The sequence below is a fragment of the Schistocerca serialis genome, chromosome 1 (assembly GCF_023864345.2).
Source record: "Schistocerca serialis cubense isolate TAMUIC-IGC-003099 chromosome 1, iqSchSeri2.2, whole genome shotgun sequence".
NCBI lineage: Eukaryota > Metazoa > Arthropoda > Insecta > Orthoptera > Acrididae > Schistocerca > Schistocerca serialis.
The window spans coordinates 900,513,390-900,635,285 of record NC_064638.1 but is presented as its reverse complement, the minus strand read 5'-3'; the positions used below and the strand labels follow the sequence as shown (position 1 = coordinate 900,635,285).

The window sequence follows — 121,896 nt, the reverse complement described above, 5'->3', positions numbered from 1 at the left end:
GAGTTTTGCACAACATTCAAGAATATTTTTGGACGCTGAAAAACATTCGTTAACAATCGAGAATATTCATAAAATGTCGAGTATATTATAGATAAATCTCCAATTTTTTTTGCATACATTGATACGAAAGATTTGGAAAACGCCGTGGTGACCACCATACAGTGACAGCGACCTTCACAACTACAACAGCTGCAACATCCACTATAGAGTACAACAGGGAACCAAGTACAGCAGCAGAACACAAACCAGTGATCAGCATTGGGTGGGTTTCGAAGTGTCATAGACGCTTCCCACAAACACTGTAACTTATTGGTATTAAAGTCTTTGTGGGAGAAGTTTGTGATGCCTTCAAATCCATCAAGCGCCAATCACTTTTTTTTTTTTTTTTTTTTTTTGTGCTACCCATGGTTCTCCGTTGTGCTCTGTAGTGATTGAGCGGTGGTGTACTGGATGAGTCAGGTAAGACAGGTCACTCCACTCCAGATATATCCAGAATGAATAAATATATCGAGGAGCGGTTTCGCCAAGTTATAGTGGACGATATCTACATTAACATGATTACTCTGCAATTCACACTAAAGTGTCTGGCAGAGGGTTCATCGAACAACCTTTAACTACTTCTCTATCGTTCTACTCTCAAACAGCGCGCGGAAGAACCGAAGACGTAAATCTTTCCTTGTGAGCTCTGTTTTTCTTGTTTTATTACGATGATCATTTCTCCCTGTGTAGATATGAGCCAAAAAAATATTTTCACACTCCAAGGACAAAGTTGGTGATTGAAATTTGATCAGAAGGTCCAACCCCAGGGAAAAATGGCTTTGTTTTAATGATTGTCATTGCAATTCGTGTATTATATCCGTTGCACTCTCTCTCCTGCTTCATTATTATACTATGCGATGTCCTTCGTCAATCCTGTCTGATGTGGGTTCCACACCGCATAGCAGTACTCCAAAGGAGGGCGGACGAGCGTAGTACACTTACTGGCCATTAAAATTGCTACATCAAGAAGAAATGCAGATGATAAACGAGTATTCATTGGACAAATATATTATACTAGAACTGACATGTGATTAGATTTTCACGCAATTTGGGTGCATAGGTCCTGAGAAATCAATAGCCGGAACAACCACCTCTGGCCGTAATAACGGCCTTGATACGCCTGGGCATTGAGTCAAACAGAGCTTGGATGGCGTGTAGAGGTACAGTTGCCCATGCAGCTTCAACACGATACCACAGTTCATCAAGAGTAGTGACTGGCGTATTGTGACGAGCCAGTTGCTCGGCCACCATTGACCAGACGTTTTCAATTGGTGAGAGATCTGGAGAATGTGCTGGCCAGGGCAGCAGTCGAACGTTTTCTGTATCCAGAAAGGCCCGTACAGGACCTGCAACATGCAGTCGTGCATTACTCTGCTGAAATATAGAGTTTCGCTGGGATCGAATGAAGGGTAGAGCCACGGGTCGTAACACATCTGAAATGTAACGTCCACTGTTCAAAGTGCCGTCAATGCTAACAAGAGGTGACCGAGATGTGTAACCAATGACACACCATACCATCACGCTGGGTGATACGCCAGTATGTGGATGACGAATACCCAACGTGCGTTCACTGCGATGTAGCTAAACACGGATGCGACCATCATGATGCTGTAAACAGAACCTGGATTCATCCGAAAAAATGACGTTTTGCCATTCGTGCACCCAGGTTCGTCGCAGAGTACACCGTCGCAGGAGTCCACGCTGCTGCAAACGTCGTCTAACTGTTCGTGCAGATGGTTGTTGTCTTGCAAACGTCACCATCTGTTGACTCAGGGATCGAGACGTGGCTGCACGATCCGTTACAGCCATGCGGATAAGATGTCTTTCATCTCGACTGCTAGTGATACGAGGCCGTTGGGATCCAGCACGGCGTTCCGTATTACCCTCCTGAAGCCACCGATTCCATACTCTGCTAACAGTCATTGGATCTCGACCAACGCGAGCAGCAATGTCGCGATACGATAAACCGCAATCGCGATACGCTACAATCCGACCTTTATCAAACTCGGAAACGTGATGGTACGTATTTCTCCTCCTTACACGAGGCATCACAACAACGTTTCACCAGGCAACGCCGGTCAACTGCTGTTTGTGTATGAGAAATCAGTTGAAAACTTTCCCCATGACAGCACGTTGTAGGCGTTGCCACCGGCGCCAGTCTTGTGTGAATGCTCTGGAAAGCTAATCATTTGCATATCACAGCATTTTCTTCCTGTCGGTTAAATTTCGCGTCTGTAGCACGTCATCTTCTTGGTGTAGCAATTTTAATAGCCAGTAATGTATAAGCAGTCTCTCTAGCAGACCTGTCACATTTTTTAAGTGTTCTGCCAATAAAAGGCAATCATTGGTTTTCTTTTCCCGCAACATTAGCTGTGTGATAGTTCCAATTTAAGTTATTCGCAATTGTAATCCCTAAGTATTTAGCTGAATTTGCAAACTTTAAACTGAACTTTAGTGGATACTTTTTAGTGCTCATGGGGATGACTTCACACTTTTCATGATTAGAGTCAACTGTCACTTTTTGCACCGTACAGATGTCTACATCATTTTGCTATTCGCTTTGATAATCCGATGAAGTAAGTGACAGAATCATCTGCTAACAACCTAAGAGGACTGCTCAGATATGGAGAATCTCTTGCCGTTCGCAAGTAATTTTTGTCGTTTATAGTAGGCGAATTACGACGTTGCCCTTGTGTTTTTTATAATCGCAAAATGTTCAAGCGTGTGTGAATTCCTAAGGGACCAAATTGCTGAGGTTATCGGTCCCTAGTATTACAAACTTATGCTAAGAAAACTGTGGTGTCACCGCCAGACACCACACTTGCTAGGTGGTAGCCTTTAAATCGGCCGCGGTCCGTTAGTATACGTCGGACCCGCGTGTCGCCACTATCAGAGATTGCAGGCCGAGCGCCGCCACACGGCAGGTCTAGAGGCACTTCCTAGCACTCGCCCCAGTTGTACAACCGACTTTGCTAGCGATGGTTCACTGACAAAATACGTTCTCATTTGCCGAGACGATAGTTAGCATAGCCTTCAGCTACGTCATTTGCTACGACCTAGCAAGGCGCCATTATCAGTTGCTATTGATATTGTAAATAATGTACAGTCTAAATAATGTACAGTCTAAATTCCTTGTCCTGTTCCAGATCTCACGCCAGCCTGCGTGAGCTAAAACGCGTGCCTTTCGGGTTCCTCTAAATTTAGTGGGTTGGTCTCACAACATCCACAACAAAAACACATACACGCATGCCCGAGGGAGAACTCGAAGTCGGAAAAGTCGCCTGCATGGGTGAGTGCCATGTTTGGGGAGCGTTTCATAGTATGCGCAGTGCAATGGAAACGCGGAAACTTGTTGTGGCCCAGTCTTTTGCAGTTGGACGACAAGAGTGGTACACAGTAGTGAAGTGCGAGGCAGTGAGTTGCCATGAACAGTCGAGTGCACAATGGGGCTTGAGATGTGCTTGTTACCTCAGGTGCTGCGTGATTGTCGACAAGGAGTGAAAACGGAGCAATTTGTGACTGTCCTTTGGATCTCCGGCGGGAGGGGCCGCACAATCCGTTACATGGCGACCTAGAGCACGCGGCCACTCCGCGCGGCTTATAATAGCACTATACACCTTTTCTGTAGTACTTAAAAGAAGCTCGTAAGAAAACTTCAACGACATAACACGTGTGTGAGTTGATCAAATAATATGAAGATAACTGTGCACCGAACTTGTTTCCCTCTGTCAGAGGAGAGGTTCCACAAACGCTTGCCCACCAGATGTAAACAAACACGCAACACAGGTATGACTGTTGTCTCCACCTCTGCGCTTGAAGCCCATTAGTCTGTATTCTGTTGTTGTAACAATTAGATAACTTGATAGTAAAGATACTGAGACATTCACAGTTCATACGATAATCAAAAAAATGAACATCGTTTATGGCAAATGTCGCCAAGCTGTTAAAGCAGCAGTAAGGTTTTGCACTGAAGAGTATCCACACTGCGCCCAGCACTCAGGATCTGCCTTTGCAAACATTATAAAAAAGTTCTCGAAACGGAGAGCGTGGAGAATAAAATACGACAAGGAAAAGAATGAGGTACTTACAAAAGATTTGAAACTAACATTTTAGTAGCAGTAATACACAATGAAAATGCCACTAAGAGGCATCATGGAAGTACGAGAGAGTTTAACCAAACGAGTGTTCTGCGAACACTACAGTCCACCGCAGTTCATTTCTTGCATCTGTATCTTTATGGCAACGACTTTCCATATTGGTTGTTCTTCGAATGTTATGTACGAAATGTGCAAAGCAATATGACATATCGGTGCGAAATATTGTTAAAGAAATAAGCGTTGTTTACAAACCATGAGCGAGTCAAACTTCGCAATATGCACTAATCGTCAATGGGAAATTCACGCTGATTCAAGTGGATACAAATGGTGCTCTTGATCTATCAAAGTTTGATGCGTGTTTTCTAAGACCGGTATCGTTGGTCCCTGTCATATTTGTGGGGATCTAAATACACTCAAATACCTCAAGTTCTTGAGACATGCTACTGCCACAGATATTGGAAGACGTCCCATTGGACACAAGCCAGTCATTGTGGTAATAACATGACAGATGTGTCTCCCATTTGGAGAGCATTAGAACAGTCGTTCCGCAGACACAAAATGCTCTGCACACACACCAAACTTAACGGTTCTATATTTTTGTCTGTGGCGAAAATTAAAACAAGAGGTATAATAGGGCAGCTGTTTGTAGAACCTCTTCCCCTGACAGCGGGGCAGAGGTTTACGGCTCTGTTATGTTGATAATATTTGACCAGGTTCCACACATGCTATGTCCTATGTCGTTGAAGTTCTCTTAGAAGCTTTTTTCAAATGCCGAAGAAAAATGGTGTAGTTCCAGTAGGAAAAATAAAAAAAAAGTTGGCATCCTAATTCGGCGACTATAAACGATAAAAATTACTTGCAAATATCAGAAAACTCGCCACATTGGGGGTGACCTGTCTTAATTGTCTCACTCTGTATAATATGTTTTGTTCATGCGTTGCAATCGTTGTCGTTCATGAACTTCATTTATTGAAACTCAGTGTATTTCATAATCTTGTTTCTACAGCAGTCTGCTTGCTGCTCCTGTTCTCTAATTTCATCTCGTTGTTCTTCTATTAAATTTTCTCTCAGTCTATTCATTTCTTTTCATTGTGAAACTAAATGTACTTTTCGCACCTCATCTGTTTTATTACTCAGCTGTTCCTTCTATTTTCTTCCTTTCAATTCACAGCTTGAAAGATCTCCTCCTCTTCACTGTCTTAAGCCATTCACCTTCAATTTTTTACACTTCCTATAACGTTCACATTTCTTGAGCAGCTCTTATCAATTTCCAAACGTACACTCACGTATGTGTTTCACCATCACTGCTTACCCTTCTGAGAAATTCTAGAACATTTTCGAACCTTCTGGAAGATTCTACAACATATTAGTTCATTCTACAACATTCTCGAATATTATGGAAAGAACATTTCGGCCAGTCACGACCATTTTGACACTCGAATCCCAGCCGCTTCACAGACTTCCCATGAGAACTCCATGAGAGTGACTCCCTCTTTTGGGCTACCATACCATATAACCTCCTCGGGACTGCGGGGGTGGGTGGTGGAGTTGTAGTGGCGCGCACGGACAAACTACACTTACATTTAACATATGGGGGAACCTGGGGCAGAACGGGATAGCGAGGCATTTTAAACTGGAGAGCGGTGCACAATATTGTAGTGACATGTAACCGCGTCTATGACTAGAAGGAAAGGTGCGATTAACATTTTGACTTGATTCGGAGTGCGACTAATAAATGAACGGTCGTCCTTCGCGTTTCCAGAGAGTTTGTATAACGTCTGGTGAATGTCAACGCAAGATAAGTCGTTGATTGTTAATTGCGCAACCTTAAACGACATGTAATCGTAAAGTGCATGTTATTCGCTACATTTTAGTTATATAATATGCGTCAGTTATTAGGCTTCATAAAATTTGTTAATCTGAAATGAGCGCATGGAAAGAAACGGGATGGGATAGTATCCCGTTCTGTCCAGTCATTTTTTTGGTATAAATAGGTTTCAAACTATATATTTTATCACCTAGCTTTTCCATTTCGTGTGCACTTACATTAGAAGGACTGATAAATAGCAATGGGATGTTAAATCAATGGAAATGACAGTTTCAGCCATTTCATCTTCTGAAACGGGAGTTTTAAAAGTGTCTAAGGAGCTTAAAGTATCTAAATTAACGTTGCAAAGATAGGTAGGTAAAGCTAAACATTATCCCGACACAGCTGCCACATCAGATGAAAAATTGGAAATGCAGAACATGAGGAGGAACTAGTAGCATACCTGCAGTCAATGGAGAGCAGCCTTTTATACCAATACGTCGTGTTCGTTCTTTCGGTCATGTTCGAAAGAACAGACACCACGCGGAACCCGCAGCTGGGATACATTACAGTAAATTGAATGTAAGGAGAGCAGACTCTTTAGTCCAACTATGAAACGTCGCATTGTCACAGCATTAGCCTATTACTACCAGAAAGAAATGGCGCACCACACAAATTTGACAAGAAGAAACTTGTCTAGTTGGGCTGGACTTGGTTATAAGGTTGGAGAGAGAGTTACCACATTACCGTCAAGGAGCTGCGGAATTCGCTTAGATATATATATATATATATATATATATATATATATATATATATATATGTATATATCGGATATACGAAGACTGCCAGAACTGAAAACTGCGAGAAATATCGCACTATCAGCTTAATATCTCACGCATCCAAGTTACTGACAAGAACAGTATACAGAAGAATGGAAAACAAAATTGAAAATGTGTTAGACGACCATAAGATTGGCTTTAGGAAAGGTAAAGACACCAGAGAGGCAGTTCTGACGTTTCGGTTGATAATGGAAGCAAAACTAAGAAAAATCAAGCCATGGTCATAGGATTTGTCGACCTGGAAAAAGCGTTAGACAATGTCGAATGCTGCAAGATGTTCGAAAAATCTGAGGAAAACAGGGTAAGCTATAGGGAGATCCAGGTGATATACAACATGTACAATAGCCAAGACCGAATAATAAAGATGGAAGGCCGAGGACGAAGTGCTCGGATTAAAAAGAGTGTATGTGTTGTAGTCTTTTGCCCCTGCAGTTCAATCTGCACACCAAAGAAGCAATGGTGGAAATAAAAGACACGTTCAAGAGTGAAATTAAAATGCAGAGTGGAGGGATATCAATGATAAGAGTTGCTTAGGACATCGCTATCCCCACTGGAAGTGAAGAAGAATTGCAGGATGTGATGAATGGAATAAAAAGTCTAATGAATGCAGAATATGGATTGAGAGTAAATCGAAGAAAGACTAAAGTAATGAGAAGTAGCAGAAACGAGAACAGCGAGAAACTTAACATCAGGATTGCTGGTGACTACCTAGGCAGCAAAATAAATGGCGAACCGAACAAGGACATCAAGCAGACTAGCACTGGCAAAAAGGGCATTTCTGGTCAAGAGAAGTCTGCTAGTATCAAACATAGGCCTTAATTTGAAGAAGAAATTTTCGAGAATGTAAGTTTGGAGTACAGTATTGTGTGGTAGTGAAACATAGACTGTGGGAAACCGAAACAGACGAGAATAGAAGCACTGTAATTGTGGTGCTACAAACGAATTAGATGGATTGATAAGGCAAGGAATGAGGAGGGTCTGTGCAGAATCGGAGAGGAGAGGAATATGTGAAAACACTGACAAGAAGGAGGAACAGGATGACAGTACATGTATTAAGCCATCATGGAATAACTTCCATGGTACTAGAGGGAGCTGTAGAGAGTAAAAACTGTATAAGAATACAGAGATTGGAATACATCCAGCAAACAATTGAGGACATGGGTTGCAAGCGCTACTTTGTGGCGAAGAGGTTGACACAGGAGAGGTATTCGTGGCGGGACGCATCAAACCAGTCAGAAGACCGATGACACAAAAAAAAAGAAAAAAAAAACATGATACCACCGCCGTCTTTATATGTTCATATCGCTATCCCAGATTTCTGTCACCTCACAACTGAGTAAAGATCAGCTGCTCTTTGGGTATCGTTTTTTTACAGACGTTCACTGTCGTCTCGATCATAAAAGACTAACACCGCTTTTAGTCGCAGCACAATGTGCCTAATAGTATGTTACGCCAACCTGCTGCACCGGTGCAATGAAACGAACTTACATCACCTGAGCAGTGTCCCACATTTTCAGAAACGATTCTAGAATTTTTTCAGGACTCCTGGGTAATTAGAAAATATGAGAGGACTATAAACCATTGACTCATGATACACACATAGTACTAAAGTAAAAAATTGATCATAAGATATAGTTTGAAGAGTCGTTTCATCCTACAATGTTGAAATTTTAGGAAAGTGGTATACACGTACTAAGAATAGTATTCTCTTAGGAATCTGTGTATCATCGATCTAGAGCTTGTTACGACTGACGTTAAAAATGGTTCAAATGGCTCTGAGCACTATGGGACTTAACTTCTGAGGTCATCAGTCCCCTAGAACTTAGAACTAATTAAACCTAACTAACCTAAGGACATCACACACATCCATGCCCGAGGCAGGATTCGAGCCTGCGACCGTAGCGGTCGCGTACTTCCAGACTATAGCACCTAGAACCGCTCGGCCACTACGGCCGGCGACTGACGTTAGACAGTGCCATTGCCGCAATGTATTCCACGAGTAAACCCGAGGTATTACGTGCAGAACCATAACGAGAGAATGATATGACTACTGCCGCAGTCGCTGCCGCACTCGACCCTCATTGCCGTTGCTAAATGTGCCATTAGCATTAAGTGAAGGAAGAGTTCCGTCTTTAAAGAGGCCATAAGAGACAGAGTAGCAGCTTATAGTTATACGGACAGGGCTGCAGATTGGGTTGGTCGTGACCGTACTGAAGACACCTGCTCAGCACCCACACGAAGTCATTTAGAGAAACCACAGTGAATAAAAAAAAAGGAAAAGGAGAATTTGATTTTACGTCCTGTTGGCGGCAAGCTCCGTTGAGAAAGAACACAATTTTGGAGCTGGAAACTAATAGGTCATGTCGCTTTGAAAGGAGATATTTCGACATTTTCTTGAAGCATTTTAGGCAAACGACATAAAATCTAATGCTGAATGGTCATGTACGGGTTTGAACCGCCGTCTTGCGGGATGCAATTCTAGTATCTTACCTGTATCGGTACAGACAAGGTGATGAAAGAAGTTTGAGCCACTCTCCTGAATGTAAATCAAGTGAGTTAACCGCTCAGACTCCCCTGCTTCGTTTACAGAGCTATTCTGATGCCAGTCCTATAGTAATGTTGGCTGCTGTTGAGCAACATCGCGCGGCAGAGCCCATGTGCGAGGAAAACATAAGATTCCTTGGAAAAATAACATATGCTATCATCTTACGTAGCTGTCCAAAATTTGGTACCTTCGACGTCATGTTACTACAATTTTGGTTAGTTAATTTATGCACTCGCTCAAAGCAATAATAAAATTAAGTGCAGGAAGAGAGGGCCGGAGAGCTGCGCTCGCAAAGTGTTAAGCTACTTAACGACCCCGAGATCTAACTCGGGGCGTAACTTAACATGAAGTAGCAGCGTTTAGCAGCCCAGCCCGTGACGCAGCGGCCCCCGCTTCGACAGTGGCGCTGCAGGCGGGCGAGGTCCAACTCGTGGCTGTTGTCAGTAGTGCTGTCAACTGCGTGCTACGCGTTTAGGGGAGACATTTGAGATGGGCATTAAGTACCTCAAGAAAGGTAAGGTTTTTAACAAACTTCCTCGCAACTGTATTTCGTTGTGTACAGTTGTATGTAGTTTAAACAAGCATATTTCCAACGGTTTACTTTACTCCTCGAACTTCAACACAGATGTATGTAAGAGATACTTATGTTTGCGTACATCGCAATATGTGTACCGTGTATACCTCCTTCACTGTGTTTAACCACTTCTGTAACTGTACACTTCAAACATGTACGATGCACCTTTTATGAAAGCACTGCACTTCGTAAACGTACTATACATACTATACCTCGGCCGTTATTCCAGAGATATATGCAGAGGGCAACTTTATTTCCGAGAGACGCGTTGCTATACAGCTCCGTAGTCTCAAGGATTGGACGTTGATGTAATAATTTTGATTTGCTTTCATGGCACTTCTACGTGGTGGAACGGAGACTTGAACCAGACTGTGGTCGGCCTCCGTAGGTTTCAGGAGTATCGTTAATTAGTCTTTCCAGTACCTCCTCGGATAAGAGAATCACTTTTAAGTGTGCTTCTACTGTGACTGTCGCTTGACCACAGAAAACCTGAATTCATGAGAAAATGTCAATGTATTTAATATTACAGGTCTGGTGTAGTAAATGAATTCATGAGAAAATATATCGTCAGTACGTTCAACATTATCTGTATGATGTGTAAAAAGAAAGGCTAACATATTCTACTACGGATTTATTTGTTGGCAGCATATTGTTTCCCATATACGCAACACAGGAGGATAATGAAACTCTAGTTGGCAGTTCTGGTGCGATTTTAAATCTAGGATAGTTTGACGGCGATAAGAAAACACGAATCGCATATACCAACAAAGAGTGCGTTCAGCTGTGTCGTATACCCATCTGACAACAGACCCACAACTATCATCCCATACTTTTCTCGGATTGCTCTGTCGATAGGGCTCAACAGATAGCAACGTAGGAATCATTTTATGTGTTATTTGCTTTCCCTCGTAAAGCGGTAATACGTTATACAGTCCATGGGTAGTCTTAGTTTCTGGCTCTCTTCTCGTATCATATCACAAAAACGAAATTGAAAATATACTCATACAAAGAGAAAAGGCACTTGAGAAACATTAGGAGAGATAAAGAATCACCTTTATCATCATCATCATCATCATCATGAATATCGTCGCCGACGTCGACGTCGTCATTTATTCGACTTCCACTGTTTGATATAGGCCTCCTCAAGACTTTTTGTGCATTTCAGCATTAATGTTGCTCATATTTGTTTTCTAATGTCATCAGAAACTTAACGTTATCAGTTCATAGATGGTTGTTCTCCTGGCCGCTTGCCCAACTCTACCTCACTTCGTTTCCATTGCGTCACACTTACTGAAATATTCCAGACTATTCAAGCTACTATGCCGTGCTCGGATGAATTTCTTGTTGACACCGAACCTCTCGTCCCCCTCGCTCATATGGCACTGAGCACTATGGGACTAAGAAAACTGCAGAAACTGCAAAAAGGTGGGAATTTAAGGAGATGGGACCTGGATAAACAGACTAAAACAGAGGTTGTACAGAGTTTCAGGGAGAGCGTAAGGGAACAATTCACAGGAATGAGGAAATAAATACAGTAGAAGAAGAATGGGTAGCTTTGAGGGATGAAGTAGTGAAGGCAGCAGAGGATCAAGTAGGTAAAAATACGAGGGCTAGTAGAAATCCTTGGGTAACAGAAGAAATATTGAATGTAATTGATGAAAGAACCAGATGTTGTAGAGAGCTTCAGGGAGAGCATTAGGGACCGATTGACAAGAATGGGGGAAAGAAATACAGTAGAAGAAGAATGGACAGCTTTGAGAGATGAAATAGTGAAGGTAGCAGAGCATCAAGTAGGTAAAAAGACGAGGGCTAATAGAAATCCTTGAGTAATAGAAGATATATTGAATTGAAAGGAGAAAATACAAAAATGCAGTAAATGAAGCAGGCAAAAAGGAATAAAAACGTCTCAAAAATGAGATCGACAGGAAGTGCAAAATGGCTAAGCAGTGATGGCTAGAAGAGAAATGTAAGGATGTAGAGGCACATATCACTAAGGGTAAGATAGATACTGCCTACAGGAAAGTTAGGGAGACCTTTGGATAAAAGAGGACGACTTGCATGAATATCAAGAGCACAGATGGAAACCCAGTACTAAGCAAAGAAGGGAAAGCAGAAAGATGGAAGGAGTATATAGAGCGTCTATACAAGGGCGATGTTCTTGAGGACAATATTATAGAAATGGAAGAGAATGTAGATGAAGATGAAATGGAAGATATGATACTGCGTGAAGAGTTTGACAGAGCACTGAAAGGTCTAAGTCGAACAAGACCCCAGGAGTAGACAACATCCCATTAGAACTAATGACAACCTTGGTAGAGTCAGGCCTAACAAAACTCTACCTTCTAGTGAGCAAGATGTATGAGACGGCCGAAATACCCTCAGACTTCAAGAAGAATATAATAACTCCAATCCCAAACAAAACAGGTGTTGACAGATGTGAAAATTACCGAACTATCAGTTTAATAAGCCACGGCTGCAAAATACTAACATGAATTCTTTACACAAGAATGGAAAAACTGGTAGAAGCCGACCTCGGGGAAGATCAGTTTGGATTCTGCAGAAATGTTGGAACACGTGAGGCAATACTGACCTTACGACTTATCTTAGAAAATAGATTAAGGAAAGACAAACCTATGTTTCTAGCATTTGTAGATTTAGAGAAAGCTTTTGACGATGTTGATTGGAATACTCTCTTTCAAATTCTGAAGGTGGCAGGGGTAAAATACAGGGAGCGAAAGGCTATTTACAATTTATACAGAAACCAAATGGCAGTTATAAGAGTCGAGGGGCATGAAAGGGAAGTAGTGGTTGGGAAGGGAGTGAGACAGGGTTGTAGCCTATCCACGATGTTATTCAATCTGTATATTTAGCAAGCAGTAAAGGAAACAAAAGAAAAATACGGTGTAGGTATTAAAATCCATGGGGAAGAAATAAAAACTTTGAGGTTCGCTGATGACACTGTAGTTCTGTCAGAGACAGCGAAGGACCTAGAAGACCAGTTGAAAGGAATGGATAATATCTTGAAAGGAGGATATAAGATGAACATCAACAAAAGCAAAACGAGGATAATGGAATGCAGTCGAATTAAATCGGGTGATGCTGCCGGGATTAGATTAGGAAATCAGACGCTTAAAGTAGTAAATGAGTTTTGCTATTTGATGAGGAAAATAACTGATGATGGTCCAAGTAGAGAGGGTATAAAATGTAGACTGGCAATGGGAAGGAAAGCGTTTCTGAAGAAGAGAAATTTGTTAACATCGAGTTTAGATTTAAATGTCAGGAAGTCGTTTCTGAAAGTATTTGTATGGAGTGTAGCTATATATGGAAGGGAAAGATGGACTATAAATACTTTAGACAAGAAGAGAATAGAAGCTTTCGAAATGTGGTGCTACAGAAGAATGCTGAAGATTAGATGGGTAGATCACATAACTAATGAGGAGACATTGAATAGAATTGGAGAGAAGAGAAATTTGTGGTACAACTTGACTAGAAGAAGGGATTGGTTGGTAGGGCATATTCTGAGGCGTCAAGGGATCACCAATTTAGTATTGGAGGGCAGCGTGGAGGTATTGTCTTTCCCACGTACGTGCAGTAAACGTGAACAATGGCGAAGTTATGACCAGGTGCCTCCAAACTGGACCCGCGTGATGTTACTCTTTTCTTTGCTACCGAAGGGGCAAAGATTTTCGGAAAATGAACGTGTAAGGGATAGCATGTCTCTCGAAAACCACTGTTGTGAACACGGGGAGCTGCTGCTTCATGATACCACACGTCCTCATATCGCAAATGTCGTAGCGCAGGAGTTACGCCAACTCGAGTGGCAGACACTGAATCACCCGTCCCATAGTCCAGATCTCTCCACATGCTGTTATCGCGATTTCAGTCCCTTAGGAAAGGCTTTGAAGGGCCGACGATTCTTGTCGTACGAGGGTGTGCGGCAGGCAGTTTCAGACTTCTTCACGCAGCGCTACCTGGTGTTTTACCAAACGGGTATGTTTCAACTGACGCATCGGTGGGATGATAGCTTCAATGCTCACGACGATTTTGTCTGATTGTGGACTTACACCATGTGAACGGAACCGTTTTGATCGCTCTTTAAATGTTCTAAATTTTATTTGTAAACTACAATAGAAGCTTAGCTTTTAAAAACACCTTTAGTTTCACAACAGCATTTTTATCTTTCTGTTTTGTTTCTTCTCGTCCACCAAGTGATTTTCCAGCATACTTTCACATTCGATCTGTTAAGGTTTCCAATCGTTTTGTAATTTTTCTTGCAATAGAAGCAAACAATACAACGTCATGAGTAAAACAGATATGGCCCGGATATGTCCCATTAACAGGTGCACATTCTTCGTTTTTTCAGGTTAAAAGTATAAATTCTGCCACGAGGGCTTCTAAGAGTAGTTTTAACGGTATGGAATCTTCTTACCTGACGCCTCTTTCAGTTCCTCGCTACATTAACAAGCTGATGAAAGCTGTAGAATATATGTTGATAGATACTGAATAACTGTACGTACGGGTTTTGTTGGAGCTGAGTCAAAAGTGTTCTCAAAATCTATGAACCCCACTCAAAGTAGGAACCTGGAGTATTTTCAACATATTATTTCGGTGAAATACAAATAGAAAAACCACTGGCCAAAGATGAAATAGAACAAAAATGAATATGACTTGATTTTATCAGGCACTGAAATAATCATAAAGAATGTGACTATCCTAAATCACTTATAATTGCAAGTGCTCATTGATTACAAAGATCCATAGTAAAAGATATTGCTGCTGGACACTAAAATTACAATGCCAGGAAGGATGGCAAATAAAGGCCTTTTACGCATTGTGCGTATTCAGTAAAATAAAAGGAATACATTATAATATTTTTAGGTGATTTGGGACACACAGGGTGCGAATTTCAGTATACAGAGCTATCATCTTTGGCTCTAACAGGGATGAGCATCGAGTCGAAGTGACCTTTTGTGACAGATTCTGGTACGCCTTTCCATGCCGTTATTCCTCTGTGCTAGAGTTCCTCGGTCGTAATGGCTGGCGACTGGAGGTGAGTCAGTGTCAAGGCAGCTCATAACCAGGCGTACTGATTAGGTGCAAGGTCTGTAGAATGTGCTGTTCGGGGTGACAGTCGCTGCCTTATCGAGATCTCGAATACAGGGCATAAGTCAGAAATGTAGTGGCTGCCATTCAAGCTAGCGACTACATGACGCAGTGATGAGAGCGCGTGCACACATCAGGCCACATTTTTGGGCCGTATGACGATGGCGAATGCATATATCCATCGTAATGCTCTCGGACTCGTCTGAAAACACCACTCTTGTGCGTGGTCGTCGCGGTCACCCCTGGCGGCGTATTGCTATACGCTTCTGCGTCAAGGGAAGTCACGCGAGTGTTCTCTACCTGACAGTCTGTGAGGCTCCAAACGTCGCCGCATTGTCCATAAACAAACTTGCCTCGCTAAAAAAAAGCCCAGTTCTTCATCCAAGGCAGGAGCCACGTCACATGCTTTTACGAGGCTGTATGTACAGATGAGGAGCATGTTCGTCGTCGACTGGTAGTCAGATGGTGCCATTTACATTTTGCATGACGTTGAATATGGCACTCCTGAGCCCGTCGATTAAATGTTGGCACGAAAGTTGTGCGATCGTGACCAACGCGAACAGCTATGTCGCGCGACGGTACACTGCAGTACCAATAGGCCACGATCGTGCCGCTGCCGATTTCCAGACTGTACACTGTCTTTACATACAAAATGTAGATGGCGTTGCTCTTATGTACAGTTGCTTACAAAAATTAATGACGAAAGTAACTTTTGAATTATTTGTCAGTGCCAAATAACATAGTTCGATGAAACCTGGACCTTACGTAGACAGAGCTGCCACAGTATAGTACAGGACAGTACAGAACGTAACTGAAAGAAATACGCAATGATACGAGCACAAATGACATTTCTTTTTTTTCAAAGACAGTGATGTCACTGAAGTCACCGCGTCCGCAGCTCGTGGTCTAGTGGCTAGTGTTGCTGCCTCTGGAACACGGGGTCCTGGGTTCAAATGGTTCAAATGGCTCTGAGCACTATGGGACTTAACATCTTAGTTCATCAGTCCCCCTAGAACTTAGAACTTCTTAAACCTAACTAACCTAAGGACATCACACACATCCATGCCCGAGGCAGGATTCGAACCTGCGACCGTAGCGGTCACGCGATTCCAGACTTAAGCGCCTAGAACCGCTCTGCCACACCGACCGGCGTCCCGGGTTAGATTCCCAGCCGGGTTGGGGATTTTCTCTACCCAGGGACTGGGTGTTTGTGTTGTCCTCATCATTTCATCATCATCATCATTCGTGAGAGTGGCTAGATTGGATTGTGTGAAAATTGGACTGTGTCAAATTTGGAGTTTTGTGCGGACGCTGATGACCGCACAATTGAGCGCCCCACAAACCAAACGTCATCATCATCATAATCATCATCATCATCATCACCATCATCATCACTGAAGTCACCGCGATTCATGGCGATCCCTTGCACATTATAAACGGTCGAACGCGGTGTTTGGCAGTGCTCTGGATGCCAGTGCGTGCACTGCAATGTGCTCCGGTACCGACCACAAGCTTGGGGGGGTAGGCATTCTTTTCCTCCACCATTGAGGTTGACAGCTTCTGCATGGTCGTTGGTGCATGTGTACATGCTGCAATATTTCTCCCGAACGAATCCCACATGTTCTCGATGGGATTTAAGTCGGGGAAATGGGCAGGCCAGTCCATCCTCCAGTCCTTTGGGCTCCTCCACCTGCCCTGTTTGAAGCGGTCGCGCACTGCTATCCAAGGATATTAAATCAGGGCCGAATGCGTCCCTGAAAATACGCACATAGGGAAGGAGTACAGTCATAATTGTGATAACTGGGGAGTGTATGGTGTTCAAAGATTTGGAGGTCGGGACGCATCTCCACACCGTAACATCTGGACCACCAAACGTATTCGACGATGTTCTTGAATACCTTATGTGTTAGCACCTCTCGCCATATGACAGCGCCCCCAATGTTGTTGAACGTAATCCTTTTGGTAGTCCAGGTGTTACGGAGTGCAGAGCTATGATCACAGTGCCGTGTTATAGTGTCCTGCGAGCGGACAAGGAGGGAAGTGATGTTATTTTTCATTGGTGAAATGGTTCGTCCAACTCGTGGTCCTGAAGCGTAAAAATATTTGCAGATAAGGAAACTCAGCGGGAAAAAGACGTGGAATTCTGATTAATAACTGAGACAGAACAAGTATTTCGGACTTTCAAAACGATAGAGCACAGCAATCAGTGATCCTTTCCTTTCTGGCTTTAATAAAGAAAATCTAGATTTCGGCTCGTGCCTAATCATGATCAATGCTAAAAGATATAAGAAGTACATAGGCGATAGTATAAAAAGTTACAACTCGTGGCATAACCTATATCGCTTATACATTAGATTACATACCACTATTTCATAGTTTCAGTAATGTTCTAATACGTCAGTTCCCTATTGTTCGGGCTTCTGTCACAGTTCATCGAAGACTACTGTATAATGAAGGTAGGCTTGGCGGAGAACTCACCGGATGGCTGTATGGAACCCTCTATATGAACTTCTTAACACATAACATTCATAGAACAGCATATAGTCTCTATTAAAAACTTCAAATTTGCATAGGAATAACAGAAAACAAAATGTAAGTAAAATTATTTACGTTGCTACCAGACTTACTGCAAACATTGAGGATGTAAAAAGTGCCACATTCACTCCTTATGGGAAAACTGTTTTGTTATTCTTTGAAACACACAGGTAACGCCATGTTGGTAAACTTTTTATAAAAAAAAATTGCGAAACACTGAGAGACACATGACGTATGCTGTGACTATTAGAACTCATTTGATATAAATATTTTATCTTTTGTACTATTCTTCTCTTTATTTAATCATTGCGACAATGTATGTAGTTCCTCTTATTTACTGGATAGTTCATAGATGGCTCCAAATGTCAGCAAGAAGGATAGTTGGTATGACTTGCCGTCCCGTTACGGATGTAAAGAATACTAATCTCTGTGCCATTTCAAACAGATTATAAGTGCAATGAAACCTGTATACTGAATTGCTGTTATTAACGATGTACATGCACCTAACCCAATGTAATATGAAACAAGTTTTGTAGGTTCACTATTATAACCATCGTAGTTGTACAGTATTATGTTCATGGCTGCTACGCATTAGCAAGACGGCAGGAACTATTTCGTATCCATTGGGACACATCCTTCACTGCTTCCTAGTAAGAAATTTTGAGACATTTCCCAAAACTGCGCATTTTACTTAATCACCTGGTCATTAATGAGGTTGCAGCTAACATTTTTCTGATGGCAAAAAATCTCTAACTCTTCTAGGAGGTCAAGGAACCTCACACTTTTACAGCAACCTTACATTAGATGTCAAAGTCGGCAACTGATGCTTTGGTGTAAGTAAATGAGCCACCATACTCGATTTTTCCGTGGCATCTTTTCTGGTCAACGGGACGTGTTCCCCAAACCTAACTTCCAGCCCCCTTCCCGTTTGGTCAACGTAACAGGCCCCGCAGTCCTGGCAATCAATTTTATAAACTCCAGAAGCATGAAATACATTCTTTGTATCTACAGCATGTTGCAAAATACATCTTAGGTTATCTTTTGTTCCAAAGGACACTGTCACATTGTACTTTCTAAAGATAATTGCAATCCTTGTACTCATTTTTCCTTAGTAAGGTAAATTAACAAACTTAGTACTTTCCTTAGAAGCCATATTACAGTAAGAGGTCATCTTATTTTTGTATTTATTAGCTATCTTCTTATATACATTACTTACAAAGTCATGTGAATAGTTACACACTTTTGCAATGTGCCTTATTATTCCCATTTCATCATCATGTTCGTCTATGGACAACGGAATTTTGAGCACCCGACTGACAGCAAAACTGAAAAATGCATTCATGTGTTGATTTGGGTGGTTTGACATAAAATCCACAGTACCGTTGGTACCAATTTCTTTACCAAATGTGTGCCTGTCATTTTCATTTCACTTTAATAGATCACGAAAGGTAATAGATCTATTTGTGTCAATCTCATATGTAAAGTTAATCGCTTGATGCAAGTTATTAAAAACAGATACTGTAGTGTTGATGTCATCGTTACCATTTATTAGCAACGTCGTATCGTCTAGTAACTAAAGTATCTCGCGTCCGGCGGCCCTCGTAATTTAATATATTATTATTATTATTATTTTGATTATTGCCGACTTACGAGGTGGGTCTTAATAAAAATGATATTTCATTTTATTTTGATTTACAATTAAACGCTTTTGTGAAGTTCTCCCTTTTTAAACAATATTAATCTTCAGTATAAATTATTTGTTACGTTAATGAACGTTAGACTCACTGAATCTTAAAACGTAAGCATATAAGTTGAACAATGGAATACACTTTTCATATTAATTTCCTCGGCTAGTCAGTTCACTTTAAATAAAAAAATCTTTAGTTATTAATTACAATTGCGGCCCACACAAGCGCGAGAGTATTTTTTTTACCTGCGTTAACCATTGCCTCGTAGTCGGAGTCCTGGCTCTGGCTCTTGGCTATGGTACTGAAAATAAAAATCTTAAAGCTACGTATTTTCTGTAACTTCGTGCTGCTGTGGAGAAAAATTAATATTATGTTGATAGCGGGCGAGTTTTTCGTTTCCGCTAATTTTTTATAAGTTAATATCGCCACGTAATGGCGTCGTTGGCTGCATCGGCCGCTGCGATTGTTGAACTGTAAATTACTTGAATGCAGGTTAATTCAAGGAAGGTGGACATGAAATCGGGATCACCTCTTACAAATTAAAATTGAACAATGATATTAAATCAATATATTATCTGCTTAACTCGTACAAATATGCTTACATTTGCCAGCATTCGCAAGATGTCCGTCTACACACAACCAAGACAAGAGAAGAAGTGAAGACGACTAAAAAATTAACAAAAGAGCGTATCTTGTCGTTTCTTTAGGTCATTTTGTTACATTTCTTTGCACTCGAAACTTACACAGAGAAATTATTATAATACGGAGAAAGATTTATGTTCGCCTGAGCGGCTGGTGTCCACTTATTATTCAAATTTTAAATGTCTCTTCTTTATAAATACTGTTTTTCAAGTCTTTTATTAGTATTATTTCGCTGGGGACGCTATAAGTAGTTTACGGTCTTGTCTGCCTATGATGGATTTTCAGAAAAGAATCTGTTTTCTAAATAATTAATAACTATATCAGCGAACATTCCAGATATTAAGCTCCCCATACTCAGACCGTATTTTTGGGAATAAGTGTGTCCATTAAATTTAAAGTACTTAAATTTCAAAATTATGGTAAGTAGCCCAAAGAATTCTATTTTTCTCTTGTTCCATTAAATTACGCTGAATTAGTTTTCTAAATAATTAATAAATATATCTGCGAACATTCCAGATATTAAGCTCCCCATACTCAGACCGTATTTTTGGGAATAAGTGTTTCCATTAAATTTAAAGTACTTAAATTTCAAAATTATGGTAAGTAGCCCAAAGAATTCTATTTTTCTCTTGTTCCATTAAATTACGCTGAATTACATGCGTAGTTCTGTTAATAGTTATGTATGTGTAAAAGTTGACGATATCCAGACAAAAAAAAAATTATTTCGTCAGTTATTGGTGTATTTCTAATTTTGTTGACAAGTTCGAAATTATTTTAATAGTAAATTGGTTCCTACGTACTTCTTGTATTTTTAGCATTGCTAATGGCTAGGCACTAGTCGAGATCTGGATTTGCTTTAATAAAGCCAGAAAGGAAAGACAACTGACTGCTGTGCTCCGCCATTTTGAAAGCCATATCACAGTTGTTGAGTTCATTACATATTCTTGATAGAAAGTAACGAGTGTTATTTAGGAAGGGAAAGTACTCTCGAATCTTACGAGAAACTAACATACTGATGTTATGTAATGTAATAATGCATGTATCCTTTGCAGCAAAGTGCCAAGAGAAACCACGTCCGGTCCGGCGGCCGAGTAATACAAGTTCCTCACCTCCGGCAGACTGAATTAGAAATCTCCAGCTGCGTCGGCAGCGGTGCTTATGCTGCGAGCGTCAATCCGAAAGCAATGCCCCCTCTTTTCTTATGATGACTTTGGATGTCTGAGTCAGATATCGTCGGTGTAGTGCTAATGCTTCAACCTTCTTCTTTCTTTTGCAGCTGGTTCCGATGTTCTGCGGTAGTTGGCGCCAGCAGAGAAGTATTCCAAACTGAAATATGATATGGACACGCGAGTAAAACAGTGTTGTGTGATTGAATTCTTCATTGCGGAAGAAACTGCGCATTGAAATCCATCGATGCTTGCTATAGGTGTATGAAGACGATATAGTTGACGTGGGCAATGTGGAGCGATGGGTACGGCATTTTCAAGGTGATGGAAGGGGTAGGCATGACAAGTTACGGGCCGGTCGACCCTTCACAGCTCTCAAATCTCGCAAAGAAGAGCGTCTCGATCAAACTTCTCCGTGTTGAACTGCGAATAACAACCAGAGAATTGTGTGCAAAGCTGGATGTCGGCTGCAGTGCCTTAGAAACAATATTGGAACATCCTGGTTATCGCAAAGTCTGTGCGAGATGAGTCCAGCGGATGTTTACAGAAGAACGTAAAACTCATAGAATGGAAATTTGTCGGGACCTGCTGGATCAATATGAAGCTGAAGGTGAAAATTTTCTGAATAGCGTTGTCGACAGAGATGAGACATGGTGTCACCATTACGAGCCAGAATCAAAAAGACAGTCCACGGAATGGCGACATGCGAATTCTCCGTCAAAGAAAAAATTCAAGACACAGCCGCCGGCAGGCAAAGTGATGTGCACAGTCTTCTAGGATAGCCAGGGTGTTGTTTTTTTGGATGTCCTGGAGCCTGGAGAAACTGTCAATTCAGCATGCTACAAGACGACACTGACGAAGCTGAAAGCCCGAATTTCCAGGTTAAGAGCAGAGAAGGAGATAAATTTCCACCTGAAACATGATAACGCCCTACCTCACACAATTTTTGCGACCACGCAACTCATTGAAAAATTCGGATGGATTGTCTTGCCACACCCACCGTACAGTCCCGATTTAGCGCCTTCAGACATCCATCTCTTTGGGCCTCTTCAAGATGGACTACGTGACGAACATTTTCAAGACTCGGATGCTGCTGTCAAAGATGTAAGGCAGTGGTTAGCCTCAGCTGGTTCCGATTTTTACAACCGCAGCATGCTGGCTCTGGTTCATCGCTGGCAAAAGTGCATAACGAATAGTGGCGACTATGTGGAAAAATGACAGTCTATACCTGAAATGTTGCTCTGTTTATCTGTGCTGTTGTGATTTATTTATCTCCAGTAGTATCCTTGAATAAAAATAGGAGGCATTACTTTCGGAACGATTCTCGTATAATGATTCGCATGACGCGCCTCCCACGCATTCAAGCTCTGTGCTCCTGACATCTATTCCTTCCGTAAACTGCTCTGCAACCAGTCACGTAGCCCATGCCACTCTGACTGTAAAATCACAGTCTCACCTGCTTCCTTGTCACTCTGTTGACGTTAGTTTACTCTTTTAACCCCACACATTATAACTCCGTCTACTCTTAGTACCTCACGTGAGTTATTCGCGATGCCTCACTCTCTGCGGGAAAATTTGGTAGTCTGCACAGTCGAAGACTACAAACTTTTCTGTCAGTTATGTTAGAATGTGCCTCATGGACTGCATTTTTATTCATATTTTTTCCCATGCGTTTTTTTTCTTTATTTACACTATATTTACGCTATACATATTCACTTTTCAATTCGTCGTCAATCCTGTAACACATTTTCCTTATATGAATAAATTAATCATATATATCTTTCAAAATATACTACACAGAATAATTTCCTCACTTTGAATTACACACATTATTTTACACTACTTTTATCTGCACATCGCAGTGATAACTCTTGAGCCGGCCGAAGTGGCCGTGCGGTTAAAGGCGCTGCAGTCTGGAACCGCAAGACCGCTACGGTCGCAGGTTCGAATCCTGCCTCGGGCATGGATGTGTGTGATGTCCTTAGCTTAGTTAGGTTTAACTAGTTCTAAGTTCTAGGGGACTAATGACCTCAGCAGTTGAGTCCCATAGTGCTCAGAGCCATTTGAACCATTTTTGATAACTCTTGATCTTGAATTACACAATTTATCCACAATGCATACATTTGCACAAAGCACCTAACACATTGTTGTTGTTGTTGTGGTCTTCAGTCCTGAGACTGGTTTGATGCAGCGCTCCATGCTACTCTATCCTATGCAAGCTTCTTCATCTCCCAGTACCTACTGCAACCTACATCCTTCTGAATCTGCTTAGTGTATTGATCTCTTGGTCTCCCTCTACGATTTTTACCCTCCACGCTGCCCTCCAATGCTAAATTTGTGATCCCTTGATGCCTCAAAACATGTCCTACCAACCGACCCTTCTTCTAGTCAAGTTGTGCCACAAACTTCTCTTCTCCCCAATCCTATTCAATACCTCCTCATTAGTTACGTCATCTACCCACCTTATCTTCAGCATTCTTCTGTAGCACCACATTTCGAAAGCTTCTATTCTCTTCTTGTCCAAACTGGTTATCGTCCATGTTTCACTTCCATACGTGGCTACACTCCATACAAATACTTTCAGAAACGACTTCCTGACACTTAAATCTATACTCGATGTTAACAAATTTCTCTTCTTCAGAAACGATTTCCTTGCCATTGCCAGTCTACATTTTATATCCTCTCTACTTCGACCATCATCAGTTATTTTACTCCCTAAATAGCAAAACTTCTCTACTACTTTAAGTGTTTCATTTCCTAATCTAATCCCCTCAGCATCGCCCGATTTAATTTGACTACATTCCATTATCCTCGTTTTGCTTTTGTTGATGTTCATCTTATATCCTCCTTTCAACACACTGTCCATTCCGTTCAACTGCTCTTCCAAGTCCTTTGCTGTCTCTGACAGAATTACAATGTCATCGGCGAACCTTAAAGTTTTTACTTCTTCTCCATGAATTTTAATACCTACTCCGAATTTTTCTTTTGTTTCCTTTACTGCTTGCTCAATATACAGATTGAATAACATCGGGGAGAGGCTACAACCCTGTCTCACTCCTTTCCCAACCACTGCTTCCCTTTCATGCCCCTCGACTCTTATAACTGCCATCTGGTTTCTGTACAAATTGTAAATAGCCTTTCGCTCCCTGTATTTTACCCCTGCCACCTTCAGAATTTGAAAGAGAGTATTCCAGTTAACGTTGTCAAAAGCTTTCTCTAAGTCTACAAATGGTAGAAACGTAGGTTTGCCTTTCCTTAATCGTTCTTCTGAGATAAGTCGTAAGGTTAGTATTGCCTCACGTGTTCCAACATTTCTACGGAATCCAAATTGATCTTCCCCGAGGTCCGCTTCTACCAGTTTTTCCATTCGTCTGTAAAGAATTCACGTTAGTATTTTGCAGCTGTGACTTATTAAACTGATAGTTCGGTAATTTTCACATCTGTCAACACCTGCTTTCTTTGGGATTGGAATTATTATACTCTTCTTGAAGTCTGTGGGTATTTCGCCTGTCTCATACATCTTGCTCACCAGATGGTAGAGTTTTGTCATGACTGGCTCTCCCAAGGCCATCAGTAGTTCTAATGGAATGTTGTCTACTCCCGGGGCCTTGTCTCGACTCAGGTCTTTCAGTGCTCTGTCAAACTCTTCATGCAGTATCTTATCTCCCATTTCATCTTCATCTACATCCTCTTCCATTTCCATAATATTGTCCTCAAGTACATCGCCCTTGTATAAACCCTATATATACTCCTTCCACCTTTCTGCCTTCCCTTCTTTGCTTAGAACTGGGTTGCCATCTGAGCTCTTGATATTCATACAAGTGGTTCTCTTCTCTCCAAAGGTCTCTTTAATTTTCCTGTAGGCAGTATCTATCTTACCCCTAGTGAGACAAGCCTCTACATAGTTACATTTGTCCTCTAGCCATCCCTGCTTAGCCATTTTGCACTTCCTGTCGATCTCATTTTTGAGACGTTTGTATTCCTTTTTGCCTGCTTCATTTACTGCATTTTTATATTTTCTCCTTTCATCAATTAAATTCAATATTTCTTCTGTTACCCAAGGATTTCTATTAGCCCTCGTCTTTTTACCTACTTGATCGTCTGCTGCCTTCACTACTTCATCCCTCAGAGCTACCCATTCTTCTTCTACTGTATTTCTTTCCCCCACTCCTGTCAATTGTTCCCTTATGCTCTCCCTGAAACTCTGTACAACCTCTGGTTCTTTCAGTTTATCCAGGTCCCATCTCCTTAAATTCCCGCTTTTTTGCAGTTTCTTCAGTTTCAATCTGCAGCTCATTATGAATGCACAATTTATTTTACATCTGCATGAAACTCTCTTCTATCAGGAACGCTTGATCTTTTTTCTTTTCAAGGTCACACGCAGTTTCATTTTGGCTACCCTCATTATGATTACAACCCCATTTACTACCATTTTAAATCTTAGGTTTATCTCTTGCATGTTCTTGACATTAACACTAAGGGCTGCCTACTCCCTGCATTTTCCAAATATCTTGTCGGTACAACTCTTCTTTGATGCGTTACATTACCTTTATCTCTAGCCCCATATTTAAAGGGCATATTCTCAGATATATTTCCTTCATTTTCTCCTGAATCTCTTAGAGAGGGTGATGTCTGACCGATCCTCTACCAGGATACCTATTTAATGTTATTCTTCACACACGTTTTCTTGCAATAATTGTAATGTATGGTTCTATACATGAATTGAAAACAATCTCTCATCATTTAGAGTGTCGACAAATACACAAAATCAAACTCATAATACTTAATACCAAATGGGTACACCACTTACTGGAAACCCACTGAAAGCAGTCCTTTGCTGATACAAAATTCATTCTCCAACTCGCCGAACTTATGATTTGGTGCATTTAAATCATCTGTCCTATCACATGCTCAACAGGCAGATTCAAAGTAAGTCCCGTTATATTCCTTTTTACTTGATTAATAATACGGCACTCTGTGTTCATATTCAATTTTGGAACTCTATCATTATTGGTTACGTTTGTTCTAATAATACTGCATATTCTGGTTTTATCAGTGTTTAATCATCATATCCTTTACATTTAACAAAAAATTTAAAATTGCTTGTACAACGAATAATTACATCAATAGTTTCATAATCACTACGTAACCGTATGAGACCTTCATCTTTTTGTGCTTCAAATAAGCAGTCATTACGCCTTCTGTGCGTCGAGACACTTTCGTTTGGCATTATATACGTTTGGGTACAATCTTTAGGTATCTTCGTAACAGTTTGCAAAATCCTTGCTATACACATCTCGTAATCATATGCAGACAAAAGAACAAACGTCTGCTTACACACTCGATCACTTTGATCTACCTTTTTACGTAATAACTGATCATTCTTCGACTTTACATACTTTGTTTTAGCATAATCTATTAACAACATTTCCTTCTCTGGGGCTACTTATGTAAATAACTGTTTTCTTGCGTCTGCTGCAACAGGAATTTTATACACGTATCTAATACATTGCTGTCTACAAGGGTAAGATTTAATACATAACTTAAAATATTACCAGTAATGAACACATCAAGGTCGATTACTTTAAGCAACTGATAACGATTGCCCTCTGTAAATTCTATCGAGAATCGCTTGTAGTTAATCAACTATAGATGTCTGATTACTTGCGCAGGAATAATTAGATACGGTTCCAAAATATTTTTCTGTGCATTTAATATTGCTGTAATTAGCAAATAATATTCGCATTCGACCTCATTAAAGATAAACGTTAGCTCGATTAGCTGCTCATTAATGTTTATCAATACAATAGCTCTCTGACAACGTCTATCAGTGGTATTCTCGAAGTGTGTTATACGCCAACCGAGCTTTTTCATTCTTTGTGCAGTAATCTGTTCATTTCTCACTATGTAACGTACTGCCTGATTAAAACTCGTTACCGCAGATTTTACTGTTGTGTCTTGCCCCCTAGTTAATCTTAAGAACTGTTTTTTTTCTCCCTCTAACACATCAGTTTTTGGCGTAAAATAGGATGCGTTATCTACATCTAGAGTTCCAGATAATATCTTACTGATTTCTCCAACAAACGTTTCCGTACTTTTCTTTCTGGCGAGCTAATGGTCCATTTAGACATCGAGAGTTCTGTGTTTCGCATTTGTGGCATTGTAATGCCTGTTTTACACTTGCACATTCTAAAGTATTCGTATTAAGTAGAGAAAAGCTTCTTTGGCAGAATTTTACAGCTCCTTCGGTGTTTTCAAATATGTTCTTTAATTCTGCTAAATTAAAATAATTCCATGTTACAATATAAAGACTGACTTTTCTCATGTTCTCATAGTATAATCCTAGGGAAGACGGGAATTTCGTAAGTTGTTGATCTAAACGACTCGTCACTATTTGGATCGAAGTAATCCCTAATCCTATCATGGTAATTATCAGTGTCAGATGTATTGGCACCATCCTGTAATTAAAACAAAATCTTTCAGGCGATTGGCGTGTGCTCTTTGACGCTCATTCCCACTTAATTGTGTTACCACAGTTGGTCCTTTAATTTGTTTTACAATTCATGCGCCTCGCCTTTGGCCGTCTAATTTCCTTGACTTCCAGTACATACACTTTCATCGAATAAAAAACTTTATCTCCTGATTCGAGCTCTTTTGGATGTTGTGTTTTATCATACTACTCTCTATTCCTCAATTTAGGTTCATCATTAGAAGTTGGTGCATTTTGGTACGTAGCTCTAATTCGCTCTTTTAACTCAAGCATATAAGCATCATAATTCTAATTACGTGTGTTGCATTCTTTTGGAATGTTCCTGGTATATTACGTACTATCCGAAGGAACATCTCACGGGGTATGTACTAAGTTGCATTACGTGGTGTTGTGTTAAATATGACAATCAAGTATCCCAAGTATCCATAAACTGAAGTGACAAAATTCATGGAAAACCTCCTAACATAGTATAGAACCTCCTTTTGCCCAGCGTAATGCAGAAGCTCGACGTGGCATGGACTATTCAAGCCGTTGGAAGTTCCCTGCAAAAATATTCAGCAATGCTGCATCTATAGATACCCACAGTTGCGAAACTGTTACTGGAGCAGGATTTTGTGTACGAACTAACCTCTCACTTACTTCCCATAAATGATGGATGGGATACATGTCGGGCGATCTAGTCGGCCAAATCATTCGCTCGAAATGTCCAGAATATTCTTCAAATAATCGCGGTGGCCCGGCGATAGAGTGCATTGTCATCGATAAGAATTCCATCGTTGTTTGGGAACATGAAGTCCTTGAATGGCCGAAAATGGTCTCCAAGTAGCCCAACATAACCACAACCGGTCAATATCGGTTCATGCAGCTCACATCATTATAGTGCCACCACCAGCTTGCCCAGTGCTTTGTTGACAACTTTGGGGTCATGGCTTGGTCGGGTGTGCGCCACACTTGAACCCTACCATCAGCGCCTACCAACTGAGCCGGCCGCGGTGGTCTCGCGGTTCTAGGCACGCAGTCCGGGACCGCGCGACTGCTATGGTCGCAGATTCGAATCCTGCCTCGGGCATGGATGTGTGTGATGTCCTTAGGTTAGTTAGGTTTAAGTAGTTCTGATGACCACAGCTGTTAAGTCCCATAGTGCTCAGAGCCATTTGAACCATTTGAACCTACCAACTGAAATCGGGACTCACCTGAAAGCCCACAGTTTTCCAGTCGTCTAGGGTTCAACCGATGTGCTCACGAGCCCAGGACAGGCACTGCAGGAGACGTTGGGATGTTAGCAAAGGCAATCGTGTCGGTCGTCTGCTGCCATAGCCCATTAACGCCAGATTTTACCGCACTGTCCTAACGGATACGTTCGTCGTACGTCCCACATTGATTTCAGCGGTTATTTAACGCAGTGATGATTACCTCTTAGCATTGACAAATCTACACACACGCCGCTGCTCTCAGTCGTTACGTGAAGGCTGTCGACCACTGCGTTGTCCGTGTTAAGAGGTTATGTCTGAAATTTGATATTCTCGGCACATTATTGACACTGTGGATCTCGAAATATCGACTTTGCTAACGACTTCCGAAATGGACTGTCCCATACGTCTACCTCCAACTACCGCTCCATATTCAAGGTCTGTTGATTCTCATCATACGGTCATAATCAGGCCGGGAACGGTCTCACATTAATCACCTGAGTACAAAAGACAGCTCCGCCAGTGCACTGCCCTTTTATACCTGTATATGTCCATATCGCTATTCCATGCCTTGCCACCTCAGCGTAATGTCTGAGCATTTAAGTTTTTCCTAACATCCAATTACTCTGCGGGTGGCAGCACATGATTTTGGTTTTCTCTATACGCACTAATTTGGATACCCTTCGCACTGTTTTACTGATGAAGTTACTACCCATATACTACGTAATACTGATGATATTCCAAACTTTAAAATAATCTTTTCCACTAGCACTCCTGCAACCGTTTCAGCGTCTTGTTTCTCGATGGGTTCCATGAATAGAAATTTCGCCAGTGCAGCCTGGAAGGCAAGGATGTACTTATTACTCCTATCTGTCTGACGAAGTTAGTCGGTTGGTAGGTCGATTTTGGGGAGGGGACGAAAGCGCGAGATCATCGGTCCCATCGGATTAGGGAAGAATGGGGAAGGAAGTCGCCCATGCCCTTTCAGAGGAATCATCCCGGCATTTGTCTGAAGCGATCTAGGGAAATTACGGAAAACCAATATCAAGATGGCCAGACGCAGGTTCGGACCGTCTTCCTCCCGAATGCGAGTCCAGTGTGCTAACTACTGCGCCACTTCGCTCGGTTTTGACAAAGCTGGTCAACGATATCCGTAGTACATCTTTCAAAGATACATTCAGGGATCTTCGTTATTTCTATTGGCATTTTAGTTTTAGTCTGTGTAATTTTATTCTTTTGACAGCTTTAGCAGCGGCAAGCATACAGTTCTATATCGGCTTTCACTCCATCCCATGTACAGTATTTCCCCAGTCTACCGTAAGTTCTCCCTATTCCTTGAGGACTGCAGACCGGAGAATCATGGTTGCTCTTCAGGGTCGCTTTCTTTTCTGCTAGATTCTAAGTAGCAGCTCGTTTCCGCACGGTCGTGCTCCCTGTTATTACCCACGTACCACCTTCGTCCACAAGGTCGGTGTTACTTGCTCCGCTTATCTCGCCTTCTCCACAACGCCGTTTACCATCGTTTACGACCTCAGGAACGGCTTTTAAACTTCCGCTCCCCTCCCCCACCCCTCCCCCCAGCTGTCCCAGCCGTTTCGGTTTATCTTTCTCGAGTCTCTTTTATTGTCTTCAATTTCATTAATAGCTGTCCTCAGGTTTTGAATTCTAGAGAGGGCATCTCCGACCTGATTTCGCTTGCCACCTTTATACAGAATTTGCTAATAATGTTCTTCTCATTTCAGCAATATTTTCCTCTCTATAGTGCTGTATGACTGTTCTGCTTTGTTTAATGCTGTAGATGCGTAAGCAACAATCAAGTCACTGCTCATTTTTCCATGCTTAGAACTGCGATGATCGAGCTCTGACTGTCATCAGTTGTAACAATAAACCCTTGACTAAAGTCAGGATACTGCAATATCAGAAAGCTTCACAGGTTTTCCTTCAACCGTCGAATGCCTCTTCCTGTTCTGTCCCCAATTATATGACACTCCTTTCTTCAGCAAGTGGTATAGAAGTTTTGCAATTTTACTGTAACTGTTTATGATACAACGATAGTCTCCGCTTAGGCCCAGAAATACTTTTAATTGTGAAGTAGTCTGTGGACACGGTTTTTCAGCCTCGACCTCATTTGGACAAGGCTTTAACCCTTTTACTTTATGAACACGCCCCAAAAGTGTTGCGTGCTTGCGCAGGAACTCACATTTATCTAGTTGCAATTTGAAATTTTAGAGACTTTGCCTCTCAAAGATCTCCTCAAGCTTCCTCACATGGTCCTTTACTTATGAGCCTAATACAGGGTGTAATAGGTATAAGTACAGATATTTCTGTTGGTGACTGAAGACAGTGTACGGAACAACATTACGTAAGTATTTACGTTATTTTTAGATTGGCTGGTACCTCCAAGCAATGGCGGATACAGAAAAACCTCAAGGAAAGGGCGCTAAAGATATCTTGAGCTACCTTTACTTTTACCGTAATAAAAAATAATCAAGCCACATGCAAAGTTTAAGAAAGTTTTATTTAAGCTGGTTATACACATATGCAAGACAATACCATCTTATGATATAAAAAAGTTACAATTGTGGTTTTCTTCCTTAAATTATGAATTATATGCGCCTATTCTTCTTGCTAAATTGATTAACTACATCGTCAATAGGACAATCAATGTCTGAGTGAGTGTTCAACAGAGCTAAGCCATTAAGTCGCTCGTTTGCTTGTATTGAAGAATCTCTCCAATTAGTCTCTTTTTAATCACAAAACAGTAGAATATTCGCGACTTTTCTCGAACAAATGCCAGACAAAATAACGTATCGAGATCAGTAAAAAGGCCTCGACTTTACTCGTAGGTATGTGCCAGACAGAAACGTATAAAACACGATGACGCGGATGCGCGTGCTACGTAGCAAAGTACAACTGCTTGATAACTCGATTCATTCGAGTCGACTGACAAAAGAAGCGAACGATTAGCGTGCGAGTTGACTGGCGGGGGCAGCGCGGGTGGAAATGTGGGCGGCCATGCATGTGGAGGGGGTGAGGGGGCGGGGGGCCTCTACTGGCCAGCAGGTCAGGTGTTGAGGTGTGGACGCGAAACGGTTAGTCTGTACTGACAGGCAAATTCCAGTTAGTGGTGCACCTACAGCTACGCACAAAACATCAGGTCGTAAAGTTTGTGATGTGTTTGTGGCATGGGTGTTCGATACAGAGAAAAAAGTAACCAACACACTGAGGTGAATATATTAATGTACCACATATAAAAATATCTGCACTTATACCTGTTACAACGTGTATTACGACATCATCTAGGTATTCATACACCTTCTCTCCTTTGTCAGTTACCTCACCAACGTATAACTGGTGCTCTAGCGTTACCAGATATTATTGTACCTGATATTTATGTTTCCATAGATAACCTGTTTAGTTTGTCAGTATTTGCTTTTGAAGAAAACGTTGAAACCATAGTAAAGGGGTCTAAATAAATCTTCCATTCTGAAACTGAACCGCTGTTTATTAATTCTACTAGATGAAATACGTTATTGTGTGCCATACATGTCACTCTAATGACATTTCTTTCTTCAATATTCAAATATTCACTCTGAGAATTTCTTTTATTTTACTGGCTTTGAGTTTTATCTCAGTCTTTACTTTTCTCAATGGCCCTATTTCAAAAGCCTCATCGGGTGATATTTCCTTGCCCGCACTACAGGATGCTTCATCTGTATGCTTCGCTTCGTCACATTCAATACACTCGTTATATACACTATGTGATCAAAAGTATCCGGACACCTGGTTGATAATGACGTACTAGTTAGTGGCGCCTTCCATCGGTAATGCTGGAATTCAGTATGGTGTTGGCCCACCCTTAGCTTTGATCACAGCTTCCACTCTCGCAGGCATACGTTCAGTCAGGTGCTGGAAGGTTTCTTGGGGAATGGCAGCCCCATTCTTTACGGAGTGTTGCACTGAGGAGGGGTACCGATGTCGGTAGGTGAGACTTGGCACGAAGTCGGCGTTACAAAACTTCCCAAAGGTGTTCTGTAGGATTCAGGTCAGGACTCTGTGCTGGCCCGTCCACAGGCCGTGCATTATGAACAGGTGCTCGACCGTTTTGAAAGATGAAGTCGCCGTCCTCGAATTGCTCTTCAACAGTGGGAAGCAAGAAGGTGCTTGAAACATCCATGTAAGCCTGTGTTGTGATAATGACACACAAAACAACAAGGGGTGCAAGTCCCCTCCGTGAAAAACACGACCACACCATGACACCACCGCCTCCGAATTTTACTGTTAGCACTACACACGCTAGCAGATGACGTTCACTGTACATTCGCCATACCCACACCCTGCCATTGGATCGTCCCATTGTCTACCGTCATTCGTCACTCCAAAAAACGTTTTTCCATATTCAATCGTCCAATCCTTACACCAAGCAAGGAGTCGTTTGGCATTTAGCAGCGTGATATGTGGCTGATGAGCAGCCACATGACCATGAAATCCAATTTTTCTCACCTCCCGCTTAACTGTCATAGTACTTGCAGTGGATCCTGATGCAGTTTGGAATTCATGTGTGTTATTCTAGATAAATGTCTGCCTATTACACATTACGACCTTCTTAAACTGTCGGCGGTCTCTGTCAGTCAACAGACGAGGTCGGACTGTACGCCTTCGTGCTGTATGTGTCCCTTCACGTTTACACTTCACTATCACATCGGAAACAGTGGACCTAGGGATGTTTAAGAGTGTGGAAATCACGCGTACAGACGTATGGCACATATGACACCCAATGACATGACCACGTTCGAAGTCCGTGAGTTCCGCGGTGCGCCCCATTCTGCTCTCTCACGATGGCTAATGGCTACTGAGCTCTCTGAAATGGAGTACCTGGCAGTAGGTGGTAGCCCAATGCGCCTAACATGAAAAAGTATGTTTTTGGGGGTGTCCGGATACTTTTGATCACATAGTGTATGTGCAGTCTCTTAACATAATGAGTGCTTGTGGTACGTAAACTCTTGGTCTCACTTGGTGCTTAGGTATAATCGCTTCCGACACATTCTGTATGTCTACACTCACTTATCTCGCTTTTCCGCTGCTCCTATAGTTATCGAACCGGTTCTTCCGACGCTCGACATAGCTTACTTGCGTTTCATGGCTCTAACCGCAGACGAACAAACATAGCTCTGTTTCGCAGCTCCTACCGCTACCGAATCAATACACCACTGGCGCACCGCTCCTACAACAATTCCACTAAGATATTTTCTCTCTGGGAGCTGATGTTAACGTGCTGTTCACAATTTGATTCGCTACCCACGAATTCCTACGCTTTTGGCACTATAATCTGTCACCACATTCTAATTTAAATAATCTCCTCTTCGTCTACAAATGTACTTCGCAAGCCACCTTATGATAGGTGGTGGAGAGTACCTTGTACCACTACCAGTCACTTCCTTTCCTGTTCCACTCGCAGATAGAGCGAGGGCAAAACGACTGTATATATGCCTCCTAACGAGCCCTAATTTCTCTTATCTTCGTGACCCTTAGGCGAAATGTACTTTTACGGCTTCAAAAGCCGTTTCTCTGAATATTCTCAATCGTGTTCGCCGAAGAGAATGTCGCCTTTCCTCCAGGGTTTCCCATTTGAGTTCTCGAAGCATCTCCGTAATACCTGCGTATTGATCGAACTAACAAAACAGATTAACCAGACTTCCCAAAGTTTTCCCAATAAACCAAAGTCGATCATTCACTTTCCCCACTGCAATCCTTACATGCTTATTTCATTTCATATCGCTTTGCAACGGCATGTCTAATATTTAACAGCCTTTACAATGTCAAGCAGCTCACTACAATGGAGTATTCGAATATTGCGGGATTTTTTCCTCACTCATTTGCATTAACTTCTTTAGAGAAAGACGCCATACATAATATAAATTAGAAATTTTGTCTATGTGATCTTGTATCCTCCTACGGTCACTCAATTAGAACATCCTCCCGCGCGCCACAGCGTCATCAGTAAACAGTTGAAGGTTGCTGCTCACCCTGCCCTTCGGGTCATATATATATATATATTTCTACTGACTGGTTTGATGCGGCCCGCCACGAATTCCTTTCCCGTGCTAACCTCTTCATCTCAGAGTAGCACTTGCAACCTACGTCCTCAATTATTTGCTTGACGTATTCCAATCTCTGTCTTCCTCTACAGTTTTTGCCCTCTACAGCTCCCTCTAGTACCATGGAAGTCATTCCCTCATGTCTTAGCAGATGACCTATCATCCTGTCCCTTCTCCATATCAGTGTTTTCCACATATTCCTTTCCTCTCCGATTCTGCGTAGAACCTCCTCATTCCTTACCTTATCAGTCAACCTAATTTTCAACATTCGTCTATAGCACCACATCTCAAATACTTTGATTCTCTTCTGTTCCGGTTTTCCCACAGTCCATGTTTCACTACCATACAATGCTGTACTCCAGACGTACATCCTCAGAAATTTCTTCCTCAAATTAAGGCGTGTATTTGATATTAGTAGACTTCTCTTGGCCATAAATGCCTTTTTTGCCATAGCGAGTCTGCTTTTGATGTCCTCCTTGCTCCGTCCGTCATTGGTTATTTTACTGCCTAGGTAGCAGAATTCCTTAACTTCATTGACTTCGTGACCATCAATCCTGATGTTAAGTTTCTCGCTGTTCTCATTTCTACTACTTCTCATTACCTTGTCTTTCTCCGATTTACTTTCAAACCATACTGTGTACTCATTAGACTGTTCATTCCGTTCAGCAGATCATTTAATTCTTCTTCACTTTCACTCAGGATAGCAATGTCATCAGCGAATCGTAACATTGATGTCCTTTCACCTTGTATTTTAATTCCACTCCTGAACCTTTCTTTAATTTCCACCATTGCTTCCTCGATGTACAGATTGAAGAGTAGGGGAGAAAGGCTACAGCCTCGTCTTACACCCTTCTTAATACGAGCACTTCGTTCTTGATCGTCCACTCCTATTATTCCCTCTTGGTTGTTGTACATATTGTATATGACCCGTCTCTCCCTATAGCTTACCCCTACTTTTTTCAGAATCTCGAACAGCTTGCACCATTTTATACTATCGAACGCTTTTTCCAGGTCGAAAAATCCTATGAAAGTGTCTTGATTTTTCTTTAGCTTTGCTTCCATTATTAGCCGTAACGTCAGAATTGCCTCTCTCGTCCCTTTACTTTTCCTAAAGCCAAACTGATCGTTACCTAGCGCTTTCTCAATTTTCTTTTCCATTCTTCTGTATATTATTCTTGTAAGCAGCTTCGATGCATGAGCTGTTAAGCTGATTGTGCGATAATTCTCGCACTTGTCAGCTCTTGCCGTCTTCGGAATTGTGTGGATGATGCTTTTCCGAAAGTCAGATGGTATATCGCCAGACTCATATATTCTACACACCAGCGTGAATAGTCGTTTGTTGCCACTTCCCCCAATGATTTTAGAAATTCTGATAGAATGTTATCTATTCCTTCTGCCTTATTTGACCGTAAGTCCTCCAAAGCTCTTTTAAATTCCGATTCTAATACTGGATCCCCTATCTCTTCTAAATCGACTCCTGTTTCTTCTTCTATCACATCAGACAAATCTTCACCCTCATAGAGGCTTTCAATGTATTCTTTCCACCTATCTGCTCTCTCCTCTGCATTTAACAGTGGAATTCCCGTTGCACTCTTAATGTTACCACCGTTGCTTTTAATGTCACCAAAGGTTGTTTTGACTTTCCTGTACGCTGAGTCTGTCCTTCCGACAATCATATCTTTTTCGATGTCTTCACATTTTTCCTGAAGCCATTTCGTCTTAGCTTCCCTGCACTTCCTATTTATTTCATTCCTCAGCGACTTGTATTTCTGTATTCTTGATTTTCCCGGAACATGTTTGTACTTCCTCCTTTCATCAATCAACTGAAGTATTTCTTCTGTTACCCATGGTTTCTTCGCAGCTACCTTCTTTGTACCTATGTTTTCCTTCCCAACTTCTGTGATGGCCCTTTTTAGAGATGTCCATTCCTCTTCAACTGTACTGCCTATTGCGCTATTCCTTATTGCTGTATCTATAGCGTTAGAGATCTTCAAACGTATCTCGTCATTCCTTAGTACTTCCGCACCCCACTTCTTTGCGTATTGATTCTTCCTGACTAATGTCTTGAACTTCAGCCTACTCTTCATCACTACTATATTGTGATCTGAGTCTATATCTGCTCCTGAGTACGCCTTACGATCCAGTATCTGATTTCGGAATCTCTGTCTGACCATGATGTAATCTAATTGAAATCCTCCCGTATCTCCCGGCCTTTTCCAAGTATACCTCCTCCTCTTGTGATTTTTGAACAGGGTATTCGCTATTACTAGCTGAAACTTGTTACAGAACTCAATTAGTCTTTCTCCTGTTTCATTCCTTGTCCCAAGCCCATATTCTCCTGTAACCTTTTCTTCTACTCCTTCCCCTACAACTGCATTCCAGTCGCCCATGACTATTAGATTTTCGTCCCCCTTTACATACTGCATTACCCTTTCAATATCCTCATACACTTTCTCTATCTGTTCATCTTCAGCTTGCGACGTCGGCATGTATACCTGAACTAACGTTGTCGGTGTTGGTCTGCTGTCGATTCTGATTAGAACAACCCAGTCACTGAACTGTTCACAGTAACACACCCTCTGCCCTACCTTCCTATTCATAACGAATCCTACACCTGTTATACCATTTTCTGCTGCTGTTGATATTACCCGATACTCATCTGACCAGAAATCCTTGTCTTCCTTCCACTTCACTTCACTAACCCCTACTATATCTAGATTGAGCCTTTGCATTTCCCTTTTCAGATTTTCTAGTTTCCCTACCACGTTCAAGCTTCTGACATTCCACGCCCCGACTCGTAGAACGTTATCCTTTCGTAGATTATTCAATCTTTTTCTCATGGTAACCTCCCCCTTGGCAGTCCCCTTCCGGAGATCCGAATGGGGGACTATTCCGGAATCTTTTGCCAATGGAGAGATCATCATGACACTTCTTCAAATACAGGCCACATGTCCTGTGGATACACGTTACGTGTCTTTAATGCAGTGGTTTCCATTGCCTTCTGCTTCCTCATGTCGTTGATCATTGCTGATTCTTCCGCCATTAGGGGCAATTTCCCACTCCTAGGACAAGAGAGTGCCCTGAACCTCTATCCGCTCCTCCGCCCTCTTTGACAAGGCCGTTGGCAGAATGAGGCTGACTTCTTATGCCGGAAGTCTTCGGCCGCCAATGCTGATTATTTATCAAAATTTAGGCTGTGGCGGGGATCAAACCCAGGACCGAAGACGTTTTGATTATGAATCAAAGACGCTACCCCTAGACCACGGGTAAAAACATATACATGGAGAATAATAGTGGTTCTGTCCCACGCGCCTAGTGCTTTCCTGACGGTACCTTGTTTCTGGGGAAGTCCTCGAGCCACACACATATCTGGGAACATTTTCCATGTGCTGTACCTTTGTTAAGAATCTGCAGTGGGGCACCATTCCAAACGCTTTTAGGAAATTTCCGAATATGAAAACTACCTATCCATAGTTCGAGTATATCACGTGAGAAAAGCGCTGAGTTGTGCAAGAGCGGAGCTTTCTAAAACCGTGCCGGCTTGTGCAGGGAAGCTTTTCTGTCCCAAGAAAAATTAGTTTATTCAAAGTGAGACTATATTGAAGAGTTCTGGGGCAAATCGATGTTAAGGATATTGGTTCGTAATTTTGCAGGTCCGTTTTTGCACTCTTCTTACATACAGGAGTTACCAGCGCTTTTTTTCCAGTCGCTTGGGACATTGCGCTGACGAGAGATTCCCGATAAATGAAAGTTCAGTTACGGACCAACGCCGTAGAGTACCCTTTGTTAAACGGAAATAGGATTCCATCCTGATCTGGCGACTTACTTGTCTTCAGCTTATTCAGTTCCTTCTCTACATATGGGATGCATATTACCATATGTTCCATACGGAAGTCTGTGCGACAGTGAAACGACAGTATGTTTGTACAACCCTTCTGAATGAACGATTTCATAACGCGAGATCTCTAACTTGTGCTGTCGTTTAGTGCCAGATTGGTCGAGTGGCTGAATAAAAGCATTCGACCCACTTAGCAATTTTACGTAGAATTCTAATTTTCTCTGGTTCTCGACAAGATTTTTTGCTAAGGTGTGGCGGTGGTGGTTGCTCTATGGTTCGCGCATGGAAGTTGCAGTGCGACGGTCTCATTACGCATCCTTGTTAACACGTTTTCGTTAGGTCGCTTTGTTGTCTGTTAGTCTGTGCGGTACAAATTTTGCAGTTGACTTTAAACTAACTTCCCAATGAGCTAGAGTCTCGAAACATTCAACATAGCACAGATAATGCAATATTAACTCGCATTTTGGTCTGGTATGTGGCAGAGTGTACTTTTTTTCTCTCTCTCTGTCCATTCGGTACATGCGGCTCAACGGTAGACGGGTTGTGTATTGGCATATGACCCTTGGCGGACTTCCTCAAACACTGTTGAGCCTGGTCTGCCGGGGTTCCTTTGCACATGTTGCCTGCTCTTTCCTTGAAATTTGCTGCGGCCGTTTCCTGGTGTTTTATGACACACGGCGCAACCGCCCGCTCTCTGTTATGGAGTATGGAAATATAACCTATGTTAGTTAAATAATGGCAGTCACTAGTACTGCTACATATTTCACTTATCGACGATGAGGATTAACTATCCTGATTTGATTTCTCTTTTTATTCTGGTTTTCCATCAACTTCGGGGCAGTTTTGGAAAAACAGTCGTGCAACATTGGCAGCATGACGATGCTAATGTAATAGGGGGTCTACATTCGAAATTTCCGCTTCTGCTAATGCAGCATTGACAATAGTGACAGGAGTCGTACTGTAACCGCGTGATGGCTCTAGAGTAGCCTCTTTACTTATTTCAAGTAAGGAAAGAAAGCAACGAGTAACGTACAACAAAAAGACAACTGCAGAACACAAATCACTTGTTTGCTGAGTTTGTCAGTGTTATGAATGAAGTAGCACAGGCCCAACTCCTATCAGTACCAGACAGTCTAAAACTCCCTCACCTAAAATCGCCATGTTCACGTATCCTCAAAATAATGGTTCTTGTTTCTAATTGGCGTTTCGAAATGTATTTGCCGGCAGGAGTGGGCGAGCGGTTCTAGGCGCTTCAGCTAACCTAAGGCTGGTTGAAAAGGCTCTGAGCACTATGGGACTTAACATCTGAGGTCATCAGTCCACTAGACTTAGAACTACTTAAACCTAACTAACCCAAGGACATCACACACGTCCATGCCCGAGGCAGGATTCGAACCTGCGACCGTAGCAGCAGCGCAGTTCCGGACTGAAGCACCTAGAACAGCTCGGTCACAGCGGCCGGCACAATGCAATTTAACTGCATGCATGACCGAAGGAACTTTCTATTGTAATTCAGATTGACACAGGCACTGCAATATCGTACTCAAATATACCGGGTGATCAAAAAGTCAGTATAAATTTGAAAACTTAATAAATCACGGAATAATCTAGATAGCGAGGTAAAAATTCACACACATGCTTGGAATGACATTGGGTTTTATTAGAACAAAACAACAAAAATAAAGTATTTCTAGACGCGTGCAAGATCTCTTGCGCGCGTCGTTTGGTGGTGATCGTGTGCTCAGCCGCCACTTTCGTCATGCTTGGCCTCCCAGTTCCCCAGATCTCAGTCCATGCGATTTTTGGCTTTGGGGTTACCTGAAGTCGCAAGTGTATCGCGATCGACCGACATCTCTAGGGATCCTGAAAGACAACATCCGACGCCAATGGCTCAACGTAACTCCGGACATGCTTTACAGTGCTGTTCACAACATTATTCCTCGACTACAGCTATTGTTGAGGAATGATGGTGGACATATTGAGCATTTCCTATGAAGAACAGCATCTTTGCTTTGTCTTACTTTGTTATGCTAATTATTGCTATTCTGATCAGATGAAGCGCCATCTGTCGGACGTTTTTTGAACGTTTGTGTTTTTTTGGTTTTAATAAAACCCCATGTCATTCCAAGCATGTGTGTCAATTTGTACCTCTCTATCTACATTATTCCGTGATTTATTCAGTTTTCAAATTTATACTGACTTTTTGATCACCCAGTATATCCACTACTGTTCGTCAAAGTGATAAGACGGTGATTATCAGGCTTGGTATAGTTTCAGAATGCTACAGGCTAGAAAGCAGCCTTGTGTCCCTCTAAATATTAAATATATTGGCCCAGACTCAGATGTGAACTAAAGAAATAGATCTCAATCACTCGGGAATGGGGTAGCATAACGTGGGATACATTGCTCTGATTGCCTACCTCGTCACAAATAGTTTAGCTGTCAGCTGCTGGAAATGGTACGACTGCTTCTGGCTGAGCCGATGTAAACAAAACCTTGGCCGAGAAAGTTGGCCCATTGGCAGCACACAGGACTCGCATTGGGGAGAGTGGCCGTTCAGGACTCTGTTCCGCCAAGGTTGCTAGGGAAAGAATACGGTCCGTTGCCTGCCCCATAATTTTGATAATTCTTCATTCTGAACATTCTCCACCTATAATTACACCATAGTCGATGAGCTGCTAAAACCTAATCTGCTTTTTTTACCACAAAATTGCTGCAGAATTACCTGCGTTGTGCCTCTAGGTGCATTCACGAGGGGACTATCATTATTACCAGTATTAATGTGACTTGGAATGGATACATCACATGCGTGGAGAATCACATGATTGTCTTCGATGTCATCTGTATGTTTAAACACAGCCGTTTTACTGGTCAGAATCCAGCTTTTCTCATTGATGGTACTTGTTAGTAGAGTTCTTTCGGAGGATGCTCTCTGTCTCAAAATTGATTATTGCTAGACGAGTGTGAGTAGGACTTGTGCTCTAAAGATCCCGTACAAACTTTATTGTATATACAAATAATAATAATGATAATAATAATTTCATGGCTCAATAGCATGGTGCAAGTCTTTCTATTACACGCCACTTCGGCGACGTTCCTCTCGCTAACAAATTATCCAACCGGGGAAAGGGAGCATATAGTTTAACACGGGCTCTCACCTCCTTCATAGGTGAAGGCTAGTTAAAAAAAGTCCATAGCCCAACCGAGATTCGATCCAGCGGCTTCTCGATTTCCAGGCTTACGCTTTACCGGTATACCACCAAGCCTGATATATTTACTTCATCTATAGGTCTTGATCAGTGAGTTCGCGAATTTCGAAACATGTGACGTATGTGGCTGTATCTTTTGATTGCACTCACTTAGAAGTTTAAATTTGTTTCATCGCCAAGAGATCGTAGACCCTTAGCACATGACGAACACATCGACTTGGTATCTCTATCTGTTCCTGAAAAATAGGGGTCTTAGTACACAGACAGACAGACAGATATACAGAGAGCAGATAGACGGGCAACGAAGTGATCCTCTAAGGGTTCAATTTCCACCGGTTAAGGTACGGAACCCAAAAAATGCCACTGGAGCGCAAATCTGTGGCCGCTTCTCACAGAATTATATGTATGAGAGTGCTATGAGAGGGAGACAAGCTACGAGCGACGAAGTTGCTGTGTGATGTACAACAAATTTACAACGATCATTTAGTCGAAATGAACTACCTCTTCGCCTTTGGCGCTCCTCATATGTTAGTTCAAAAGTTATCATCCAGGAGAAATGTGTAGCCTATATTGTATACATAATAGTACTGATATTTGAGCTTTGTGTCCACGACACACGTCAACACTACACTACTGGCCATTAAAATTGCTACACCAAGAAGAAATGCAGATGATAAACGGGTATTCATTGGAAAAATATATTATACTAGAACTGACATGTGATTACATTTTCACGCAATTTGGGTGCATAGATCCTGAGAAATAAGTACCCAGAACAACCACCTCTGGCCGTAATAACGGCCTTGATACGCATGGGCATTGAGTCAAACAGAGCTTGGATGGCGTGTACAGGTACTGCTGCCCATGCAGCTTCAACATGATACCACAGTTCATCAAGAGTAGTGACTGGCGTATTGTTGCTCGGCCACCATTGACCAGATGTTTTCAATTGGTGAGAGATCTGGAGAATGTGCTGGCCAGGGCAGCAGTCGAACATTTTCTGTATCCAGAAAGGCCTGTACACGATCTGCAACCTGTGGTCGTGCATTATCCTGCTGAAATGTAGGGTTTCGCAGGGATCGAATGAAGGGTAGAGCCACGGGTCGTAACACATCTGAAATGTAACGTCCACTGTTCAAAGTGCCGTCAATGAGAACAAGAGGGGACCGAGACGTGTAACCAATGGCACCCCATACCATCACGCCGGGTGATACGCCAGCGTGGTGATGACGAATACACGCTTCCAATGTGCGCTCACCGCGATGTCGCCAAACACGGATGCGACCATCATGATGTTGTAAACAGAACCTGGATTCATCTGAAAAAATGACGTTTTGTCATTCGTGCACCCAGGTTCGTCGTTGAGTACACCATCGCAGGCGCACCTGTCTGTGATGCAGCGTCAAGGGTAACTGCAGCCGTTCCGTATTACCCTCGTGAACCCACCGATTCCATATTCTGCTAACAGTCATTGGAACTCGACCAACGCGAGCAGCAATGTCGCGATACGATAAATCGCAATCGCGATAGGCTACAATCCGACTTTATCAAAGTCGGAAACGTTATGGTACGCATTTCTCCTCCTTACACGAGGCATCACAACAGCGTTTCACCAGGCAACGCCGGTCAACTGCTGTTTGTGTATGAGAAATCGGTTGGAAACTTTCCTCATGTCAGCACGTTGTAGGTGTCGCCACCAGCGCCAACCTTGTGGAGTGCTCTGAAAAGCTAATCATTTGATGTCACAGCATCTTCTTCCAGTCGGTTAAATTTCGCGTCTGTAGCACGTCATCTTGGTGGTGCAGCAATTTTAATTGCCAGTAATGTAAATCTTATGATTTACGTACAACAGATGCTGTGTTAATTACAATGGTGTTTCTTTTTACTCCCCTAGTGTTTTTAGGGAGCTTACAAGGACCTTGCTTGTAATGTTGCCCAGATTAACCTACATAGATAATCATCAGTACACTTAACAAAGACCTCTATAACCAAGCTCTTTGAAATCAAGCGCCTTCGAATCTAACACTTTCCATTTTACACGTCAGTGCCTAGAACTACTACTCCTATTCTCCCGTCCTCCTCCCATTTTTTTCGGGAGATGGTTGATGTTTTACCGCATATCCACTATTTTCTATTTTAGTTTTATCAGCATGTAACAAAGCAGCAACAACAGCAAAAGCAGGTTTGATGCGTTCGTGTCGGCAGGTGACCCGCAGCCGCCGCCAGTGGAGGCTGGCAAGCTGCGACTCTACTCCATGCTGTACTGCCCGTACGCACAGCGGGCGCGGCTCGTCCTGGCTGCCAAGGGCGTCCCCTTCGAAATGGTGGACATCAACCTGAAGAACAAGCCGGAGTGGTACAGCAAAGTGCATCCGGAGGCAAAAGTGCCAGCCCTAGAGATGGGTGGCGGCGAGGTGGTCGTCGAGTCCCTCGACATATCGGACTACCTGGACCAGAAGTTCCCAGAACCACCCCTGTGGTCTACTGACCAGGATAAGAACCTTCACCACAAGCAGCTACTGGAGACTTTCGGGAAGGTTTGTCCAGTATTTAAATGTGCTATCTACAATATTATCATAACATATTCTCATTTTTTGGTATTTTATTGAACTGCAGTGATCTATCATAAAGAAAGAAAGGAACAAGAATATATATTTCTGGTTTACAGTCATGTCTTAAAACACACGTATAAGAAACAAAAGTAGGCTGAAATATGTTTACCAATAATTTTTGTTTATTTTTTGAGCTTGAACAATTGCTTGCAGTATTCTTGTCATTTTATTTACTAAGTTTTTCGTAAATTATATCCCACTATTGCTACGAGGGCGGCCGAATTTTACGACGAAGGAATTTCCAAGCTCGTCCATCGCTACGATAAGTGTCTTAATTTAAATGGCCACTATGTAGAAAAGTAGTATTTAAGTGTGGCTTTCATCTGTATATAATAAAAAAAAATCCAATGCTTTACTTATTTTTAATTCCAAAACGTAATGTACTTTGTCGATAGCCCTCGTATTTTCTTCCGAGCGAGTTTTATTAAGGTAATTTCTTGGGTCAAGCCACTTGTTATTGTTCCGAAATTCAACACATGCCAAAGATAATGTTTAATTTCTGAGCTCATAACATGATATCTTCCTTCGTTTTTGAGATATTCTTCACCTGAAGAAAATTGTAATATCGGTCCCTAGTTCGTTTAATATTATGAAAATTACATCTCAGTCGACGTATATACTTCGTAGCACTTACGTAGCTTTCAGTAAACGCTTTGAAGGACCCAGCGGTCATTACATGACCTTCAGCCTACTTCGTTATACAACATTCGCATTAATAATAGTAACATACGAAATGAAGCTTCCAATGAATAGACGAGAAGCAACTCTCCGGTTATTCTTAGACTTTAGTAAAGCCTATGACAATGTCGGCTTCGATATTTTATTTGTCAAACTTAGCAGCATAAATTGCTCTCCAAGTGCAGTGGCATAATTTTGCTCGTACGTATACATGACCTCGCTAACATTTCATCGTGCCCGGCTCCATTGCTGAGAAAGACCTTACGGGATAACATCGCTGTGTAAAGTCTCATAGTGCTCAGAGCCATTTGATAACATCGCGAAAATCGATAGTTTAAATTATAAGCGTTTTACAGCTTTCTTTTTCGCGTCAAAAAGGAAGAGTTTTTTTATGTATTGGTAGGGCATGGAGATAAGCGAATGCTTGACTATAATGGAGACAGATATTATCAGGCGTCCACCACGATTCGGTAATAAGTTATTCCCATTGTAAGTCAGTGATGTCACCAGTGCAGTCCTATTGTACATTTGTTGACAAATTAGTTATTTCTAAGCGCATAACCAATACAGTTGAAGATAGATATCGAGAATTTCGATATTTACCCGTGCACACTATTAAATAGGGCAATGTATAAGGTTAAAGCTCAATCCGTCCAAAAGCCAAGCTGTCCTGATTGGTCATTCTAGAGTCATTAGGCCCAAATATCTTGAATCCGTACCAATTTTAAATGGGACCAATACCAGTTTCACTCCATTGGCAAAAAGTCCAGGTGCGTTAATAGACTAAAAGCTACCGTGGACTGAGTATATATCTGCAGTATGGAAGCATGCAGTCAAGCATTCGCTTATCTCCATACCCTACCAATACATAAAAACCTCTTCCTTTTTGACGTGGAAAAGGAAGCTGTACAACGCTTATAATTCTAACTATCCATTATAGCGATGTTATCCTGTAAGGTCTTTCTCAGCAAACTTTTGGAACTTGCGACAAACGGCTGCGTTCGATACGTCTGTGAAATACGACTCTTTCATCATATTTCACCATATTACGCACAGCTATTCTAGCTACGTGCAGACAAGAACAGGGATTTCCATACACTCTGCCTCTGTACCGTCTTATCTACGTATACAGTCTCTCATATCTCTCCTCGATCTTAACACTCTAGTCAGTACAACACAGTAGAAGCACTCATTCCTATTAGAGCACAATCTCATCTGACCCACTCCGTTGCAGTACACACTCACTTTATCGAAGTCCTCCTCACTAGAAGCAACCCCACTCTGGAATGATCCTATTATATTAGAAAACTGAATAACAGACCCAGATTCAAAAGGCAACTAACGACACATTTAAATTGCAGTAGTTTAAAAGAAAACGACTTTTGCACACCGCAAATTAAGTTTTTTATTTAGCTTTTACACGTAGACGCGTTTCACCTTATAAATAAGGCGTCGTCAGTGGACGTCCTGCATTAGTACACGATTTTTTTGCTCGCATATGTGGATTATAGATATAAAACGGTTCATTGAAGATTTTATGATAAGATAGAAATGGAATTACAGATCAGTGTGTAACTCATTATTTACAAGACAAGTAGCTTTCTCTCGTGTAGCAACCTGGGTGAAAGCTTCCGGTTTTCTTTATGGTCATTCTGTTTTTAAAATACAGCAGTGTAACTGCAGTTTCTGTGTCTACAGTGTCATTCCTTACTGTAAGCATTTTAACTTACTCGGCTTTTGCTTTCAATTGTTTTTTGTTTGACGATATGCGTGTTGATGTAAGCTGTGTATGTGTGTGTGTGTGTGTGTGTGTGTGTGTGTGTGTACTCTTTATTTTTTTCTTCTGTTCCTATTGCGTCTGCCTTATCTGTTTTCTCCTGGAGGCCTTGAAACTTTTTCCTTTTGCTTGAATTTTTCTCGTATTTCTTCCTTCGTTATTCTTATTTCCCTCAGGTCTGCTTTGACCCATGTCATTGTTGTTTTTGAGTTTCTGCCAGAAAGTTAAAAATACATTTTGTTACTCTCTTTTCATCTTGCCATTTTGGTGTCCATAGAACACAGTTCTTCTCTTCCACATGGTGTTTGCTATTGGTTCCATGTTTTCATAAATTTATTTATTACTTCTAAATTTCCATTTTCCATTCTCGTATTTTGCTCCCAAGACTTTTTTGATTACTTTTCTTCCTTTCTTCTCTATTACACCTAACAGTGTAGCTGTATTTAACGAAAGGCATTCTGAACTATGAAGGCGTGACAGTGTTGTATTAACTGTACCGCAGTTTTCCATCTATAGAAATAGGCTTCTTGCTATACACGTCTTTTGTTTCCTTGGCCTTGCTAAGTTAGCTTCTTTGTATATAGTAATTGATTTCATTATTTCACCTAGATATTTAAATTTTGTAGTCTTTTTTATTCTTCCGTAATCAATTTTCACGTGTTTTCGCGCCTCCTTCGCATCTGTCATGTACTCCGTATTTTCGAAAGATATACGTAGACATGTCTTGAAGCTGTCTCTTGCAGGATTTTTTCCGTATTGTTGCATCTTCCATAGATTCAGCTAAGATGGCAAGATCGTCTGCAAAAGCCAAAGCCCAATCTGTTATATTGAATGGACCTATCTTTTTCCGTGGATACCGAGTTAATTTTAGCTTCGATGCCGGCACAGGGAATACTGGAAGTGGATGGTTTACCCTTGCTATTATTCGATGTGAGAAGTCAGAAATTAGATTATCCCCTTTTCTTCCAAGGGTGATTTTTTAAATTTCATCTTCTCCTGTTCTTTTTCTCCATTCTCTGTTTACCTTTTCTAGTGCACAACTGAGCGGAAGGGCGGATAGGTAATCTCCTTGTCTTGCCACAGTTTCGATTTCAAAAGCCTTGGAGGTTTCACCTAATAATTTAATTTGGTATATTGTATTGTAAGTGTGTTTATTATGAATGCAGCTTATTTGTTGTCAGCACCCAACTCCTTTTAAGGTGTTGAATAATGTTTCCCCATGAACCGAATCATATGCTTCTTTGAAACGTACAAATGTTATGTACATGCTTTTGGACCTCGTTCTTCTACATCTAATGGTAAGTTTCACATCGTTTTACACAGGATTGTTCTGTCCTAAAGCCTCCTTGGTGCTCTCACCCGTTGGCTTTCCGGCCTGTTTTGCAATTCTTTTGAAAGAATTTTTTAAGTCACTGGAAGGAAAGAAGTTCCTTTATAGTTGTCGCGGTCGCGGTCAGTTTTATCACCTTCTTTTTGGCTGGGCGAGTTAATGGTCTCTAATGTTCTGGTGAATCTTCTGTTTCCCAGACTTTTAAAAATATTTCATGTAGCTATCTGACAGTTTTAGTAGCTGCCATTTTCCGTATTTCAGCTGTTACTGAATCTTCCCTGGGTGGCTTGTCATTCTCCATCCTTGCTGGGAGATTCTGAGTCTCTTTTAATCCATCCTCAAATTTCTTTCTATAAATTTTGTTCCAGGTACCTCACAGTTTAACAGCCTCTTAAAATAGCTTGCTAATATTTCACAGTTTTCTTGGTTGTTTAGGGCTAATTTTCCATCTTTATTTTTGAAGCATAAGTTAGGTGGTTGATAAGCTTGTAGGCTTGGTTTAAAAGTTTTATAGAAGTTCGAGGAATGATTGCTTTGGTAGTCTTCCTCAGTTAGAGACAGATGGTTGCTTTGAAACTTCCTTTCACCACCCTCAGCGTTTTGATGTTTCACACTTTTGTTGTTTGAAGATGATAAACTCTTCATTTCTCTTGGCGCAGTACCATTTCTGCTGGGCTTGTTTTCTAAGTAGTAATGCTGTTTCACATTCTTCATTCCACCTTCTGCATTTTTTGTCTTTTGAGTGGCGCTATTTCAAGGGCTGTTTGGACAAATTTTGGTTTAGTCTCCTCCCGATCTTTTGAATCTATATTTATCCATTCCTGAAATTCTTGTTTTTTTTTCTTTTCCAAAACGTCACTATCAGTTTTATAAATCCTTTGCCCTTCTCTTCGAATCTTTAATTGCAGAAAAAATGCTGTTTCTATTGTAATTAAACAGTGATCTATTTCTGTATTAGCACCATTTCTAACATTGATGTTAGTGATTTCTTTGTCATTTCAAGGATATAGCTACATGGTCGATCTGAAATGATCCTATGTTTGTATAAGATGATTTACAAGTTTTTCGTTTCCTCGGCAGTTCCTTAAAATTTGAGGACATTAATTTAAGGTTGAAGCCTCTTCATTTTACTGTTAGCCTTCCCCATTTTTTTTTTTTTTTCATGCTCGCCAACACTTGTCTTGAACTTTCTTTCTTTTGCAATCTGAACATTCAAGTCCCCTAGTAAAATTTTGAGATTCTTTAATGGAACCTTTGGTAGTTTATATTCCATAACTTCCAGAAAAGTTTCAACTTTTCCTGGGTTCCTTTTATTGTTCTCATTTACTGATGCATGACCGTTATTAAGGTTAATAAGGTTAATTAAGGTGTAAAACTTATTTGCAGATCTCAGAGTAAGAACTGAGAGGCTTGGGGAATGAAAATATATTACAGAGTTTACTGGTGTTCTGTTTACTATGAATCCTGTTCCTAGATGTGGAATAACTTTTCCTATTGTATTTTCGCTTTTTTTCCTCTGAGAGATTTATAATCCTCGGGTTCAATAATGTCTTCGTCAGTGTATCAGTATTCTGAAGAGCCAAAAGTTGTATGTGGGATTAGCCAAATACTTTAGTTAGTTCTTTTAGTTATCCTGTGGTTTGTAGTCTATCCTCGATGTTATTCGATATGTAAATTGAACAAGAAGTAATGGAAGCAAAAGAAAAATCGTGAATAGGAATTAATGTTCAGGGAGAAGAAATAAAAACCTTGAAGTTTGCCGATGTCATTGTAACTCTGTCAGAGACAGCAAAGGACTTGGGAGAGCAGTTGAAAGGAATGGAGAGCATCTTGAAAGGACAATGTAAGGTAAACATCAATTAAAGCAAAACAAGGATAATGGAATGTAGTCAAATTAAATCAAGTGATGCAAAGGGAATCATATTAGGTAATGAGAAACTTAAAGTAGTAGATGAGTTTTGCTGTTTGGGCACCAAAATATCTGATGATGGTCAAAGTAGAGAGGATGTAAAATGTAGATTGACAATGGCAAAAAAAGCATTTATGAAGAAAAAAAATTGTTTCCATCGACTATAGATTTAAGTTTTATGTAGTCTTTTCTGAAGGTATTGGCTTGAAGTGTAGACACGTATAGAAGTGAAACACGGACGATAAAAAGTTTAGATAAAAACAGAATAGAAGCTTTCGAAATGTGGTGCTACATAAGAACACTGAAGATTAGATAGGTTGATCACATAACTAACGAGGAAGTACTGATTACAACTGGAGACAAAAGGAATCTGTGGCAGAAAGTGATTACAAGAAAGCATTGGTTGACAGGACACATTCTGAGACATCAAGGGATCAACTGTTTAGTATCGGACGGAAGTATGGGGGGTAAAAATCGTAGAGAGAGACCGAGATGAATACAGTAAGCAGATTCAGAAGGGTGTAGGTTGCAGAGGTTACTAGGAGATGAAGAGGCTCGCACAGAAAAGAGTTTTATGGAGAGCTGCATCAAACCAGTCTTCGGGCTGGAGACCACAACAACAACAACAACAACAATTTCCCTGTTTTCAACAGTGAATTATGTTTAGTTTGCCAAAGAAGTATTTCGTTACATGTAGGGCTTCCAGCACATTGTGGGTCCTTCGCCTTGCTTGTTACTCTGGGCGCCCCAGAATCCGACAGTCGGGTTTCACTGCTTTGTGTCAAGAAGGATTTGCTTTGTAGGTCGGAGTTTTCTGAGATAGTACTACTTGTAGAAATTTCCGTCATGCATAAGGTATTTGATAATCTCGCTGAGGAAGTGATGAACGCCATTTCATATTTGAAACCGAGATTAGAGTCCCAGAGTTTTATTTAAGTCTGCCCGCGCACAGGTAGAGACACTGAACAAAGGGCGCCTGATGTGGGAACAGATCCATTTGCATTTTAATTCATAGCTTTTATATTACCCCTAAAAGCAGGGATGCCTCTTCCACCAGTCCCACCACACTGACGATCTTCATCTCCGTCTCCACCGCCATCGAGGTCTTCACTGTTACCCTGGTCAAGGGCCCTCACGAAGTAATATCAAACCAGACCACGGCTTTTATAAAGAGGTGTTTCTCTCCGCTTATCTCATCCGTGCTTGGGACTGGCTATAGCGGAGTTTCTTTTCATTTTATTCTTTGTTTTTTGTTATTATTATTTCGTTTCCATTTTCATTTATATAATTACAAGAGAAATGGGATTCGTGATCACCTATCGGAGTTTCTGTCTTTTATACGATCAGTCAGTGTAAACAGTGAGTGCTTACTCATATTCACTTGGTCATATAGTACTAGCTTCTTTGCAGGCTTTGTTTTCTATTCCTGCATGTCATAACTTTCTTGTAAGTTAGGCGGTGCTTTCATTATTTATTTTAACTATTTTCACGTCTTTCTCTCTTTTACTAGGTTTCCGTTCGTCTTCTCTGAAATGTTCTGCAAAAGTTAAGTAGCTCATCCCATATTTCCATACTCTAGTATGTTCTTTATACTGGGTGTCAAATGTTCCGCTGGTTTGTCCCATATACCTTCCATCATATGTGTTGCATTTTAATTGGTATATTCCTGCTTCCTGATAGATGTCTGTGCTTTTGTTATTTTTGGATTTTACTTGTACTGAATTGTTTGTTTTGAGAGCTATATTTATGCCTTATATTTTGAAAATGTTTGTTTTTATGTGTGAGTTTTTGGTTGTATGTCTTCGTCTTCCATTTTGAATCTTCTTCTTTGTTTTCATGTATTCTTTGTGTCGTTGTTCTGTCACTGTGTGTGCTTGTTTGTGTGGTGTTTTGTTGTGATGTTGTTTGTGGCTGTGTATGCATTGCATTTATTGACTGTGTTTGATGTTTAATTTTTTTAATGAATATGTATCCACTGATCGCAACTATTTGTGTGACGTCTAGTACTTTCTACTAGCTTTCTGTGCTGAGAGGTACTTTGTTGAGTCACTATCTCAGTGCTGATTGTTTCTGTGAGTATGTATATTTTGAGGTCTGATGTATGATTGTGTCAGTTATTATAGATTTATGGTAAATTTCACAGCTATGCTCTTTGTTTTCTTTTTTAATGGTTATATCGAAGACGTTTATTTGGTTATCATTTACTTTATCCATCGCGAATTTTACATTTTTGTGTAATGTGTATTTCTAAAGATATTTTTATCTTAGCCTGAATCTGTTTGAGGGATCTGATTTTAACTTCTTTAGATATTGTTATGGAAATGAACGCTTGCCCTTTGTCAATGTACCATTGTTTGTCTGTAAGAACAACTATGTTTCCGTTGCCTACTTTAGAAATAATGCTGGTTTCATATTGGAGTTTCTCCCTGAATTTTTTGAGTGTTATGATTCTACTTTTTTTGTTTTTGTGATCCTGTTTTTTTCATGCCCAATGTAATTTTATGCATTTCTTATTTAAAAAATTCTCTTGTTAGACAAGTGTTCAAATTCCTATTTCTGCTTTTCTGAAATTAGTTCTGCTCACGTATACATTGCTGCATCTTACACATATTTTGATGTATTCATCTGATAATTGACTGATACCCTTCAGGGTTTGTTCTGTGATGTTTATTGCTTCTGCTACTGGTACATGAGAGCATATATTTTCTATGCCAAAAGAGAGAAGTGTAGCTGCGTCAGGGATTCTTATATATTTTGTGAGTTGTATTAACTGTGAGATGTTCCTTATATTTCTGATATACTGTTTTTGTAAGTTTCAAACCATAATTTCAACAGATGTCCTGCAAGTCTGTACATGGGAGCTTTCTTAAAGTTCACAATGGTTCTTAATAGGATATTTCGTTTATGTGAAGTAAATTCATAACAAGCAACAATTGGTTTTCAGTTGTATAATAACTGACAAAGAGTAAAGGTGGCACTCACAATACTCTAGCCGTGCCAGCAAAAGGTTCAAATTCGTTCTGTAACTATTACAATGATTGTTAATGTATATGCGTTCCAGTGTTCAACATATTATTCTCTCTGTGTTCCCGGCATTGTCATAGGATGTACTCAAACAGAACCACCATTGGACGTTTTAGTCAAGAAAATACAATTTTACGGTAAATCATATGGTGTCAGTGATACAATAGCGTAATTGTAGGTGTTGCACCTGATCATGAGCTCTACACAGTTGCACTTTTCGAAAATCCTAGATGTTGTGATGAGAATCATTATCTGGTAACGATGGATGTGTTTGTGCTAATTCAGCACAAATTGGTGCCATGTTCAGCAGAAACACACAAGAATCTCCAGTGAACTCAGATCAACATATATACGATTCATCAGCAAGCCTTCATTAGATCTGAGACTTACTCTAAATTCAGGAGCCATAAGCGGAAGTGATGCCATGATTAGATTACCTGACATCTGCGAATGAGCATTGACAATATCTCCAACCATGTTGTACTTCGTAGAGTTAAGATAAAAGCACTACAGGTTACTGATAGTCACCACGTTAGATGACTATTCCTATCACACTCGACAGTACTGGGAGTAATAGCGGTTACCATATGGCAGCTGATCATCATTGCCCCACTCAGTAGTTTCTGAGGATTGTGACATTCACCAGATCAACTGACCAACATTTTAAAAATGACAGTCACCATATGTCAAGTGACCATCACTGCCTCACCATATAATGTCTTGGATAATGGTAGTCACACAATCAACTGACCAACATTGTTCTCCCACAGCATTATAAGCAGAAGGTGGCAAATGCTTCGTATTGCACAATGAAGTTAATAGTCTAGCATGTACGCATTATAATATTTGGGTGTCTTTGAAAAGCTGTTGGGAAGCATAGCAACCCTTGTTTATTATCTACTTGAATGTGTTTTAGTACTGTTTAGTATTCTATGTCATCAGAGTGTCACGTAGTTGCGACAGCATAACTACCACATCTGAATGTCCCAAGACTGCACAATTGCACAATTAGACTAGCTGGTCGGATACAGACTCAAAATTCGGTCACGTTAACATTCTGTCACTTACTATAACGGTCTCACACATGAGTATGCAGCATCCCAGTTTCCTTAACTCTGATCATTGACGTACCCACTGATGGTGCGTTCTGGCAGTACATATATGAAACGAGTGAGAGAGCACTGCAAGTTCCTGCTGCTAACAAGGAGAGTATACCATTCATTTGTCACATATTATTACGAGCTTCAAACAGGAGCGACTTCAGTAATGGATAGGAACTGTGGTTGCTGTGGACAGATGTGAGCTGAGTTGTTGACCCTTCACTCACAGCTCCAGGCTGTGTTGGCTTCTGTCACACAGCTTGCGGCTGCTGCCAAAGGGCATCACTGTGGGGGGTTAGACACGTGAATACGAGGGACATTGAAAGGGTTCCATGTGTCTGCCGATCGGTTCACTGCCGTGGCCAACCCAGGTACTGCCTGCACTGAGGTTGACCCCTTACCCATGGTCAAGTGGGAGACCATTCCAAAGTCTGGCTGGCAGCAAAAGACTTTCCAAGTGGCCAGTCGTAGGGACTCCCCAATTCGTTTCACCAACAGGTTTCAGGCATTACCTGTGCCTGTGAAGTGTCTGAGCCAGGTGCAGTCATCCACCCTGTTTCAGAGGAAGCTCCTTTACCTGCAACATCTGGGCATTCACAGAGGGTGGGTTTGCTGGTAGTTGGGAGCTCCAAAGTTAGGTGCATAATGGAGCCCCTTAGAAACATCGCTGCCAAGGAGGGGAAGGCAGCCAGTGTGCAGAGTCATTCCAGATGTGGAAAGGGTGCTTCCGGATGCTACGAAGAGTACAGGGTGCTGCCAACTGCAGGTGGTGGCCCATGTCGGTACCAATGACGTGTGTCCCTTTGGATTTGAGGAGATTCTCTCTGTTTTCGGACGGTTAACAGAAATGGTATTATTTGTTTATTAAACAATACTACACATTGATCTTGCCAAAAGCCGAAAAGCGATTCTTCTTAGTGTTTTAGCTCTCAGGGGCACTCTGGGGTGCTCTCTGGGTTACTCTGGGGCTTTCTGTGGGTCACTCTGGGATTCTCTGTAGGCCTATTTGTTATCTTCTTAATTGTCTGATTTATTTTAAATAGTTTAGTTTTTGTTTTTATTTAAATGTTTTTATTATATCGTTTACTATAAAGTTGCGAAGCATCCTTATTTATCTCGTGAGATTTTTTTTTTAAAAGTCTACTTCAAATTCTTATCAATTAGATGTATAAATTCCATACACCCCAACATCAAATTCACTATGGAGACTGAAACGGAGGGGAAATTACCTTTCCTTGACGTCTTGGTCAAGAGAAGGGCTGACGGCACCCTAGGTCATGGGGTGTATCGGAAGACTACGCACACTAATCTGTATTTGCACGCAGACAGCTGCCACCACCCTTCACAGAGGAGTGGGGTACTTAAAACTCTTGTACATAGGGCGCGCACTATCTCTGACGCAGAAAGTCTACCGAGGAATTGGAACATCTGAGAACTGTATTTGGAAAAACTGGGTACTCAGAGTGGCAGATTCAACGTGCTCTCCGCCCAACCACTGCAGCACAACCTGTTGAGATGGATGAAGTCACGAGGGAGGAGGTAGGCACTGCATTTATTCCATACACAGGCGCACTCTCGGGGAAAATCGCCCGCATTCTGAAGAGACACCGGATCGGAACTGTGTTTTGTCCTCCAAATAAAACTCGTGCACTGGTGGGGAGCGCCAAAGATGATCTCGGTTTGAGGAAGGCCGGCGTGTACCAGATTCCGTGTCAATGTGGCAAGTCGTATATTGGTCAGACGATGCGTACCGTCGAGGATCGATGCCGTGAACACCAGAGGCACACTCTACTGATGTATCCCAGCAAGTCGGCGGTCGCTGAACATTGTTTGTCGGAAAATCACGCCATGGAGTATGACCGCACGAGGATTCTGGTACAGACGTCGAGATACTGGGACAGCGTTGTTAGAGAGGCCATCGAAATTCGCACCAATGACGACCTCATAAACTGTGACTGTGGCTATAATCTTAGCAAGGCTTGGGAACCAGCGATCGGGTTGATCAAGAGTAAATCGAGCAAACGTATAGTTGTGACGACCACGGCGGACAGAGCCATCACATCGACGTCATCTCAGACGCCGTCGCAATCTGTTCCACCGCGCGACCGAGGCGCGGGGCGCGGACGGCGGAGGGAGCGCGCCGCGGGCGGAGGGTATTTAAATCGGCCGCCGCCGCGACCGAACCCAGTTCCCTCTGAGCAGCCATAGCGTACGGATCTCCGTGCCGGCACGTTCACAGGAGCTCAGTCCGTCAGTTCACCTGATGATGGCGACATGTATGATCGCCGAAATATTGTGCCCGTTGGACACTATAGACAGGCAGCATACCCGTGGATATTTTGACTGCCAGTCTTGCTTGCGAGATTAAGGCGGAGCTCGCCATCTGCAGCATGGTTGACAGAACCGACTGTGGCCCTTTGGTGCAGAGCCGACTGGAGGGTCTGAATCAGAGGCTCAGGTGGTTCTGTGACCGTGTAGGCTGCAGATTCCTTGACTTGTGCCATCGGGTGGTGGGTTTCCGGGTTCCGCTTAATAGGTCAGGAGTCCACTACACAAAGGAAGCGGCTGCATGGGTAGCGGTGGCTGTGTGGAAGGGACTGAGCGGTTTTTTTAGGCTAGAGGGTCTCAGGAAATCACTGAAAGGGTATCCGTATAAAAGGGGGCAGATAAAACACTGTAAGGTAGTTGTAGAAACGATCGGTATTGTGGTTGTAAATTGTCGTACCTGTGTTGAGAAAGAACCAGAGCTCCAAGCCCTAATAGAAAGCACCGAAGCTCAAATAGTTATAGGTACGGAAAGCTGGTTAAAGCCAGAAATAAGTTCAACCGAAAGTTTTTCAGACGACCCAAAAGCGTTAAGAAAGGATAGATTAAATACAGTTGGTGGTGGAGGATTTATTGCTGTCGGAAGTAGTTTACCATGTAGTGAAATTGAAGTAGATAGTTCCTGCAAAATAGTATGAGTAGAGGTTATACTTGACAATCGGATTAAACTATCAATTGGATCGTTTTACCACCCCCCGACTCAGAAGATATAGTCCCTGAACAGTTCAAAGAAAACCGTCTCATATCAAATAGGGATCCTACTCATAAAAATATAGTCGGTGGTGACTTCAATCTGCCGTCGATGTGTTGGAAAAATTATATGTTTAATGCCGGCGGCATAAACGTCATCCGAAATTGTACTGAATGCTTTCTCAGAAAATTATTTTGAACAATTACTTCATGAACCCACTCGAAGTGTAAATGGTTGCGAAAGCAGACTTGACCTCTTAGCAACAAATAATCCGGGACAAATAGGAAGTATCTTGACGAATACATGGATTAGCGACCACAAGCCATTTGCTGCTAGGCTGAATACCGTAACACCTACAGCCATAGAAAAGAAACGCAAAGTACAGCTATTTTAAAAAAGCTGATAAAAATGCTCTTAACGCAGTTTTAAGAGACAGTCTCCACTCCTTCCGATCTGATCACGTCAGCGTAGAAAAGATGTGGAATGATTTCAAAGATATAGTATCGACGGCAGTTGAGAGATATATACCACATAAATTAATAAGTGACGGTATTGATCCCCCATGGTGCACAAAACTGGACAGATCGCTGTTGCAAAAGTAAAGAAGAAAGGATGCCACATTTAAAAGAAAGCAAAATCCCCAAGATTCACAAAGTTTTGCAGAAGTTCGAATTATAGCGCGTACTTCAATGTGAGATGCTTTTAATAATTTCCACAACAAAACACTTTCTCGGGATGTGGCAGAAAACCCAAAGAGATTCTGGTCATACATAAAGCGCACCAGTGGCGAGAGACAATCAATATCTTCACTCCGCGATAACAACGATGAAGTCACTGATGACAGTGTCACTAAAGCAGAGTTATTAAACACAGTTTCAAGAACTCCTTCAGCAAAGAAGACCAAATAAATATTCTTAAATTCCAATCAAGAACAACTGCCAAGATTAGAAACATGGAAGTAGATATCCTCGGTGTAGCAAAGCAGCTTGAATCACTTAATAAAGGCAAGGCCTCCGGTCAGGATGGTATACCAGTCAGGTATGCTGATACAATAGCTCCATATTTAGCAATTATGTACAACCGCTCGCTCCGTACCTAAAGACCGGGAATTTGCTCAAGTTACACCAATACTCAAAAAGGGAACTAGGAGAAATCCGCTAAATTACAGGCCCATGTCATTAACGTCGATTTGCAGTAGGGTTTTGGAACATATACTGTGTTCGGACATTATGAAGTACCTAGAAGAAAACGATTTATTGACACATAGTCAGCACGGATTCAGAAAATACCATTCTTGTGGAACACACCTAGCTCTTTATACTCGTAATGAGTGTTATCGACAAGGGACGTCAAACTGATTCCATATTTTTAGATTTCCAGAAGGCTTTCGACACCGTTCCTCACAAGCGTCTTCTAACCAAACTGCGTGCCTATGGAATGTCGCGTCAGCTGTCAGAAAGGTCACAGTTCGTAGTAATAGACGGAAAGTCATCGAGTAAAACAGAAGTAATATTCAGCGTCCCCCAAGGAAGTTTTGTAAGCCCTCTGTTGTTCCTGATCTACACTAACGACATAGGAGACAATCTGAGTAGCCCTATTGGGCTGTTTGCAGATGGTGCTCTCTTTTACCGTCATGTGAAGTCATCAGATGACCAAAACGTATTGCAAAATGATTTAGATACGATATCTGCTTGGTGCGAAGAGTGGCAGGTGACCATGAATAAGGAAAATTATCAAGTTATTCACATGAGTACTTAGGGAAATCCTCTAAATTTCGATTACGCGATAAGGCTGTAAATATAACTAAATACTTAGGGATCACAATTACAAATAACCTAAATTGGATTGCATACAACACTCGCCGTTTAATCCAACAATTCCTTGAAATAGAAGCGGAACCGATAAGACTGAATCAGAAGAAACTACGGAAGAATACATCCACCTTCGAGACGCAATCATAAATGACGGAAACATTGACGACATTGGAACAATGGTAATCTTACTCTCATCACACGTAGGAAGTCCGAGACACGCACGAATGCACTGTAAAGAGCCCACGATCTAAATAAGAAAATATGGACGATCTGACCGTTTCATAACATTCATCAATCAAAGAACAAATAAGACACGGACAAGGTCCAATGGTACGACATAATAGTCCGAGTTTTTCATTAAAAACCAAAGAGATTTATTTAAGTGGTCACAAAATACCAAATCTTTGGAACCGTTAGATGCTGAATGTAGGCAATCGAATGCCAAAAACGAGAACTACCTCACTCACTCAATCTCATATGAGCACACGACAGAATTTATCCCATGAATATCGACAATATCATCCAAGCTGAATTTCCCAATCCATGAGAAGATCCGGAACCGTACGACATAGTAGTGAGAAACATAATTCATGGACCAAGCGAGAAATTAAAATCCAATTCGTTATGTATGAGAGATGTAGAAACAAAAGAAAAAAAGACATATTTGGGCGACACACAAACCGAAATGATAGCTATCCCAAACAGTGGCTTCACAGCAAAAATACAAATACGAGACAGTGACGAACTGCAAATAGTTAATCAATCTGTAGTACCATTAACACCACTTTTCAAAATGTTACAAGCACACATTCACGTAGACTACTGCAATGCAGTGAAATCCATCAAATACCGGTACGTCTATAAATATGTGAACAAAGACAGTGACAGGCCAATATTTCATATGGACAAAGACAGCGAACAACAAAATAGAAACGACGAGATCCTCACGTAATAAATGGGAAGAGAAGCAGCGTGGTGGAGTTTCGGTTTTCACATTCACGAATGCTGTGCAACATCTAGCAGTACATTTGGAGAATGAGCAGAGTGTTTAGTTCACAAAATATATCGCCACAAATCTTGCAAGCGAACCACTTCAGAACACAACATTAACAGCTTTTTATCAGTTGTACCAAACAGGTCAATTCGCGAAAAGATTGCTATATGGCCACGTCCCTACCTATTATACCTGGACCGCAACAAGAAAAATTTTTCACCGACAGAAACAAGTAATTCCAGTAGAGGATCGTTCAGGAATCATGAAAATTGGCGTTCTAGGCCGAGTATGCACCGTACAAATAAACAGCGCCAAATGCTTCATTCTATCTCCGGATGTTGTTAGACGAAACACGGGAACCAACAAGCTTCATAGATCTCAAGAGTGTCGACGGTTATCTATGCCAGACGTACAGAGAAGCAGGCCAACGCTTAGGACTACTGCAAAACGACAACCACTGGGAATTACGAATCCTCACTCACAGTCTCAGCTGAACAAATGACTGCCGCGCAGGATTAGCTGAGCGGTCTTAGGCCCTGCAGTCATGGACTGTGCGGCTGGTACCGGCGGAGGTTAGAGTCCTCCCTCGGGCATGGGTGTGTGTGTTTGTCCTTAGGGTAATTTAGGTTAAGTAGTGTGTAAGCTTAGGGACTGATGACCTTAGAAGTTAAGTCCCATAAGATTTCAGACACATTTGAACAAATGACTTATTCGACATAATTTTAACAACAGGTAACCCAGCGAATCCAAACAGCTGAGAGATTTATTCAAAGAGAGTATGAGTGATGACACACTGTACCAAATTCGACAAGCTCATTCTGAACTGATAATCGAATTCAACGATGACATCTTTGAAAGAAACACTCATTCGCCTAGAAGATCAATAAACAAAAAGAACTTAAGTATAACTTGGAAATTACAAAGGTAAAAAAAGCTACATCATCAACGAACTACTTCAGTACATTCTCCACAACAAAGCACTCCTCCATGACAATCAAAAGGAAATTTAGAACGTTGTCATGAGCCGGATTGACAACACTGGGGGAAATATTTTATTGGACGCACCCGCAGGCAGCGGGAAAACGTTTCTAATAAATCTATTGCTAGCGGAAATACGTACTAAACAACGCATTGCACTTGCAATGGCATTATCCGACATTGCTGCTAAAACGCTTCTGGAAGGAAGGCGAACTGTCCATTCCGGCCTAAAACTACCGTTGATACAGCCGAAGAACTATTCCCGGTATGTAAAATCTCAAGAGCATCTGGAAGTGGTGAACTTCTGAAGCATGCTAAAATTATCGCCGGGGACAAATGCACAATGGCATATAGAAAAATACTCGAAGCCATCGACAGAACATTACAGGACTTGCGAGGAAACTGAAGTGATGGGAGGAGCTCAACGCGTACTCCCAGGACATTTTCAACAAACACTTCCAGTTATCTTCAAGTCAACACCAGCAGACTAGATTTATGCACGCTTAAAAAGTCACATCTCTGGTCACACGTACAAATACTGTGTCTAACGAAAAAATTGAGAATTTAACTATCGAAAGACGAAACAACTGCAAATTTTCCTCAACAACTATTACAAAAAGGCGAAGCACAATCCTACTGATCAGACGACCGCCTCATTAAATTCAACGGAGATTTCCATTACATAGACACTGCTGAAAACGAACTCATCGACCAAATTCATCCGAACATTGTTCACAACTGTGCCAATCCAGACTGCCTATTTGAAAGGGAAATTTTGGCAACTAAAAAGAATATCGCCGACGATATGAACTTTAACATTCAAAAGAAAATTCTCAGTGGAGACAGAACAGACAAATCTATCGATACTATGGTAAACGTCGAAGAAAATGTGACTTACATGCAGAATTTCTAAACTCTTTGTAAGTACCAGGTATGGCTTTTCATTGTCTTCGACTTAAAATTGTATCTCCGACCATACTAACGAGAAATCTCAACTCACGAAAGCTACGTAATGAAATAAGGACGATCGTTAAAAAGCTGTCGCATAACATAATCGAAACCGAACTTATGACTGGAAAGTACAAAGGGCACACAATATTTGTACCCAGAATACCACTGATTTTACAGAACTGCCTTTCCAATTTAAAAGACTGCAATTTCCAATCAAATTAACCTACAGTTTTACTATTAACAAAGCACAGGAACAAACTTTAAAATGCTGCGGCATCAACCTCAAAGACTCATGCTTCTCTCACGGTCGACTGTGCGTAGCTTGCTCTTGAGCACGGAATTTGAAAAAGTTGTACATATAGACCCGGGATAACATAATGATAAATATTTATAAACAAGTATTGTAAATATTTGGAATTTCTTACCAATAAAACTTTTTTACTTCTTATACTTTAAAGTTTATCCTTTTATTCCGCCTACCACACGGTCTCATATCAACTCCCTGAGTCAGGCCGGGTACCCCAGCTAGTTAACAATTAGCTCGGTACATATGAGCCCGAGTTGCTACCCAAAATGTAATTATTGACACTTGAACGAAAAAGTTTCACGACTACTGCCCTAGCGGTTCCCTGGTGTTTTCTAGCTTCCCTTTCCCCAATCCTCCTCACTGCTCAGGCTTCGGATTAGCACCGCCAGCTATAGAGGTACTCAGTCCACCCAGCATGTGGGGTTAATTGAAGTTAATGAATTCCCTTATTTAAAAAAGCTCGGGTTAAAGAGACGACGAAGAAATAGGTAGATGTTTATTAATAATTTATCTCAAGCATTTAATGCTGAGAAAGCATAGGCGTTTTTGGAAGAAGTGAACAATTACGGAAATTCGTCCGTAATACAGCACAAAGAAACTAGGTGTAGAGAGGTGTGACTACTACCGAACTATCAGTTAGTAACTCACAGTTGCAAAATACTCGTTACAGAAGAATGGGGAAACTCTTATAAGCCGACCTCGGGGACGATCAATTTGGATTTCGGAACACTGAAGGCAATTCTGACCCTACAACAACTTCTGACTCTACAACATCTCTTAGAAGATAGGTTAAGGATGGAGATACCTACGTTTGTGGAATTTGTATATTAGAAAAGCTTTTAACGGTATTGACTGGACTACTCCCTTTGAAATTATGAAGGTAGCAGGGGTAAAATACACGGAGCGGAAGGCTATTTACAACTAGTGCAGAAATCAGACACCATTACAACAGTCGAGGGGCATGAAAAAGAAGCGGTGGTTGAAAAAGGAGTGAGGCAGGGTGGTAGCCTATCCCCGATGTTATTCAATATGTACAATGAACAAGGAGTAAAGCAAATCAAAGAAAAACTTGAAGAATTTAAAGTCCAGGGAAAAGAAATGAAAAATTTGAGTTTCGACGGTGACATTGTAATTGCGTCAGAAACAGCAAAGGACTTGGAAGAGCAGTTGAACGGAATGGGCAGTGTCTTGAAAGGACAATACAAGATGAACATCAATTAATTCAAAACAAGGATAATGGAACTTGGTCCTAATAATTGAGTTGATGTTGAGGGAATTAGATTACGAAACGAGGCACTTGAAGTGGTAGATTAATTTTGCTGTTTAGGCAGCAAAATAACGGATGATGGCCAAAGCAGAGACGATATAAAATGTAGACTGACAATGGCAAGGAATACGTTACTGAAGAAGATAAATTTGTTAACAGTGAATGTAGATTTAAGTGCCACTAAGTCTTTTCCGAAAATCTGTATGAAGTGCATCCATGTATGGAAGTGAAACATGGACGATAAAAAATTCAGACAGGAAGAGAATAGAAGCTTTCTAAATGTGGTGCTACAGAAGAATGCTGAAGATTAGATAGGTATATCACGCAACTAAAGAGGAGGTGTTAAATAGAACTGAGCAGAAAAGAGATTTGTGGCACAGTCTGACTACAAGAAAGTATCGGTTGATAGGACACATCAAGGGATCAACAATTTAGTATTGGAGGGAAGTGCTGGATGTAAAAATCGTAGAGGGAGACCAAGAGATGAATACAGTTAGCAGATTCAGAAGGATGAAGGCTGCAGTTGTTATTCGGAGATGAAGAGGCTTGCACAGGGTTGGGTAGCATGGAAAGCTGCATCAAATCAGTCTTCGGAGTGAAGACCATAACAACAACAACGACAACGACGACAACACAGCTTTATAACCCATTAAACTGATATAGGTGAAAATAATAAAATTTCAATATTCCCGTACTTGAATCCGAGATTTTAAGTGTTCAAAAGCCACGTACACAGATGCGCTAGAAAATTGTTTGGTCGCAGCCACAATCAACACTATGACATCCCAAAAAAATGCAAACGGAACTTAAAAGCTGATAGCTTTTGTCCCTAAAACTGTAAGTGCAAATGAGACAAACCATTGTCAAACTGAAGGAGGTTTTATCTACAATTTACAGAGTGAAGAAAGTCAAACTTCTTTTTTTTCTAAAACTGTAAATGCAGGTGAGACAAACCATTATCAATCTGAAATAGGTTTTATCTGTAATTGACAGAGTGAAGAAAATCACACTTCTTCTTTACAGTATCAAAGCCCACTGCTTTATTTTCTCTACGTTTTAGGTTTCCCGAGAAAACTTCCCAAATGATGCTGCGATAAACACTGCTGATAAGTAACAATAATTTTAAACTATAGCTGGTCCATTATCAAAGTTACCCTGAGCCTAGATAGGAATTCTTCAAGAAGGAAATAATGCGACATCAGCTAGACACAAAATTGCAAAATATCCGAGCTATATGTTTTGGAATGGACCGTGTAGAGGCACAGATAACGACCGTAAACTATTTACTACAAGCAATAAAAAGATACGTATGCATAAGATTACTGAAACATCAGCTAGCTGTCTGCTGGCCCTTATACGTTTTTGACGAGAAAGTCGCTAAATATAGTCTCATTACAGAGAACGAAGATAACACTCAAATTTCTCTGTTTCAAAAGACGCATTTTAGGGCTGTTGAAGAGATCTTACTTGGACATGTCCAGAATGAAATCTCTTGGAAGGAGACACGTGTAATGCGCTATTTCTAACACAGGTAAAAAGAAAGCACCACTGTTATGGCCACAGACAGGCCAGTCCAGCCTGACCCAACGCCGTGCTGTCTTCATCCCACGGCGCCATCGAGATGAAACATGGAGGGCGAGAGATCAGCACCCCGCTCTCCCAGCCGTTTTCGGGTTAGCAGACCTGGTGCCGCTACTAGTCGGTCAAGTAGTTCCTCAGATGGCATCACCACGCTGTGTGCAACCCGTTCCAGTCCTCGCACCAAGGAGGAATCCTTGTAATACCGGGAATCGAACCCGAGTCCCCAGCATAGCAGTCTGGCACATTAGCGCTCAATGTACAGAGGCGGATATATCTAACAGAGAGGAAGTGGTTAACGGCAGCCAAACTTTCTCTCAAAATCAGCCCCTTTCTCGAATTACGACTACAGCTGCCACGGGCAAGAACATTTATCACGGCAAATGCACTACGCAATTTTCCTTACAAGATGACGTCAACCAGATTAACATTTCCCAGTCGTAGTCCTAGTGGAAATATAAGGTACAGAGATGGACTCTGTGAACGTTATCTCAGATAGTAGGCCGCATTTCATCTCCACAGCATTTGTGCATCCTGCTGTAAAAGAATTGAAATCTAGTAGATATTCACCCTACTACTCTACCCAATTTCAAGTGGAAGATGACCAAATGGTGACAACGTTTCAAATAGACTCGAGAGACGCTCTGAATGTCACTTCCACTTCCACTTCACCGAAGTTTGGAGTATGTGTAGGTGTAGTCAAGGTATTTCACAGATATAGGCAGTGCCCTTTCTAAGACTTCGGCTGGCCCACACCCGCAGTCTGTAATTTGTCTCAGTGTCCCTGCTTTAAGACGATCTCAGTTAAGGCCCATAGTTATAGGCCTTTACCAAGCACGCCTGTTCTGAACATAATGCGACGTTGTGACATACGAGGGTTGCCATGCAAGTTATGGGTGGGTACATTACAAGCCACTGTAATCAACTACAATCAGCTACGATCGCATGACCCATCAAATGCCGACTGCCAAGCAAAGGTTCTCGTGATTTGTGTCAGTACCACAAATAGCCCACGAGAACTACTGGGACATAACAATCTCCACCTACATGAAGACCAGCCATAATAACAGCTTACACTCTACCCAGAGGAGACATGGGATACACTTTAGGGAATGGCGTAGACAGTATAGGAATAACCCAAATGTGGGAGCTTTTGTGCTGCCTCCCGACATCACAGTGCCGCAAGGGCAGCCTAAAACAGAGATCACGCCTCTCGTTATTGTGGGGCTACTGATAAGGATTTTAAAGGTAACTTCCTTCTTATATCATTTCTTGAGATAGTTTTCTATCATTCCAAAAGGCTAGTAACAGCGGCAGAGGTCACATATTCACGTCCGCCGCTTTCATGACAACACATGAACGATCGATAAAGTCTGCAGAATGCGTCTATATTGCGTCACATCACAATGGTGTCCCTAGGAAACTCTCGCTGGTTGTAGCCTCATGTGAGTAGCCACCAGCAGCTCTTCCTCAGTTGCACTCACGTATCATCGAGCTAGATATCTTGGTTCACTTTTGATTTGACTTCTTGACAGATTATTTGTAATGTGGTTAGCTTTCTTGTACCTCGACTTCTGTGCTGGACTTTGTATTAAGCGGGTTACGACTCTGCTGCCTATACGTAAGGTATTAGTATAGGTGCTGTCGAGCCTGGTAGTAAAATTTTGATATTGTTATAGGGTGAGCAGTAACACATCAGTAATATTTATCGTAATGTGTCATGATGTGCCTTTGGCAAGAAATAAGGTATGGAACACAATTACTGCACACAAAAAGATAATTTCAGAACTACGAACGTGCTTATAAATCTCGAGTAGCATTTGGATAAAATAGAAAAAATATTCACACACAAATTACTACACCCAGAGTTGCTCGTCACCTGTTTATCACCATTAAACGCAATTAGTGGTAGAATGCTAATTACTTGTCATAATTGGCATGCAGAAGAATTTCGAACTAAATCGACCACAGTCATCCTTGTGACGACGTCTTTTTTGTACGTAGGTCATGGTGCATTCCATTAAATGTACACTAGTATCTAAAGATAAGGTGAGGTGGAGTGCTGTGGATAGAAAAAAAAACAGTGAATGAAGGCGTATTTTCTCTCAAGTGTCTTGAATTTGTGCTGCATGCAACAGCGAAATGGGATTAAGTTTGCAGAGGGCGTGTGATTCGCATTACGCAATATTCGTGATTGTCTGATGGTGTGGGCATGATTCACAACGGAAGGAATAAAGATTCTCCCATTCATTATAAAATAGCGTTTGACAGTAAGACGTTGTAGGAAGAAGATTTTGCTGTCAAATTCTGATACCATTAACGATTCTTAGTTTGTAGTGGATTATAGCACACCACGCCGTAGAGCTCAGTTGATGGATATTCGCCGTATCGTTCATCAACTGAGCTTTATAGAGATGCTATCGTTTAAAGGACGCTGTAGTCGCTCTTCTCTGAGCCGAATTAAATGAGAATTAGGGAGGATGCATTCGCAGCACACAATGCTCATTGTTGTGGTCACAAAGTAACGCACGCTATCTGCACTGTGGAAGATACCGCCCAGCTGACGGCATCGCGCTAGCAATATTACGGTAGTACTGCTGCAGTCATTAAGCAGTGAATATTCTCGTTAAGAAATGAGCAATGCACTAGCTACGTCTACGTGTCGCCGGTGGCAACAGCAGCAAAACAATCTGTCACAAAGACGTTACTAATGTAGCTGAATCGTCCACCAGTACATCCGTTCAGACGGCGATGTGAATCTGTTGAGCAGCAGACGTTCTTTCGATAGCTGTCACTTGTATGTCAAACATCATCATACAATGGAGTCCGGGGTTGGGCGCCGCTCGTGCTGCTGCGACTCATCCCTGCTCCCAGTGCGGTGAGAGTGCCTTGTGCCCTCGAGCAGTACCGCTGGTAACCAGCCGACGCCGCATCTTCACCAGCTTGCGCCTGACAATTGCTGCCGACTTAAGACGTCACCAGCCGAGCAGGGGCCGCTTCCGAAGCACCCAGCACCGCCACGCTAGCTCCGCCTGGTCTTGGTCGGAGCCACTCCGCAATCGCAGGACTCGAAGGCCTATTCATCACCGTCACAGTATGAAGGTCATACGCTGTTGAGAATAAAGAGTATCTTAAAAATTTAACTGTCTCGATCGCAGTAAAATGAGAAATTACAAGTTGCGGATAAGGAATTTCGTTTGACCAGATCAAGCTTTCTAAAGATTTAGCGTACATGTACACTATTGACAACAACAACATCGTCACTAAGTGTATCTCACAAGGGAACCTCCCCATCGCACCCCCCCTCAGATTTAGTTATAAGTTGGCACAGTGGATAGGCCTTGAAAAACTGAACACAGATCAATCGAGAAAGCAGGAAGAAGTTGTGTGGAACTATGGAAAAAATAAGCAAAATATACAAACTGAGTAGCCCATGCACAAGATAAGCAACATCATGGATGATGGGAACTCCGGAGCGCCGTGGTGTCGAGGTTAGCGTGTGCAACTGCCAAACGAGAAGTCCTTGGTTCAAGTTTTCCCTCGAGTAAAAAGTTTACTTTTTTATTTTCGCAAAGTTATGATCTGTCCGTTCGTTTATTGACGTCTCTGTTCACTGTAATAAGTTTAGTGTCTGTGTTTTGCGACCGCACAGCAAAACCGTGCGATTAGTAGACGAAAGGACGTGCCTCTCCAATGGGAACCGAAAACATTTGATCGCAAGGTCATAGGTCAACCGATTCCTCCACAGGAAAACACGTCTGATATATCCTATACGACACTGCTGACGGCATGTGCGTCACACGACAGGAATATGTTGTCGACCCACCTAACTTGTACACTTGGCGAATGGGTAAAAAGATTCTTCTACCTTGCCCGATTTAGGTTTTCTTGTGGATGTGATAATCACTCCCAAAAAAGTGATGAAAAGATAAGAGTTTGTCACGTAAACTGCAACAAATGAATGCAACAGTTTCACAGTCGCACAGTTTTCCCTGTGCTCTGTCAAAACATATGTTTTTAACGTTTTCAAATTTTTCGTTTTAGGTGTAGCGTCCCCATACTACGGCGCAGTTACCTCACATCAGACGGACGGACGGACAGGTAATAATTGTCTGAAAACAAAAAATTAAAATCTTCACTCGAAGATAGTCTTGAACCAAGGACCTCTCAATCCGCAGCCGTTCGCGCTAACCACGGGACCACGGCGCTCCTGAGCTCAGATCTCCTTGATAGTGCCTATCTTGAACATGGACTACTCAGTTTGTACACTCCTGGAAATTGAAATAAGAACACCGTGAATTCATTGTCCCAGGAAGGGGAAACTTTATTGACACATTCCTGGGGTCAGATACATCACATGATCACACTGACAGAACCACAGGCACATAGACACAGGCAACAGAGCATGCACAATGTCGGCACTAGTACAGTGTATATCCACCTTTCGCAGCAATGCAGGCTGCTATTCTCCCATGGAGACGATCGTAGAGATGCTGGATGTAGTCCTGTGGAACGGCTTGCCATGCCATTTCCACCTGGCGCCTCAGTTGGACCAGCGTTCGTGCTGGACGTGCAGACCGCGTGAGACGACGCTTCATCCAGTCCCAAACATGCTCAATGGGGGACAGCTCCGGAGATCTTGCTGGCCAGGGTAGTTGACTTACACCTTCTAGAGCACGTTGGGTGGCACGGGATACATGCGGACGTGCATTGTCCTGTTGGAACAGCAAGTTCCCTTGCCGGTCTAGGAATGGTAGGACGATGGGTTCGATGACGGTTTGGATGTACCGTGCACTATTCAGTGTCCCCTCGACGACGACCAGTGGTGTACGGCCAGTGTAGGAGATCGCTCCCCACACCATGATGCCGGGTGTTGGCCCTGCGTGCCTCGGTCGTATGCAGTCCTGATTGTGACGCTCACCTGCACGGCGCCAAACACGCATACGACCATCATTGGCACCATGGCAGAAGCGACTCTCATCGCTGAAGACGACACGTCTCCATTCGTCCCTCCATTCACACCTGTCGCGACACCACTGGAGGCGGGCTGCACGATGTTGGGGCGTGAGCGGAAGACGGCCTAACGGTGTGCGGGACCGTAGCCCAGCTTCATGGAGACGGTTGCGAATGGTCCTCGCCGATACCCCAGGAGCAACAGTGTCCCTAATTTGCTGGGAAGTGGCGGTGCGGTCCCCTACGGCACTGCGTAGGATCCTACGGTCTTGGCGTGCATGCGTGCGTCGCTGCGGTCCGGTCCCAGGTCGACGGGCACGTGCACCTTCCGCCGACCACTGGCGACAACATCGATGTACTGTGGAGCAATTGGGCGGTACGTCCACCCGGCCTCCCGCATGCCCACTATACGCCCTCGCTCAAAGTCCGTCAACTGCACATACGGTTCACGTCCACGCTGTCGCGGCATGCTACCAGTGTTAAAGTCTGCGATGGAGCTCCGTATGCCACGGCAAACTGGCTGACACTGACGGCGGCGGTGCACAAATGCTGCGCAGCTAGCGCCATTCGACGGCCAACACCGCGGTTCCTGGTGTGTCCGCTGTGCCGTGCGTGTGATCATTGCTTGTACAGCCCTCTCGCAGTGTCCGGAGCAAGTATGGTGGGTCTGACACACCGGTGTCAATGTGTTCTTTTTTCCATTTCCAGGAGTGTATATTTTGCTTATTTTTTTCATAGTTCCACACAACTTCTTCCCGTTTTCTCGATTGATCTGTGTTCCGTTTTTCAAGGCCTATCCACTGTGCCAACTTATAACTAAATCTGAGGGGGGTGCGATGGGGAGGTTCCCTTGTCAGAACATGCTTACTAGACAACTAGTTCTTAAGTACATTGCTGGCCGGAAAACACTCAATAACCTTTTAAATTATCATAAAAATTGTAATAGTTAAAAGATCAGGAATAACGAAGTGTTTCCAAAATCCTCATAGCTGTAGGAACGTACTTCATTCGCAACTACCGGTTTCACGTCAGTACAGACCCATCTTCAAGTTTATAATGGTTGTATTTTCATGATGTAGATCGACAGTTAAGAATCCCAGCATCCGTCAAGTTATCCACGTTAAGAGTCAAACCACATTGGTGGGTTGTAATAATAAATTAGAATACTCGTACACCCAAAGCACACACACTTTTGACTCTTAACGTTGGTAACTTCCCGAATGCTGGAACTCCGTAATTTTCCATCTACTTCATGAAAATATAACAATTATAAAAGTGAAAAAGAGCCTATACCGACGAGAAACCAGTAGTAGCGAATAAAGCACCTTCTTACAGCTATGCAGTATTTGGAAAAGCCTCATCATTCTTCACTTTTTAATTGTTATAATTTTATGGCAATTTACATAGTTATTGAGTGCTGAGTGTTTCTTATTGTTATTCACAATGTTTCTGAGCTGTGACTGCCCTCCCTAAAAAGTTGTTCGTAACAACAACGTTACTGATAACAACTCAGCGCCATGATTGCTAAGAAGTCTGTACTTAACTACAGTGTTAACCAAATCCTCGTTATTAAGTATACCATGTCAATAATAAAATTCTGGTTAAAGCATGCCTGTCACCGTTTAAAACAAATTATTGACGTCTCCTACTTAGAGAAGAGGATAAGGTCAACGTTCTACTTAGGTACAGTGTCATCAGTAAGCATGATTCTGAGTTGCAGTTGGTAAGGGGGTTGTGTTAGCGCCACCGGTGCCCTTAAGGACTGGTTCTGTAGTGTTGTTGCCAAGAGTGTGCATGGTCTCGATAGTAAGCTTGATCTGAAGATGACTGTCAGTCAGCCAAAACTGATTTCCTACAACTTGTAGTTTTATGATTTATTGCGATCTAGACTACCGAAAATTTTAACAACGGAATCACATAGCTGTACCTCCGTTACCCAGAGACGTCACATCTTACAAATAGTGTTTGATAAAACTGCTGACGTTCTTGCTGAGATACTTTAGCCTCCCTTCCCGCCGTCAGATCCCTGTCCTCAACGACTGCTGTTCGAAACCCAAACGCCTGGATGGGACGTAGCCAAGCTATCCTGACGGGAAGAAGAACGGTTTCCCTCGCCTCCACTCGCGGTCCCCTTAACTCCAATCTTACAGCAGAATAACTACCTAATTATTTCGTCTCAATCTCAGGTATTCTGTTGTTCAAAAGAATGACTTTCATCGATACAGTGACATAAATCTGAGTTTCATTGTACCAACAGCAGCACATCCGTGTGTAAAGGAAGTAGGGGGATCACTAGAGACGGAGCAGAGGCTCCAATTAAAGAAGGATGGGGGAAGAACTCGGTCGTGACTTTTCAAAGTAACCATCCTGGCAGTTGTCTTAATTATGAATAACATAAACCCACTTGGCCAGACGAAGATAGGAACCGCCGTCCTCCCGACTGCGACTCCAGTTTTATACTTATAGTATAGTAGTGACAGTGTAATTCAAGCGAAATTTTTGATTAGGACAGCGCCTCAGCCAGTGGCTGCTTGTTTGCGTTAATCATACACCACATGGATGACAAGTCATTATCGTGGGTTGCACAAGAGATTCCTCGTAAAGTTAGAAAAAGGTCCCTTGCGAGCGGAAAAGTGCATGACTCTTTCGATGGTACCGCGGCAAAAATTAAAGAAAAATTTTATAAAGGTATTGTAGCTAACTACAGTAAAACAAAACGGTGAGACGTGTATGGGTTAATAACCCATGTCCAAATAGTGTACGTTTCTAATCTGTAATGACACTTCATATCACCATTTTCGTTGGGTTATGATAGTAAGCGAGCACTAATGCGTCTGGTCTTACATCCCATTGAGTTAAGTATTTTTAAGTGATGCAGGCAACGCGATAACTAATTCCACAGTAACTTAGAATCTTTAGGAATAAAATTAATTGTAATTTCATCGCCTCTTCACTGCTTCCAGTTGCTGAACAGTGAAACTTTTGAATACTGAAACTTCCCCAAAAATAATAGACTGCGGAAAGTACATCAGTGTTGGCCCCAATAATATAAATACCATACAACTTTATAAAATTGTACTGGTGTTTGTTTTGCAAGTACAAATTTTTCATCTGCTTTTTGTAGGCGGCACGAGGAGATTGTAATGGTGTCGAATGATAAGCTTGTGGTGCTAATGATGCAAGAACTGGAGTGCATATCTAAACGAAAGAGAATTATCACAATAAACTATATGGAATTAAATAAAAGTTCAGAATTCAATGTGATTTCTAGCTGCAGTGATGACTAATTGCAGGACCTAGCTCCCTATCAGAGTAAGAACGAGTGTAGGTCCATAAGATTTGTTGGGTTGGATAGGCACTGTAGGAAAATGTAAGTAATGAGCTGGTCTGATACAAAATCGTATCTGTAACTCAGGAGACCGTCGTTATCAGGACAAACAAAAGTGACTTTTACGGTTGGTGCATGAAATGTCAGGTCCTTTAATTGGGTAGGGGAGGTCAGAAAATTTAAAAAGGGAAATGGATAGGTTCAAATTAGATACAGCGGGAATCACTGAGGTTCAGTGGCAGGAGGAACAGGATATGTGGTCAGATGAATACAGAGTTATAAATACAAAATCAAATAGGGGCAATGCAGAAGTAGGTTTAATAATGAATAAAAAATAGCAACGGGGATAATCTTCTACAACAGCATAGTGAACGCATTGTTGTAGCCTAGATAGACACGAACCCCACACCCACCACAGTAGTAAAAGTTTATATGCCAACTAACTCCGCAGACGAGGAGGAGATTGAGGAAACGTACGATGAGATAAAAGAAATTATTCAAATAGTTAAAAGAGACAAACTTTTAATAGTCGTGGGGGACTGGAATTCGGCAGTAAAAAAGGTAAATAAGGGAAACTAGTAGCTGAATATGTACTGCTGGAAAGGAATGAAAGAGGAAGCCGTCTGGTTGAATTTTGCACAGAGCATAATTTACTCATAGCTAACACGTCGTTTAAGAATTATGGAAGAAGGTTGTATACGTGGAAGAGACATGGAGACACCGGAAGCTTCAAGGTTGATTATATAATGGCAAGACAAAGATTTCGGAACCAGGTTTTAAGTTGTAAGACATTTCCAGGGCAGATGTGGACTCTGACCATAATTTATTGGTTATGAACTGCTGACTGAAACTAAAAAAACTGCAAAAAGGACAGATTTTAAGGCGATGGTAACTGTATAAATTGAAAGAACCAGAGGTTGTAGAGTGTTTCGGAGGGAGCATAAGGGAACGATAGACAAGAATAGGGGAAAGGAATACAGTTGAAGATGCATGGGTAGCTTTGAGAGACGAAATAGTGAAGACAGCATAGGATCAAGTAGGAAAAGGACGAGGGCTAGTAGAAATCCTTGGGTGACATAAGAAATAGTGAATTTGGTCGATGAAAGGATAAAATATAAAAATGCAATAAATGAAACAAGCGAAAAGCAATACAAACGTCTCAAAAATCGACAGGAAGTCTATACACGGGAGATGTACTTGAGGGCAATATTATGAAAACAGAGGAAGACGTAGATGAAGATGAGAAGGGGGATATGATACTGCGTGAGGAATTTGACAAAGCACTGAAAGGCTCAAGTCGAAACAAGGCCCCGGGAGTAGACAACATTCCGTTAGAGCTACTGACAGCCGTGTGGGAGCCAACCATGAGAAAACTCTTGCATCTGGTGGAGTGAGATGTATGAGACAGGCGAAATACCCTCAGACTTCAAGAAGAATATAATAATTCCAATTACAAAGAAAGCAGATGCTGACATGTGTGAAAATTACCGAACTATCAGTTTAATAAGTCACGGTTGCAAAGTACTAACACGACTACTTTACAGAAGAATGAAAAAAACTAGTATAAGCCAACTTTGAGGACGATCCGTTTGGATTCCGGAACACACGAGCCAATTCTGACCCTACAACATCTCTTAGAAGATGAGTTAAGGAAAAGGAACTCTACGTTTGTAGCATTTGTAGATTTAGAGAAAGCTTTTCACGATAATGACTGGAATACTCCTTTTGAAATTGTGAAAGTAGCAGGGCCAAATACGCGGAGCGGAAGGCTGTTTACAACTAGTGCAGAAACCAGACGGTAGTTATAGCAGTCGAGAGGCATGAAAGAGAAACAGTGGTTGAGAAGGGATTGAGGCGGGGTTGTAGCCTATCCCTGATGTTATTCAATATCCACGTTGAGCAAACAGTAGAGGAAACAAAAGAAAATTTGGAGAAGTCCAGGGAGAAGAAATAAAAACTTTGAGGTTCGCCGAAAACATTTAAATTGTGGCAGTGACAGCAAAAGACTTCGAAGAGCAGTAGAACGGAATGGACCGTGTGTTGAAAAGAGGACATAAGATGAACATCAACAAAAGCAAAACAAGATAATGAAATGTAGTTAACCTAAGTCTGATGATGCTGAGGGAATGAGATTAGGAAATAAGACACTTAAAATAGTAGGTGAAGTTTACTATTTGGGGAGCAATATAATTTATGATGGTCGAAGTAGGAAGTATATAAAATGTATACTAGCAATGGCAAGGAAAGTGTTTCTGAAGAAGAGAAATTTGTTAACATTGAATATAGGCTTACGTGTCAGCAAGTCTTTCCTGGAAATATTTGTATGGAACGTAGAATGTGAAACATGAACGATAAACAGTTTAGACAAGAAGAGAATAGAAGCTTTCGAAATGTGGTGCTACAGAAGAATGCTGAAGATTAGATGGGTAGATCGCGCAACTAATGAGAAGGTACTGAATATAATTTTGGAGAAGAAAAAATGTTCAAATGGCTCTGAGCACTATGGGACTCAACTGCTGTGGTCATAAGTCCCCTAGAACTTAGAACTACTTAAACCTAACTAACCTAAGGACAGCACACAACACCCAGCCATCACGAGGCAGAGAAAATCCCTGACCCCGCCGGGAATCGAACCCGGGAACCCGGGCGTGGGAAGCGAGAACGCTACCGCACGACCACGAGATGCGGGCATTTTGGAGAAGAGAAAATTGGGTTACAACCTGGTTAGAAGAAGCAATCGGTTGGTAGAACACATTCTGAGGCATCAAAGGATCACCAGTTTAATTCTGAAGGGAAGCATTGAATGGGGGGGGGGGGGGGGAGATGGAAAACTTACACACTAAGAAGATTCAAAAGGATGTAGCTTGCAGTAGTTAATCGGAGATTAATGGGCTTGCACAGGATAGAGTAACATGAAGAGCTGCATCAAAGCAGTCTTTGGACTGAGGACAACAACAACTTGAGTAGCACTCTCGGTAGAGCCTTGGTGCCTCACGCTGTTAAAATGTTTATGAATATATTCGGTGACGATTAGATACTGAAGAACGGAATAACATTTGTCCATTATTCAATGACTCATGTACATTTCAATGTCTTCTAGCTGGAGGGGCTCTTCATGGAGGCTATACGTGCAAAAGACTCTCAGGCGCTGGAGGGTATCCTACTAAATGTGGCTCCCATCCTACAACTATTCGAGGATGAACTGGCAAAAACTAGATCGCAGTTCTTTGGAGGCAAGTTCTGTCTTTTATTTATCGTAAGTATACGGTAATTTAGCTAAATGACATTTCTGAACACACAGCTTACAGTACATATGCTATCCACCAACTCAATGTGTGTTGTTGATATCCTGTCACCATATGTTCATATTTATATTATGATAATAAAAATCCTGTTCTGGCACACGGCATCATTTTCTGGTAATGACTCAATTAAAAAAAATTCTGTTACATAAAATTATACGAAACATGGACGGTCTCTTCTTCAACAGAGAACAGACCAAAAATTAGTGGCTGGCACAAGTGATTCCCTGTACAGTTATCAGACAATTCACATACTACTTTTGTCTTTTGTTGGTACTGAAACGTGAGAATTCCTATCAATGTCTTGAAAATGGGAAGTAAACTATCATGTGATCCTAAGGGATCGTAAATGCATTTGTTATACTTGACATGACTGCCAGACAAAATGTACCGATAATGCCAGTCTGATAATGTTAAGGCTAATATGTTGTAAATCAGAAACCGAATGTTTATTTTGTGTAAATCTGCAAATTTGTGGTGGTAGGCTCTGACGTTATTACTGTCATCGTGCTCATCGCATTCTGTCGCCATAATGTCGGTTCCAGTAATAATGGCGTGAAAAAACCGAAAATGAGGAAGCAGGCCATTTGTGGTATTTGAAAATGAAGAGTTCACTGTCTTGGTCATATTCTGATTTACATAACGAGGTATCAGTTTTGGTTTTACAACCATAACCAGGTACGTGAAGGGAAATGCATAGAATATTATATCAGAATTTTTGAAATTTGAACATAAACCTGATAACATATAAAACAAATGAGGTAAGTAATTTAAAAAGAAAACAACGGATTGTTACAGTTTTGTGTAACAATGGTTACGGAGGGGATTTTTTTACAGTTTTGCTGTAACATACTGCTGTATAGTGACAGTTTGTTACAATTTCATTTGATTTTTATATGTAACTGAATATGAAATGTGGTAGATCCAGTAGCTGACACCCACTGTCAAGTTACGGCGCATACACTGTCAACTTCTGAAGTTACCATAATAGGATGCTGGATAATTGTAGCCATCCTGTCTACCAACCATAGTATCCAGGGTAATGATAGTCACCATATGTCAGCTGACCATCACTACCCCAAACTGTGTTTTGGCTATTGGCAGCCACCATGGAAATTAACCATCACTGCCCCCCATCCCAATAACGTTTGGGGTGGTGGCACTAATTGCGTCCATTGACCATCATTCCCCCGGACAATAGTATCCCGTGAGTTATGGCAATCACCCTGTAAAGTGACTATGACTGTCCCGTCCAGTAAACTGACGGTCAGCGCCCTCTTGTCAACTGCCCATCATTGCCTCGAATTGTGTTTGGGGTAATGGTCAACTAATCTGACTTTTCGACTAGTTCCAACAAGTTATAACTAGCTCCAAGAATCAGCATGGTCAGGGTAGTGGCAGTCACCATGTCAGATTACCAAATTATTCCACAGTAATATGCTAGTCACCAGTCAACTGAACGATTTTTACCGGTTTTAGCTGGTTTTTGACAAACAATATGATCATCAGTGCCCCATTTTGTTACAACATATCGAGGAATGACACAGTTTTGAGAAATAATTTTCTTCTACCGGATAGATCGAAATTTTGTTCGTGATCAGAGTTCTGCAATTACACTTGTGTATCACAACTAGAAGAATGGGTAGCTTTGAGAGATGAAATAGTGAAGGCAGCAGAGGATCAAGTTGGTAAAACGTCAAGGGCCAGTAGAAATCCTTGGGTAAGAAGCATTGAATTTAAGTGATGAAAGGAGAAAATATAAAAATGCAGTAAATGAAGCTGGCGGGAGTGAATATAAACGTTTCAAAAATGAGATCGACAGGAAGTGCAAAATGGCTAAGCGGAAATGCCTAGAGGACAAATGTAAGAATGTAGAAGCACAAATTACAAGAGCTAAGATAGATGCCGTTTAAAGAAAAATTAAAGAGGCTTTTAGAGAAAAGAGAGCCACCTGTATGAATATCAAGGGCGATGGTAAACCAGTCCTAAGCAAAGAAGGGAAAGCTGAAAGTTTATACAAGGGCGATGTATTCGAGGACAATATTATGGAAATAGAAGAGGACACAGATGAAGATGAGATGGGAGATATGATACTGCGTGAAGAATTTGACAGAGCACTGAAAGGCCTACGTAGAATCAAGGCGCCGGTAGTAGACAACATTCCATTAGCACTACTCACAGCCTCGGGAGAACCAGCCAGGAAAAATCTCTTCCATCTAGTAGGCAATACCCTCAGTCTTCAAAAAGAATATAATAATTTCAGTTCCAAAGAAGGCAGGTGCTGACGTGTGTGAAAATTACCGAACTATCCGTTTAATAAGTCACGGTTGCTAAATGCTAATACGAATTCTTTACAGACGAATGGAAAAACTGGTACAAACCGACCACGGAGATGAGTTCCGATTTCGTAGAAATGTCGCAACACGCGAGCCAATACTGACCCTGCGACTTACCTTAGAAGCTAGATTAAGGAAAGGCAAACCTACGTTTATAGCATTTGTAGACTTAGAGAAAGCTTTTGACAATGTTGACTGGAGCGCCGTCTCTAAAATTCTGAAGGTGGCAGGGGTAAAATACAGGGAACGGAAGGTTATAATTTGTACAGCAACCAGAAGGCAGTTATAAGAATCGAGGGGCATGAAAGGGAAGCAGTGGCTGAAACTGAAGTGAGTCAGTGTTGTAGCCTGTCCCCGGTGTTATTCAATATGTACATTGAACAAGAGGTAGAAGAAACCAAAGAAAAATTTAGAATAGGAATTAATATCCAGGGAGAAGAAATAAAAACTTTGAGGTTTGCCCATTACATTGTAATTCTGTCAGAGATAGCAAAGGACCTTGAAGAACAGTTGAATGGAATCGACAGTGTCTTGAAAGGAGGCTTTAAGATGAACATCAACAAAAGCAAAACGATGTTAATGGGATGAAGTCGAATTAAATCAGGCGATGCTGGGGGAATTAGATTAAGAAATGAGATACTTAAAGTAGTAGATGAGTTTTGCTGTTTGAGCAGCAAAATAACTGATGATGGTCGAAGCAGAGAGGATATGAAAGGTAGACTGGCGATGGCAAGGAAAAAGGTTATCTAGAAGAGACATGTGTTAACATCGAATATAGATTTAACTGTTATGTAGTCTTTTCTGAAGGTATTTGCATGGAGCGTAACCATGTATAGACGTGAAACACGGACGATAAACAGTTTAGATAAAAAGAGAATAGAAGCTTTCGAAATGTGGTGCTACAGAAGAATGCTGAAGATTAGATGGGTAGATCACGTAACTAATTAGGAGGTGCTGAATAGAATTGGGGAGGAGAGGAATTTGTGGCACAAATTGACTAGAAGAAGGGATCGGCTGGTAGGCCACGTCCGGAGGCATCAAGGGATCACCAATTTAGTATTGGAGGGCAGCATGGAGGGTAAAAATCGTAGAGGGAGACCAAGAAATGGGTGCACTAACTATATTCAGAAGGATGTAGATTGCCCTAGTTATTCGAAGAAGAAGGGGCTTGCACAGGATAGAGTAGCATGGAGAGTGGCATCAAACCAGTATTACGGCTGAAGACCACAACAACATTACTACTAGCGCTCTCTCTCTCTCTCTCTCTCTCTCTCTCTCTCTCTCTCTGTGTGTGTGTGTGTGTGTGTGTGTGTGTGTGTGTGTGTGCGTGTGTTTAGGATGTGTGTGTGTGTGTGTGTGTGTGTGTGTGTGTGTATACTGGAAATCGTTGTTTATTTTGGTAAATAACGTTGCTTTGGTGCAAAGATCGAATTTCATTGGAGCAAAGAGACATCGAAGTTTCATCTCTATGGGTGAAGTCTTGTTCCACCATGGTGTATGGCCATGTTTACATTCTTATTCTGTGCAATATGAAAGTATGCTTGCGAAAATATGTAGTTCAAATGTTAAAACGCAATAAACAGTTCGTCTAAACATCTTCTTGCCTCCTAATATATTTTTTGGCCAGTTACTTTGTCTTTAGCAATACTGTGCTTTTACTGCTCGTATTTTGAAGCATTATGATTAGATTGTCGTATAATTTAGAGGCTGGTTCTGGGAAGATAATCTGTAAACATTTTATAGAACATTAGCACCATAGTTCTGACCTAAAATTGTCACAGCCTTCCTCGAAAGTTCTTTTTTTTGTGTGTAACCTTGGGTATGCCTACATCACATGCAAATGAAAAGTGTAGTAACCAGGCAGTATCATCAATTACATTTTTCTAGTATAGAACATGATACATGACCTTATTTCACGCTGAAGTGGTGCATGGTGAAGTGATACTTTACTGAGACACTTGTAAAAACATCGGTTGCTCATATTGCGTTCTTCGTATCACGAGTGACATAATGTGAAGTAGGCCTGCGATCAAAACGCCGATTTTGACAGTTATTTTAGACTTGGAGATACACTGCAATACTTAACATTAACATTTTGAGTGTTGCTGGCGTATTTTTGACATACATGTCAGATATAGAAGCACTGTAATTACATGCTTAATGTATTTTGATGGAGATATCAAATGCATAAATAACATTGTGAAACCTAACATACACATTATGTGTATGTATACCTTCTGCCTGTCTAAAATGGTGCTTGGTTAGTATGTCTCATTTAGGCCTAAAAATCAAGTGTCAGGTGCTTGTCTAGCATGTTACTTTTAGCCATATGTGTTTTGTAATAATTTAGACATAGAAACAGCGTTGCGACTATTAATTTGAGAGTCCACAACCATGTTGCAAGCATCAATTTTGATGGGTATTTTACATGCGGAAATGAAATTGTTATAAACATTGTGTTGATGACGGATTTTACATGTTTTGGCAGACATTTTCGACGTAGAATTAGCATTTTGACGTTTCAAAAGAATCATGTAATTTAGACCAGAAAATATTGAATCTGAGCGGCCATGTGCGGTGTAGAGACAGAGTTATGGACGTTCACATGTGCTGCTTAACCTGCGCGTTCATGGTATAAGCATTGTGTGTGAGCATTGTGTGTGTGTGTGTGTGTGTGTGTGTGTGTGTGTGTGTGTGTGTGTAAAAATCCAGATTTTCGGATATTTTTGAACATGCCAATATGGCGGCTCTGGAGCTACATTGTGTTTAACTGTTTCTTTTTAATGCCCCTCTCTGTTACAAGAAATAAGGTGTGGGTTCTTGGATTTTGAATGATGTCGTATATAAATTGGGGGGTGGGGGGGGGGGGAAGTGGCTTGTGAGTACCGATTATGATTCATTGATAAGCGTAATGACGCCATACGTAAGCCTGGCATGGCTTGTGACATCATGGGTAGGACACTGATATGCTCTCGTTATGTCACCATTGTAAACAAACATAGCCAAAGAGTTCGTTGTAGTATTACTAATATCCTTGCAGGAGGAACAAGCGTAAATTCAGTTGCTTTCAGTCTGTGTAGCCCACGTCTGGAATCGCAGCGAATAAAATCAATGAATGGCTGCAGGTGAAGCAAGGTCACAGCAAAATATCAGCACCGGATATCAGAAATTTAAAGCAATCGTTCTGTTACTCAAGTTAATATGATCATAATGGCAACACTGAACCACAAGTAACAGGATATGGATGACATAGCAGTGGAGCTGTATAGGAATCATTGGTACGTAATGGGACAAAGGTCTACTGAAATTTATACCAAACGAAGCCTAAACGAAGAGAAAAACTACTATAGCCGTTTACAGAAGGTGTAACCGTCTTGATATCTAACAGATACACACTGGCAGTATAAGAGACTACCAGCCGGTCACGCTTCTAAGTGTGGATTTTAGCTTCCACACGGGCATACTGCCCGCATCTCGTGGTCGTGCGGTAGCGTTCTCGCTTCCCACGCCCGGGTTCCCGGGTTCGATTCCCGGCGGGGTCGGGGATTTTCTCTGCCTCGTGATGGCTGGGTGTTGTGTGCTGTCCTTAGGTTAGTTAGGTTTAAGTAGTTCTAAGTTCTAGGGGACTGGTGACCATAGATGTTAAGTCCCATAGTGCTCAGAGCCATTTGAACCATTTGAACTGGCGTACTGAACTACTGATTCAGAGACGTTGCACGTTATACTGAAGTCGTACCAGGGTAGCATGATAGTGGATCAGTTGATTTTAGCCATTCTGTCTGCTTATAGAAATCTTTTTCACATGATCTGTTGCTCACAGAACATGGTAGGGTTGTTTTTGACATCAGAATTCTGACTGGTTTGATGCGGCCCGCCACAAATTCCTGTCCTGTGGTAACCTCTTCATCTCAGAGTAGCACTTGCAACTTATGTCCTCAATTATTTGCTGAATGTATTCCAATATCTGTCTTCCTCTACAGCTTTTGCCCTCTACGGCTCCCTCCAGAACCGTAGAAGTCATTACCTTATGTCTTAACAGATGTCCTATCATCCTGTCCCGTCTCCTTATCAGTGTTTTCCATATATTCCTTTCCTCTCCGATTCTGCGTAGAACCTCCTCATTCGTTACCTTCTTTTTTAGATAATGAGAATTCCAATTACAGTCGAACACCAATATGTGAAGGCGGCCAGGAAAGCAACAGGTTTCCGCCGGCACGTTACAGATATGTTAGAGAAGTGCTTCATGGGCTGTAACACCCACTAACGATACACCATGCCCTCGTGCTACATACTGCTGTTTGAAGAGAGCTCTGACAGGCATATCCTCTACAGTACGTTTCATGATCTTACATAATCTTACAGGAGACAATTTCGTTGTTATCGGATATCGCTTCCATGTTGGCAGGTGTGCCATGATTTATAAGCTTTTATGAGCAGCCATTGTCATATTCAACAGAGAATTGCAAAACATATCTGTGGTATCTCATGATTTCCAGGCCAAGTTCTAACGATTTATTTTTAATAGATACTGAATCTTGACAGGAAGTTCTGTCGCCTCTAAAAGTTCAACGCCTTTTTCAGGAAATCGTCCTGGCATGCTGGACTACATGATCTGGCCGTGGGCAGAACGCTGTGCAGCCGTGCCTGCTCTACTTACTGGCGTTACCTTTCCCACAGAACACGTCCCTCGAATTGTAAGTATCACATTAGCAGGAGAAATGTAACTAGTGTATTATATTATAGCTCGAGAACGACATAAAAATATTGCTGCCTACTTCCTTACTTCCTCTGCTTTAGACTGTGCCGGAGATTAGAATGGATCCTGTGGAATCAAACAGCTCTCTTTTGAGTGCACCTTGTAGATTCGCCTTGTAGATTTAAGGTTGGGGTGGTGGTTGTTTGGGGAAGGAGACCAGACAGAGTGGTCATCGGTCTCATCGGATTAGGGAAGGATGGGGAAGGAAGTCGGCCGTGCCCTTTTAGAGGAACCTTCCCAGCATTTGCCTGGAGTGATTTAGGGAAATCACGGAAAACCTAAATCAGGATGGCCGGACCCGGGATTGAACCGTCGTCCTCCCGAATGCGAGTCCAGTGTCTACCCACTGCGCCACCTCGCTCGGTTTTGGAGTGCAGTTTTCCGGTCTGTAGATTATTCTGTTGCTACCATTTTTGGAATATCCTCAGATTTCGTAGCCTGTTTGTAGTGATAGGTATGCCAGTAGCTTATAAAGGGGGAGATGGGTCCAAATGCAGACAAAACCACAAGGTCTATGTCACGTCGGTTACCCCTCTTGTCACATCTCCATTGCCCTCTCCTACTTCTTCCGCTTCACTTCCACTTATCCTGTCCTCCTATTCCTGCATCTCCCCGCAAGTCCCTCTCCACAAAACATACGGCCGGTATTAAATTATTATAGGCTTTTTTAATAAAAAAGTTATGCTCGAGCAGGGACAAGGGACGGGGTGTTTTTATTTAATTACTAGCAAACTCGGTAGTACTTCGCAATTGCTAAATATGTATGAATTAGATATATGTCTTAATCTCCCTCTGCCTTCTCTCCCTGTGCATCTCCTCCTCCTCTCTTTTCTCCATCTTCTTCTCCTCCCTCTGTCCACCACTTCCTCCCCACTGTCTGTTCTCTCCTCCTCCCCCCCCCCCCCCGCCACCCTATGTGAGTGAGGCAATGCTCCGCAATTGTTAAATACGTATGGGAATTGGATGTACGTACTAATCTTCTCTCCCCTCTTTCTGTCCATCTCCTCCTTCCCTCTCTCTATGTCCATCTACTTCTCCACTCGTTCTCTCCCTGTCCGTCTCTCTTCTCGACTCTCTCCGACCTTGAACCTTCTTTACTGTTACTACCAAACTACCACCAACACCAAGATTGGGAAATCAAGTCACTTAAAATGAATGGGTAAATCGGCTGGGATCATTGGCATATGGGGTATGAAATACCTCTGCTGCTGCTGGACTCGTGAAGACAGTAGCTTGAATGACAGAATTTCGTGTACTTGTAATATGTGAACGGGGAGGATTACAAATTTTCGGATGCTTCAGATTCAGTATTAGTATTCTAAACATTAGCCGCTAAGGCCGGTATTACACTGTCAGATTTCTTTGTCAAAGATTTGATCAAAGTTGTGATCAAATATTCGTCAAATATATTTGACAAAGATCTTTGACGTGGTGCTAAAAAGGGGTATTACACTGTCATCATATTTTTCGTCAAAGTTCAAGATGGCTGACAACAACAAAAAAGTGTTCAAATGTGTGTGGAATCTTATGGGACTTAACTCCTATGGTCATCAGTCCCTAAGCTTACACACTACTTAACCTAAATAATCATAACGACAAACACACACACACACACACACACACACACCCATGCCCAAGGGAGGTCTCGAACCTCCGCCGGGACCAGTCCATGACTGCAGCGCCCAAGATCGCTCGGCTAATCGCTCGCGGCTGGCTGACCACAACATCTTGTTATTAACCGCAGCAGTTGCATGTACCACAATTGCACTGTGTGCACAAGCGGGAGAGAAGCGGGGAAAAAAAGGAAACATACCTGGGTGAAGCCGTGGGTTTTACCACGACACGATAAAAGCATTCAACAAAACTTGTTACGTGAGCATATAGTGAAGGACGTCAAGTCGTACATCAGTTACTTGAGAATGGATGAGCATACATTTCTGTATGTGCTCAGTGAAGTGTATCATCATATCACAAAGCACATTACTCACTCTAGAACTGCTACATCTGCAGAAGACCGGCCCACTGTAACACTCCGATTCCTTGCTACAGGAGAGAGTTAGGTTAGGTCAGGTATCCAATCTTCTTAATCTATTTTGGTATTCATGGTGCCTCACGTTGTAAACCACCTCATCAGCTTCATACTTCTATTAATTTTGTAGTTGTCGGTACACACCAATTGTATTTACTGGCAATGTTTATAAAAACACTACAGATGACAGAAATCTGCAGCGATACTGGCGCTCCACGTGGTATCATGTCACAATGCAGTGAACAGAAGACAAGCGACTTCTTTGTTCAAATCTACAGCGAGGCCATTTGACAAAGATATTAGACAGAGATTTTGGACAAAGAAATTTGATAGTGTAACACCGGCCTAAGCCATAAATACACCTTTTCTGTTTTCTGTTAAAACCGGTAATGAGGAAGTAACCAAAACAACACATAATTTTTCATACAATTTATGTTTAACTTTATATACTACATAAGAAGAAAATTATGAGTATATACGGGAGAAATAATTTGTCTACCTGTTTAAATGCCCTGATACGGTCTGGTGTGTCCACAGTAACCTGCCCTTCCACACCACCTCAGACAGCAGACACCGAATAAAAGCTTCTAGAGGTAGACAAGATAGCGTTGTTCGAAGGGAAAGGCATCTGACCCACACACACACACACACACACACACACATACACACACACACACACTCACTCACACACACACACACACACACATTCACACATGCATGACCAATAACTCTCTTACGGCCTGCCCCCCCCCCCCCCCCCCCTGTGAGAGGGGAAGTGATGTTTAGAGTCTCACGCTGTCCCTGGGCTGCCTTGCAGCTGCTCAGATGCGCAAATCGGGACCAGCATACAGTCAGAAAAGAACTTCTCCAACTACTATCAATACAAGAGGTCAATGATTAAGGAATTTGTTACTAGCGCACTCGAGCAGATGTAATGTCGGTGGGTTGCTCACGCGTTGCCTGCGATATGTAAGCTATAAGAGAATCTCAGACCAGATAACAGTGTTGTCAGCAGTAGGAACTGTGCAGCAGTTGTACTGGTAGTAGCGAGGAGTCTGGTGTATCGAGTTGGCTGAGCCGGTCGTGTGGAGCGATGGCGGTGCCTGAGCGTTGTAGTATAAGGTAAAAGCAGCCTCGCGCATATGTAGTATTGTTATATCAAGTCCCATGTAAATGGTTTTAAAAAAGAAATTTCTTAATAGTAATATTTCTTATAAAAATTAACTTTTGACAATAATTCAACTCAATTTAAGGATTTTACTAATTTCTCCAATCCATGGTAATCCTGATTATTGTCGCGTCCGGCCATTCTGATTTAGGTTCCCGTGATTTCCCTAAATCGCTCCAGGCAAATGCCGGGATGGTTCCTTTCAAAGGGCACGGCCAACGTCCTTCCCTGTCCTTCCCTAATCCGATGAGACCGACGACCTCGCTGTCTGGTCTCCTTCCCCGAAACAACCAACCAACCTGATTATTGTAAGGACAAATCAGTTGTTTCTTTTTATACATGACAAATCTATTGGCCAACATTGCACTGAGCTGTGCCAGAAAAATTTCTTATAGGAGCAGATATATATGCATTATCCGGCGACCTTATCGAAGTAAGAATTTTCAATTAATTCAGTATGATCTTTCAGGGCCATGACGCAGCACTGCTGATGTCCAAAATTTACCAGTTTAAATTCACAGTCAATTACTGAAGGGTTATAGGTGAGCGACAATGTTATTGACAGATTAGTCACATTTTATTATTGGTAAGTTACGGAACTTACTATTGATAGGTTACGGAATTTTTCTGTTGGGAGGTTACACTAAATGTGAGTGATACAATTAATTATAATTTTACTGTTGGGAGGTTATAATTGTGTTTTTTACTGTGGGGAGGTTACACTTTGCGTCGTGTTGTACCAAAAAATTCGTACCTAAAATAACGTCTGTTGTCAATAAGGGAACAATACAAAAATTTGAGTGGAACGTATGACCTGCAATACAAAATGATAAGTGTGTCTGTAATTTTACATCTACTCCCTTACCAGATACTGCACCTTTTACTTTAGTTTTTTTAATGGTAACGTAGGATACGTATTCTCTTTGTTACATTCGTTGAAAGTTTCTTCATTTATAACTGACATAGGTGATCCAGAATCGATTACTGCTGAAAATGTGGAAGATCTAATCTTTACTTCTATGACAGTGTGGGAAATGTTTTTTTTTGTATAACTGGATTTTCATGTAAAAGAGTGTCTCGGATGTCGTCAAAAGTAATAACATTTTCGTGAACAAGATTCTCTGTGTCAAAAGCATTGCTTGCGTTGCTGGAAGATTCATTCTGCACTGTATCTAGTCAAATTCTTTCTGACGTGCTGTTATTTTCGGGAGGATGCTGTGGCATTTCAACTATTTGTACTGTTCTGTTATTTCTTCCTGACGTATTAGGTTCGGGATGATACCGACTGTCTGGTTCATTCATAATAATCTGTTGTGGTTGATTCTGCTGCTGGTAAGACCGACTGTTATTAAATGTACGATGAAAACTGTGCTCATTAGTTTTACGTCTGTCATGATAGTCATTACTATACGGCGCGTTGCGATAGGAATTGAAATGATGTGTCTTCTGCACGCAGTGATTTCCTTGTTGCTGTGCGTTACTATTTGGCGGAGCCGACGCTATACGTGTAGGCAGCGAAACATTAAAGCTTGGTTGACCTTGAAAACCACATTGTTGGTTAGGTATGGTAACCGGCTGGTTTTGTTGCTGTTGTGGTGAAAACCCTCTATTGTTGCCAAAATGTGTCTGCGATTGCTGAAAATTTTGTACATACTGATGATTAAAATTTTGTCTGTAATTAAAATTGTGGTGGTATTTCTTGTCATTTCGGGAGTGTCTAATGAAAACTGTCACTTTCAGATAAAACTTGTCGTATCAGGTTTTCTTTACTCATTTCTAATCCTAGATAGATTGATAGTTGAAGAGCTGTTTTGATAGACATAAAGGATAGTAAAAGAGAAGGCAGCAGTGCAGAAAACTACAGATGAAATAGCACTACCATGGCTCGGGGCCCTGTGCACGCTGTGGCACATATTCACTGAAGGGTAATGAATCCCCTGGGGTCACTTACACGCTGCAAATAAATTTTAGTTTCTGCATTACAGGCAATGCCGGTGGAAATGCAAAAGTAAATTGTTGTATCCAGTCCAAAGGGTGAATCTGTGTTCTGTCATTCTTAAATACCTTAAATTTTCTCATGGATAGGAAGTGCTTATAATCAAAATTGTCGTCTCTACATGACTGAGCAGGTTCAGGTTTGTGTAACAATCTGTTTGTCTGTGACTGATCAGAATCTAAGACACGTACTCTCTGTAAATTGCCTAAGTTACACTGGCTGTGTGAGTGTGACAAATGTGCAGAAAGTGGCGTATGCTGTGACGTGTTAAAGGCTGAAACATTTATCATTTCTTGCTGTAAGGATGACAGTTTTCTACGTAATGTATTACTGGACGAAGCTATCTCACTGATCGTATGCTGTAAATTTTGGAATTCGGGTGTTTGATTGAAAGAAATTGGTGACGTATCGTCTGATTTGCTGTCATTATTATTTTAGATAACGTCAATACGACTGGCCAATTCATCAAATTTTTCAGTCAGTGCTTTTAACTGATCGTCGTTTTTAGTATCACAAGCATTAATTTTTTTTTGCATTTTATATGTGGTTTTGTTTAATTTCTTAACGTCTGCTTTAATGGCATGTTCAGTAAGCTGTTCAATAGAGGTTTTCCTTAACTTGTTTTAAGTTCTCATTAGTTTGTTTAATGGACCTGTCATATTTTTCATTCAAATGTTTGAGATTTTCATTAAGTTGTAGCAATAATGCCATAACTTGATCCATGCCAAAATTAGCGACTCTATTTTCTGTGCTGTGTGATGGTGTATCTGCATGTGTCACGTTTTATGTAACCATTTGGTCATTGTATGATTCACGAAAAGGTTTGCTAATCGGATGTGCAGTGTGGGTCACTACATCGGAATCAAATAAATCTGACGTATTTTGACTACATTGTTCATTTTCGTTAGTAACATTTAACTGATCACTGTGTAAATTTTGCAAATCAGGTGTGTCAAACTGGGCAGCGTTCATTGTAACGGAACGTGCCGCGTCATCAATTGTCGTTAAATTAAGTGTGGACAAGACTGAATTTGTTTGTTCATCATTTGAAATAAAATCATTACTGGTGCTCGGCACGCACTGAACTATAATTGGAGGATTATCATTATAGCACTGAGTGTCGCTGGTATTATCAGTCAAATTATTCAAGTCAGCTTTTTCACTCATTACGGATCTCGATGTACTGTTAGCAGTTTTACGCAGCATTTTCACAACTCAAAAGTAGGCACAAAATCAAAGACAAAGCAAAATGGAACAAATACAATAACAACAAAGAGCAATAGATTGCCGATGATCTGTGAAAGGAAGAGTGACAAATAAGTAAATGCGTTGAGCCAGATGCAAACTACATTTAACATTTGGTAAATAAGAGCTGATATATAACTGACTACTTCTCAGAAATTCACAAAAATACGATCCTGGCCGGTCGCCAAGTGTAACCTCCCCAAAGTAAAAATGCCTAACCTACCAACAGATAAGTTCCGTAACTTACCAATAATAAAATGTGACTAATCTGTCAATAACATTGTGGCTCACCTATAACCTTTCAATAATTGACTGTGAATTTAAACTGGTAAATTTTGGACGTCGGCAGTGCTGCGTCATGGCCCTGAAAGATCATACTGAATAAATTGAAAATTCTTACCTCGATAAGGTCGCCGGATAACGCATATATATCTGTTCCTATAAGAAATTTTTCTGGCACAGCTCAGTGCAATGCTGGAGAATAGATTTGTCATGTATAAAATGAAACAACTGATTTGTCTTTACAATAATCAGGATGACCATGGATTGGAGAAAGTAGTAAAATCCTTAAATTGAGTTGAATGATTGTCAAAACTTAATTTTTATAAGAAAGATTATTATTAAGAAATTTTTTAAAACCATTTACATGGGACCTATATAACAATACTACATATGCGCGAGGCTGCTTTTACCTTATACTACAACGCTCAGGCACCGCCATCGCTCCACACGACTGGCCCAGCCAACTCGATACACCAGATTCCTCGCTACTACCACTACCACTGCTGCACAGTTCCTACTGCTGACAACACTGTTGTCTGAGATTCTCTTATAGCTTACATATCGCAGGCAGCGCGTGAGCAACCCACCGAAATTACATCTGCTCGAGTGCGCTAGCAACAAATTCCTTAATCATTGACCTCTTACACAAGTACTTAATATTCCGAAATATGCAAACATTACAACCTTCCAGATTTAATAAATACTAAGTAACAAATATCTGCTGCTGATTGGAAATGAACTGGCAGCCTGCAGAGCCCCAGCCAGCGACTCATTACCTCCTACTGCATACAGCAGAGCTCTTGGCATTGCTCCTTCTCATGCAGAGAAGTGATCTGTTGCTTCAGAAGTTCTCATTGGAGGCTATTATAGCGTCATAGATCTCCCCAGTCCATCTGACGGTTTCGGCCGCTGTCTGTGGCTGAAGAAGACCTCGAGCCAGATGCAGTCGCTTGCCCTGTTCCAGAGGTAGCCTCTCGGCCCGCAAGGTCCAAGCATTCACAGAGAGTGACATTAGTGGTGAGTGGGAGCTCCAGTCTTAGGTTTTTGATTGGGCCCCTCAGGCATATGGATGCCAAGTAGTGGGAAGAAATCCAGTGTACACTCTGTGCATATCAAGAGGGGTCATTCCAGATGTGGAAAGCGTGCTTGCAGATGCCATGAAGAGCAAAGGGTGCAGCCAACTGCAGTTGGTGGCTCATGTCAGAATTTGTGTCGCTTTGGATTGGAAGAGATTATTTCTGGTTTCGGCTAGTTGAAGTGGTAAAGTTGGCCCGTCTTGCTTGTGAAATAAAGGTGGAGCTCACCACTTGCAGCATCGCCAACAGAACTGACTACGGTTCTTTGGTACAAAGCCGAGAGGTGGGTCTGAATCAAAAGCTCAGACGGTTCTGCGACCATGTAGGCAGGACGTTCCTCTACTTGTGCCATAGGGTGGTGGGGTTAGGATTCCGCTTAATAGTTCAGGGGTCAGTTACACACTGAAAGCGGCTACACGGATAAAGGGGGCCGTGTGGAGGGGACTGGGCGTTTTTTTTTCTTTTTTTTTTATGTCAGAGGGTCTCGGGAAATTACAGAAATGGCATCACTCTAAGAGGGTGCAGGGCAAAAATAGGAAGGTGACTTGGTAACAACCGATAATGCAGCGGTAAATCGTCGCAGCTGTGTTGGGAAAGAATCAGACCTCCAAGTGCTGATAGAAACCAACGAAGCTCAAATCGTTATACGTACGGAAAACGAGTTAAAGCCGGAAATAAGTTCAGAGTAAATTTTTACGAAGAGCCTAACTGTGTTCAGAAAGGACAGATTAAATACAATTGGTGGTGGAGTGCTTATTCCTTTCAAAAGTAGTTTACCTTGTAGTCAATGTGAAGTAGATATTTCCTTGAGTTAGTATTGGTAGAGGTTACAGTTGACAACCGGAATAAATTAATAAATGGTTCCTTTTAGCGATCACTAGACTCACATGATGCAGCAGTTGCTGAACAGTTCAAAGAAAATTTGAATCTCATTTTAAACAGGTAACCCAATTGCACACTTGTAGTTGGTGGTGACTTCAATTCAGCCTAGATAAATCGGCGGAAATACATGTTCAAAGTCGGTGGTACGCATAAAACGTCATCCGAAGTCGTACTGTATGATTATTTTGAACAATTAGTTCAGGAGATTACTCGAAGTTTAAATGTTTACGAAAACATTCTTGATCTCTTTGCAACAAATAATATTGAGCAAATAGGGAGCATCATGACGGTTACAGGTATAAGTGACCACAGCGCTGTTGTAGCGAGAGTGAATGCTGTGACATTCAAACCCACCAAAAACAAACCCAAAATACATTTTTTTAAGGCAGATAAGAATTCGCTTGACGCCTTCCTAAGAGACAATCTCCACTCCTTCCAGTCTGACTAATTAAGCGTACACCATATGCGGTTTAAATTCAAAGAAATAGTATCGACAACAGTTGAGAGATATATACCAAATAAATTAATGAGAGATAGCACTGATCCCCCGTGGTACACAAAACAGGTCAGAATATCGTGCCAAATTTAAAAGAACGCAGAACCCTCAAGCTTGGCGAAGTTCTACAGAAGATTGAATAGGTTACACAAGGAAGCTCTGTCTCAAAATCTGGCAGAAAATCCTAAGAGATTCTGGTCGTACGTAAAGTACACCAGCGGCATACTTTCGCTGCTTGATAACAAAGGTGCCACTAAAGCAGAGTTATTAAACATGGTTTTTCCAAAATCTCTCCACCAAAGAGGCGAAATAAATATTCCAGAACTAGAAGCAAGAACAACTGCCAACGTGAGTAACTTAGAAGCAGATATCTTCAGTGCTGCGAAGCTGCTTAAATCACTTAATAAAGACATGGCCTCTGGCCCAGATTGTATGCCAAAGTATGGTGACACAAAAGCTTCATACTTATTAATCACATACAACCACTCGCTTGTCGAGAGATCAGCACCTAAAGACTGGAAAGTTGCACAAGTGAGACCAATATCTAATAAAGGAAATAGGAGCAATCTAACGATCTGCAGTAGGGTCTGGGAACATATTCTCTACTCGAACATTGTGAATTACCTCGAGTGAAACGATTTATTGACACACAGCCAACACAGGTTCATAAAATAACGTTCTTATGAAAGATAACTAGCTCCCTATTCCCACGAAGTACTCAGTGCTATCGACAGGGGATGGCAAACTGATTCCATATTTTCAGATTTCCAGAGGGCTTTTGACACTGCGACTTCTAATCAAATTGCTTACCTTACGTATGGAATACCGTTTGAGTTATGTGACTGGATACGTGATTTCCTGTCAGAATGGTCACAGTTCCTTGTAACTGACGGGAAGTTAATCGAGTAAAACAGAAGTAATATCTGACGTACCCCAGTGAAGTGTTTTAGGACCTCTGCAGTTCCTGGTCCACACAAACGATTTAGGAGACAATTTGAGCAGCCCTCTTGGATTATTTCCAGATGATGCTGTCGATTACCTACTTGTAAAGTCATCAGATGATCAAAACCAATTGCAAAATTATTTGGACAATATGCATCTGTGCGAAAAGTGGAAATTGACTCTAAATACACATGAGTACTAAAAGGTATCCGCTAAATTTCGATTTCACGATAATCTTACAAATCTAAAGGCTGTAAACTCAACTAAATACTTACGGATAACAATAACGAATAACTTAAATCGGAGCGTTGACACAGATGATGTTGTGGGACAAGCAAAACAAAGACTGCGACTTATTGCCAGAAGACTAAGAAAATGCAGCAGGTCCATTAAACAGACTGCTCACGCTACACTCGTGCGCCCTCTTCTAGGATATTAAATGGGATCCACATATAGGAAGACTGATGGAGGACATCGAAAGAGTTCAACGAAGGGCAGCTAGTTTTGTACTATCGCGAAATGGTGGAGAGAGTGCCACAGATATGATACATGAATTGGGGTGACACCGTTAAAATAAATGCATTTTTCGTTGCGACACGATCTTCTTATGAAATTTAAATCACCAGCTCTCTGCACAGAGTGTGAAAATATTTTGTTGGCGCTGATCTACATAGGAAAAAATGATCATAATAATAAAATAATAAAAATCATAGCATGCATGGATTGTCTTTACTGCACTCTGTTCAGGAGGAGAACGGTAGAGAAATAGCTTGAAGGTGATTCAATGTGCCCTCTGCCAGGCACTTAATTGTGAACTGCAGGGTAGTGATGTAGATGTAAATCTTGTCAGTGGTCCTCTGCAAGGCAGCACTGAAGCATTTGAGTCGTGTTGTCACTTCCTCTACGCTCTGATGAAACACGAAAGTAGCCACTCCCATCGAAGCATTGTGATCATCGTGAAGGCCTCCCGTTTATTTCATATGCTTCTCATTGTTCCTAATCTCGACTACAATTTCACAGACTCCATCTGGGGTCAGGCCACCAGCCACACGTTCCACCCCTATGTGTCAAATGGTACAGTCGCTGATAGAAATCGCCAGACCCCTCGCCTCATAGTTATCCTGCGCTGCATAGCTTTAGTATCTGCTAACAGAGCATAACGCGCAAGGAGACGAAGTGCTGCCAATATATTGTCTACATGTAGGAGACTATATTGCTGCCGAATTGTTTATGTCTTACGTTTACCTGTTGCGTTCAATAAGCCAACGAAAAAAAGCTATTTAGTATGCACTGTACACATACAAATGAATTACAAATGGTTATGATAACGCTACGTGAAAAAGTCCGCTTTGCCGGCCGAAGTGGCCGTGCGGTTAAAGGCGCTGCAGTCTGGAGCCGCGAGGCCGCTACGGTCGCAGGTTCGAATCCTGCCTCGGGCATGGATGTTTGTGATGTCCTTAGGTTAGTTAGGTTTAACTAGTTCTAAGTTCTAGGGAACTAATGGCCTCAGCAGTTGAGTCTCATAGCGCTCAGAGCCATTTGAACCATTTGAACCAAAAGTCCGCTTTAATAAAACAAAGTACCCGAAACTGCCACGAATTAGCTGAACAATACGCACTTTCGGTTTTGAAGCCATGAATGTCTACCTTCAGTCCACAGTCATACTGAAGTAGCGCTACAGGACTACCACAGAAGTATGCGAATGTAGCAGTTGGGACGGATACAGAACGAAATCCATTTAGCAAATCATTCAGTGCCACAATTAAGTCAACACAGTTGACAGAAGGAGAAAAAGCAGACACTAACAAGTGTGCATTTCAGCAAGTATTGCACCTTTACATCTACGGGGTACAGAATTAAGGTAGCGACAAAACTTGTGTAGGAGAAGCTGTATTAAGTTGTAATAAGATTTATTAAGTGATGGCCGATCTGGCTGCTAGTGGCTTTCTCACAGAAGAGGTAAAAATTTTATCTTCAGCAAGACTAAAACCGAAAGCTAGAAAACCGAAAACCCGAAGTGCGAACACCTTACTGCTATCGCACAACTGCGTCAAAAGGCGCTCCCTTGTTGTTCCAATGATGGCTAAGAGAGAGAATTCGCAACGTAAATGGCGAAGTAAACTGCAGGTTCTGTTGGAACGAGCTTCCTGGGCTCGAAACCACAAATTTGCTACCTTTATGTCATCCCTTAAGTGAAAATAAGTCAGAATATTTAGTCTAAATGACAAGAAAATATCAAGTGAATTTATTAGCTAAATTCTGAATAAAATCAGGAAGTGAATCGACGGTCACACAGTCGCGAAACATTTTCTGCAATGTTGTCAATTCTTCTTTAGACTAGCGACAGGCAGAATACTTACGCTCATCTGACGTCAGCATTCAGCTGGCTGGCACTAGACGAATTTCTTTAGTCATCTGAAACTATATTTTATTTGCAGCATATGATATTTGTTTACAAAACGTGAACATCCACAAGCAGTGCTGTGTAGTCTTTTCATTAGTGTTATGTACTAAAAGTGATGCCAGTGCAAGCATTCAATTCAAAAGCTGTTTCAACTATATAATATTAAATACATATAATGTCAATAGCGTCTGGTGATGCTTAAAAATCGAATATTTGCCAGTCAATGAGTTTTGTAATTTGCAGTTTGCTTAAAGCAGAAGGCAAAAATCCCTACGACAGCCACAGAAGAGGAAAACCGCCTAAATAATTTTCGCTACTCTTATTTACGATGTTCGATTTGCAGTCGGTGCATCTGGATATCATTCATAACTACGCGTTAAACCCAAATCATATTTACAGAAATGCGAATAAAAGTCACTTGCCTATACTAGGTATTTCTGCTCCCAGTCAGTGCGGTGACAGACGTCGACACCGCGTCTTCGCAGGGCGAGCTTCCCTCGTGCTATCTAGCTGAATATTCATATCGGCTGAGTAGGTCTATACGAATTCTGTCGTCACTAGTCTAAAGGAGAATTGGCAACTACGCAGAATAGCTTTCGCGACTATGTGGCCCTCGATTCAGTTACTGATTTGGTTCAAAATTACCCTGGTAAGTCCACTCGATATTTTATTGTCACTTAGATTAAATATTCTGAATTATTCTCATTTAAGGGATGATATAGAAGCAGCAAATTCATGCTTTTGAACCCAGGAAACTCATTTTAACAGAAACTGCAGCTTACTTCGCCACTTACGTTGTGGATTCTCTCTCTTAGCCATCACTGGAACAACAAGGTGGCGTTGTGCTAGATTATAGGTAAAGTGTTCGGCCTTCGGGCGGAAGAGTACGTTAGTACTCGGTTTTAATCCCCCTAAAAACAAGATTTTTACGTCTTCTGTGAGAGAGCCACTAGCAGGTGGATCGACAAGTAGTAGCGAATGCCAGGACATCTTCTCCTCCATACGTTTTCTCGCTACCTTGATTCTGTACTCGGTAGATCTTAAGGTGACAAAGTTGTTTAATTGCACACTTGTCAGTGCATGCTTTTTCTGCTTCTGTCAACTGTATTGGCTTAATTGTGGCACTGAATGATTTGTTAACTGGATTTCGTTATATATCTAACATAACTGATGCATCCACATATTTTTTGATGGTTCTGTAACGCTACTTCACTATGACAGTGGCCGAAGGTAGGCGTAGATGGTTTCAAAGCCAAAAGTTGGTTTTATCCAGCTATTTCGTTACAATTTCGTAACGTTGTCATGATAAGTCGTCATTCATTTGAGTTTGCACACTGCATACCAATTAGCGTTTTTTCGTCAGTTTATTGAACACAGCACATAAGAGATAAATCAGCAGAAGTATAGCCTCCCACATTATCTAAAACAGTCTGACAACTTTCTGATGGTTTTTCGACTTCATATCGACACACAATATGTTGGTAGCACTCCGTATCATTACATGCTATGCATTATTAACAGTTAGCAAAGCTGTGCACTTCAGTATAACGACGAGGCGAAGGGACTCGCGAATTCTGTCACCAGTTGTACGTACCGATATACAGCAGAATGAAGACATTCTGAAACGAATAGCTAAATCGACCAACTGTCGAATATATATATATATATATATATATATATATATATATATATGTGTGTGTGTGTGTGCAGAATCCCCGCCCCCCCACCCTCTCCTCTGGTGATGGCAGTTGTTGCTGATGTGTCTGCTCCTGAGATATATACATGATTCCACTGGAACTTGATACAGCCTGGGTGGAAATTGGCCACTGCGTTGGAAAGGGTCAAAGGTAAATAAAGATGGGCTGTTGTAGCACCAGCCGTATACGCTTTTTCGTGGAGGAGAAGGAAGCAGTGTAATTGTTTAAATAAATAAAAATGCCAAATTCTTTAAATAGATAATAAAATTTTCCTCCTCGTCCATCCACCTGCGTAGTTACTTCAATGCAACTTCCCGCACGTTCGGTAGATTCGTCATCTTTGATTGCCAGCTACCGATATCTTGTTGGGTGCTGGGGAGGCGGGGGAGGGGGAGGGGAGGTGAGAGAGACAGAGAGAGAGAGACAGAGAGAGAGAGAGATGTGTGGGGCAGTGGAGGGATAGAGGGGGAAGTGGGACGTGACCTAATTCGCTGACGTTTCAGCCACTTCTTTAATAATTTTCTACACACCTGACGATACCGGAATTGATTTAGGGTGCCATAAACAGTGTATGAAGGGACGAGTGCAGACCCCTCTTCCTCCTCCTTCCTCTCCTCAGTGGTAAGAGGTGGAAGAAGGGTGACCCTCATCCCATTGATATCGACCAGGTGCTTTTGTCTGCACTCGGTCCCCTTTCATACAGTGTTTGTGGCACCCTAAATCAGTCCCGGTATCGACAGGTCTCTAGAAAACTGTTAAAGAGGAACTTCAACTAACTATGGTGGTTGATCACTCAGATTATTCCAGCTACATAGACAGATTCTGCCATATCTGGAATCGGCGTTAAAATCTACCGGTACCGTAGCTTAGAGCAAGTAATGGACTTTAATGAAAACACATTTACGTCTCCCATCAAAACGTCAGGAGCCTCATTGGTAAAAAAGACGAACTTCTCATATCCATATAAAATCATAAAAAGTTATATCGAATTTCAGAAGCTGTGTTGTGCATATCGGAACAACACATGGAAATCGTAGAAACTGAACGGATTCATCTTGATGGATACAGGTAATGTGGCTTGTGCCACGATAGTGGATTAGGAACCACAGAAGCTTGGTTTACTGACATTGTACAGGTCACTAACAGGTAGTAAAATTTACAAAACAGCTAGAAGCAGTTTTAATAAATTTACTTACCTGGAGAATCACGTTGTATGTAGACTTTGGTATCGATTTTACGCCATATAGCACTGATACAGGGCACCTAGAAATGTTGGTATCTAGCTTTTGATTGTTTGCCACATTAAAATTTCCTGCCGGGGTCGAATGACGTAGTGCAACAACCACTGACAGTTTGTTTTTAGACCCAACAAAAATGTTCAAATGTGTGTGAAATCTTATGGGACTTAACTGGTAAGATCATCAGTCCCTAAGCTTACACACTACTTAACATAAATTATCCTAAGGACAAACACACACACCGATGCCCGAGGGAGGACTCGGACCTCCGCCGAGACCAGCCGCACAGTCCATGACTGCAACACCTAAGACCGCTCGGTTAATCCCGCGCAGACCCAACAACCAGCTTTGATTTAGCTGTAAAAGCAATAATGAACGTTTTACCTTGTGATTATAATAAAATGTTAACAATAAAACCTACTTATCAGTTCAGCTACATCATAGAAGAAAAGTATTGTATCGTAAAATCATAATAATGTCTTCCTCACAGTGTTTCGAGAGAAATTATTGGAGGATCGTTGGGGAGAATGTTACAGCTCAGATAAAGCAGCAGACAATTTAACTCTCTCTTGAATGTTATTCTATAGCAATGTTGCTTTCTTTTCCTCCTGAAACAACTGAACAGAAACAAGGACAAGGAATGGCTAATCCCTTGGACGTAAGTACTGCTGTGGGTCTAATTAGAGTATAAAGTGCAGTCAAGAGTTGACAATTCATTGCCACCAGTATTGTAAAATCCCGAAATCTACGAGGAGCGTTCAATAAGTAATGCTGATTGGTTATATTCAGGATTCTAATACACCATATTATAGGGCAACAAAACGCTATTTTTCAGCATAATCTCCGTTCAGTGCGCCGGCCTTACGCCACCTTACTGTGAGGGCCTGTGTGCCTGCATGGTACAACTCTGTTTGTCGACGTATGAGCCAACGTCGTTCTGCATCAATAACTCCCATCATCCACATACTGCTTCCCGCGGAGTGGATCGTTCATTAGCCGAAACAGGTGGAAGTCGGAAGGTGCGAGATCCGGACTGAGGAAGAATAATCCAATAAAGTTCTGTGACCACCTCTTAGGTGCACAGACTTGTGTGAGGCCTTGCCTTGTCACAGAGAAGTAGAAGTTACACTACCGGCCATTAAAATTGCTACACCACCAAGATGACGTGCTACAGACGCGAAATTTGAACGACAGGAATAAGTTGCTGTGATATACAAATGATTAGCTTTTCAGAGCATTCACACAAGGTTGGCGCCGGTGGCGACACCTACAACGTGCTACATGAGGGAAGTTTCCAACCGATTTCTCATACACAAACAGCAGTTGACCGGCGTTCCCTGGCGAAACGTTGTTGTGATGCCTCGTATAAGCAGAAGATATGCGTACCATCACGTTTCCGACTTTGATAAAGGTCGGATTGTAGCCTATCGCGATTGCGGTTTATCGTATCGCGACATTGCTGCTCGCGTTGGTCGACATCTAACGACTGTTAGCAGAATATGGAATCGGTGGGTTCAGGAGGGTAATACGGAACGCCGTTGTGGATCGCAACGGCCTCGTATCACTAGCAGTCGAGATGACAGGCATCTTATCCGCATGGCTGTAACGGATCGTGAAGCCACGTCTCGATCTCTGAGTCAACAGATGGGTACGTTTGCAAGACAACAACCATCTGCACGAACAGTTCGACGACGTTTGCAGCAGCATGGACTACCAGCACGGAGACCATGGCTGAGGTTACCCTTGACGCTGCATCACAGACAGGAGTGCCTGCGATGGTGTACTCGACGACGAACCTGGGTGCACCAATGGCAAAACGTCATTTTTTCGGATGAATCCAGGTTCTGTTTACAGCATCATGATGGTCGCATCCGTGTTTGGCGACATCGCGGTGAACGCACATTGGGAGCGTGTATTCGTCATCGCGACACTGGCGTATCACCTGACGTGATGGTATGGGGTGTCATTGCTTACACGTCTCGGTCACCTCTTGTTCGCATTGACGGCACTTTGAACAGTGGACGTTACATTTCAGATGTGTTACGACCCGTGGCTCTACCCTTCATTCGACCCCTGCGAAACCCTACATTTCAGCAGGATAATGCACGACCGCATGTTGCAGGTCCTGTACGGGCCTTTCAGGATACAGAAAATGTTCGACTGCTGCCCTGGCCAGCACATTCTCCAGATCTCTCACCAATTGAAAACGTCTGGTCAATGGTAGCAGTGCAACTGGCTCGTCACAATACGCCAGTCACTAATCTTGATGAACTGTGGTATCGTGTTGAAGCTGCATGGGCAGCTGTACCTGTACACGCCATCCAAGCTCTGTTTGACTCAATGCCCAGGCGTATAAAAGCCGTTATTACGGCCAGAGGTGGTTGTTCTGGGTACTGATCTCTCAGGATCTATGCGCCCAAATTGCGTGTAAATGTAACCACATGTCGCCCTAGTATAATATATTTGTCCAATGAATACCCGTTTGTCATCTGCCTTTCTTCTTGGTGTAGCAATTTTAATGGCCAGTAGTGTAGCTTGCATTCTTGTGGCGACGAACACGCTGAAGTGCAACACTGCACGTGTCACAGCTGTGTGCGACCGCCCTGCACGCGGGAGATCGGACTGGTGTGCTCGACATTGTTACGATGATGAACGACGAATCCCCTAACGACTCACTGTGCTTTTGCTCACTGCCAGGTCTCCTTAGACAGTCTGCGGGCGCCTATGAATATCTTCGATGCTTCGGTTGTCCGCCAGAAAAAACTCAGCGACGGTTCCCTGCTTGGAATGCACCTACTTTATACATGCCATTTTGAAGGCTACGTGTAGCTCCGCACCTACTGGAACATCGTGAACATACAAGGGTCTAAGCGGGAACATTCCATGATGTCCCACAACTAATTATGAAATTTTTCACCCGAAACTGGCAGAGGAAAAAAAGTGTTGCGAAACGCAGCTAAAGGAAATTAAAACATTCAAAGAATAAGTCAAAAACGACTGAGAACATTTTAAAATAAGGAATAATCAAACAGCGATCCAAATGAAACTGAGCCCCCACAAAATAACTCCGGCCACAATGGAGACAGTTTGAAATCATTGGCAACCAAACTGAATGATGATCTGGAAACGCAACCTGTATTAAATTACGAAATCCATCAGCTCACAAAAAAGTAGTAAACCTCCTGTCTATAATGATGATTGTAGCAGAATATTCAAGTCATGTGCTGGCTTAACTGGATTACTTTTAAGGTATCTTTCTCGTCAATCATTGTCCCGTGGCATGTTTCCTGACAGACTTAAATATGCTGTGGTAACACCTGTCTCTAAAATTGGAGGTAAGAAATCCATCTATACTGCAGATCTATTTCATTCCTTCCAGTATTTCAAATAGTGGCCTATGGTACAATACTGATTTATTTAACTGAGCACTGAGCAGAACTTGTTAACGTGCTCTTAGTTCGGAATTACGTAAAGTTGCATATACAGTATTTGTAGGTATAGATATATATTGCTTATGTTTTCATTCGTTGTCTTTTACTCCTTAATGGTATTTCTCGATCATAACTAAGCCTTTACGACCAGACACATCGGATGTTCACATTGCAAATTTTCTCTGTAGATGGCGTGGGGAGCAGCAATGATGCAGGACCCGGCGGTGAAGTTGTCAGCTATGTCTGCAGAAGCACACGCCAACTTCATCAAGAAGTATGTGGACGGCAGCCTTGATATGGATAAGCTGTAGAAGACGTGGCCCATTGTTTGGACGTGCCTTTTGCAAAAATACTCCAATTGCATCTGTTGTAGCATGAGCATCAAATGCAACTATAGAAAGCAACAATATTTTAATTAGTGTAATGCGCAATATACGAAATAAATTCAATCCATTGTGACTGTCGTCAATAAAGAGTACATTAAAAACATGGCCTGATCTCTGCTCTGATATTCAACTGTAAACCAATAAAACCTTTCATTGGCTTGGAGAGGTAAGAGCCCATCCCAGCTGAAGTCAAATTCGTGAGGAAAGGAATATTACTAAATTACAGTTTTTAGAAGACGTGTAAGGTGTTCAGGCTACTGTAGCCGGGCTGATTCACACACTACATTGTTACCAAATATCTACTGCTTACTACTCCACTCTACATTGGTGCCAGATCTGTGTTGCATATTATAAAAGGATTCGAACCTGCGACCGTAGTGGTCGCGTGGTTCCGGACTGAAGCGCCTAGAACCGCTCAGCCACCGAGGCCGGCTTGCATATTATATCATGCTGCATTATCATCAGATCTCTACTACATAACACCCTATTCTGCGTTGTTGTCAGATTTCCTCCCCTATTCCCCTTCCCACCTTCCCACTCCTCACTCCGCATCCATCACTTGTTCCAGGATAATTGGGTGACTTATAAATGACAGGAAAATCAGACAGGCATTGTTCTGTTGGTTATTGCTCTTCTTCCCTGTCCATCACTTCTCTAGGCTTGCTAATGATCAGTTGGATTCGTCACTCAGTCCTGTACACTGTAGTAAAAGAGAAACGATTGTATGGTATTAGCCGGCCGGTGTGGCCATGCGGTTCTAGGCGCTTCAGTCTGGAACCGCGTGACCGCTACGGTCGCAGGTTCGAATCCTGCCTCGGGCATGGATGTGTGTGATGTCCTTAGGTTAGTTAGGTTTAAGTAGTTCTAAGTTCTAGGGGACTGATGACCATAGATGTGAAGTCCCATAGTGCTGAGAGCCATTTGAACCATTTTGTATGGTATTATTGGCCAGGAGACCCTGTCTGGGGTGACCCTGTCTGGGGTAGTTGGCCACCTCATGAGTCTTTTTTATTTGACGCCACTTCGGCGACTAGCGCGTCGGTGATGATGAAAGTTCCCTGGTGGATAAAACTCCAACCCGGTCAAGAATCGAACCTGAGGCCTCTGCATGACATTCACTTGTGGTGACCACTGAGCTATGGTGGAGGAGTGTACATTCCACTGAAAGGATCACCATGAAGTGGAGCAACAGTGATCAGCCACCACCACCCCCAGCCAGAATAAGAAGAAAGGGACATGTAAGTATTAACCTATTCCTCACAACATTAATTTATTCACGGTGTAAGTGTCATTTCACAAACAAACGATTTTTCTCAGTTTCCCTAGTACTTCCAACAATCGTCTGTTAAAACTTCCTTTATGCTATTCGATGCATAAAAATAGAAGACATGAAAAAAATCCAGTATGCTGCTCGAAAGTAAAAGAAGTGAATTTTTTGAGCTATGTTACAGATCGCAGTGAAACTGAGTAAGATTTTTTTTTTAAGTTTGTTTGTTTCTTCTCACATTTGAGAAACATTAATTAAAGGCTCCTTAGATTTGTTATTTTTGTTGATACTCAGTAAGATTTTCTCAGTTTTTCTGGCTTTCTACTGTTTCAGACTGTTAGTCTTTTGAATAAACCAAACAGTTGTATTAACTCTATTTTAAGAGTCTCCACCCCTCCTGTGGGGTAAATTTCTGCGGACACTCATCATCGTCTGCTACTGTTTCCACCGGACTGTATGTGTTGACGATAGCACAAGACCATTTAATCACTGCTTCAACAACGCGAGTCACCAGAACCTCACTGTCAAACCGACTTCATTTAACAAGTGCCCATATTTTCTGTACACAGACTCGAGATAATGATGTTTTTGAACCCCAGGTATCTGCTACAAATATTTATAAACTTATGACTTACCTTCAGCTTGAACCGGGTTGTTTTTGACGTTGGAAAACAGTGATCGTGTTATTCTGACCGGCCAGTGTAGGATAATGAGTGGTATCTCTGGATATAATGAATAAAGTTTTTTCTTTTCTCTGGTCTGATGGTAGAGGCTGGAAGGTTCATCTGTATTCCAGTAGTTGAAAATTCGCTGTGCTATCAAGTTGCAGTGTTTAAGTTCTCTTCATTCTATCATTCCTATAAATTTTGTTATCAAAAACACAATCATTAAGAGTACTATTACAGTGTTGTAGATTTAATGTTTGTTTCGTGAAGGTGATAATAGATCTTCCAACTCAATAGGATTTCGAGTACGACCGATGGAACGGGAATCGAACACAATGTACGCTTTATTCATATCTCAGCAATTAGCCATTTGTACTGCAGTGCGTTATCGAAGTTGAATTCACTCTGTTATCCACTAGCAGCAAAGAACACAATTAACAACTGTGAGACTGTTGCTATAAATTGCAAAATACTACTGTGCAACACTGTATTAAGCAGTATTGTTTGGTAACTCGTTGATACCTAGCGGATACAAGTGAAAAGGAGCTAACTACCACGCGAAAAATGCAAAGTTAGGTAGCGCATATACCAAGCACTTCAATGTAAGAGAGCAAAAACCACTGCACGACATCATACGTATTTAGTGGTTGTTAATGAATACTACAACGAAGGTAACAATGAAGCGAAAGCTGGAATTTTAATCATGAAATTAAAAAAAAAATATATATGTATGTATCTATTGTTTCGAAATGGTAAATGTAATTTTTATGCTGAAAACTTAAATTTCAGTTATAGCAGCAACTAAATTATAAAAAAATAAATAAAACACGGTAACCAGTTACAGAATCGGAAATTAACAAAATGCGTTCTAAAGACAGACATGTCTTCTCGGATGTGGTTAACTAGCCAACGTTTTTCATGAGCGAAATATTAGACGTCCCCACACAGGATAGGAGCCGAATCTGTTCTGAAGGAACAGAACTCTCCCATGGAAGACGATACAGAAGTAATCTGTTAGACATGTCAGGTACCGTAAAGTACGAGAAGTGTTGCCATAAATAACGGAGAGAAAATTTAGCCAATATGTCTGAAAAACAGAATCATCTAATTTAATTGACATATATTCCTATTAATTCACATGGCTGGGTTCCAGAAAAATACAAACGAGGCTACACTGTGGTGTTACTCGGAAAGGAAGGAAATTGTGCAACGGTAGACTGGGCTGTGGTGGCGCCTCTTCCGGATAATTTACGAACTATATTCCTATCGTCGTCGATGTGGCGCTTGTTGCAGAAAATATCAACTAATTGGCATTTTTTAAGATATTGTTTCAGACAGACTGTAATAACTATGATTTGCAGTGAGACGTGATAAATTGAAGGGCTTATAAGTTTTTAAGTGGCGATTTCGGAAGTGATCTTTCGCAGCAAAGACATCTCCAATCATTGTCACACAATTTCGGCGCTTCTTTCGCGCTGTTACATTATATCTCACAGATTTTCATTAGCTCCCGTGTACAGTATATCCATACAGGCAACGGCATAGTAGCGTTCTGTCACTGAGTCCACCATATTATGTAATCGATCAACAACACAAGTCGCCTACTGCTATACCCATTTGAACATATTTTTCTTAAAAAAATGATTTTGGCTTAGGGCATGACAATTTTTATTACGTGTTGTATTTGATAAACCGATACTGCTTGTCTGCGTTTTTGTATCGCATACACCTCTGAAACATATTTCCATGTCGTTTAATCGTTTTCAGATAGCCTGTTTAAGTTTTACCAGAAAACGAAAGTTTCATTCCTAATTCGGCTTTCAGCTTTCCTATAAAAGAACAAATGAATAAAATAAAGTGGCGCACCAGCTAGCGAATGCTTCGTACGCTTGTTTTTTGTTTGTGTCTCAGTTAATACATACCGAAACTACCATAACTGAAATAATCTCTTTGGTTTGGTGTTCCCTTGCCAACATTTGTATTAACACTTCGCTTGTTTGGCGTCATTGTCGTGCTGACTTTCGCTGGAGTAAGTTGCAAATTATTGGGTGTGTGTATGGAACGATATGGCGTTTGTGGAGAGAGGTTGGCGCTCGTTCCTGCGCACGGGCGACCCGGACCCGACGGCATGGCGAGGCCGGATGGCCGGGCAGCTGATGACCTACGATGCGTGCACAGACCCGAGGGCATGGTGTCTCAGCGCAGCTGACAGGCGCCAGCACCTTATTGACATCATGCGCCGCGGCCCGGTAAGTCGTCTAACATAACGCCTAATCACGTAGCCTTAGCAACATATATACTGATGTTGGAAGCTGCACGGTTTGTTCTCGAGATGTGAGTCTGACATGAACATATTTTCTATCCCCTGTATTCACGTATCTGTCGTGTAATTAAGGAAATAGTTAAAGGGTTTAGCGATCTACCACGTTTTGCATTCCGTGGGAAATTTAGTTCCACGTCCAATATTCATATGAGTAGTAGGATTCCAATGCTCGCCAAGCTAATTTGATTTAAAATTTGAGTGTTTCAGAAGTGAACTGGGGTTAATGTGCAGATTACTTTACTAAGGCAGAATTTCTTTAGAAATAGTCTCCCAGTTAGAAAAAAATGGTTCAAATGGCTCTGAGCACTATGGGACTCAACTTCTGAGGTCATTAGTCCCCTAGAACTTAGAACTAGTTAAACCTAACTAACCTAAGTACATCACATACATCCATGCCCGAGGCAGGATTCGAACCTGCGACCGTAGCAGTCGCGCGGTTCCGGACTGAGCGCCTAGAACCGCTAGACCACCGCGGCCGGCCACCCAGTTAGAAGGAAAGACGATTAGGCTCTAACGTACTGTCGACAACGACGTCACTGGAGATGGAGAACCTGCTCGGAATGGTCAACGATAGGGAAGGAAATAATGTCCACATCGAAGGGACACTGTCACAGTGCAACATAGACAATCGCGACACTCAGTGCTGTAAAACTGTGTTACCGTCGGAACGCTGAAGTCTGTAGGGCTTATGGGCAAGAAAGCCATTCGTCATTTGCCACAAGACTGTTTAATTTCAATGCTTTTTCTACGTACTTTACGGATTAATTATTGTATTTTTGGGTCGCAAGAATTAGTAAAATATCGAGAGACCTGAATAATCATAAAACAAATGCAGAGCCGAAACTCGTAAATGAAATGACGCAATGTTTGCATGAAGAAATGCTATCGAAGTTGCATATAATTGTGACTTACCGCATTCAGACCAAGAGAATATAAACGAAGTGTTTCATCCATAAGAAGCATAGACTTTTGTTGCTGACTTTTCTTATGATGAGCATTTTCGGTTAAGTTTTACTTATAACAGCGGCGGCGTAGTGTGCTGATGTTGACGGCGACCGTTTAATGATGGGAATTACGTGAGGTTGATGTTAGCCAATCGGGTGATGGTACACGGTATCTAGACATTCGCTGTTTTGTTTTGTCGAAATATACGAAGGCATAGGCCATATAAACATACACCGCGCATGTCCTTATCTCTGCTGCGTTAAGGCTTGAAACCACCATCTAAGTCACGTGACTCGGGCAGAAAGCCGAGGTCTTGCCATTACGTGCTGTGTAAAATGGAACTGACAGTTACAGTTTTTCTCATTTATCGCTAAACTCAAGCATTGATTTCGACAATTCAACGAACTGTAGTACTACAATTACACATGTAGTAGTGCAGTTAACGTAGTTGCTCCTAAAATCCTGATAATAAAGCAATGGTTATCTTTTTCACTTATCACAGCATTAAAAACACTTCCAGCAGGTCTTGAGTGACTTTATGCCAGTACAAAAGTCCTTCGTAGTGCAGATCTGCTTCTGACAGAGTCAAACATTATTAAAGATGAATGTAGACTGTTAATTATACGTATAAAATCTCTTCCTGTTGAGTGAACCAGTTCAGTTCCCTCAGGAGATTCGTTTAACGTAACGTGGGAACTCGTACTTGTTTTAACATACCGGCATCACTAAGTAGCAAGAGTCGTAAAATACATATCTTTATTTTGAATAAAAACCGGACCTTATAGTTACTAATGGATTTCATTTCTTATAACAGCATAACAAAACATTTCACATATTTTGTTGAGGAATCGTCAGAAAAATAGAGTTGCCTGCCAATCTGATATTGTGTTCCACTCCTGTGGAAATGTTGGACTAAAAGATTGACAGTGCAACAAAAAAAAAGTATTCACTGAAGAACTGCCGCGCGGTCTAGGGCGTCTTGTAGCGGTCCGCGCGGTTGTCCCCGTCGGAAGTTCGAGTCCTCCCTCGGGTATGGGTGTGTGTGTCGTCCTTAGCTTAAGTTAGTTTTAGATTAAGTAAGTTAGTGTGTAAGCTTAGAGACCGATGACCTTAGCAGTTTGGTCCCATATGACCTTACCAGAAATTTCCAGATTTCCACTGAAGAACTGTAATTTTGTTGCTTGTAAACAGAACTGTCAGTGTGTTTAACCTACAAACTCTCAAAAACAATAATCACTGCGTTAATATTGGGAACTTCGGAGAAATCAGGTTAACTGCACTATTACATGTGTGATAGAAATAAGGCAAATTGTTTTCTTGTTAAAATCAATATTTGACTTCAGCTATAAATGAGAGAAACTGTCAACTCCAGACAGTGCGTAATAACATGAACTCGACGTCCTGTCCCGAGATCATGTGACTTAGATGTTGGTTTCAGTGCAATGATGTCACATTCAGTCTATGTTACCCATGGTCTACATACGAATGCACTACATTGTTTATCAATATGGAGCGCGGCGTGATAAGTCACTCAGATTCCAAAACTGTATTTAGTGAATTTATACTTGCCGTACGGAAGATAGTCTTGAATAAAGTTTGATGTTTCTTTGTATTTTGTTTCTTGTAACTAATTTTTCAGGGGAATTTGCACCTTTTTCATATCAATCTCCTCATATTAACAAAAAAGTTTTGTACTGAAATGTTCGCTTTACGAGGATAATTAATTTACTTAGTAGACAAGGGTGTGTACAAGAACCTGTCAATCATTGAAAAGGAACAGCATTAATTATTTATTTCAAGATCAACGCCAAAGACCATTCTCCTCATTCTGTATGTGTGGGTTTTCGAACAGTATTGATATCTTGACAATGAATTTATAGGGTCTTGTTGATTTTAATGTTGCCTGTCGCAAACGTTTCACTGTCTTTTTTCCGATGTGTCCCCGATTACGACAAAATAATTACTTCAGTATCGTGACAAAACTACATGCAACTATATAACGGGAATAGTATTGCTTCTTTTGCTGATTCAAAACACACAACTATTCTCGTCATCTTGTGCAGTTCGGTTTCCAGAGGCGATTTCCGTACAGGCTGACTGTTTGGCCATACAACATTAAGGACATAATTTTTCATAGCAAATTTACCGTGTCTTACACTAAAACACTGTGAGCATTCCGCTGCGCAGACTGAGTTCATGCATGTGACGCTTCGTTATACTTACATGACATTAACGAACATTTCAGTCAAGAACTTAACGAGAGTTTTGCCCGTTGATGGTACAATATCAGGAGCTCCATCTACTTGCATGATCGACATACGTATTAGAATTTGCTCACTGGGCAAGTTCTGAATTTAAATCACCTATCAGTGTTTGTCCATCGTCGTGGAACTGGAAGTCCTGAACGACGTAATCAAAATAATTGTGTTTATTAAGGAGATAAATTAGCTATTACCGGGTAAAATCTGATTGGACTGACTGCCTACATCTGTATAGCGATTGGTCGTCGTGAATTAGCAGCATTCAACGACCGTTGCCAACATCAGTCCACAAGGCCGCCGCTGCTATAACTAAAATTTTACCGGCACTTTCTTTGATACGAAACGAAACATAAATATTTGTTCATTGTTGCTCTTCGCTCGACATTCAATTTCAGGAATATTTGTTTAATATAATTACTTTTTTTCCAAAGACTGTAGTAAAGAAAAATTCTGACCTTTGTGGATCTGATGTATCAACATTTGCGGATCTGGTTTGTTTTGAGTCGGGAAACAGTTTTATTGTTTTTATCATTTTATTATTATGCAGGTGTCGTAGCTTTCTCTTTAACTACAGTTGTGGTCGATTATCTGGTACGTTAAATAATGTAGGTACTGCATTCCGTACCAGTTTACTATTTTGTGTGTTGAATTCTTAAACTTATTTCTTTGGAAGTGTACTGAACAAAACTTCACGTAATTATCTTGATATAGGTCTAAGTCTTTCTGCAGTTCATCATGTTTCCTGCTGTTTACTATTTCTTGTTCTTAAAAAGAAACCTTATTGTTCAGTAAATATGTGGAGGTTAAGAGAAAATAGTGAACAAACAGTCCCGTAATGCTGTGTTTCATACCCCTTGTGGTTCATAGTAAACCTACAGAATGGCAGATTGTGGGTTTTCTTTGCGTTATCTCTACAGTTTATTGCGTTACGTACACTCTCTTTTGTCGAAATATACGGATCAGCCAGAACACTACGACCACCTAGCTAATAGCCGGTATTCTACCTTCGGCACGGATAACAGCGGCAACGGCAACGCACCGTGGCACGAAAGCAATGAGACCTTGGTAGGTCGCTGCAGGGACTTAAAGGTCTGGCCAGACAGAATGCGGCCTGGCCGTCCCGCCTGTGGCCTTGAACCGCAGCAGGCCGGCCGCACTGTTGAATCGCACGTTATTGTATGGCGGTGGTGACACAGAGTGCGGCTCTGACGCACCGGCATGCGGCCTGCCGTACCGGCCGCCGCCGGGTGACACAGATTACAGATTCGCCGCAAGCCGGAGAGGCCGCCTGCCTCTGTTGGCGCACTCAACTGCTCTGTGGTCACACTGGAAGCAGCGGCGTGAGGCGGTTTTCCTCTTGCAGCTCATAGTGCATGCATCATGGACACAGAAAGACTTATAGAGGAGGTGACACAATACAACTTTTTGTATGATACACGCGAATCTGATTTGGAGGTAGAATACTTTTGCCCTCAATATACTCTTGATAGAAAGCTGAATTCTCAGAAATAGTGTTGTCACTGTGACGTCCATAATTTCCAATATCAACTGAAACGTCCCCTTAGAACAATTTATACATGAATGTGCTTAAACTGACACACAATATTTTTAGCGCAACGCAATCTGACTTTCAAAAAAATCCCTACGAAAGAATGGCCCTGACTAACATTAACCTATACGTTTCACAAATTACTTACCTCACAAAAATCTTGGTTACTCGAGCTGCTGCAATAAAGCGAGCGCCACTACTGCCAGCTAAATAAAAGATTCAAACTACGGAAGGCACTAACTACTGATAGGGATAGTTAGCAAATGAAAGATATTAATAGAGAACAAACAATGTATTTACCTTAATAGTCATAATATATATAGCAGTTCATGACAAATTACAAAACTCCGCCATCTCTCTCCCGACATCCACCACTGCTGGCGGCTCACCTCCAACTGCGCAACGCTACGCGCTGTTAACAGCCCAGCTGCCCAACACTACAATGGCGAGTATTACAACAATGCAAAGCAGCCACAGACTGCACACAGCACAGCCAGTGATTTTCATACAGAGGTGGCGTTACCAATAAAAAAACCTAAACAGCCTACTTACACAACTACTGTAAACTCGTAGTATGGATCAACGATCGCCAGGAGAACCAGCGAAAAGAATTGTTTGTAACAGAAGAACTGGGATCCACTATCCTTCGAGCATTTTAGCCTGATACGCTTTCAGTTTATGCTTCCAAGGCAGTTCGGAAACCCCCAACGTTATACAAATCCTTCTTCAGATTTCTTCCACATCTCTGTCGTAGGAGTAGGTAAATACTTGGGCTGTAGAATAGTCCATATTGCCTGGCATACTTGTTTCACAATTTCTGAGACTGTTGAACGCCCTAACCGAAAAGAAAAAGTTATGGTCTGCTGACTGTCGCCTGTAGTCAAGTATCTGGGAAAAATTAAAATCAGTTAAGCCAATAGAACGAATAGATAAGTTAACGACCAAAGATATGTTTGTTTAAATTCAATGACAATGTTATGAATACAATGAAACAAAACAATCTAGTAAGTAGAAAGTTCTCTCTAGCGGGACATACGCCACTAGATGTTACTATAGTTTGCTGTATTCGTAAACACTGCAGATAAATTTCTCACTCCACTCGTAACTACGTTGTGGGATAGCACTTTCTTCCGCCGAACCTTTCATATGATACAGCAAAACTGAAATGGAATGATTTATATGACTTCTATTTGAAGCACAAAGAGGCCACAAACAGTAAAACTTGCCTCAAACAAATGGCTAGTCTGTGCCTTGTATCAATTGGCTTTCTCCAGTTCGTTGTGCACTTCTCGGTGCTACCTTTTTATCAGGCGATGCATTTCCTCGAAACATTCTCGCGACATACGAAAATATTTGAAGAACCTATCTTCGTCAGACTCTAGATGAATACACAGACGGTGGTATTCTCCTAAGCTTTCTCTCTTGCTATTAATGTCGAGCACCCAACATCTTCTCTTCTTGGTGCCATTTCGTATCGCTAGTGCGAACTACTAATTTCTGCAATTTTTTAAAAAAAAGGGATAACGTGTCCGCGTGAAGATTCCAAATCTTCTAACGCCAAGACAATCGCGCTACGCATGCAAGCTTAATAATGGCGTTTGGCCCCTTCCACAGTGTAACAGCTGACGCAGGAACAGTCGCTGGGGCCGGTTGGCCTGCCGGCTGTTGCCTGTGTGGCGTCCCTGGCCGCTCACGGTTCCGGCCTCCCGGTGCGCCGTCCGTCGCAGCGGCAGGCCGGATTCTGTCTGGCCAGGCCTTTAGTACCACAGATGCGCACACGAATCACTTATTTCTGTAGATTCTAGGGAGGGTGGCGATGAGCTCTGACGCCACATTCAATCATATCCCAAATGTGTTCGACTGGATTCAGATGTGGCGAGTTTGTGGGCCAGCACTCGCCACTGTGTTCCTCTAACCACTCCATCATATTCCTGCCCTTGTGGCATGGTGCATTATCTTGTTGAAAAATGCCACTGCCGTCTGGAAATATGATCGTCAGGAAGGAGTGTACATGGTCTGCAACAAGCGTGCAATCGTCCTTGGTCCTCATGGTGCCTTACACGAGCTCCACTGGACCCACGGATGCCCACGTGAATGTTCCAAAGAGCATATTGCAGCCGCCGCCAGCTTGTCTCCATCCCGCTGTACGGATGCCAAGGAACTGTTCCCCTGAAAGACGACAGATTCTCGCCATCCCATCGGCTTTATGAAGAAGGTATCGTGATCCATCAGACCATGCAACGCTCTGCCACTGCGTCCAGTGCCGATGGCCACGTGCCAATTTCAGTCGTAGTTACCGATGTCGTGGTATTAAAATTGGCACTTGCATGGGTCATTGGCTGCAGACGCCCATCGTTAGGAATGCTCAGTGTATTGTGTGTGCAGACACACTTGTACTCTGCCCAACATTAACGTCAGATGTTAGTTCCGCCACCGTTCGCCGCCTCTCCTGTTTACCAGTCTGCCCAGCCTACGACGTCCGACTTCTGTAAGAACGGTGACCGCCCAACCACATGACGTCTGGACGTGGTTTCACCACGTGTTGAAGACACTCACCACAACACTCCTGAGACACCCGAAAAGTCGTGCAGTTTCTGAAATGTTCGTGCTGAGCCTTCGACCCATCACAAAAAATGGTGCAAATGGCTCTGAGCACTATGGGACTCAACTGCTGAGGTCATTAGTCCCCTAGAGCTTAGAACTAGTTAAACCTAACTAACCTAAGGACATCACAAACATCCATGCCCGAGGCAGGATTCGAACCTGCGACCGTAGCGGTCTTGCGGTTCCAGACTGCAGCGCCTTTAACCGCACGGCCACTTCGGCCGGCGACCCATCACAATCTGCCCTTATATCGTGCGCCTTCCCAATTCTACATACACATAGCATGCTCACTGATACTACAAGCACCAGTCATGTGTTTGACTAGCAGTCATTCCTCATCAGGTGACGCTGCTATAACCTGGATTTGCTTATATCGATAGTAGGTCGGTAATCATAATGTTCTGGTTGATCAGTGTATAAAAGGTACTATTCGCATTCATGGGATATTGTATTCAACAGTGGAGTCTGCTTGGTCCGCTGCTGTCTAACACTACTTTCGGTTGCATTGCACCGTTGCTCGTGTAGATTACTTGGACGCCCCACTCATGTGAATTTTATATGCTACGAGGCGTGTTTTTTTAAGTAAGGTCCATTTGAACATAAGTACACAACGAAAGGTTATTTCAAAAAAGTACATTTATTTTTCAGAAAGTACCTACTTCACTCTATTTTTCGACATGTTGCCAAGTTTGTAGAAACACGTATCATACCTGTCAACCAATTTTAAAATACCCTCTTTATAAAAACTGCCGTTTGCACGTCATCGTCATCATTGTCACGGTTGCCACTTAGGTGTTGTTTGAGGTGGAGGAACAGATGGTAATCGCTCGGCGCGAGATCAGGATTGTAGGGTGGGTAGTCTAAAACTTCCCGGTTAAAGCTGTCCAATAAATCGCGGGTCTGACCTGCAGTGTGAGGTCTTGCATTGCCATGGAGAAGGACAATTCCCTTTGTCAGCATGCCGCGTCTTTTGTTTTGAATCGCTCTGCGTAGCTTTCTCAGAGTTTGGGAGTATGCTTCTGCATTGATAGTGGTCCTCGGTGCATGAAGTCGACCAACAAAACATCATGCCTATCCCAAAACACCAACGCCATGATTTTGCGCTGGGACAGAATCTGTTTGGCCTTCACCTTTACAGGCGAGTGTGTGTGTCTCCATTCCATGCTCTTTTGCTTCGATTCGAGCGTGATGTGCGAAACCCATGTTTCGTCTCCAGTTACGATCTGACTCAAGAAGCCGTCACCTTCTTCGTGATATCGAGTCAAGAACTTCATTGCACACTCAAATCTTTGGTTTTTGTGGTCCTCTGTTAGGTGTTTCCGGACGCAATGGGTGCACAGTTTCCTAAACTTTAGGTGTTCAGAAACAATGTTGTAAAGCACTGATCTTGACACGTCAGGAAATTCGTTTGTGAGACCTGTTATTGTGAAGCGCCTGTTCTCACGAATCCTCGCTTCAACTGAAGCCACCAAATCGTCTCAAATCAAAGAAGGGCGACTGGAGCGGTCCTCATCATGGACGTTGTCACGGCCATCTTTGAATTCTCGTACCCACTTACGCACTTTGCTTTCACTCATAAGAGTGTTACCGTACACTTCGCAAATCTATCGATGAATTTCTTCAGCAAATAGGTTCCTTGATGACAAAAACCGGATCACTGAGCGAACCTCACACACGGCAGGCGATCTGATAGTCTTAAACATTTTGAAAGCACAAAACAGTAGCGTACAGGTTAGCTACAGAGCTGAAACTGAGCACAGTTGTTCCCGAGGCATGACGGTACACGACGCAGGCGCTCGTTCGGTATGCACGCGAACTACTAGTGTCTTCAACAAAACGGACTTTACTTACAAAACACGCTTCGTATATTGTCAGCACTGCCACTCTTTTCAGGCATTAAATTCGAAATCTCTTTGTGTTCCATTTACGAATAAATAAAATGCTTAAAGCGATGGTTTATTAACTCAACCGTGAAAGAAGATATCACGTGATAATATTATACCGGTACTCGATTTGTATTATTCCGAATAAATGTTTCTCTTAATAATCTGTATTTGAACTTCGCGGTTTTCACTCTGAGGATATCTTACCCGGGCACAGTAAATCCTCGTAATCAAAACTGTTTTATTTGCGTTTCCAAATATGGACATGGACAAGACATTTCAGTCTCCATGTTGTTTACGTCGTCTGGCACATGTTCACCACGTCACCGATGAAAGCTGACTGCTTGAAGGAAGCCCGCGAATCTGTCGAGCACAGCCCACTGCAACTGTAGAATCGCAGTTTCCAATATACCCTACGTCCATACTTCAAGGTTTCATAAAATTTGCAGTCTTTCAGATTTTCTAATCTAGTTTGCATTATACTAGTTGAGGTATACAAATTAGTATTTTCGTTATACTATCACAATTAGTATGGCTCTGAGCACTATGGGACTTAACATCTGAGGTCATCAGTCCCCTAGAACTTAGAACTACTTAAACCTAACTAATCTAACGGCATCACCCACATCCATGCCCGAAGCAGGATTCGAACCTGCGACCGTAGCGGTCGCGCGGTTCCACACTGAAGCACCTAGAACCGCTCGGCCAATCCGGCCGGCCACAATTAGTAATTAATGATATTATCTCAAATACGTTTTCAGTGTTGGAACTTTGTCTCGGAGTCCTTGTAATTCACGATTGTAGCTGCTTTAGTCGTTGAGAATAGACAACGACAGATTTAAGCCGAGGAAGGGCCTCCGGTATAGAAGCTGAAATTGACATAATAACAAACGTCAGAGGCGCCTCCTGCGGAATATTGTCTGCAGCAGTTATTGTTTTTATACAGATTCGTAGGAAATTTTTACTTCTACATCTGCATAGGTTTACATATTCTGCAAACCACTCTGAAGTGCATGGCGGAGATTACTTAGCATGGTAGCCCATGGTAGGTTTTCTTCCTGTTCCAACATGTGTGGAATGGAGGGCTACTGACAACTTAAGTGCCTCTATGCGCACTGCAATTAGACTAATCTTGTCTTCGCGAACCGTACCGGAGCAACAGATAGAGAGCTGAATAATATCTGTAGACTCATCACTTAATATTGATACCTGATATTTAATAAGTGGGCTTTCGTGGGGTAAATGGTACCCATCTTTAAGCGTCTGCCTATTGAGGGCCGGCAGTTGTGGCCGAGCGATTCGAGGCGCTTCAGTCTGGAACTGCGCTGCGGCTGCGGTCGCAGGTTCGAATCCTGCCTCGGGCATGGATTGGTTGGTTGGTTGGTTGGTTGGTTGTTTCGGGGAAGGAGATCAGACAGCGAGGTCATCGGTCTCATCGGATTAGGGAAGGACGGGGGAGGAAGTCGGCCGTGCCCTTTGAAAGAAACCATCCCGGCATTTGCCTGGAGCGATTTAGGGAAATCACGGAAAACCTAAATCAGGATGGCCGGACGCGGGATTGAACCGTCGTCCTCCCGAATGCGAGTCCAGTGTCTAACCACTGCGCCACCTCGCTCGGTCGGGCATGGATGTGTGTGCTGTCCTTAGGTTAGCTAGGTTTAATTAGTTCTAAGTCTAGGGGACTGATGACCTCAGATGTTAAGTCCCATAGTGCTCAGAGCCATTTTAACCGTTTGATCACAGGGTGTGCCTTTGTCGTTGGTTCATTTGTGCCATTCATCATCTCCCCCCCCCCCCCTTTCGCATCATCTTTTTAGTCTTACTGTAAATTGATTCGGTGTTCACTTCGTATGTTACCGGTGACTGAGTCACCCAAATTTTTTCGTCAGTGGTCAGCAAGTCACATTTCCAGTGGCTGTTCTTTTAGCTCTTTTGTGGTTTGTTTTCCCTCTTTTAAATTCTTGATTGTCTATCTTGCCTCCTCATTGGTTTTAGTGCATGTGAGAGTGGCTGTGCGATATTGTGTGGTCGTTTCGTGTGCACGAGTGTACGATAGTTGTCGTTCTTCAAAAATGGCTCTGAGCACTATGGGACTCAACTGCTGTCTGTGGTCATCAGTCCCCTAGAACTTAGAACTACTTAAACCTAACTAACCTAAGGACATCACACACACCCATGCCCGAGGGAGGATTCGAACCTGCGACCGTAGCAGCAGCGCGGCTCCGGACTGGAGTGCCTAGAACCGCACGGCCACCAAGGCCGGCAGTTGTCGTTCTTATCCACTTTCGTTTGTTCTAATCGATGTCAGGGCGCTGATAACCTTGCCTTTGGGCGCCCATAAGATCCCAAACCACACACACACACACACACACACACACACACACACACACACACACGTACGTTACCGACCAGATTTAGAGACTTTGTCTTGCCATGTACTTTTCCAGCATTGTCGATAAAGTAATCAGCGAAAACATTTCTTCTACCTGTAAGTGAACTTCTTCCTTGGGATGACGGTATTTCATTTTCCAGATCACACAACATGCTTTTCAAATCTCCTCGCATTTTTTCACTCACTTTCTTTCTGTGAATTTCGGTGCACACTGTGTGCAGTACTTTCCTCACAGTTTAACAAACTTTCCTTACTATATTACAGCCGGCCGGAGCGGCCGTGCGGTTCTGGGCGCTACAGTCTGGAACCGAGCGACCGTTACGGTCGCAGGTTCGAATCCTGCCTCGGGCATGGATGTGGGTGATGTCCTTAGGTTAGTTAGGTTTAATTGGTTCTAAGTCTAGGGGACTGATGACCTCAGATGTTAAGTCCCATAGTGCTTCGAGCCATTTGAACCATTACTATTTTACACAGTGCCGTGTGGCCGATTCTGTGCCGATAACGCAGCTTGGAGTGCAGCTACTTCCTAGATAACTGGGAGAGATGAACAGTTGACGTTACAGTTGTTTTACTGTTACTTCATCACAACACTGTACATTCATTCGAAAATAGAGTATTTACTTCCATCTTCTCTCAAATCTGTAAACAGTATCACGGAAATTCCTTTCAGTAGCCCTGAACTCGCCATTCGGTGAGCCAAAACCGTGCTGCTGTTTCTTAATGTATTCACAACCGAAATACGCAGACACTGCCTGTTTTCTTCTGCTTCTGTGCTCACTGGTTGGCTTCCAATCATCGCTGCGACGCTGCCGTGTGTGGACCGAAACGAATTCTGGTGCCGCTGTCGCGCATGGAGCATGCGCGGCTCTTGCTCGTGAGCGTCGAACCTAACAAAGCTGTGCCACAAACAAGTTCGCTCTTATTGAACATTGCTGTTTGTACCGATAGCTTCTTCCTGTGCGATGTTCCTCGCGCTATCCAGCACAAGTTGGGACTTGTGAGTGTACACTCAGTTACGTGTCTTGTGTGTGACCAACTATTTTTAACAAAATACGGCTAATTTGCGAAGAACTGAAGTTGTGGCAATGATAGGGAGGAGCAGTACTTTTTGTCGAACTCAGAAGAAACCTTCTGTATTTCTTGTGTAACGGTAGTGTGTGTTACCAAGAATCACACAACCTCTAATAATGACTTCCGGTTAATTGTGTATGTGAAATCTTATGGGACTTAACTGCTAAGGTCATCAGTCCCTAAGCTTACACACTACTTAACCTAAATTACCATAAAGACAAATACACACACCCATGCCCGAGGGACGACTCGAACCTCCGCTGGGACCAGCCGCACAGTCCATGACTGCAGCGCCCAGACCGCTCGGCTAATCCCGCGCGGCCCCGTTAATTCTAATTACGATAACATAGTTAGTATTAAAACCTAAATTAAAATTACAGCTAAGTGTGTTTACAAAACCAGCTCAGTACAGTAACGTAACAATGGCCTCTTACAAAGACTGTTTACGTTTTAGGTAAACTGAAAGAAACAACGTTTCTGCGATGGGGAAGTAGTTAAAGAAGCAATGATCAGTGCCGTGGAATCTCTGTTTAATGGTCATAAATATGTATCTGCACTTACTTCTTCTGTGAAAGTACTTATGTTGTCTAACCAAATTGTTGCAGACGTGTTGAAGAGATTTCTAAAAAATTAGTATTGTGTGAATATTTTTCACTTCAGTTTGATGAAAGCACTGATGCTTCCGATGTTGGAGAGTAGCGTTTATTTATTAAAATACTCTTTCGTGATTTTACAATTAAGGAAAAGTCTGTAAAAGTGCTGCCACTTCATGAACTTCCTAGGGAAGAAGACGTACAGGTATTTAATGCGTTTCTTAAATTTGCAAATTGTGGGAACTACCCACTCTCTAAACGTGTTACTTTATCAACAACTTAGATGACTGGCGAGGGTAATGGGTTTCTTGTTCTTCCTTTCTTATCACTGTGTTGTCCACCAGGAAGCTATAAGTACAAAGATTTGGAAGTGTGGCCTTGCCATGAAAGTTGTAATCTTCTACAAGTCAGTGACCATCCACAAATTTTTTGAATGTATCAGATTCTGAGCATGGTGACGTAATTCTTCATGCATACGTAAGGTCGCTTAGTAGGGGGAAAACTCTGGAACGATTCTGCAGTGTTCAGGATGAGATAAGAGATATTTTTAAATGATCTGGACATTACTGTTAGTAATGCTCCTAATTCCTTAGCAGATATCACCTCAAAATTATATCAGCTCTAAATCACCAGCAATTCAGCCGTGATAAGTACAGCAAATGCTTTTCACGGGAAACAAATTATGAATTGCACATTTAAAAGGAAATTCCGTATCATACTTTCCAGCGTATAACTCAGTTACGGAATTCCTAAATGTCGGCCAACGTGATTAAGTTTTGCTAAACATCGTGAAATCCCACTCGCAGAATTTAGTAACAGATTTAGCCAGTTTTCAACACCTGAACTAGTGGTTATGTTTAGCAGTGATCCATTCGTTTCAGTTGACATTACTGAACTTGGAGGCAGGATATGAGAGATGTTCGAAAACTGTAATCTTGAAGAATTGAAATGGAAATTTTAAATCTTCAAGTAGATACATCTCTGAAATCATGTTTTGAAACTTCAAGCGATTTCTGGACTCTGTTTGACAGGTGTAAATATTCCATGATCGTTAGTGTTGCTTTGAAAATTTTTTCTTGTTTTCGCTCGACATATCTTTACGAGGTTACTTTTTGTCGATGAGATCATCAAGGAAAATACTGATACATCCTGACCAACTCACATATAGATGACGCAATAAGAACAGCTTGTGTCAGCTACA

At 41.9% G+C, this 121,896-nt stretch overlaps 1 protein-coding gene across 1 annotated transcript; it reads left to right on the top strand.

Moving 5' to 3' along the window:
- The first annotated feature begins 9,734 nt into the window (after window positions 1-9,734).
- LOC126411739 (glutathione S-transferase omega-1-like) lies at window positions 9,735-103,224 on the top strand. Its single transcript, XM_050081387.1, has 5 exons — window positions 9,735-9,841; window positions 44,066-44,397; window positions 76,577-76,709; window positions 83,696-83,808; window positions 102,945-103,224. Exons 1-5 carry the CDS (start codon window positions 9,817-9,819, stop codon window positions 103,065-103,067), a joined length of 726 nt encoding a protein of 241 aa, XP_049937344.1. The 5' UTR covers window positions 9,735-9,816; the 3' UTR covers window positions 103,068-103,224.
- The last annotated feature ends 18,672 nt before the right edge of the window (window positions 103,225-121,896 follow it).

Excerpts from the sequence above, each read along its gene's own strand:
- LOC126411739 (XM_050081387.1), top strand. The coding sequence starts at position 9,817 with ATGGGCATTAAGTACCTCAAGAAAG. Across the intron at positions 76,710-83,695 it reads TAGATCGCAGTTCTTTGGAG|GAAATCGTCCTGGCATGCTG; the intron begins GCAAGTTCTGTC and ends CGCCTTTTTCAG. Across the intron at positions 83,809-102,944 it reads CAGAACACGTCCCTCGAATT|ATGGCGTGGGGAGCAGCAAT; the intron begins GTAAGTATCACA and ends TTTTCTCTGTAG.